The sequence below is a fragment of the Gopherus evgoodei genome, chromosome 8 (genome assembly GCF_007399415.2).
Source record: "Gopherus evgoodei ecotype Sinaloan lineage chromosome 8, rGopEvg1_v1.p, whole genome shotgun sequence".
Classification (NCBI taxonomy): Eukaryota; Metazoa; Chordata; order Testudines; family Testudinidae; genus Gopherus; species Gopherus evgoodei.
In genome coordinates, this window is record NC_044329.1 from 6,332,478 (window position 1) to 6,455,818 (window position 123,341).

At 51.5% G+C, this 123,341-nt stretch overlaps 4 protein-coding genes across 13 annotated transcripts; 1 reads left to right on the forward strand and 3 right to left on the reverse strand.

The window, feature by feature from the left end:
• Positions 1-256: 256 nt before the first annotated feature.
• LOC115655776 (proton-coupled amino acid transporter 1-like) lies at positions 257-46,943 on the reverse strand. Of its 10 annotated transcripts, XM_030571592.1 has the most exons (13): positions 46,861-46,903; positions 42,155-42,252; positions 39,203-39,350; positions 38,134-38,224; positions 36,624-36,712; positions 34,941-35,036; positions 33,077-33,161; positions 30,095-30,313; positions 29,309-29,407; positions 25,751-25,917; positions 16,895-17,064; positions 5,580-5,767; positions 257-5,337 (listed from the first exon to the last, which is right to left on the reverse strand). In XM_030571592.1, exons 3-13 carry the CDS (start codon positions 39,343-39,345, stop codon positions 5,176-5,178), a joined length of 1,509 nt encoding a protein of 502 aa, XP_030427452.1. In that variant the 5' UTR covers positions 39,346-39,350; positions 42,155-42,252; positions 46,861-46,903; the 3' UTR covers positions 257-5,175. The 10 variants fall into 10 exon arrangements, with proteins under 10 accessions (XP_030427452.1, XP_030427455.1, XP_030427451.1 ...); XM_030571595.1 differs by lacking the exon at positions 42,155-42,252 and having other exon boundaries at positions 5,721-5,767; positions 46,861-46,943; XM_030571591.1 differs by lacking the exon at positions 42,155-42,252 and having other exon boundaries at positions 46,861-46,943.
• A 1,715-nt stretch (positions 46,944-48,658) lies between these two features.
• GM2A (GM2 ganglioside activator) lies at positions 48,659-60,817 on the reverse strand. Its single transcript, XM_030573353.1, has 4 exons — positions 60,449-60,817; positions 56,398-56,550; positions 53,403-53,585; positions 48,659-52,291 (listed from the first exon to the last, which is right to left on the reverse strand). The coding sequence occupies exons 1-4, from the start codon at positions 60,560-60,562 to the stop codon at positions 52,136-52,138; spliced, it is 606 nt and encodes a 201-aa protein (XP_030429213.1). The 5' UTR covers positions 60,563-60,817; the 3' UTR covers positions 48,659-52,135.
• Positions 60,818-73,172: 12,355 nt separating this feature from the next.
• Positions 73,173-96,818, forward strand: CCDC69 (coiled-coil domain containing 69). Its single transcript, XM_030572437.1, has 9 exons — positions 73,173-73,248; positions 85,818-85,890; positions 88,802-88,971; positions 90,020-90,107; positions 91,409-91,482; positions 92,679-92,780; positions 93,375-93,494; positions 93,983-94,080; positions 94,712-96,818. Exons 1-9 carry the CDS (start codon positions 73,201-73,203, stop codon positions 94,878-94,880), a joined length of 942 nt encoding a protein of 313 aa, XP_030428297.1. The 5' UTR covers positions 73,173-73,200; the 3' UTR covers positions 94,881-96,818.
• Positions 96,819-106,073: 9,255 nt separating this feature from the next.
• Positions 106,074-111,445, reverse strand: LOC115656854 (platelet-derived growth factor receptor-like protein). Its single transcript, XM_030574047.1, has 6 exons — positions 111,367-111,445; positions 109,829-110,174; positions 108,537-108,688; positions 108,030-108,323; positions 107,122-107,261; positions 106,074-106,211 (listed from the first exon to the last, which is right to left on the reverse strand). Exons 1-6 carry the CDS (start codon positions 111,419-111,421, stop codon positions 106,074-106,076), a joined length of 1,125 nt encoding a protein of 374 aa, XP_030429907.1. The 5' UTR covers positions 111,422-111,445.
• Between the last annotated feature and the right edge of the window lie 11,896 nt (positions 111,446-123,341).

Here is a 123,341-nt window from a genome sequence, read left to right on the forward strand (position 1 = left end):
AAACTAACCCCCAAGCCCAGCCACCTATGCCTTGGATCTGACAGGAGTTTCATCATTTACATGCCAAGCCCTTTGGGGGCTGGGACCCATGGCTTAAGGTCATTGATGAAAGGGCCTTGCATATTTTGGGTGCCAAACAATATTTAACAGTGTTAAATAATTAAGAACAGCCTATTTGTTACCCAAAAGGGTAAAATTTATCCAACATCTAAAAAAATTAAGTTTAATATAAAAATTGCATCATGGAAGCCTTTAATAAAATAAAAATAGACCTTATTTATTGAATAAAATAACAGAATACATGATCCAGGTACAGCACCAAATACAAAAGTTCTTTCACGGGGCAGATATACATACTGTGTGCTGGCAATATACATACATGCAGGCACAAAAAACACACATCAACAGATTAGATATATTTACACACACACACACTTTTCCTGGTCACTGACCTGCTGACAATGTAGAAGTCAAATGGTAGGTCTCACTGATCATCCAGTCCAATGTTGGCTGTGACTACCTTATGTCAAAATACACTTCATTCCGCAATTATTCAGTTATTCCATGGATAAGTGTAACCCCAGGTAAATGCATCCTGCTCCCTACCCCTTCATTTTCATTTAAATATAGTGGAAAGGCCCAACATTTAAGCTAATCAAAAAAAAATTGAACAACATTGTCCTGATCATAAGAATCTACAATGCGAGGACTTCAGCACTGATTAGTCTAAATTCACAGCTATTTGAACTGCCAGGTCAACCATTCATTCGGAACACCAGGGACCAAATGCTGTTCTCATCAGGGGTAAAGCCAGCGCAACTCCATTCATAGTCAATGGAGTTACTTCGGGGGTAGATCTAAAGTGGAATTTTGTCCCGGGTTTCTTGACCATTGCAGATGGGCATGTCATGCACTCCTTCCCTCTGCTCTGCCACAAAATGCCCTTTTAATTCCCTTGATTGAAGATGTGGCACCACACCAGAACTAGACTCCCACTGGGAGTGAAGAGGGACAGCATGATATGCATGTCAAATGCGATCAGGGGCTCCAAACGTAGATATGGCCACTTTTGCAATAGCCCTCTAAACATGATTATATGGCCAAGGCAGTTACTACAAACAAAACTGTTTTCCCCCTCTTCTGAACCAGCAGCAAGCTGCTAATATTCAGAGAGCACATAATCCCATGTTATCCAAGTGCTATGCAACGTTATATTTAATCTATATTGTGTTCTGTGCAAGAGTGCCCACTGAACCAACCCCCCCAAGCTGTACAGTGTTGCATCAGCTCAGGGCTGACAACAGAAAAAGCTTTTAAATGGAGGTGGGAAGAGGACACAGATGACATGTTATCGCCCCCAACAGTACATGTCCCATTAGCAATCATTCTGACATTAGTATTTTACATGACGTGAGGGAGGGCAGGTTGATGCAGTGCTAGGCTTAATTTGAACTGCCACTTCTACCTGGGGAAATGGAGAAGAGACACCCCTCAGTGGTCAATCAGGACTGCCTAGTGGCCAAGAGCAGCATGTGTGGATGGGTGGGAGTGGCCGGGGGAGCAACACACATTAGTGTTCCATTAGATGTAACAATCCTTACGCTGGCTGGCTGGCAGGCAGGCGAGGAGAGCCCTGCTGATAACAGGAGGTAGTGGCTATCCATTGGTGGAACGTTGCAGCAAACAGAAGACAAAGCCATGAGACTGTTCCCCAAGCCTCCAGCATGCAATGATGCTGGGTAGAAAAGGTGAGGTCCAATGATTTTGCATGTCAGTAATGAAATCAGACACCAGAGTAAGTTCTATACACACACACACTGATTTTTTACATTGCACTCTTGCCATATGAAGTGTGCACGTCAGGCTCCATTCCCCAATGCAGTTCCATGGAACAGGAGCCTGCTGATCCTGATCTCGCTCACACTGATTTCAGGGCCGGTTCTTGAACTTTACACCAAAGCAAGCGACATCAGGGTCAGGTCCTTGGTCTTAAAGGGACACTCCAGCTAGACATCAACTGGCAACTCAAGAGCGTCCCCTAAGTAAACAGTAATAAGCCCTCACTAGCTGCTGGGCTTGCTATGACCTTCAGCAGGAAGGCTGCAGATGCACTCCAATGATGTGAGTGGCAGTAAAAATGTAAAGGGTGGGGACCTGCAGCTAAAAAAAAAAAAGCTACCCCACCACACGACTGGCTTGACAGTCTTGCAGAAAGACACCAGGCCTGGGCACACTGGTGTAGAGGTCTCGACAGCGTATGCACCCTGTGCTGAACTGAATGCAATTTCTATGCTGCAACTGCACTGCGGGGAAAGAGGCTGCATAAGTAGCCTCTGCACAACAGCAGGGACCCAGGGGCAGTTTATGTATTGGAGCTCATCTCCAGATGGCTTCTCATCCTGGCATTTTGTCTTCTCTCCAAAGAGGTCTAAAGAACCAGAGAACTGTAAGCCCCGCTGTTCTCCAGTGTCAGAAACAAGAAGCGAGCATGCCAGATTTGCCTATATTTCCTCAAGTTCAGTTCAAACCAATCACAGTGTTCCTTGCTGAAACCAGGCCCGGCTCTCGGACCAGCTGGGATCTGTTCCTAGAATCTGTTGGCTGCACTGAGGCTGCAGAGAGAGCAGGGTATCTGTGGGGTGGGAGAGTGGATCTCTAAAGGAAAGGTGTGCCTCTGGGGAGGACACACTTTGAGGCTTTGAAGGAGAGGTGATAGAGAGTGGAAAAGAAGCTTGGCCCACATCAGGGGTTTGAGAGGTGCCAATATGCGTTGTTTTGGTCAGGCTGTTTTCAGGGAGATATGAACAATGCTCTGTGAAGAGTTGTTTGCTTCAGGAAACAACCTGAGAAACAGGAGCTGAAGAAGGAAGAGAAGAGAACTCTCCATTTAATGAAAACATCTGTGTTAGGAATGTACACGGAGAGAGCAGCACAGAAAATGTAGGTCCACAATTGCTTCCTAAACATCTCCCTAAGGGCTCCTGGAGACAGAAGCAGCTTTGGGGGAGTGCAAAAGCACAACAGCCCCATTTACCAGTGTACCGTCTAAAACCAACCCTTGGTACTGCCACAGCATAAATCGACATCTTCCAGTAAAGCCCTCGGGGTCAGGTACTCACAACCCAACCTCTTGGGTACAGCAGGACCTGCCAGCCGTGTTTTGGAATTGCCATTAAAAAAAGAAAATGCGCACAGACTTCATTTCCAGGCCTGTGTTAGGGCTGCAGAGGTTAGCAGCTAGGCCCTGCTAGTTACCTACGACAGCCACTTTGCAGCCAAGGGGAAAATCAAACCCTGCTCCCGTTCTAATTAAATGAAATGCTCCAGCCATTGTATAGACTGAGCTTTCCATTGCTACACTAGTCCAAGAGCTCAGCGGCTTTGGATGGTTTAGAGACAGCATCAACCTTCCCTTCTGACCATTCATATTACAGCACAGGGCTTTGGGAACAAACCTCTGTTGATCACCTGCTGCAAGTCTGGCTTCCAAGCTTCTATTTCAAGATGAATACACATTGGCCCTGTCGTGCAAAAAAACCACCCTAGCAAATAAATAAGTTCAGTCCAATGCACATTCAAACTGTGCTTTCTTTTAGACACGAGATTAACTAACCATCCTGCTGAGGCATCAGCGGCACCTTTAAACATCAATGTAAAGCTAAAAAATAAATCACTAGAAAGTCATCCTGGATGGGTCTGTGTGCTGAAGCGCATACTGGGATGCTATTTGATTTCCAGCCATCACTCTACGAACACTCCATTCATTAGCACTTTCATTCAGAGGTGAGTGATGCCTTCCTCTTACGCTAACCGGAAGGAAGAGATTTTTAAGTCAAACCCTCCACGCTGGTCCAAGATCGCTTACTCTAGTCCTTTGGTCACTGACAAACTGTTACAAGCCGCATGTATGAGCTATGGCGTCCTGACCAGCCTCGCTTTACCAAAGCATGACAATGACAAAAGCTTTAAACAGCTTATAGCTGTCTAGAGATCTAGCGTGAAGTTAAGGGAAATGAATGAAAGAGGAACACAAAACAGACAGTTCCCTTCCCTCACTAATCAAACCAAGTGGGTAAAACAGATAATGCTTCTTCCTACTTAGCAAGTGGTGGGACCCCAACTTAACTAGCCGGAGAACAAAAGATAAACCCAGCAAGGGAAGAGAAGAGGAATGCAGGCTCATTATAACAATGTGCCTTCAGTTCTCCTTGTCATGATTCAGCATTTGTGCTATCAGTGATTTATAACAAACAGTGAGGGTGCACCGCCCAGCAGGGGCGTAGCTACGGTGGGTGTAAACAGAAGACATCCCTTGTAGGCAGGGTGCGTTCCAGGGGGAAGGGAGTGAGCTTAAAGTACTGGCAAGGGGACATCCCTGTCCCATGCCCTGTTTTTGAAGAAAAGGTGCAAAGGAAAGTGGGGTCCTAGTTCAAGAATAAAATAACTGCCTAAGCAGTTAAGTACTTTGGAGCCCCCAGCCTGCTCCGTGCGTACCTTGTTTCTAGTGCTTTCGATAAAGCCCATATCCCTTATACAGAGTCCACAAGCGGGGCGTGGGGGGGGAAATCACAACTAAACTTAAGTCAGAGATTTAGCACAACCCCCCATTCCTCTCTGAAACCCAGACACACACACTTGCCTCATCCCACACTACCTAGAATGGACGGAGCCGGAGACAGGGTGTGGCAGGGGGATCTGGGCCCAGACGGGGTTTGTAACATGGCTTCCAATCAATGTTGCCATCTAATGCTCATGTGTTTGGCCCCTGAAGCCAGAGAGCGCTCTGCCCACTGAGGCCTGGCTTACACACAGCGAGTGTCAGACAGGGCTGTGACATCAGCCTGCCAGGGCAGCGCACACAAGAGATTCCCTCTCCTTGTGCAGTTTCCTGCTCCCTTTTCCCCTTGTTGTCACTGTAACTTTCCAGGTTGTACAGCTCTTAGGGATGAGGGCTCTAATGTGTCACTCAGTGGCTGGAGCTGCTCTGTTGCCATGAATTAAAGTGCTCAAAAAGAGCTGGCACCAGAAAATACTCTGAGATTCTCTTTTTCTGGGCAGAGAGGAGTTTGGAAGGGTAGAGGTACCCTTGGTTGTGAAGCAGTCATCTAGATCCCTGAAACAGCCCAAAGGTTTCTTCCCTCCCCTTGGTACTCTAAGTTTAGAAGCATGTCCACTTCAAAACTGCAGTACCTTAGCACCTGTAGGTATGTCATCTGAATCTGCCAGAAGGATCCCAGTGGAGCAAAGGAAGGTTCTCCATCCCAACCAGGGGCTGCAAGTCATCTCTGCAGGCCTCCCAGACCCAAGCAATGAGACCCCCAAAGTGGGAACTGCACGCTAAGAGGAGAAGGAAAGAAAATCAGGATCCTGTCTTTTCTGGTTGTGCACTCACTCATTTCTCCCGGACAAATGCCTTTAAAGAGAAAGAAGGGAGATTCGCTGCCATGACTGATGAAAACCCAGTGAGCGGCGTTGCTGGGGTGGAGCAGGAGAAGGAAAAGGGGTCACTGCACCAAGGCACTGGTGGTGTTGGAAATAGGGGGGGTGGCCAGTGCCCAAAGGGACTCGTAAGTGCCCACCACAAACCCCGCAAAGCCCAGGACGCTGATCAGGATGTCTTTGGCGATGGTGACGGGGTGGAGACCGTCTGAGTAATAGGTGGTGATCTCCAGCAGGGGAGGGATGATGAGGGCGAGAGCACTGCTGCTCACGGAGCCCACCAGAGAGATGACGATGTCCAGGCGGGGAATCAGGATTGCCAGCAGGCCTGGGAGAGAGAGAGAGAGAGAAACACAGGGCTGTTAGTACTGGCACCTGGAGAGAGACTGCTCTCCTCTGAGCAGGTGGGGACAGACAGGCCACCACAGCATAAGGTGAATGAGGCATCAGGTGTCTGTGTTTGGCCCCCTGGATTATCTCTCTGCCTCTGCCCACAAATCAAAGCAAACTCTGCTGGAAGGCAGCAGCTTGTGTGTCTCTTCCCGTCTCCCAAGACTGTTAAAGTGACAACACACGTCTAGGGTACAGAACGACCCAATCCAGGCACAACCTCCCCCGAGGTCTGTTAGATAGGGCACTCCAGAGCCCTGGGCTTTACTCCTGGCTCTGCCTATTGAGTGGCTGTAAGCTGGGCACGTGAGAGTCTCTCTGGGGATAGCACTTGCCCACCCATCTAAAGCTACAGATGACAGGCGCTGGGGTCATTAGCCAAAGCAAGCAGTAGCTTTTCAGAGGTTGGTCTTCCTGAATGGCCCCTTGGTGCTCAGTATTTAGAGGCCATTAGCTCTACCTTGCCCCAGTGTGCACACAAGCTACGAGGAGACTTTGGCAAACCAGTAAAGTGCCTAAAACCACTATGGCTTATTGTTAAAAAGCAACCTAGTCAGCAAGCTGTAAAGTGGCCATTCAGCTTGACCAAGGCGGGAGGGGGGGTTTTGGGTGCCTCAGAAAGGGCAGCTTGACCCTGCGTCCTTCCTGATAAGAATTGTGTTGAAGTTGCTGATGCATGCTTTTTAAAAAAGCAGGATGTACCCTCAGGAATGTCTACTGGGGTCTCTAGGCTGCAGACTCTGGAAAAACCCACACCTGGTTAATCAACAATCAGAAGGAACCTCTTGCTTGACCATTGAAACTGCTCACTTACCAAGGTTTAAGGGACATGTCATTCTATCACTAATATATAAATAAAAGCCTGAGATAGTTGGACTCGTTTGGGGACTCTTTTTGGACTCTCTCTCTGGATTCATCTCACGGTCCCCACCAGCAGACGGAAGATTTGGCCACCGGAAGCCTGCCGCAGTGTCACCTAAGAGCCACACTCAGCTCTGGTAATTATCAAGGGTTGGGGTGTTTTACTTATCTGTTGCGGACGTGTGTAAGTGCTTGAGACTAAGTAAAGTTTAGCTTTAAACAAAAGCACTCATGTGTTGCCCTGTTTGTGCCAGCCATCGATTGGTCAGACGGCCATGCCTCCCCTGATTTATTTCCTGACACAGAGTAAAAATTACCAAGAGCTTTGGGTTGAAAGAAGCCTGCATAACAAGAAGAGTGGCTAGAGAGACTGTGACCAGATTTGGGAGGGGGACGGGACGACTCTTCCTCCAAGAGTGCACTACGACGCCACGGAGAGCCATTGTGCAAAGGGATTCGGCATCATTATTCCTGGACTCACATATCATTAAAATGATGAAACACACTGGACAGCACCCAGAAATCCCCATGGTGGCAGCTTCATGCCAGGAATTGATCAGCTTCACGGTCCCAATAACCGTGGCCACTATCTTTTCCCAGAAGAACAATGACACACGGCCAAGCCCTCTCCCCTTCAGTCTGGGGAGCACGGGGTCCCCTCAGTGGCCACCAGACCAAGGTGTCTTGTTTGAGCGAGAGTCAGGCGGGAGTCAGAAGGGTGACGTGCTCCCAGCTGGCCAGACCACAGAAAGGCTGGCAGCCTGAAGGGTGAGTGCCTCCTTGCAATGGGGAATGCTGCTCTTCAGCAGAGCGTAGGTTCCTTCAGAGCAACAGGTCATGTCAGACAACAGCCCTGTACAAAGAAATAAGCCTCAGATTCCCAAGCATGTGCTGTCAAGACTCCCTGGGCATACGGGGCAAGTTATTTTAGAGTTTAAGCTTAAGCCCCATCTACTGCCAATGTAACCCTCCCCACCCCTCCATGAGTTCTGCTGCCTCTGCAAGAAGGTGGAGGGAAGATGGGGCTGGATCATTAGTGCACAGGGCAGCTTGCAATGGAGGTGGGGAGGGGTGAGGCAGTGCTTTCACCAGTCAAATATTTACACATGCAAGGGCCCCCTGTGGAACAGAGGCCCGCTGGCTAGGGTGAAGCAAGGCACCAATGTGGAAAGCAGAAGGCGCTGCCCACTGGACAGGAGGAGTTCAGACCGCTGTTCGGAAACGGCATTTTGAAGTGAGAGCCATTAATGGCACCATGGCAATAGGACTGGGCTACTCGCAGAGCCTCAAGTTAAATGAGCCGCCTCATAAAACTATTTCTATAGGGCCTATGGTTGTGGCAGTGAGACACCCATTTATGGACCGGAGGCGCATCCCCTGAGAACAAGAGCTAAAACATAGCTTGTTGCTAAAGACCCAGGCCTTTGGCATCGTGCCCTGTAGGTCTGCTGGACTCTGGCTCCAACAGGCTACAGAGGTGAGCGAGCCTATAGCTGAGAAAGCCGGGCACACGCCGGGCCAGACAGCCAGAGTCCCCCAGGCAATCTTCACAGCAGTGGCAGAAAGCCGAGCTAGGCACTAACAGAGAAACAAGCCTTGGGACAACCTGGGCCTTTACAAGCCTGCCAAGGCCTTAAACTGCATCTGGCAGAACCAGCACAGAGACCGGGTGGTATGTGCTTACAGCAGGTGAGCAGCTGTGTGCTGCACTCTCTGCACAAGGACACCAAGGCCTTTGTCGTTCTGTGCACAAACAGAGCTTTCCAGCTAGTCCAGAGTCACATGTCCCACCCACCGAGTAAGGATCCAATTTTCAAAATCAGGGGGTTAAACTCAGATCTACGTGCCCAGCATCAGGAACCCACGCTTCACATTAGGGCCGACACAAAAAGGGTTGGCTGAGTATCAGGTGCTCAGATCGATGGTTGTGAGGACCATAAGAGCAATAAAGAGGATTTTCGAGGGACACTGATCTCTTAGGGCAGAGGAAGGGTTAAACAGCCATGACCTGCTGCGTGTAAGGAACACCACGAGATCCACTGCCTTCGTAGCATTCCAACTGCCAACAAGCACCGTGGTCATTAGCAACGATCAAGGCAATATGCATCAAGAACATGATGCTTTAAAAAGGGAGCCTGGCTTGTTAGAGGGGGAATTTTTACACTAGAACTGGAAAGAAAAAACAAACAATCATGTTCCTTGGCCAGGCATTTTCTCTATTCGCCAACATGCATGTATCCGATATTGTGTTGAAACAGCAGCTCTCTCCTTAATCCCCCAGCCAAGTCAGAGTCCTGAATTAGTGGAACCATTCTCTTGCTATGGAAGGTAATCGTGGTGTCACACATGGCATGACAACTTCAACCCTTCCCCCCTCAGGGCTTGGATGGTAGTTAGAAACATGCAGACGTTCGCCACACGTGTCCCATTTTCACGAGGAACCTCCTGACTTGAGTAGCTAGCAGTGAAGGGAATTTACTGCAGTTCTGCCTTCATTACTAGAGGATGCCTCTCCTGGCCATCTTCGGACAGCCATGAATGAGGGTCACAGTTCTGGCTCAGCCCTCACTGAGAAGATAGGAAACGTGTTCAAAAAAAGAGGGAGAAGTGGAGGGTGACACCACAGAGGCCGAGGCAGAGGTGGGGGGTGGGAACACCACAGAGCAGGAAAACACGTCGAAGGCAGCAGAGGAAGCAAGACAGCGCCGTCTCTGACTTTACCACTTGACACGCTGAGTTGGTTAAACAATGACCTCCATGATAAAGACCCAAAACAAGGATCCTGCTGCCGGGCCAGTGCCTTTTGTTTTTTTGTTAATAGAATCTGTAAAGTATTACAGGCCTCACTGAACTCTATCTGCAGTCCCAGCATTCCTGCACAATTCATATTCTTCACCCAGACAGTAACTGCCCAAAGGAAAAAGAAAATAAGAAAAAACTTAGCACCCTACTCAACCCCAAAAGGTGTGAATTAAAACAGAGGTCAGTGCCCATCTTCCGGCACCAGTGCTGAAGGGCCATCATTGCAGTGAAGAAAGGAGCCAAGTCAGTGAGAGTGACAGCCAACAGACTCCACTTCCAGAAACGTGAACAACTGACACTTGGGTCCAACGAAAGGCCCTACACCAGCCACATGCTGTCATGAGACTCCTCACATCCATCTTCGCCTCTCCCCACTTTCCCAGCGTCTCAGGCCACTCCAGTGCTCCACCATAGCCACCAGAACACCTCTGGGTTTCATACCACAGTTTAAACCATTGACTCCGTGAGCTCTGAGCCCATAAATCCAAGAACTCTCAAACCACAAAGAAGAGGAAGGGGAAAAGTTGTATCCTGCTGCCACAGAATAGAGCAGAGAGGTTTTTTTTTTTTATTACATTCAGAAATGACACCAGCACAGATGAGCCTGTCAATAAATCGAGAGGTTTTTAGTTAAGGAATTCCTTAAAAAAACAACAACAACAGGTGGCCTAGTTTTTTGTTTGACATTACAAGTGCCCCCAAAACAGTGCAAGCTTCATTATTTTGAATTTATTCAGTTGTCGGGGAGAAGTGTTCCCAAGATGGCACACACCTCCAGCCCCAGGCCATTGATTTGGTGGGTGCAGCTCTTGATATGATTTGTAGAACCGGTTGAAAGTTTTTTGTTGAAGCTGTACCCAGCAAAACGTGGCTTTTTGATAAGGACAAAAATTGTGGAAAATTTGTTTTGGTCAAAATTTTAAAGACTGAAAACACTAGACTGACAACTGAAAAATGTGGAGAATCTGGGATTCTCTTCCCCCAAGCCCGCCCAGTTCCCCCTACTCTTCCAGTTGGGATGAGAAGAGAAAAAGACAAAACCCTCAAATTTTGTTTCAAGCCAGTTTTATTTAGTGAAAACCCACAAGATTCCATGGATAGTTTCAACCCCCACCCCCACCCCTGGCTTCAACACTTACAGAAAACACTTACCCTGGTTTAACTGCCCTAATGATTTCCATTACTGAAGTTGCATATTGGGCCCTGGGTGTGACATGCTCTGCTACACAGAAGTGAAGAGAGAAACTCCAAGCTAGTTGGGAGATAGTCTCTCACCTGCCAGCCACATTAGCCTGGGTGTATGCAGCTTCCTTTTTTGTAATCCTAAGCAGAATGATGAACCTACAACACCGAAGAGAGACGGCCCAGTGGTTAGGGCCCTAGCCTGGGATACTAGAGAGCGGAGTACAATCCTCTGCTCTGCCACAGATGTCCTGTGTGACCTTGGGCAAGTCACTTAGCTTTATACTGCCTCCGCTTCCCATCTGTAAAATGGCAAAACCACTACTTCCCTACCTCACAGGACTGTTGTGAAGATTAGTGCCTTGAAGACTGAAGCACTCCAACACTACAGTAGTGGGGCCAGATAAGTACCACAGACAGTGGTTCAGTAAAATAAATCAATTAAAAAAATTGCTGTAAGGGCCAAAGCCTCAGACAGCCAACTTATTAGGAAAGGAAAAAAAGAAGGTGGGTAGCTCTCCAGCCCGCTTCATCTCTGGTGTTCAATGGCACTGTTACGATGTTGTGTAACTGAAAAGCCCTAAGGAAGGCAGGCAACTGGATGCTGCACAACAAACAAAGATTCTCGGCAATGAAAGTAGGGCACTTCAAAGCATAATCACCACAGAGAAAAGAAAAATCGGTTGACTGCTTTGAAAACACGGCCTGTCAAAAAATACTGTCTGCTACACACTCAGGGGAGGTGGGGAGATCTAACTCCTCGAGCCCAGGATATAGAAAAAACAAAACATTGCATTTCTGCACCCAGAGCTTATTTATTTCAATATGGGTCACCAGAAAATGGATCTCTTGTGCAACAGAACAAGAAACGTGCTTGGAAAGAATCGTGGCTCTGTTACGCTTGCATCACAGCGCCCCCAACACCAGGGGTCATTCTGCCAATACAGCTGCAGCGTGAGGTCTGGGGGCAGCAGGGTAAGATGGCAGCTCTAGTACAGCCACGGGAACCAAAGGCTCTGACAGCATGGGAGTCTGCATCTAGTTCAGTTGCTACGCTGCCCCATGACACTCAAAGTTAAGTACAGAGCCGCCACTGAAGGCGGCTTGCTCAGGTTAGCGCCTCTGACAGAGCTTTCTAGTCATGTCACAAGATCAGGGCCTTAAAAAGTAACAGCCATCTAATTCCACAGCATGGGCAAGCCTGGCTGGTTAGCTAAGGACTGGCCATGGAGAAAGTGCAGGCAGGCAGATGGGCTGCAACAGAAATCTGTTCTAACGAGTTTTGCTGGAATTAAATACAATGTGTCAACACAGGCAGCAACTCCTGAGTTAAGGCCAACTTGTCCTTCCGTGGCCCCACTGTGCTTAGACAGCGCAGGACGTTCTTTAGCATGTGCTGCAGTCAGACTCCGAGTAAGGTTACAGCAGCAAGAGACCAACTGGATGCAGCGCTCTTCCTACCCCTTTCCACTGTAAAGGTGACCTGAGGAGAAAACAAATCCGGTGTGTGCTCTTGCCTGTCTTTGGAGCACAAGAAAAAGGGGCGGGCAAGTAGTCTTAGGGTTTGTCTATCCCTTACAGCACCGAGCTGCGGAAGCACTTAGTAAAGGGGCTCTCTTTGCGGACAGGAGAGCTTCTCCCATTGGCGTAGGTACTCCACCTCCCCAAGAGGGGGTAGCCAGGGTGAAAGGAGAAGCCCTCCCGTCGACATCGCACGGTCTACACCAGGAGTTCGGTCGGTATAAATGCATCACTCCGGGGTGTGGATTTTCCACACTCATGAGCAATACACTTATACCAACATACGTCTGTAGTGTAGCCCAGGGCTCGGTGTCAAGTCCTGTCTTCCCTGGTCTACTGCAAGTCTCCCTGGAAAGACCAGGAGCACTGGACTTCAAGTTGTCTCATCACACTGATCTGAGGCACAGAGGAATATGGCTATTACGGTTGGGAGGTTTGGAGCAAGTAGCTACAACTCTCTCCACCTGCTGGAAGAAGTAGAGTAGGCACCAGGGTTCTGGCACATTACGGTGCTTTCCTCAATGAGGCGACATCTTTCTGCATGGTCGGTAGCAGGAGCCAGCCCACTAGAAGGCATGCCGTACCTAGCAAAGGAGATGACACGTTCACTGATTAAGCAGCAATGAGGCTAGAAGAGATGATCACAATCAAGCCGGCAAGCAGCTCACCGTATGAGTGCTGGAGTGACAGTCCTGCTACAACTGGGGTCTCAAACTGGGGTCAGGACTATTGTGCGCGTGCGTGGGGGCGGTCACGAGCTGTCAGCATCCACCCCAAACCCCGCTTTGCCTCCAGCATTTATAATGGTGTTATAAATATATAAAACAAGTGTTTTTAATTTAAGTGGGGCCGTCACACTCAGAGGCTTGTTGTGTGAAAGGGGACACCAGTGGTTTTTAAACTTTTGTACTGTGCTACAACCTGTTCATAATGCAGCATCCCCTAATGCCAGTAGGGGGCACCTTTGAGCAATGTGTGAACTTGTAGCTTTCCTGTAACTTTTCCTATATTACCACCACAGCTCTGTCTGCCTGGAGTCCTGTGGTTTGCTCTAGAGAAACATCAGTGCATTGAACTTTAGTGTCACCAGCTCATCTAAAGCTAGTAAATGAGCCTCTGTAAGCAGGCTGTTGCTTGCATAAGATATCCACAGATGATTGCACGTGATCCCCCGAACCACAACATCAGAATGCTCATTTGAGTAACACAGGGGCAACCTGCAGACATGGAATGGCATTTCAGCTGGAAAGGACCCAGTGCGATAACTCTGCCAGGATCACAACGTCCCCCCTCCCATTCTTCTCTTCAGTAGCAACAATAGCTGAGAGAGGGGGCTGCAGTGCAAGAAAAGCTTGTTGGGAAGCGTTCTCAGGCGTTGAATATCAGAGAGGTAGCCGTGTTAGTCTGCATTCACAAAAACGAGGGGTCCAGCGGCACCCTGAAGACTAACAGCTTTATTTGGGCATAAGCTTTCATGGGTAAAAAACCCACTTCTTCAGATGCACAGAGTGAAAGTTACAGATGCAGGCATAAATATACTGATACATGGAGAGAAGGGATTTACCTTATAGGCATTGAAAAATCCCACCAGCTAGTCTGAGGGCACTTTTGGAACTGTTTCTTCTATCACCTCCAGATCTTCCTTTACAAGAGTGACTCACCGTCCATGAGGATCATGTTAGAACTGGCCTCAATCTAAGGAAGTGTGTGCATGGACAATGAGTTCCCATGTCACCTGTGAGAACTAGATTAAAAATCCTGACTTGGATAAGTAATGCAATGGGGTCTGATTGTCTCACTGCAGTCTTCCAGGGGGGTTTTCGTCCCTATCCCAACACAGTGGTGTGCCAGAGTTCAGCTGGACTGGGAGCTGCGGGGTTAAAGGAGAACAGACCCACACAGTCTTGTTGCTGCCATCATCAGTTTCTCACTTATGTGCACTAAAGCCACAAACCAAGGGAAGCCTACAATTGTGCCAATGAGAAAGGGAGCAATCTTGTTTTCCCACTTTTGATGGTTTTGCACCCAAATATTATTGGTTCTCTGTATAACCCCTACGAGTCTGGACATTTTACATTGGGTGGTGGGGACGAGGACCAGATGGTTGTAGATCTTAAAAACTGAAGTGTTCTGACAATACTGGGGGCCCAACTCTGTCCTCAGTTATGGGGTGTAGTTCCCACTGAAGTCAATAGGAATTGTAGCCACATAACTGATGGCAGATGCAGCCTCTCAGAATTTACACAGTCCTTTTCACCTCAAGCCGAACCACCTTGTCAGGAAGGCTGGTCAGTGTCAAAGGCAACATTAGAACTCAGGTCTTTGGCTCCCAGGCCTCAGACGCAGGCTCAACAAGTGGCCCAAACACGACACCGGACAGAGTGGTTGTATTGAGATATTGCCGGCTATATAGAAGCAGATATTTCACTGGCACAAGCCACTTCCAGGAACAGGCGGCCATCGGGCCACGGCACCAGAGCGAAGGAAGCCAGGATCACTTACAATGCTCCAGAAGGAAAAAGAGGCTTCACCTCTTGACAAAAGCTCCCAACGCCAATGCTGCAGCTTGAGGAGGGGGTTGCCCTATTCCACTGCATAACTCAAGTACGGTGCTTGCTCAAGTTAAGGGAGGGCGGATGCTGAGGGATAACAGGAGCCAGACATTTTACACCTCATTTTCCGCTCTCTCCTCTCCCTCCCCTTTCCCCAATCAAAATAATTTCCCCCTCTCCAGTCTCCAAAGGGCACAACCCTGCAGAGAAAACTCACAGGACAAGCAGAGTAACAGGCTGCGAAATGTGCCATCGTGAGCCCCCTACGACTCCTTGGATTGTGATGGCTCAAAGTAAACAAGCTTAAAACCCCACTAAAAACAAGCAGCAAAAGTAAAGCACCAGCGGCAGTTCCGCAGCCTCAGGGGACAACCATTGTGCTTTGCACAGATACTAACTCAAAGGGCTTTTAACGGTGTAGGTTCTGAAGTGCTAAACTAGAAGAAATCCAAACTGCACCCTCTCTCAAGCCACTGAAGCTGTGACGCAGGCTTGGTCCAAGGCCATGAGATCATTCCAATACATACTCATGCAAACCACTTTATGGCTTTTATTCTCTGAGAACCTGGCGCAATCTCACACTCATTCCGCTCCAGGGGTACAAACCCAGCAGGGATATGCACGACAAGGGAATCCAGGCCAGTCCCCTTAGCACCTCTGGGATGATGGTTAATCCACCATCCACTTGCTGACGGCCACCCAAACCCATCTCCTTTAATCCTTTGTTCTTTCCCAGCCTCTTAACGTATCCGCTCGGTCCCAGCCCTGGATTCACTCCAGTCTATTCCACTTAGCTGCTTGAAACCGTCAACTCCGGGTGTGTCTCGGACCTGGAGAGTCTGCACTGTGCTGCACTACCAGGGCAGTAATGGGGGGAAGTGTTCCCAGCAAAGCACTCCCCCAATGCCAGGGGATCTCTGCTCCTGTAGTAAAGAGCCCCGCAGCAGAGGAAGGCCGAAGGGTCTGTTTTCTGTGCACACCCCCACCTTATTTCATCTATTCTGTCCCACTCTAGCACTCCAGATGCTGGCAAATTCCTGTCCTCCTATCCTTCTGAATGACAGTTCTAATCTTTCCAGTATTATCCTTAGTTCAAAGCAGAGCGGAGAACACCACAACTGCCTTGCTCTCTTTTTAATTCCATTTTCTGCTAGCTATCTCTCTTTTCAAACTCAGGGAGGAAGGAATAAGTCACTAGAGAATAAAAAAGCCCTCACACTTATTAGCCGGGTGGACAATAGGTCTAAGGCAAGGAAGGATTCTCAAACTGGGGGTCAGGACCCCTCAGAGGGTTGCAAGGTTATTATGTGGGGGGTCATGAGCTGTCAGCCTCCACCCCAAACCCCACTTCACCTCCAGCATTTATAGTAGAATTACAAATTAAAAACATTTTAAAAATATTTAAGGGGGGGGGGTGGAGATGCAGAATTTTGCTTTCAAAACAGAGTCCACAGAATGCAAAAGAAAGAGGCCTGGTGAAGTAGGTCAGTTATATATGAAAGTGTGATTGGCTGATATAAAATGCTCTCCCTGCCTATCTTGCCCCCTCCCATCCAACTACTGCATTAGCCAGCCACTTCTGAGTCACTGGAGAAAGTTGCCTTTTCGTGATCTGCTCACAAGCCTTAAAGCAGGGAAGAGCAGCTAGAAACCGTCTGCAGGGCATGTAACGACCGCACATGAGCCCCACACAAGCAGCCAGGGAAGGCACTGCACGGTGTACTCCGTGCGCCAGGAGGTTTTCCCCCCGCTCTGCGTTCAGAAAGGGATTTCATCGCCCAACAACCTAACACAGGCAAGCATTGTGCAAGTTTCCTACGTAATGCTCCAACATACAGACCACCTGCAGCTCCTACTCTGGGTGCATGCAGAGCCAAGCATGACAGCCCCTGACTAAAGCCAGGAAAGGGACAGATGCTGGGCAAGTCCTAACCAGCAATCTCTGATCCTACTCCACAGGCTCTCCTGGGCAAAGTCTAACAATTGTGCCAAGGGGCGTCCGACTGTGTGGAGCAGGCGAGCATCCAGTAAGCAATGGGGAGATTCAAGGATACGCTGCCAATACTTTCCCAAAGGGTGCCACAGTGCTGGCACCCCATCCCCTCCCTAGAAGGTGAGCAAACCCAATGGGTTTGGCTCCTACTCACATGTCACGCAGACGAGGCATGTCCTGAGGAGCAGGTTGACCCACAGCGCCCAGCGCTCCGGCACCTGGGAAACAGCCCCGGGCACAATGATTTCAGCAGGGACGTAGAACTGCAGCGCGTAGGTGAAGAAGATCCCAATGGAGTACAGCAGCTTGACAGATTGGTACAGCCTGCAAAGGTAACAAGGAGAAATCCAGTCACCTCCATTCACACCCCAGCTCCCTCAGGGGTAGATTTAAGACAAAGCAACATAAAAATAACTCTGCAACAAGAGTGAATTTAGATGGGAAAGAGAGCTGGGCTTAATCCCCATGGCTGTGAAGCCTGTCCTGCGATCCCTGGTTAAGGGGGAAGCAAGCAGCTCATTCCTAAGACAGGGCAGCACCAGCCCACAGCTGAAAGGCACTTGCTCTGGTTAGATGGCTCTGTATCCTTGAGGAGAGAGACCTCAGTATGGGCTGGTGCCCTAGGAGTCGACAGGACCGGAGTTAGAGGATGAGCATTTCAAGCGCTCTGACCCCGCTCCACCCATCGCGAAGATACCAAGGGTCAGACTGACAGGTATTTAAGTGCTTAAAGGTGCAGCTGGGTGCTTGGGGGAATTTACAAAACTGCCTAAGGGATGTGCCTGCCACTGAAAACAATGGGAGTTAGGTGCCTAACCTACTTTGAATGTTTGGAAAATCCCACTAGATGCCTTGCTGCATCTCTGGGCACCTAAATACCTTTGGCTTCTGTGGAAACTCCTCAGACCACATGTTCAGTCCCTGGCTTAAAGCAGGCTGCTGCTAGTCAGTTCCGGGGCTCTGCTGTTTGCATACGAGTCTTCTCCCACTGCTCAGAAAGGGGAGACATTTCATACCCTAGTCAGGGTGTGTCGCAGGGGCCAGGGATTTGAACTTGGGAGCACATGCACACACAGCATGACGCTGTCCACCAAACTCCTGCCAACTGGAGTCCGAAGGCCTTCACTCAGCTACAGAACAGGCACTGTCCCGGCAGCACAAGCTCCCCGACTTGCAGGGGCCACCTTTTAAGGAATGCAGGGAGGTTAATCCCCACAAGGGCACTAATCACTGGGGGACCTGGCCACCCATCCACCAGAGACCACAGGTCACCTCACAGAGGAGCCAGCTGATCAGACTTCAGTTTTCACCAGCAACCTACGCTGGCTGTGAGCCAGAATTACAGAAGTTGTCTCTTATTACCTGTTCCCTGGGCGCTCTCTCATACCTACCTTTGCTAGCAAAATTTGGGTTCTTTGCAGGAGGAAGAAAAAGCTATTTTTCGCCTTGCTCTGAGGCAAGCCCGATTTTACTCTGTGCCTTAAAATAAAAAGATCGAGGCTACCTTCAAAGTGGTTTATCAGCTTTTGACATGAATATTTCACAGTTTTTGATTACTGTCTTTCCCCACGGCTAGGGGGAAGGATCGCACTGCCAGGATTAGCATGGGTTTAGGAAGTTAAATGCAACACGGACGTGACCACTGCCTGCACTTTAACCCGCTTGATTTAAAATAAGATAAAAAGGACTTTTTGGAGCTCGGCGCAGAGAGTTTGGGGGACAGGACTGTTAAAATAGCAGTGCTGGGCAGGTTGTGTGTCCTGGTAGAGACCCTAGCTAAGTCCCCAAGTCAGCAGTGGTCTCGCTAAGTACTCATTCTACAGTGACAGGCACCAGCGATACAAAGGGAAGGAGTTTGTCTTCTCTGTGCGAGAATGACCCCGATCTCGGACCAAGGATGACTAGGGGATACCAATCATTTTGCAATGTCAAGGGATCCATAGGCAAGAGAACCGGCCTTTTATAAAAGAATGTTGTATTACCTGGGCCACCCAGCTGACTAGATCTAAGCATTGCATGTGGCAATCTAGATCAGGCTTCCAGTTGGTGTGCGTCCGGAGAAATAAGAATGTGCAAGGGGGAGCAGAGCTAGACAGCACTTGTGCTGCACGGGGGAAGATAAAGGGAAACTGGAGACTCAAAAACTCCAGCTAAGGCAGGAGGGGCTAGCCACCTTTTTACAATCCTTTGGCTTCTACAGGCTGGAGGTGCTACCCCTTAGTAATCATACAAGGGACCAAAGCAAAGTATGCTGAGAAACTGCAACTCTATGAAGTCAGGGTTGGTACCCAGGGGGGTTGGGGGGGGGAGGAAGAGGAGGAGGAGGAAGAGGAGGAGAGGCCTGAACACATTCTTATGGGCAAGAGGCTCTTGAGCATTGCAACCCACCAGTGAGGGATTCAAAGGTAGGAGTCAGGCAGCTGCGATGAGGAGAGAACCACCTGATCAATGGGGCATCGTCAGTGTGAGGATGAAGCACTTTGCAGTTCTAATCTAGAGACAATTAAAAAAAAAAAATCACTCTTCCCCTTGGGACTCAGTTTCAAGCAGTGCTGCTTCTCTGCTCCACACACAACCTGATGGGGGTTGTGGTGAAATGACATTCCTGCTTTGGCTTGGGAAGATCAACTCAATGGTGGCAATTCTGGGAGAAAAACCTACACCCTGGCTGAAGTAGTGATGGAGAAAGGTGAGGTACAAAGCGCCAGCTAGACACAGGAGCTATTTGCTGCACATATTGGAATAGACCTCCCTCAGGTTATTCCTATGGCAATAGGACTGGAATATCTTTTATAAATTCTCTGTCACTTGATGCAGTCTTCTTCAGATAGCGAGTAACTCAGGAATTCGGACTACACAGCCCACAGAACATCCTAGCTACTGAAAATGCCCCCACTTATCAAGGCAGCCTAATGTACAAAAAGCTACAGGCAAAGTTTTCACATTGGCAAGAGTCCAATTTAAGGGTGTAAATACGCTGATGCCTGCGCAAGGTGGGGCTTGGGGCACAAGCCACATCCAGGTATGGGGGTGAGGTTCTGAACATCTGACCATAAGTCACTTGTCCCTGTGTTTGGTTATATTCCTACTGTGTCACACTAAGTGACCACCAAAGATGGGAAAAGGCTACAGAGAACTAGCTCCTAAAGCAAGACGTTTGTATCAATGCAATGCAGATCTTCAAAGGTCCAGGGCAGGGCTGGCCCAGGAGTCTGTGCAGGTCACAAGGAGTCAACAACTTCGCCCCTGCTCCCCTAGGTAGGGGCAAAGCACAACAGAAGCCTGAGTGCAGGAAGAGGGCCAGGAGGGGCTAGCGACTGCTCAGCCCTTAACCCCCGGCAAAGATGGTCCCAGTCAGGGATGATAAAGAAGAGGGAGTCCTGTAGACGAGCGGTGCAGTCACTGCACTCTGAGGGGCAGACATGTCCACCTTCGAGGCCATGCTCCAAGAGCTCCCACTGAGGCTGTCGTCCACACCAGCCCCCACCCAGGGTGCCATCAGTGTCACAACCGCTCAGCTTTCATTCTGCACAGTTTGACAGCCACAGCCATAAACCCCTGGAAATGAAGGAGCAGTGCAAAGCCTTCAACTGCCACAAACCTGGCATTGCTGCTCAGCATCCCACTAATGTTGTGGTTACACAGACTTGCATTCCTCCATTGATGTAGCCCATCAGCTCATGGGGAATAAACCACTCTGCAGGCTGGGACACATGCTCCATGGACAGACATTTATCAGCCACCTTAACTCAGCATTTCCACACTTAACAGAAGAAGTTTTTACCCTAATTTAGGATCCCAAGTTTGTTTTTTGTAATACTTCCAAGTTACCGATACTTATTTACAGCTTGATCCAAGTGTTCTGTCTGGAAATTTAATCAATGGCTGCACAGTGCTATGAAAATATTAAGTGCTCTGCTTGCAAAGTGTAGAGGATTCCATTTCCCCAGAGACTGTACTGTCCATCTCTTCACCTCCACAAAAACCCACCAGTCGGCGATCCCCTGAGGTCAAGGATGATCTCTTTCACAGGTTTTATTTTTCATGGGATGGGGCAGTTGCCCTTTAATGGGAAAAGAAAGCAATGTTGCTTTAAAGATGAGGCATGCTGGGAGTTTTCTGCAAAGTATAAGGCCCAATCTCTGAGAGGACTCAATCTGATGCAGACTCCAAAGACCCACAGGGGACTGGGACATAGTTCAGAATCTGGATTTTCTGCCCAACGTTTTGGTCATTTTGGTCTATAATAAAACCAAAGTTTATTAGAAGCTGCAAACAGCCTGAAGTGTGTCCAGAAGACCGTGCACCACTCTTCCTCTGCCAGCCAGTAGAACAGGAAGCAAGAGCCACATGCTTTTTCACCTCCTCAAACCCACCACCCCAGAGTTTGGAAAAAGCTATTGATGTTTGCAGCATCATCCAACTTTCTAAGAGAGGAAGGATGGTCTTGTGGTTAAGGCACTATGGAGAGTTGGGTTAAATTCTTAGCTCTTGTCAGATTCCTTGTGTGACGCTGGGCAAGCTACTTTGTTTCTCTGCCCTGCAGTTCACCATCTGTAAAAATGGGCATAATATTTCCTCTCTCCTACCCTTTGTCTTGCCTGTTTAGACTGTAAACTCCCTGGTGTGAAGACCATCTTACTAGGTGTTTCTACTGCACCTAGCAGAATGGGGTTCTGATCTCAGCTGGAACCCCGAGGCACTACCATAATACAGAAGCATTTTTATAAGTCTCTCCTGAACCTCTCTGAGTGGCAATGTCTAAATAAGCACCACACGTGCACACGTTCTGGTAACAAGGCCAGCATTGCAGCAGGACCTGCCTTGCGCTGCATTTCTCTTTGCCACGCATCAGAAAGGTAGCACTGTTATTTAAAAATAAAAACAAAGCAATAAAAGCAGCCCTTTGGTGATGTCAAGATCTTGAAAGCAAAAGCAGGTTCTGCAGACAGAGAGCCCTGGCTGTGTTCTCTATCTATACGGCCATTCATATTAAAAGTAAATATCAGAGAAGATGTAAAACGTACAAGTTTCACTGTAATCGTTTTCACTCATGGGTAGGGAATGGCAAGTCGGGTCACATGACAAGTCAAGACACTTTCCACTATAGAAAAGGGTAGGGCTAGGAGGGACAAGCCAAGGTTAAGCATTGCTGTCTGCTTCATAAGCCACCTTGGGACACGCAGGGTTCCAGGCCAACGAAGGCAAAGAAATGGCACATTTTTAAACTTTGAATTGTTTCCCAGACCTCTCTTACCAATAGCACCCTGGCTCATCCCCTTGGGCAAACATTCTCTCTCCATCGGCCACAACACATCCTGGAGACCTCAGCCTCGAGAGACAGCTTCTCGGTGTAGCCATTCCACTACAGATCAGTGCACAAGGGCAGTGTCACAGTTTCTGTACGAGACGCACCCATTCTCGCGCACGGCCAGCGAGTGGAAAGATGGCAAAGAGGTAGTCAGAGAGCCACACAGAGGGCTTTTCTCATGCGCTGGCGTTCACATGGTTCCCTCTTTCACCAGGGAAGGAGAAGAGACCAAGCTTCAATTCCCTGCTCTGCCAGACTCCCTGGGTGACACTAGGCAAGCCTGTGTCTGTTTCCCCTCTGTGCAATGTGGGTAACAGCCCAGCCCCACATCCCAGGGGAGTTTTTCGGCGCTCAGATGTCATGGTAATGGGGGACACAGAAGTACTAAGACAGGAGAAATGCCATCCATTGTTCTCCAGAGCTGCACTGTATTTCACAGAACCACTGCTTCCTATAGACAGGCTAGTCTGTGAGCTACGCTGAGTCTGATTTCTAAAGCATTCCTCCATCGGAGGGACTTGGCAGCACTTGAGACTCAATGTGTCTCTTATGTAGAGAAACACAGCAAGCCCTGGGAGTAGGACATGTAGCCAATCTGTCCCCCCAGTGCAACAGGCTTTAAGACAAAGGGCAGTGAACAGCTTGTCCAGTTGGAGTTACCAAAGAGGACATGAGCAAGTGAAATGTAACACGTTGGACCATGATCAGGGCACCCAGAATAAGAGGCAAGACAGATCCCATGGACACTTCAAGCTCCTGGACACCCAGTGGCTTGATTGTGTCTCCCCGTATGGGGGGGGAGGGAGGAGATGTGCCATCTTTCCAAGCTATCCTAGGGTACTGGTTCACCATCAGCTTGGTCAAGGGCTAGTGAGTGACCCAAAATCCCTTCCAAGATGACCCACGTCTGAAACTTACTCAAAGTGTTTGAGGAGAGAGAGGAGGCAAATCAGATTCTTGTCTGTTACTTCTGCCCACTGCTCAAAGTACTGTACGTGAGCAGAGCGCACCTCTTTCAATCAGAGGCCTTCCGGTGAGCTGTTACAAAGCACAGCAGCCCGCCAGGGAGGAAGGGACTCATAATTTGTCCTATTTTGAGAAACTCATGGCTTTTCCAACACCTAAACCAGGGCAGGCTGGAGAAACAGAGCACACTGGGCAAGTCCTCACATCAAAGTATCTTACTGTATCAACAGCACGCCACCACCCATCAAAGCATACGGTTTTCCACCGTTTCTTGTTGTGATGCCAGGGGAGTCGGGGAAGGAGGAACAGAGCTGAGCTGACGAGGAGAGGAGAGATGTTTCACTTTTAGAGACCAGAAGCTGGAGTCACTCTGCATCCTAGTAAAAGGCTGTCCTCCCAGTAAGGGGGGGGTCCACCTAAATCTCCCCCTACAACCACCTTCCTGAGTGGCGGAGATGGACATTAACGTCAGGAAGTCGAGACAAAAAGGAAGTTACACAACATGCCTTCTCCTGGACTTAGGCTGGCAAATGTTAAACCTCAAACAAACAGTTTCAAAAGCCTCACATCTGTGTGCCTCATTGAATCAATCATCACAGCCTCCACATTCCAAACAAGCTGCAAAACAGCCCCTACCTGCTAGGAGACAGCACTGGGCTTTCAATTAGTTCCTGCTCTCCTGCCTCCCTGCTACCGTAGTTCCTCCGAGTCCTTTGAAACCCGCCTCTTACAAAAAAAGAGATGACAACTCCGTAGTTGGAGGGTTTCGACTGGAGCAGCTGCTAGCACCTTTGTCTGGGCCCCTGGGGGCCAAGCAATTCTGTTTTTAATCTCATTCTCTATGACAAGACAAGGGTGTGAAAAACTGGGGGTGTAACAGGTGCCTATATAAGACAAAGCCCCTAATATCTGGACATCTGGTCCCCGTAAAGATGACACTCTCCAACGTCAGCCTATTAGCCAGTTTTTATTTAGATTAAATTCCTATTTGGTAAAGCGTGAAGCAGCACAGGCTGCCCATTGACACCCGTCAGTTAGAATGCCACACACAAGCCGTTCCTGCAAGCCCCCTGCTTGAATTGTAGCTATGTGTTGCCTTGGATTAATAAATGAAGTGTGTGTTGGACTGAAACGCACAACACAAGCCCAGTAAACACACCTGGCACTTCTCATCCTCGGAGTGCTTTAAACCCCCTTACTTCTCATGGCCATATCACCCCAACTTCAAAAATAGGGAAACTAAGGCAGCAAAATTAAATGTTTTACCCAAGGCCAAAAGAGAGCCCTGTTTACAACCTGCCTCCCACTCACGCCTTTCCCGGTGACCTACAGGCCAGTCTCCCTGCAGACACTGAATACCTCTCATTGGCCACCAACCACCAGCTCCCGAATGAAGGCGTTTTTAAGAGTTTTATATATATAAAAATAAATCTCTGGGGCAATCTGGTCCAAATGGGTGGAGATAGATGTATATCTTTGCAGCAGGATTGGAGCCTGATAGACACCCACTTCTGCATTGCGCGTGATGGATCAGAAACCCCAGCAAAGCTTCCACTTACAAAGGAAGATTCACCGCAGCATCCCAAGGAAAGGGGCAGAAGTGGCATTTAACCAGTACCAGATGTGAGCCCAGAGGGAAAAGCTCTGCAATCTAAGCAGCTGCTCTGGAGCTATGAGTTCAAGGCCCACCAGAACCAAGCTTAGTCCTTATACAGCTGCAATTTAGTCCCTGTCTTTTGGAGACCACCTTCACATTAAAGCTCCGATGGCACTTTTCATAATGGAAGGGGTCTCCCCTGGTGACTTTGGCCAAAACCTCCCTTCCTGATACGCTACACTCCACACCTGACACTGGCTGCGTGTCACTAAGGCATTTCACAGCTTATGGCTCCTCTGAGATAGAAAGTGCCGTGTTCATATTAACCCTGCCTCCCCTGCACCCACATATGATGGAAACAAGTAGCGGGCTCCATGATGGTAGAATATCTGGGCTACTCTTACAAGTATGCTGAAGAGACCAGGACAGCCAGAGCCAAATCTCTCCAGAAATGGCAGAGACATTCACTTTCGCTCTCCTGCCACAGAGGAAGTGACAGCAGACGTGGGACAGGGCAAAGGCTGCAGGGCCATACACAAGTGTCAGTCAGACCACAGGTCAAGTGGTATCCTGACATGCTCCTCTGAACAGCAGGCAAGTGTAGTCAAGCTACACTCCTCCCCTCAGCGGCCCTGCACTGAGACCAATTACATCCACCAACTCCCTTTCGGCATCACGTGAAATGCAACCTCCACACAGAGAGAATGCAAGAACGGCCACACCGGGTCAGACCACTGGTCCATCTAGCCCAGGATCCTGCATTCCAAGTAACTGGTGCTACAGAGGCAACGGACAGAAAAGGGCAATTTATCAAGTGATCCAGCCTGTTGTACAGTGCCAGCTCCTGGCAGTTAGAAGTTTAGGGACACCCAGAACATGGGGTTGCATCCCTGGCCTTCTTGGCTAATAGCCACTAACAGACCTATCCTCCATGAACTCATCTCATTCTATTTTTTTCTTAAGCTGTATTTTGGCCATCACAACATCCTCTGGCAAGGAGTTCCACAGGCTCTCTCTGCACTGGGTGAAGAAGTACCTCCTTATGTTAGTTTTAAACTGCTGCCTATTCATGTCACCTGGTGACCCCTAGTTCTTGTGTTACGGGAAGTGGTAAACAGCATTGACTGGAGACTCACCAGCAGTCAGGCAGGTTGAGAGTAATGCTGGCCTGGATGCTGGCTCCAAATCGCAGGTAACCCATGGTCCCCAGGCTGATGTACAAGATGGTGACTATGGCCATTCCCACGTACAGGACCACTGGGAAGTGTCGAGGATTCTTCATTTTGTTTTCCAGGGGGAGCACCTGGGAGGAGGAGAAGGAAAACAAATTGAATTCATTTCCCTACCCTTCACCTCTGTGGGTTTGGAGTCTAGCACACCACCTCTGAGCCAGCATCTTCCTGGACGGCGCTGGCTCGGCAAGACTCTTTGGGTCTGTGCCTCATAGTCAGAGGAGACCCTCAGCAGCAGTGAGAAGCAGCCATGGCACACAGTCAACTGCTGCAGTTTAGCCATTTGCTAACAGTGCAGCAGCCACACAGGACGAGATGCTCCCTGGATCACAGGGACCTCCCCCACCTATGCCATGTTGCAACAAGACCCAAGGAAAAGGAGCAGGGAATCATGTGACTGCAGAGACTAACCAAGTCACTACGCTGCAGAGGAGTTAAGGAATTGGGAAGGTAACAGTAGGGTGAATGCAGGCCCGGGGTGGATTACGTGGTTTAAGACTCTGGCATGAGGTATCCAGACTCCTAGGAATCATATGGTCAAATTCTAATGGGGTGAGTTCATTCCTTCAACTTTTCCAAAGAAGAGGAGAGTACCGCACAATGTACCGTAGCACCAAAAGCCCTGCGGTTAGACACCCAAGCCATAATCCGCCCCCCTTAAATCCTGCTCTTGGGCAAGATTTCCTCTGTTGCATCAGTTGGTCACCACACTCCACTCCAGAGGCAGGCATCACCATCCCCCTGTCCAACCCAGTCTCCCTGCACTGCTGGCTCTCAGAGAGCTACTGGCTGGGATTGCTGGGGGTGGGGAAGAATTCTATGGCATAGGTGGGACTAGTTTATACTGGGATGATAAAGTTATATTTTAGTTTGTCCTATATCTAGAACTGTTAACTGGCTTAACTACCTTTGTGAATCCTGTAGGTTTCCATTCCCCTCCTTCACAATAAATGGTTTCAAGAGACCCCTCCTTCTTCCCTTAATAGATAAAAGGAACCCCCCCTCTTGCGTTCTTCCTCATTCCTTAAGACTAACTGGCTTTACCATGTCATCTCCTGGTGAAAGTACCAGTACTGCACCCCTGTAAGTTATACATGAACTTCACTCAGGATCTACCAGAATGCCATTAAACTCATGTACTTTCCCTGTACAGCCTCGTCTGCTATTCTCATGCTTGGGCCACAGGTAATGTAGCTGCTAAAGGAGTTAGCAGGCATCAGGTTTTATTTACGGGAAGCTACTATGCCTTCCCTACTTTGTAAACACAGTGCTATCTTGAGTAATTTTCTATCATCTGCAAATTTTGCCACCCCACTGTTCACCCCTTTTCCAGATCATTTATGAATATATGTTGAACAGCACTGGACCCCATACAGATCCCTGGTGGGGGGGGGCCTCAGCTATCTACCTCTTCACTGTGAAAACTGGCCATTTATTCCCACCCCTAGTTTATCATCTTTTAACCAGATCCTGATCCATGAGAGGACCTTCCCTCTTATCCCATAACTGCTTACTTTGCTTAAGAGCCTCTGGTAAGGGACTGTGTCAAAGGCTTTCTTGAAGTCCAATTTCCTTTTCCCACTGGATCACCCTTGTTACAAGCTTGTCAATACCCTCAAAGAATTGTAGATTTGTAAAGTGAAATCTTGCCGTGAGGCCTGTTCCCCAACAAATCATGTTCATATGCAGGTCTAATAATTCTGTTCTTTACTATAGTATCAAACAATTTGCCAGAATTAGTTTTTCCAGTCTCTAACTGCCAGCACTGCTTCTGCAGTGCAGCCTTTTTCAAAAAAGTTAGCTATCATCCGGGCATCTAGTACAGAGGCTGATTGAAGCAATAGGCTACATAGCACCACTAGTAGTTTTGCAATTTCATATTGGAGCTCCTTCAGAACTCTTGGGTGAATACCCTCTGGTCCTGGGGACTTGCCACTGTTTAACTGATCAGTTTGTTCCCAAACCTCCTCTACTGACCCCTCAGTCTGGGAGACTTCCTCAGGTTTGTCACCTAAAATGAACGGCTCAGGTGTGGGGTTCTCCCCCACATCCTCTGCCGCGAACACGGACACAAAGAATTCATTTAGCTTCTCTACAATAGCCTGGTCTTCCTTGAGGGCTCCTTTAGCACCTCAATCACCCATTGGCCCCAGAGACTATTTGGCAGGCTTCCTGCTTCTGATGGACTTAAATTTTTTCTATTTAGTATTTGTGTCCTGAGTTAGTTGTCCTTCAAATTCTTTCTTCGCCAGTCTTATTCTTTTACAGTTGATTTGTCAGTGGTGCTTTTGGGTTTTCAAATATAGACTTCTGCGAGCTCCTTTGATAGTGGCTATATGTCTTAGACTCCAGTGGTTTGTAAAGAGGGTGCACCAACAGGGCACAGAAGCACAGCTGTTGGAGCAGCAAACCAAGCCAAAAAAAAGCTTTTGTTCCCACCGGCCCATGCTTGCTTTACAGTTCTGTGCAGTGCATTTTGTCAATACTCTGGTGTTTTAGATAAGAACTAGACAAGTTCCTGGAGGGTAGGTCCATCAATGGCTATTAGCCAGGATGGTCAGGGATGCAACCCTATGCTCTGGGTGTCCTGAGCCTCTGATTGCCAGAAGCCGAAGTGGACAACAGGGGATGAACACCACAATGATTGCCTGTTCTGTTCACTCCCTCTGAAGATCAGCGCTTTGGCCACTGTCAGAAGACAGGATACTGGGCTAGATGAACCACTGGTCTGACCCAGTATGGCCGTTCTTATGTTCTTAATGGGCTTGGTGCTTCCAGCTCATGTGTTTATGCAGCCAGGTAACACAAAACTGAAGCCAGCTGTCCTCTTAGAAAGGGAGCTCTGGGAAATAGCCTATGATATTTAACCAAGATAATAAAAGTGCTCCACCCACCCACCTCCTCCTCCTCTTCCATATCAGCATGCTGCTCTATTTACAGCACCTACTAGGAAGTAGACAAACATAACTGGCAGCACAGGAAATTCAAGCGAAACCACTGCAAGATAGCAGGCTAATCAAGTGGAGGAAATAGACCAAGCAGTCCAATCTTCATGTCACTTTGTCTTTTCTGTCTCCAGCAAGGCAGCTTTAAAACCTAAGCCGGCAGAGATATTCAGGGAAGCTCACTCCTATAGGCCACACAGGTAGACCCAAGCTCTTTAAGTCAGAACACCAGTTTGAAAGTATTAGATCTGAAGAGGAAATAATTGAACAATTGCTGCTTTAGTATAAAGGTCTTTTAAGATTTCTTTAAAGGGCTCGATACCCCTGCATTCCCCCAGTAGCAAAGAGGTTAGACGGAGGGAAGCTGCGTCTGTGCAGTGACTACACAATGAATACCAGTCACCCAGGTCAAACATTTGGCTTACAGTCACAGAGATATCTCAGCACATACAGAACAGACACTGCAGAGAGCACACAGAGCAGCTGGTTCTTGGACTGCCTACAAGCCAACACTTACCACGCCGATACCTTCAAAAGCAAAGATAGCCGTGCCAAAAAACAGAGGGTAGGTCTTCCAGCCTGCTACGAGAGGCAGGTTGCTGGGATCCGGAATGCCCTAGAAAAGAACAGCTTGGATTTAAATGCAAGGGAGAAACCAAGGCCTACTCCAAAGGTTTCTTTTCTGTGGCACTTGCTCAAAGTTTCAGCTCACAAGCACTCAGTGAAAACATGGACTAGAAAGCTCCTGAAAGCAGGTGTACACCCGGCACTGCAAGAGTGGAGTAAGTTTCCCCCTGTCCAGTGCACCTAATGCTTTACCTACAGTACTGCAACTACTCCAGTGTACACCCCAGCTCCTCGACCTGCAGCAGCCCCGTAAGAGTAGTTCATATAATGCAGGGGTGGCCAAACTGGGGCTCTTTTACAGTTAGTTAAAGTGCAGCTCACAGAGCCCTCCATGCCCCCCCTCCCCCCGATTCTCCACCTACCAGACTTGGGGCAGGGTGGGAGCTCTGGGCTTCTGCCCTGCAGCAGGGTGGTGGGTCTCTCAGCTTCTGGCCAGTGGGAGGGGGGCTCTTGGGGCTTCAGCCCTGCTCCTGATCCCCAAGACACACATCCCTTCCCTATGAGCCAGGCAGAATCCCCCAGACCCCTTCCTACCCCGCTGGGCTGAAGCCCCGAGCAGCACGCCCGGCTCTCAAGCATCTGAAGATCATCATATGCAGCCCCTGTAGTGAGGTCTGGAAGGTGTCAGGAAGGTCTCTAGACTAGAGAGGCGTTCGGGTTTGGTCTTCACACGTACCGTGATGATATACCAATTTATCATGAGGAGACTGCACAGCATGGCGAGGTTGGCCAGCATGGAGAAGATGGACAGGAACTTGAGATTCTGTATGTACACGAGCAGCACCAGGAACGGCAGCAAGGAGAGGATGAACAACCGGGAGTCCATGGTGGGAGTCAGCGCCGTGGTTTTGTTGGAATGGCAGTCATTGGTGGTGCCATTTGCTGCAGAGATCACCTGGAGGGAGGAGCCAAAAAAACAAAACAAAACAAAAAACCCTGGATCCTGAACTATTCCCTGTCATAACTTGAACTTGGCAACCGAGCTGCGTGGCTGATGGCGAGTCCTAGCCACACGTTATGGTCTCACAACTTAAGAGCTACACAGCCTTTATCTTTCAGAGAGGCTGCATTTGCAAAACTTGAGTACTGCAAGTTCTTTTAATAGCCCAGGGAGGGAAGGGACATTTAACAGTGTTTTCATAGGAAAAGCCATGAACTTCTATAGCAGCTTCCATATGAATTTTACAGAGCTTTGTAAACACCAAAACGAAACTCAGACTCCCAAGCAAGACGCGTTATGGTCCCTGGATGGGGAAAGCGAGGCATAGCGACTCAGACTTGCATCGAGGTCATACAGCACACACGATGAAAAGCTGGGAACAGAGCCCAGTCCTGTGCTTTAGACACAAGTGCATCCACCCTCTGCCATGGTCACAGATCCCAGATCCTCAAAGACACTTGAAACAAACACCTTGCCTATCACGTCAAGTGTAAATCTGTCAGATTGCTGGACAGCTGAGCTAGGATTTCCAAACAAGTCGCAAATAACTCTTTTTAGCCAACCCACGACTAGTCTATTAAAAAGATCGCAAAGTATATTTTTGTAAAGAACTCAACACGCGCACACACGCTGCATAAAGCAGAAACAGCCTGTTCCTTTTTATGCCACATCATGATTGGATTAAAAACACTTCGGTGTTAGCATACAATGCATTACCCAAGCCATAACCACTCCTGGGGTGGCGAAGCACAGCACAAAATATAAAACACATATTGTGCAAAGACTTAATGCTCAAGATCTCATAGGAGGATTACCTTTACCATCACGTAAAAGAATGCCCCCAAAATATGGGCTTCTGAAACCAGCAAAGGGCTTTTCCCCACTCTCAGCCAGTAAATAAGCAAACATCTAAACTCCATTTCTAATGGTCTGCTCCTTTGTAGCTCAGCCAGCATTGGAGCTCCGAGATCGGTCCATTATTAAAGCAACATGAAGGGTTCCCAGGGAAGGAAGCCTGCCTCGAAATAGCAGTGTCAGCCGGTCAGTGAACTAACAGCTGGCTGCATTTGTCCACCTGCCTTCTATTCACCACTGAGTATGACATGGTTTGTGAGGTGAAGTAAAAACAGCCCATCATACAGAGAGAGCAGTGATGCAGAGCAGCCACTTCACATACTAATTCACTGCCCTGTGGAAAGAGAGACAGGACATCTCCAAAAGACAGAAGGCAACGTAACGCTGGGAAGGATATGAAACCCCCAGCAATTCATTCAGGTCTATTCCCAAATGTGGTGACTGGGAGATCCCCTCCCTCCTCTCTCCACCTCCTGAGGCGACTGGTTATCTTGACATTACGGCCCAGTTCTTTGGAGCAACCTGAGGTTGTTCTCTCCTCTTCCCCTCGTCCCTCCCAACTCCACCCTTTCCCAGACGAGTAATACTTTACACCGATCTGCATAAAACCCAACTAAGCCTGTTTCCAGCATTCTCACACTCCCACCAGCATCCGACAGATCAAAACACTAGCTGAGCTGCTCTGCATCTGTGGATTTCTTGCAGGAACTCAGCTCCCCACAGAGTGTTTATTAAGTAGGCACGACTGCTGATGCAGTCTCCTTTCCAGCCACTTTATTAAAAAAAAAATAAAAAGATACATCATAGCATCAAGGGAGCTCCCCCAGAAAAGCTCCCCTCATGCTGGGGAAGCAGGTGGACAGGGTTTCCTCCGACACTTTGTGGACACTTCGCAGCACTCCCCCAGTACACTGCCTGGCTCAGAGAGTGGGGCACAGTCAGATCTTCAATGCTTTCTTTTTATGCCCTGCCTGCTGGATTCTGGTCATTTAAAAAGAAAGGGGTGACTGGCACGGGGAGGCATGCAGGGGACTCCCAGCTTGCTTTGAAGTTTTGCAAACACCTGTTTCTAGGCTATAATATTTTGGTCTAATTTCAGTTGCTGGGCTTAGGGTGTAGGTGCCAGGTGGTGCTGGTAATGTGTGACATACAGGAGGTCAGCCTATATGACCTGATGGTCCCTTCTGGCCTTAAACACTATGGTCCCTGCCCTGTGAAGTTTGCCGTCTGGAGAGGAGAGACCTTATTAATTTGTTCCTGTTTAAAAGGGCTCTCGTCAGCATCATTCCACAATAGGAACCTCCCCCTGAAATTGAGATTGTCTCAACAGGAACTTCTAGGGGCTACCATTCTGTCTAGTCCAATATCCCATCAGATTGTGGTCAGTACCAACAGCTTTACAGGAAGGTGCAAGATTCCTGCAATAGGCCATGTGGGATAATCCCCTTCCGCTCTTAACCTCTGAGGTTTGGAAGCATCCAAAGCCAAGGCATATGGCAGGCAAGTTTTATCTAGTGCAGATTTTTTCCCCGGGTCGTGACTTTAGTTCGCTCAGTGAGTGTAGAAGACAAGAGGTCTAGCAGCCATTTATCACCTGTGACAAATACATGGTAGGGGGAGGTTGTATCTGTCACTTTCCCACTTTGCACAAACGCGGCCGGGATATTGATCTTTGCCTTTGGGCTGAAGGGTTTCATTTTCCTGTACTGCTCTAGTTATGGAAATAAGACTCTTCTCCCTGGGCTTGGGTTTTAGTTTGCAGGAGAAGGAACAACCTGAGCTCCTCCCTCATCCCAAATCTGGAAGAGAATTTTTAAACAAGAACTCTCCACCCCCTTATCACCAAAAAAGTCAAAGTCTTACCTGTTTCAGATTGTCAGCCAGAAATACGAAATACACACAGCAGAACCCCAGCTGGGTGAGAATCAAGAAAAATCCCACTATGTATCTGTGGGGGGGTGGAGGGAGAAGAGAGAAAGTATTTAAAAAAGAATCATTAATGCTAAAACCATGCAGCCTGCAAGACACGGACTCATGCCAGAGGTGCATCTTTTGTTCCTACTGCTACATCAACAATGTGAGCAATTCCTCGGTTAGGAGGCTGCAACACAGAGCTAGAGATCAAAGGGTGACCCGGATGGCTTGCTTTTGATGATGATAGGAGGGAGCATTGCCAGAGGTAGAAGCTTCCCCCCCTCCCTCCGTTTCACCAGGAAGCTTGCCCAGCAGAAGGTCCTTTGTGTCTTCTCAGACCTTTTTAAGGCTGCTCCAGCAACTGTCAAACTAAAATGTTCCGGGAAGGTACCAGGTGGAAGCTCTCAACACGGAGACAAGCCAGTACCTGGAACAGGCCCATCAGAAGAGCTGCATGCAGAGAAAGGTGCGTGAACAGATCTCAGCTATGCAAGAGTGGTTTCCAACCACTGTCTCCACAAAGGGATAAGATGGGATCCTGCATCTTATGCTTAAAAATGCCTCTCTCTCCGTTCACCTTCTCCACACCATCTCCCATTTTAGAGGGGGCTTAGTTTCCTGTGCTAGACATGGGTATCTGACAGCACAGCCTCTAGAGATTTAGCCCAAGAGACCCGTAAAGGCATCTCAAAGACTGTGGCCAAGGAGGGGACATTATCTTGCAGCTTGGAGAGGCGCAGAAGCACAGAGTTTACACTGGGTGGCAATGAAGATCTGGACCCCCAAAATTCAAAGATTCCAAGGCCACACAGGACCATTGTGCTCCTCTAGCGTGATCCTCCTGTATAGCACAAACCACAGAACTGCCCCAAAGTAATTCCACGAGCAGATCTGCTAGGAAAACGTCCAGTCTTGATGTTAAAGTTGCCAGTGATGAAGAATTCACCCCAGCCTCGGCAAGAGGTTTCAATGGTTAATTGAAGAGTGTCCCTCCCCACCCTCATGAGTTTGGATTGCCCGTTCCATGGAAGAGACCAGCACCACCCCCTGTAAGTACAGCCTTGCCGTCTGGGAGACTCAGCCATTTCTCCTCCCTGCATTCAAAGAGATCTGTTCCAGCAAGAGGTGTTACAGGCTCTTGTTGCCCCACAGAAGCACTGCCTCACATACGGATTGTCGGTGTGTGTAATAGGCACACTGCTAACGCACAGAATTTGGCAACACCTGCAAGGCGGTGGAGTTACTGAGATGGATGGGAAGCCTTTGAACTGGCGGTTAAGCTTTCTCAGTGTCCAGCAGCTGACAGAAAGATGTGCCAACATGCACCGAGGTAATTAGCGTTATCTGTCCCTTCCTTGCTAGGCTGTGGAGCGAATGAGTTTCCTTTTCCCACCTAGATCTGTACACTAAAGTACCACACTGCCCCTACAGCACCACAACTGAGCACATGAGGAAGGATGACCGCTCGCATTTCAAGGCAATAAACACAATCCTTTCAGCAAGACAGACTCCAGCATCCTTCCAAGGGTGTCTACAAGCAACTGCAGAGTGCACAACAATGGTGTTTTGCTAGAGCCTGGTCAGACCCTAGCGCTTTGCTTTGTGCAGCCTCTCCCAGGGTAAGAAAGGTGCCATGCACAAAGCCAGGCTCCCATCAGAGTGGGACAAAGCCTAGAACGCGGATGTTGCGTCCCCTGAACTGGAAGAACCGGTTAAGTCTCTTACTTTACTCACTATTTGATTAGCATGTTTTAGAGCCCAGCCAGTTCTTCCTCTCCCAGTCCAAAGCCAAAGCAAGAAGAGAGCACAGTACCTTCCCCAGATGGCGTGGGTCCGAAGCCAGGCGCTAGGGCTGGCTTCCAGCCCATACATCACAGCATCTCCATAGTCCACAAAAGGCCTTTGATATCTGAAGGGGGAGGAAGGCAACATTGGTGGCCCAGTCTACTTTCAGAGGCACACATCGGGGGAATAACACAAGATTGCTGCTACTGGATGCAAGTCTGAAGATATTTCTGATTGGTAACCATTAGGACAAGGTCCCCAGACTTTTTCCATCCTTCCCCCCTGCGCCACGCAGGCCACAGTCAGGACCGGAGCCATGGCTAGGGCCAGAGGCTGCGGCCGGGGGCAGGGCTGGAGGCAGAATGGAGCCACGGCTGGGGATAGGCTAAAAGCAGAGGCGCGGTCGGGTTCGGCAGCAGGGGTGGAGACCAGGGCCGCAAGTGACACTGTGGCTGGGTGTCAGGGCCACAGCTGCGGGCAGAGCAGGGCCAGGTGGTTCTCCCGTGGAGGTTGGCCCAGGCCCTGCTGCACCTCCCCAAACAATCGTCCGCATCCCCTAAGCAGGCATACCCCATAGTTTGGGGACCACTATGCTAGGCCATTGTAAATAACTCTCATGCTTCTCTGTTGAACCCAGATACCATATAATGGAGATGGGAGCTTCAGAAGCCTGTGTAACCACAAGCAATAACCCACCCCGCAGTATCTGCTCAGAGGAAGATGGGAATCCACCCAAAGCAGTTTGAGCCGGGGACTCGAACCAACAGATAAGGAGTGCTCCTGGCTACACTGGTGCAAGCAGAGAGATAATCCCCAAATCAACCAGGCCATGGGAAATGAAAGTGACCTTCTCCATTTTCTATTTCATTCTTTAATACTTTCCCCCTCTGCGGCTCTTCCCAATCAGTGATCTCACGGCACATCCCAAGTGTCAGTGACGTGCACCTCCCAAGGCCCCTGGGAGGTAGGGAGATGTCGTCACCCCCCTTTTACAGGTGGGGAAGCAAAGGTGGAGAGCGATGAAGTGATTCACAAAGGAGTCGGCAGAACCAGGAGAGCTTCGATTCACTGCCTGGTGGCGACAGTCTGAGAGATCGAGGACTGGGACAACACACACAGTGCTGTCAGGTGCACTGCCAGCCTCAGCACTGGGATAAGGGGGTGTACTATGACATCGGGACCGAGGAGCACACCCATAGCACACTGCGTGAGTGACTCTGAGGGCCAGGAACGACACAATCACATGCTGTACACACTCGCCTTTATAATAGCCTCTCTCCTTAACCCCGGTGTAAATGTCACTCCCCATCAGCTCTCTCTCTCAAACAGAAACTGACCAAGCCCTCAGAAAGTCTGTGTAACTTACCTAACCTGGTAGCTTGCAAAAAGCCTCTTCCCAATATGAAGAACTTGGTGCAAAGCTCTGCGAATCTGGTTACAAGATTACAAAGGCAACATCCTCTCCAACCCTCTACGCCCACCATGCGCCCCCCCCAGGGATTCAGGAAGGAGAGCTTTCTGTCCACAGGTTGCACAAGGGCTTTCAGCACTTAGGCACACTTCAATGGACAGAACACTGCCTGAGGGCTTGAAAGGACGTGTCACCAAAGAGCCCCATTTCTAATGGGCTCCATAAAACTAAGACAAGGGGGTGCTGGGGAGGGGATAGGAGGCCAACACCTCAGGCCCGACAGCAGCGAGGGTTTCTTACTTGTTGCAGAAGCGGTGAGCGCATTTAACCAGGATGCCCATACAGTGCACTGCGGCAATTCCCATCACCAGCAAACTGAGCGGGCCCAGCTAGACAGCAGTAGGCGGGAGGGGGGGGGGAGAGAGAAGAGCACACTTTGATGGTTAAAACGAGAACTGCAAGGCTGGGTTCACATTAGAGAGCAATGTAAAGACAGCCGAGATCACAAGCGTGGTCCTGCCTGCATTAGACGAGCGTTCCAAGGAACCCATGCAAAATTACTAACACAGCGGGACACCCCTCTGATCCTGGAATCAGAACTGCAAGGGGGAAAAGCTCTGTAGGATCCAGGCTCTGCTTTTAATGCTGGATTGTTCCCTGCAGTACAGCACAGTCCCAGATTTGGGGCAACCTCGTGCCTGCGGACTGGTGGCAAGCAGTGGAAGCCTCAAGCAAGGTATGTTGGCTTTGTCTGATGGCAAAGCCCCTCAAGGAGCTTTACAGAAGATGGATGATATTTAAACCTCGCATGGAACCAGACTAGTAGCAAAATCAAGGGGGAAATGGAACCGCTGAGGTTTGACTCAGTGTCAGGATCCCCAGCATCCCTGGAGCTCCAGAGGGAATGGGCAGAAGGGTGGCCTGCTCCCTCCACAGGTGCTGAAGCTATGCGCTCTATGGCCTGTTCTAGATACTGGCAAGATGAATATGCTGTATTTGTGCCTGAGGGTTGTAGGAGCAGCTAGATTCACAAGAATGTTAATAAGCAAGCAGGCTCAGCAGCACCTGACTGCTTAGGAATGCAGTTCAGAGCGAGGTGCTTCTGGGACAGCATTAACACCCAAGTCCTCCCACCTGGGCTAGGCGGACGTGTTGTCACACAGCAAGGCTTTGTTTTAAGTACAAGTGTAAGTCATGACCTAATTACTAGGAGCCGAGAAGAGCTCGTCTGACATTACACAACATGTTTTCTCAGTCTAGATAAGGGGGTGAGAGGACACCTAGCAGCCAGCGGCTTTACAATCACTGGTCTAACTGCAGCATTGCAATGAGACCTGCTAAGGGTTGCTGTACAATTGGCAAAAAGCGCCAGGCCCACAGCTCTGGAGCGTGCAGCCCTCTGCTTGTCTACAGGATACAGCATGGTGACCAACGCATGGGCAAACCTTCCCCAACACCTGTTTCAAGCCCAGGCAGAGGAAATGGCACCAAGAGGAACACAGCAGCGAAGCCCTGCTGATGCCTTCCCCCAAGGAACCAGCCCGACACTGCAACTCTTCACTCGGGCTTCTGAGCAGCCAGCCACTAGCCATGCAGTGACTACTGACCTAGCAGGGAGTGGAACCAGTGACACAGGGCTGGACGCCTTCTAGTCTATGACCAACCCCAGCAGCCATCTAAGCAGGAGGTGCTAGACACCCAGAAGGCCTGAGTTCAAGTCAGCAACATGCCTCCGTCTAGAAACCAAGCAGGAGCCCCGCCCACAATCGGAGTGGACGCCTCCATGCTATTAAGGAAGACGCCGTCTTACCACGATGCCAGCGTTTTTTACAGCCAGGGGCAGTCCCAGCAGGCCAGTACCAATATTCCCTTTCACCAGGTGGATCAAGGTTTGAAACCATCTGCAGAGGAGAAGATACAGAGATGGTCATAAGTGCCACAGAATATTCTAGCCCCAGTGCAAGCCTGCCAGTGTACTTCAGCCCTAGCCTCCCCACCACACGGTCACTCTAGTCCTAGGCCGCTCTTGAACAGAGATTGCCAGTGGTTGAGAACAGAAAATCCCCTGCAAGATCTCTGAGCAGCAGATATGTTTGCCAGAGCAGCAAGAAGAGCTCAGCACCTGCAGGTCTTTGTAAGCCCAGCTGCACCAGCAGGTGACAACGCAGCAACTGATACCGAATGGATCCGTGAACTCAAGCGTTCTGCACTGCGTTCGGGGAGATGCTGTGTAGCCCCAAGCAAACTCTGCAGCTCAGGAGCTTCCCCATTCGGCAGTCTGGGCGCCCAGGCTATTAAATCATTTTTGATTACAGCTGCTTCAATGCTAGCTGCCCCAGTGGGTGCCTTTTGCTTGAACTGGGAGCACGGAAGATGTGGAGACATTACTGCAAGCATGCCACTGATTTGCTGTGAATTCAGGCAAGTCATTTGCCTTCCACATTCCCAAGTCAGAGCTGGCTGGAAAAAAGAGGAGAGGGAACTCCAAAGCTGCTTTTAAAAAAAATAAGATGCTGCCTCTGAGTCAGGCTTCACAGGGGAAATCAACTGCCCCCCCACCCCCAAAAAAATCTGCTGAGACACAGCATCTGTGGAAAGTACCCAAACTATCCACACCTGGACTGAATTTACAGCAATCCTGGCGGGTGGAGCACTTGCTCCCAGAGACCTGTACAGACAGGCACAAGAGAGTCTGCAAGGCAAGCCATAGCTCTTTACCAATTACACAGCACATTTCATGCCCAAAGGATCCCAGAGCATCCTCTGATGAGTACAGGGGTGCCGTGGTGGCCAGCAGCTGAATGCAGTGCCCGCTCTCAATAACGCACGGGCCATCTGCACCAACAGAGAGAAGAGGTGGTTCTGAACCAGTCACTTACGTTGTCCCATTGGTCTCCCCGAACCGCTGGTAGGCTGAAGGAGCGGCAAAGCTGTTTATGCCTTCGGGGGGGCTCCCGTCAGGCGTAGCCTCTGTGGAGCTGTAGTCGTTGTAGTCCTCGCTGCGCAGCCTCCTGGTGGACATAGTGGCTGTGGAAACAGTCGTATCAGGAACTGCTGCTAACTCTATGCTCCCTGCCGGAGTCATTTCTGTGCTCCCTCCCTGGAGCTTCTTTGGCCACAGGACCAGCTCCCTGTGCTATTGCCAGGGCAGGCTCGCCCTGGCAGGCTATTATAGGGCACTACCTCACCAGCGTGCCCAGGCAGTCACAATGTCGGCATGCCTGAATGGAGCCTCCAGACCAGCCAGAGAGCTTAGGCCTGTGGAGGGGTCAATACAAGTCCCACACTCCTCCTTGAAGCTAGACACACCCACCTGGGATGCACCCAGCAATTCCTGCAGGGACAGATCACTCGGAGGTGACCTGCCCGGAGACTGAACACCAGATGACACTGACGTCTGTATTGCTTCTCCCAAACAGGCTGGGTACGCAGAGCATCATGCAAGCTGGCAGCACACAGCCCCCGAGATCTCCATCTCCTTGCAGGTCACCTTTACAGAAGGCTGTTGACAGGTGCTCAGAATGGAGGGTCCTGTACAGGCTAGATGGTGGCTGTAATACAGGCCAACCAGGGAGTGGATACACTCAGGACTCACAGGCACCCAAAGGACTCCCAGTGAAGAGAGACTGATTGGATGCAGGTGGACAACTGACCCCTCCACACATCCAGCAAATTTCCCAACTGTCTTCCATCTATTTCATCTTGGTATTTTGAGATCCGTGTTGACAACAAGCAGGTCCCAACCCCCATTGCCAGGGCCAGCTCCAGGAATCTTTACCCATGGTTCAGGACTTCCCCTCCCCCTGCCCCATGAAATCAGGCAGATCAAGTTGGACTAGGGGTTTAAACTGCTTCCTGGATAAGATCTAGGCTGACCAGACAGCAAATGTGAAAATCGGAACAGGAGGAGGGAGGTAATAGGAGCCTATACAAGAAAAAGACCCCAAAATTGGGACTGTCCATATAAAACCAGGGTATCTGGTCACCCTAATAAGATCTGATAAGAGAAAACAATGGCGAGGCTTTCAGGAGCCTTTCTACTCTGCCAGTGCTCTAGCAACTGGGTGCCCTACAGAACCGACAGGTTATCACTGCAAAGGAAGGCCTTTCTCCTGGGGGCGAGCCAAGAAGCAATCAGATGCTAAATTCCAAGATTAAGCCTGGAGAGTCTCCAGATGCCTTTGCGCCCTGCATGCTGACTGCAGGCCCAGGCACTATTCCTCCCAAGTATGATGTTTGCTGTGTCTTAAGATGGCAAACGTTCAAAGCCTGTAAATGGAACGAAGAAGCTTTGGAGGTTTGCAGGAGGATTGGGAGGGAAGACATGGAAATCTACCCAGCACCTAGTTTCACTGCTGCTGGCCCAGCCCTCAGAGCAGCAGTTCCACCTGGGCTGCTAACATCAGGCAAACCAAGAGACAAGTCAGCTGCTGGGGTGACCAATGGTGGCAGCCCCACAGGCAGTATTAGCAACTGGCTGGAAACCTGTCGTTAATTTGCAGAGACGCGAAGAGAGAAATAGGTTTTAATTACTGCTGGGCTGATCCAGGCTCGGTTTCCATTCCTACCACAGGAGCGTCTCAATTCGCCTTTAAGTAACAAACCACAAGCAGAACCAGCAAGCACCACAGCCTTGGAGATATGCAGTATACATGCATGGAAGTGTGTGGCACCATATGGCTCTAAGAGACTCCCTTGGGCACAAGGGGCCTGTCTCTGCTCCAACTGAAGCAATTGCGAGACTGCAGTGAAAGTAGGTTTGGGCCCAGAGCAAACAGCCATTCTCCCTGGCCAACAGGCACTCAAGTATTTGCTACAGCTTCTGGGTTGGCCAGGAAGATGCTACAGAGAGGGAGAGAACAGAATGGGGAAAGAGAGGTATGGGGCGGAGGGAATTGCTAGAGAGAAGCAACAAGGAGTGAAAACAGAAAGCAAGGCCCAGAGAGAGATAGGACACAAAACAAAGGATGGAAAGATGGATGGATGCCTGGCCTTGGGGTTACTCAGGAGTCCTGGGTTCATGTTTCTGGCTCTGCAACACAGTCATGTGACTTGCCCAAAATCCGAGCCTTGGATCCCTGTTTGGCAAGCAGGGATCATACCCGCCTCTGACTTGTCTGTTTAGACTGGAAGCTCTTCGGGGCAGGGACAGCACCTGACTTGACTAGGGATCTCTGATGCAAATAATAAAAGGACAGAGGGAGAACAGAAAAGCCAGCAAACAGAAGGCAACAGAGTCAGATACAACACATGGGGGCACAGCAGGCCAGACAGGAGGACAGTTTGCTTCCCCAGTGCCAGGAAGATGAGATGAGGGTGGAAGGTATCCTGAAGAACGCTAGGAATTTCTAAGAAGCGTAACCCCCTGGGCTTTCAGGGCACCAAGCTCTTCCAGCTCCCCTCCCACCTATCCAGCCACTTCCCAGCATTCCCTTCAGGACACCCACCAGCTCCTGGCCCCTCCTCTTCTTCCATGCTCTCCCCCACAGTAACCTCCTGGCTCCAACTCTGCCTCCTCTCCCCGGCCTGGGGTCTGTCTTTCCAACACTGGTCAGCTGGCACTAAATGATGAGCAGTTGAGCTCCCAATAGTCACCCTGCCCCAAAACATTTCTTTGCCACTATGACTAGTCCACTGTCCTCCTCGCTCAGATCAGACGCTCCATCATCTTCAACTCTTCATTTCCCTTCTGAACAGCCCAGCTGCTCTCAACAGCAGCACAGCAACTAAGGGTTCTCTGGAAACATGCCACATTTGCTGTTTCAGGCTGGGGGCTATGATGGGAGGAAGAGGAAAGACAGGAGAAGAGAGAGGCATAGAAACAATCTTACCTAGCAAGCCTCATGCAATACGTCTGAGAAGAGCTTGCATGTCAAGACCACCACGAAACAGGGACAGCAAACCATGGCATCTTCCACCCGGCAATTATCTAAAGAGATCTTTGATGTCAAGCTTTAAGACTCCATAGTGTAAGCAATCCAGCAAGCAGCAACTTTAGCTTAGTAACTACCCCAGTGCTTCTAAAATCTAGTCTCTGAAGTTTGGCAACTTAGTAGACTGAGGAACAGAGGGAGTCATTGCTCCAGCTGGAGCCAAACGTAGCACGGACAGATGTCCCACAAGCTTCCTCCTACATAGCCCTGCACAACACTATTAAATCCTGACCTTAAAAGTATAATCCCTGCTGTTCCCCTCCTGGCTCCTCACACTGCTGGGAGTGCACCCCACTCCCAGATTATTGCTAGCCCACTATATGTTGGACCATAAACATTCTCTCTCCAAATGCTCTCAGCAAGCGATCGGCAGATCTCGGTTAGAACTGTAGCTGGAGGAAAGCAAGACTCTGCATATAGACTATTTGGATAAAGCACATGTATTAACCTCCTCCTCCACTACCTGAGACAGTGGTCACTCTTAAGAGGTTCGTTTCAACCCAGAACCCTTTGCTCCAAGGTAGTCAATCATCTTATCTTGTTGCAGTCTCCCTGCGGCTAGAGTCAAGTCCACACTCCGCCTGCTGTTAGAAGTTTTACAGCCATGGAAAGTATATACTAGAATGATGAGGCAGCTGGGAAGCTCAGGTTCCAACTGTCCTTCAAGCTACTTTTCTCCTTTCTTAATCAGCATGGCACCTATTTCTGTATCACCTGCACTTAATTTACATCAGCCCCTCCTGTCCTGGAGACCCAAGTGGTTTCCTTCTCATTCAGAAAAGGCCCCGTCAGATAAGGAGTGTTCCGGGAAGGAAGGGAAAAGAAAAGAAAAAAGTCTCTCATCACACTGTGTCCTCTCCCAGTACTGCTCTTATTTCTGAGCAAGCTTTAACCCTAAATCAGCTGACACAGAACATGCCTTATGGGTCACCACAGTGGCCTACAGGAAGTTCATTGCACCAAGCTGCAAGGAAGGCAGGTTTGACCTGAGGCAAGGCAGTCACCTAAAGCTAGCACACTGCTGCAGAAGTGCTGCTTCTAGTTTCCATGGTAAAGGCAAGATCTACTGCTCCACAGTAGCATCTAACAAAACTGCATGATCCCCCTTCTCAATGGGGAGGGCAGTTTTGCTGAAAAGATGTGTGAGCCAGGTTATCAGGATGGGGGCAGGAGGACTCCTCCTAGAGCAGAGGTTCTCAAACTGGGGGTCAGGACCACACAGGGGAGTCACAAGGTTAATACCGGGGGGAGGGGTCACAAGCTATCAGCCTCCACCCCAAACCCCGCTTTGCCCTCAGCATTTATAATAGTGTTAAATATATAAAAAAGTGTTTTTAATTTATAAGGGGTGGGGTCACACTCAGAGGCTTGCTGTGTGAAAGGGGTCACCAGTACAAAAGTTTGAGAACCACTGTGCTAGAGGTTAGAGAGAGGTGTAAGCATTCATGTGAAACTAACATCATAGTTCAAAGGGCCAAAATCCACTGAAGGCTGGGATAAATTTATCCTCCAAAGCATTCATTTAAGCTTCTGGCATTAGGTGAATGAAGGAGAGAGGCTCACACAGAAAAGGAAGTGGAATGATATTCTGCAAGGCTTCGAGAAGGGACAGCACAGGGAAGATAACTGCAGAGAGAAAGCAAAGCCTTTGGGAAGGTGCAGGCTTGTGCCAGACCCCACCATCCCTAACCCAAATAATTACCTCCCCTGCATAGAAAGAATGAAGTGAGCAAAAAAACATAGGTGCCCAATAGAAGAGCAAGAAGAGCAAGGAGCAATCTCCTTCAGGCTTAGCTCAGCTTCAGCCAAGTCATTAAAATGGGGTCCTGCCCAAAAGGCAATTAGCATAATTTCAAATCCAGTCAGTAATGCAGCTTGATCCCCCCCCTGCCCCCCCAGCTCTTGGGCAGATTCATTTCCAAAGTCTACCCATGCCCACCAAAACAATTGGTGATATTTTTACCAGCAGCATCCTATCCACTCTCAGAACAGGCAGATGTAAATGGCAGTGGCGAGGGAATTGTTGGTGTATGTACTGTGAACAGTAAAGACAATTGTCAGCCTGGGGATCAAAGAGAAACTCTTCCAACAAAGCAATCTGACTGTAATTACACAGCAACCAGCTGCACCACCTACTCTGCATGGCGCATCTAGAAACAAACCATTAGTGGAGCAGGAGCCTGACATGCTATTTGAGGCTCACATCAGGGATGTTCTCTATACAAGAAACATAGTTACATTATCCTGCTCTCCAGTCAGCGCTCAATTCCTCCCTTGAATTTTCCCAGAGCATACCTCGCTGCTCTTCTCTTTTGAAGCCCAGGCAGATCTGCCCATCGTGACTTGACATCTACATTTCTGGATTAAAGATTGCACAGTAGCAGGAAGCACAAGTGGTCAATTTCCATGCAATCAGCAAGAATGAGAACCACTAAGACGGTTTGGAAAAGCACTGACAGGAGAAAGAGGGTTTCCCTCTCATCCACACTGAGAATGTTCTCAGCTAAAAGCAAAAGCCACCAAGTTATTTCCTCACCACTTACAGAGAGTGGTGACAAGAACATTCAGTCCCTCCTCTGACCATACAGGCAAGTTTACCCAAGAACTGTCCCCCTGAAGTCACTGGGGCTACCAAGTGCATAAAGATAAGCATGTGTGTAAGCATCAGCAGAGTCTAGCCCTTTGAGGTGAGGATTCTACCTCCAGAATTGAAGTGGAGGAGCCATTTCCACCATTATTATGGGTTTTCTCCTTATCTGGTTTGGACACGGAAGGTTGAGGGGCTGATATTCCTTCCAAAATTAAGGTGCTGTTCAGGTCTCCAGAAAGACCTTCATAATTTGAATTCTGTGTCAGATGCCAGAGCTCTTTTCTGTCAGTATTCTCCAATGCCTGTGAGATGACATGCAGCACCAGTGCTCTGAACACCCCTCCAAATTAGTCACCCTCCACAGGCAATTTGTACTTAGTAAACTGCCCTCATGACGCCCGCTTGCCCATGTGTGGGCGGCTCTGAGCCACTGACAAGCATTTCCCTGTAGCTGCTCTGACTTTTCCACCTGACCAGGGACTCGAACCCTGGACCCTCAGATTAAAAGTCTGATGCTCTACCGACTGTTAGGTAGTTTGCTTTGCGGTGGCCTGACACACACGACCCCACCTCTCACTGCTTCACAGCATCTCTAGAGGATACTTAGTATCTCCAGTACAGATGATACTTAGTACAACTTCGACTAACAGACATTGCCCACTACTTACTCTCTCCCTCCCACCCCACAACCCCATGCACCATATACATGGGTCATCTAGGTGTATGGTCAGCTTTAACTGGCGCTACCGAGCACAGCCTCTATGCGGGGTTCATACTTTCCCCAACATAACCCTCCCCTTGCACAGTACAACACTCAGGCTGTCTCACTGCACCCCTGTTCTGCTGCATGCACCTGCAGCCCCAGATTCATCCCCACCCTGGAGGTGGCTACCCCTGGGCTTTAACCCCCCAGTGCAGCCTCTGCCTCCACCCCGGTGCCCGCAGACACCTGTTACCCCCTCCATGCAATTGACACTGCAGAAGGCTCCCAAGGGTGCACTGTACCTTGCAGCCTCAAGCAGACACTCACACCCATTCCCCCAGGGCAATGCCCCCCATGCATGTGCCCCCAATCCCCAGGCAATGCCCCCCATTCACACAAACCCCCAGGCAATGCCCCCACACCCATGCCCCCAATCCCCAGGCAGTGCCCCCCATTCACACACACCCCGGCCAGTGCCCCCCACATGCACCCCCTGTGCACATGCCCTCAATCCCCAGGCAGCGCCCCCCGTTCTCACACACCCCGGCCAGTGCCCCCCCCACACGCGCCCCCAATCCCCAGGCACCGCCCCCCGTGCACATGCCCCCAATCCCCGGGCAGTGCCCCCCATTCTCACACACCCCAGGCAGCACCCCCCGTGCACATGCCCCCAATCCCCAGGCAGCGCCCCCCATTCACACACACCCCAGCCAGTGCCCCCCACGCATGCGCCCCCAATCCGCGGACAGCGCCCCCCATTCACGCACACCCCGAGCAGTGCCCCCCATGCACATGCCCCCAATCCCCAGGCAGCGCCCCCCATTCACATACACCCCAGACAGCACCCCCAATCCCCACACACCCCGGCCAGTGCCCCCCACGCACGCACCCCCAATCCCCAGGCAGTGCCCCCCATTCACACACACCCCGGCCAGTGCCCCCCCCACACGCGCCCCCAATCCGCGGACAGCGCCTCCCATTCACGCACACCCCGAGCAGTGCCCCCTGTGCACGCGCCCCCAATCCCCGGGCAGCGCCCCCCGTGCACATGCCCCCAATCCCCAGGCAGCGCCCCCCGTTCTCACACACCCCGGCCAGTGCCCCCCCACGCGCGCCCCCCGTGCACATGCCCCCAATCCCCAGGCAGTGCCCCCCATTCTCACACACCCCAGACAGCACCCCCAGTCCCCACACACCCCGGCCAGTGCCCCCCACGCACGCGCCCCCAATCCCCGGGCACCGCCCCCCGTGCACGCGCCCCCAATCCCCAGGTAGCGCCCCCCGTGCACGCGCCCCCAGCTGAGCGCTCACCGGCAGCCGCCCGGCGCTCACCAGCCCCGCCCCTCCATCTTGCTTTTCCGGGTGCCGGTCACGCGACGCCCAGTCACGTGACGCCCGGCTCAGCTGACTCCCTCTCCCGCGGCTCTCTCACTTCCCCGCCCGGCGCCTCCAGCCTGCGCGTGCGCAGTAGGAGGTTGCTGTGCCCCCTGGTGGCTGGAGCTGGCACTGCGCAGGACGAGCGAGCAGGGCCAGCCGCAACCCCAGCCCCGGGAGGGATCCGGGAGCAGAGCCCAGGCCAGGCTGCTGCGGGGCGCTGGGCCAGCTCAGGGCTCCCTCTGCTGGTTCCCCTGCCTGGTGCTTGCTTACTGAGGCCATGTCTACATCTACAATTTTGCAGCGCTGGTTGTTACAGCTGTATTAGTACAGCCGTATAGGGCCAGCGCTGCAGAGTGGCCACACTTACAGCAACCAGCGCTGCAAGTGCTGTTAGATGTGGCCACACTGCAGCGCTGTTGGGCGGCTTCAAGGGGGGTTCGGGGAACACGAGAGCAAACCGGGGAAGGAGACCTGCTTCGCCGCGGTTTGCTCTCGCGTTCCCCGAACCCCCCTGCAAACCGCAGGGAAGGAGACCTGCTTGTTCGGGGAACGCGAGAGCAAACCAGGGAAGGAGACCAGCTTTGCCGCGGTTTGCTCTCGCGTTCCCCGAACCACCCTGCAAACCGCAGGGAAGGAGACCTGCTTGCACGGAGGTTCGGGGAACGCGAGAGCAAACCGGGGAAGGAGACCAGCTTGATTACCAGAGGCTTCCTCAGGTATGCTGGGATACCTGCTTATTCCACGGAGGTCAAGAAAAGCGCTGGTAAGTGTCTACACTTGATTACCAGCGCTGGATCACCAGCACTGGATCCTCTACACCCGAGACAAAACGGGAGTACGGCCAGCACTGCAAACAGGGAGTTGCAGCGCTGGTGATGCCCTGCAGATGTGTACACCTCCTAAGTTGCAGCGCTGTAACCCCCTCACCAGCGCTGCAACTTTGTGATGTAGACAAGCCCTGAGATCCTTTGATACAGCTGTGTGGGTGCCCAGGACAAAGGAACATTGCAGGTGCAGCGTGAGATGCACTGACAGCAGCATGGGATAGGAGGGGTGGGCAAACTTTTGGCCTGAGGGCCACATCTGGTTATGGAAATTGTATGGCGTGCCATGAATGCCCACAAAATTGGGGGTTAGGGTGTGGGGGGGCGGGACGAGGGCTCCAGCTGGGGGTACAGGTTCTAGGGTGGGGCTGGGGATGAGTGGTTGGGGGTACAGGAGGGTGCTCCAGGCTGGGACCTAGGGGTTCAGAGGGTGGGAGCGGAATCAGGGATGGGACAGGAGGTTGGGGCACAGAATGGGGGTCAGGGCTGCATGTTCCAGGCAGCGCTTATTTCAAGCAGCTCCCAGAAGCAGCAACATGTCTCCTCTCCAGCTCCTATGTGGAGGCGCTGCTTCCAGGAGCCATGCAGAGTGAGGCAAGGCCCAGACCTCGCTGCCTGACGAGCACTGGAGTGGAGCAAGCCCCGGATCCTGCTCCCCGGTGGGAGCTCGTGGGCTGGATTAAAACATCTGGGGGGCCAGATGCAGCCCCCCTGGGCCGTAGTTTGCCCACCCCAGGACAGGAGCTTAGACCAGCCAGGGAATCCACTATCACTAGCTCCAGCCAGTGCTGTCAGACCATCATGGTCATCAAACCAACTCACCAGATTTTCATTTACATTTAAAATAAATAAAATCACCAGTTCTAATTTTACCGAAGGCCCAAGAATCACTGCCAAGGACTCAGCCCTCTAGTTAAAAAGATTTATTAAGCACTCATTGTGGCACCAGCACTAATAGCCGCTGCCTCCCAAAAAACCAGCAGGCTTCAGCTAAGCAGTAAGGATGCAGGAGTCGGCAAGACGGTTAGTGCTTCTCCGCACAGAACAAACCAGAGCAAAACCCACTGGCTGTTAGGACGTCGTATAGCGTAGCAAGCTTAGGAAGCAGAAAGGTGACCAAAGGTCTTTGTCTCTTAAACCTGTCATGAGCACACAGACTGTGCAAAACATAGTGATTAGCATTGGGTTAAAGCACAATCACACCAGCCCATGGACTGCAGGCATTCAGTAGTTAAGGCTTATAAAGTGCTTTGCAGATCAGCCCTACACAGCTGCTAAGTAGTAGTATTAGAGTGTCATACTCAGGTATCACAGATGTAATACGGAGCAGGGTGAGCAGTGGCTGTCACGTGCATGCTCAGAGGGTAGTAATAGAATACATGGTGATGTACCACAACAGCACAGGTGTGCACTGCTGATGTCATCCACACCTGCCTTGCATGAAATAATACAGGAGAGGGTGTGCGGTGACGGTCTTATCCACACAAATCGACTTTAACAATACAGGGTACAAGGCGGGGATGGCATGGCACACACATGCACCTCAGCTGCAATAGCACGTGTGCAGTGATGGTGTAAATTGACTCACCCCTCAGGTGCGCTAACACAGCAACGGTTGTATACATAAAAACGAGGAGTACAGTGGCACTTTAAAGACTAACAGATTTATTTGGGCACAAGGTTTCGTGGTTTAAAAGAAAACACACACTTCAGATACATGGAAGAAGTTCTCCATGCATCTGAAGTGAGGTTTTTTACCCAAATAAATCCGTTAGTCTTTAAGGTGCGAATGGACTCCTTGTTGTTTTTGTGGATGCAAACTAACAGGCTACCCCTCCGATGGTTGTATGCATACAGCTCCAGTGCAATAATATGGGACGGGGTGTTCAGTGATTGGGTTATGTATTCTACACACATCCTAGGTTCAGCTGCACTGAACTGGATCTGCAGGTGCAATGTCAGCCCTGCATGTGAATTGGGAGGCAGGGACTTAACAGTGCTGAAAAAACACCACCCAAGCAATTTGATCCCATACCCACTGAAATCAACGGCAAAGCTCCCATTGACTTAATGGTGCAGAACCGCACCCAAAGTGAACAAATCAACAGCCCATAGTACACCGGATTAGGGTCCTGACTCCCTATTTCCAGGGGCACATCCTGAGCTATAACAATTTACACCAAACAGAGACTCTCCTCCCTAAAGCCTGTCAAGACCGATGAACCACATCCTGTAGAAAGAGTCTGATCAGCACATTTTCGGGTGCACCAGTCCTTTGCTGTAACTGCTAAATATGCCGGCTGCAAACCTAAGAAGTTCTAAACTCATTTGTTCCTCTGCCCAGGACATGGCAGCGTGACCGCCTGCCTCACCATGGGTTAGCACCTTTAAGAAATGGTCACTCTAACATTGTGTTCGAGAAGTTCAGAGTCGGGCGATTTTCAGTTTCATAATTACACTGCTTGGAATCCTCATCAGTCAATCAAATTGTTCCTTTGGTTCAAGCCATTCCAACCACATTGTTTTTAGAGTAAGAGAAGCCCAGAGCAGAATGAGTCATTTGGTCCCCTGGGAGTGAGAATATTAGTACATCGCTTTCTTGGTTTGTTCCTCTTTTCTTTTTTCAATGCAGACATGGGAGAGAGATCACGTCCATGCCGTTGAAGATCTGTCTCTTTGACTGTCGATGCCCACCCTCCCGGCTCGCCTTATATTACCATAAGCAATGATTTCTTCGGAATGGACCTGGTCCAGCGTGGTCTTGTTTATGAAGGTTATTTGTTGTCAGAGAATTGAGTGCTAGCTATTCAGCTCTTCGTGTTGACAGGTTTCCTGCTGCTGCTGCCCAGGTTGATTCAGAAACATAAGAAGTGCCACCCCAAGATAGACCGATGGTCCATCTAGCCCAGTATCCCGTCTCCAGCAATGGCCAGTAAGAGTGAACATGTCATCTCTCCAGTCAAGTCTCAGGGCACACAGGCCTGGAGGGGGCTTAGATGTGCCTCTCTCCAGTCCAGTGTTGGGGCACACATGCCTGGAGGGGGCTTGCACATGCCTCTCTCCAGTCCAGTGTTGGGGCACACATGCCTGGAGGGGGCTTGCACCCTCAAAGTATACAAGATGGCACTCCTGACTGACAATCGACCCCCACATTGCAGAGAGGGGCAGCCAGCTCTAAGCCTCTTTTCCTTTTTCCAACTGACTGTTTACAAGAATTATTTCTTTCTGTTTTCTTCCTTCAGTTTTGTTTTCTAAAATTCCCTGTGTGATATTTAAAAAAAACCCAGACAAACAAAAACAGCCCCACACCCCAGCCAACAGATGGCAAAACCCCCTGGGACGGTAGAGGTTAACTAGGCCACTCAATGGGTGGAATATTATGATACCTCATTTTGTTTACACCAGTCAGCTGGAGGGCTACTGGGCCCTCCCATTGTTACTGACTGGAGGGGGGGGAGAAGGAGGCATTAAGCAACATGAAAAATGCAATTTCATTACATATGTGGGGAAATAATCAAACTAGACCCCCCGCCCCAAGCTGGTTTGTAGCACAGTGATACAACTCTCTCAAGGCAAGAGTGCGCACAGGGGACATTCTGGCCTGGAACGCAGCTCCGGAAAGCTGGAGCCACCACTACGATATGACAGAAAGACTCAGCGTTGGACCCGAGCCAGCAGTTTAACCTGATATTTCCTAGGATCAGAGAAGTCTGGGGCAGAAGAGACCCATACGGCCATCCAGCACACAGCGCTGCAGTGCGGGGCGTTCCCCAGCAAAGCGCAGCTGGGAATCAAACAGCAATTGTGATGGACAGTTCTGTTTAGTGCTGAGTGCCTCCCTATGGGCCTGAAATCAATGGGGGGGTCTATTGACTTCAGGGAATTAGCCCAAAGCTGGCATGGTGAATAGTGCGCAGCTGACCAGGACCAGGAGAGGGGTGGAGGGAAGGGATCTAAACCCCGCTGGGAAACGCAACAAGTGGGGCTGCAATTGTAGGGACTGCAACAAAGACTCAAGTCTCCTTGCTAGGAGCCGGACCCTTGGAAAGGCTCCTGTTGACTTCAACAGGCTTTGAATCAGGATCAGGAGGGACCCAAACCACTGGCCAACCTTGCCCACCTCTAAGTCCACCCTGCACAGAAGACAAAGGCCTCCCCGCACCATCCCCCCTCTCATTGGCCCTTTTTCTGAGCGGGAGAAGGGCGAATAGAGGTGGGAAAGGGCAAGCAGCAGCTGTGTGAGGGCAGGCAGCAGCAAGAGGCAGTGGAAGGAGGAAGAGAGCTGCCAACCGGCTCCGGTGTGTGTCTCTGCCAGAGAGAAGAGAAAGGAAATGCGGAAGTCTGCAGCGGGGGGTGGGCTCGTGGTCAGGCAGGGCTGGCCAGTCTCACTCAGAGTGGAGGGACAAGGCCACCTGGACACAGGCGAGCTGCTTGGCACCGCTGCTCAGGACAACCTGGACGCGGTAGTCACCATTAGTCAGCCAGGAGGGCAACTGTGTGGTGGGCAAGTAGAACTCACTGGATGGCAGGGAGTAGGAGCCCTATGGAGGGAAACAGATGCCAAGACGTTAGCACACAGCAGCTCCCACCTCACCCCCCCATCAGCCTCTCCTGCCCTAAGGTACAAGCCCACTGAGGGGTGACCCCCACCAAGCTTTAGGCTTCTACCCCCATCTGCTCCCTGCCCTGCACCTCTTGTGGAATCTCAGTCATTCTCAAGATGAACAAGTCAAGCATGTTCGAATATCCAGAACTACTGATCACTAATTACTTCCCCACTGGTGCTCTTTGCTGCCCACCCATCCCTGGGAGCACCCTGTAGCCCACTGCCCTGTGATTTCCAGATCAGCCTTTCTGCTTGGTTCAGAGACCTCAGCACCTCTGGGTTTCTGAGACTTCCCCAGGCCAGAGCGAGTCCAGGGGCCTTTGGGACAGTGTTTCCCAGCAAGGTTACAAACAACCCCCAGTTGGCAGCAGCGATCAAAGTGAGCTGACACCGGATCAAATCCGTCTAGAACCATCCTTCTTAGGCCAGTCAAAGCGCAAGAAGATCCAGTGATCACACAGTGACTGAGCCCCCGCCCAGGGACTCCCTCACTCCCAGCCTAGCCCACAACTCCGGGGGCCTTCCTGCACTGCTGACCCACAACGGCTGCAGAATGCCCCCAGGGATGGGGAGGCAAAGCCCAGATTCCCCTGGCACAGGCCTGCTGGACCCAGACTCTGCCTAATTTCCCACTGCCTTGCACCGGGTGTGCAAAGTGGGTGCTTCGGATTGGGTCAGAACAGGTCCATCTAGTTCAGGGCCCTGTCTCCACTAACGGCCAGTTCCTCTGATCTGACCCACAGGCTGCAAGGCAATGGAGAATCCAGCCAGCTGACACACTGCCCTCTAACTCCCCCTTCTCTCAGCTGCAGGTTCTATTCCCTCTCCTCCAAGTGCTCACAAAGCCCCTTCCCCAGCACCCAGACAGCTGACTGAGAAGGCAAGGGGAGAGGAGGGCTGTTGTGCTGAGCAGGGGTCCTGGACTTAGGGGTTTTGACCACCCTGCCCTTTCCATGTGACCGGAGGCTCCCTACTGGCTCGTGGCTAGACGGGAAGCAGAGGGTCCTGACAAGGAACACGGGGAGAGCGGCTGGCTTAGCGCTTACCTTTTGGAAGGGGCAGTGGCAGGGAATGCCGTAGCTGAGCAGAGGCTCGGGACATGGTGATCCGGGGGGGATGACGTTGTCCAGGATTCCACAAAGGCCATCATATGTGCAGCTCCCAATCTGGTCCACGCAGGGGATCTTCAGCCACATGTCAACTATCTTCTTTTCTACGGTAAACACTGCCTGGGACAAAGGGTTGCACACATCACATACCAGCTAATCTCAGCTGGTTCGGTCTCCCCTCCACCCTTCTTCTGCTCCAGGAAGCCTTCCTCTGCAAGCTTGGCATACACCAGCTTTTCTGACCAATCGGTCCATGCCCCATCTTGGTCTCTCTTGGTGGTTTTCGATTGTAAGCTCCTCCAGGCTGGAAAAGCACATCCCTAAACTGAAAGCACTGGTACTGCTCCAGACTGACAGATCAGCAACCAGCCCTATGTCTGCAAAGTGCTGAGTTCTTAGGGCACAATGCAAGAGATTTTTAGGAACAATAACACCTGGGGAAACCTTTCCCGGACTGCAGATTTCCTATTCAGAACAGCCCAATGGAGACTCATTCTCTTTAATTCTGTTCCCGAAAAAACACATGACTCTACCCAGATTCTAAACCATCACTATCTCTCTGTGGCACCCCTAACACAGTGGGACCTCGATCTAGGCAACTTCCAAGCATTACTACAACACAAACATGAAATAAGAGCGATGGGAACAGCAGTAAAGGCTGCAAAGTCTTGCCCTTGGAGGTGCCAGCACACAGCTCCCGCCGAACTCCAGGGCAGAATTTGACCCACTCTGATTCTTTGGCATGAGCAGCAGCGTGATAAAACCACCACAAGGACCAGCAGAAAGTTGATCCAGAGCCACATTCCACTAAACAGAAGCAGGACAGAAATGTACTGTCCTGGGCAGCAATTCCCATTTTGCCTTGCCAGGTGTTTAGCACTGCTGCAGCTGCCCGGCTGAGGGACAGGAGGCACTTGGGAGACCGAGGTGAAAGGAGGGCTGGTTCTTCTGTAACTTCTGCAATCGCAGCTGTGTCCTTGAGTCAGCCCTGGTTTCTTCCTGCCCCAGCATCCCCAGTGAATCCAGCAGCCATCCCTCTGCCTGCTGCAGCCAGGACAGGTCACGCCTTGCATCCTCGTTTAGGCCAGAGGTAGCTGGCGTGCCAGGCTAGCAAAGAGGAATTCCCACTGGCTCAGCCCAGCGCTGGCAGTGACCTGCCCAGATGGAAAGGGCAGGGGAGAATCAGGCCTGCTATCACTCACTACGCACACTCTTGGGAAAGAACACTGGTTCCGCAGGTGGGGCGGCCTGCTGGTTAACACCCTGCATCAGAGACCGGATGGGAGAGTCCTGCCCTTGCAGGGCAGGGCCCAGGGCAGAGCAGGTGTAACTGCCCCCATCTGGCCAAGCCCTCGCCCGCCACGCTGACACAAAGAAGGGCGGGCCGGGACTCGCAGTATCACTGATGGGAAGGGAGCCCTGCAGCGAGGCCTGCCTCCCACACCATGATCCAGCTCACACGGCAGGGGAACTTGGTGAATTAGAGCCACCAGCAACCCTTCCGCTTTCAGCAAGGCTGAGGAACAGCTGAGCCAGCCACTGCAGCCTTCGCCATAGCCCTCAGGCCCCCTCCAAGGGGCGCACGCCTGCAACGGCCACCCCTCAGCCATGTTTGCAGCCTGGGCGGTGCGTGTCACTAATCGCTAAAGGCCAGACCCTCTGCCGGGGGTCCCAGGAAGGCGTGTGGGCTCAGGAGGGCCCCAGCCCCCCAGCTGCAGCGGGTGCTGTGCACATGCAGAGGAGCTTTAAGGAAGGATTTTGTTAGTTATCAGCGTCTCCACAATCAGAAGCCTAGTCTGGCATTTGGGGGTGGGTAATGGGTCTGCTCCCCCTGGCCAGTATTCTGGGGATGGGGGTCACCTGATAGAGAGGCATCTCCCACCTGCCCCTCTGCATCTCCTAGTGTCCTATCCCTCCCCCTCTTCCTCTTCTCTCTTTTCAATTTTCAGTGAAGGTTTCCCCTTGTCTCTTCCCCTCCTCCTGACCGTAATCTGACTCCCCCACTCAGGGTCTCTGATTTCTCTGCTCACCAGCATCCCCCTTCTCATTGCTTCTGTGTTCCCTCCTTCCTCTCGCTCTCTCCTCCTGTGTTTCCTCATTCTCAGAACACCCCGTTGTGGCCTTTAGCTGGGTGAAATCATTCCCCACCCGGGCGAAGAAAGATCAGGGAAATGGCCCCCGTAGGAGCTCACCGCATCTTAAACCCTCAGCCTTATTCTCAAAGGTGCTGAGCGCTCAGCAGCTCCCACTGGCTTCGCTGGGATCTGCAGGTGCCCAGGACTTGCCAATCAGGCCATGGCAGTTTCGGTGCCCGCCTTCCTCAGATTTGGCTGCGTTCCCTCAGAGGTGAGTCCGAGACTCATTCATCACCCCAGCCTAACACAGACGCCGCCAGGTTGCTCCAGGGAGCAGGAGGTGGGAGCAGCTTGGATCTTACCCAGTTCCACTTCGCAGTCCGGGCCCGTGGGGCGCGGAGAGGGGTGGGAAGTCACAAGGGAGTGACTACACACAAATAAATGGGCTGCTTTAACTTTCCTGAAGGAAAGGGAATAGCTATTGTGGTACGAGCACCTTTCTGTCCATATAACTGCATCCGTCCTAGGGGTTGCACTGACCCATTTTAGTGAAAAGTTGCTGCCCAACAGACCAAGCCAGCCTTCAGTCTCCCAGCAGCAAATATTGCTATGAATAAGAAACTCTGGGCCCTGGAAACTGACTGCAGCAGTGGAAAGTCTGGGGCCGGAAACACACCCCAGGTCTAGCAATCCTCGTTTATTCACACCTGTTGGGCATTTCAGAGAATTGAAAGGCCGCCAGGGCCAGGTGTTGTGGTGGCTTTGGGCACGTTCTTTGCTAAGCACTCCACAGCATGTTAATAGGCAGATCCTGTGTCTGAAGAGACCTCTTTGGCGGGTTTGCCTTTTTCACATACCTTCAGAGGTGAGCCGATGTCAGCTTTACTGGAAACCGCCGCGCTGACTTTCAGGTCCCCGGGGATGTGGATCGGGTCCGGAGCTATGGACAGACTCTCAATCACAAAGGGATCGGTTCCATTGCCACAGTTCTTCCATGAGAAGCCACCAAGCTACAGGATTGAGCGAAGGAAACGATTAAACCTTCTCTGCACTCTGCTGGGCTGGCAGCAGCTTCAGAGTGACAGCACCTCAGAATTCTATTGTGGAGGCAGAGAACCCCATCCATTTCTCTGTCTCTCTCTCTCTCTCTCTCTCTCTCTCTCTCACTCACACACACACACACACACACACACGGAAATGAGCTTTTCAGACATGCAGTCAAATGCTGAAGAAATAGTAACACTGTACTAACATCTCAGGAGGAGATTTTCAAAAGCTCCCAAGGGATTTAGGAGCACAAATGCCATTGCCTCTGGGATCCTAAATCCATCGGGCATTTTAGAAACTCTCCTCGGGCAATAATTATAAAGCCTTTTAACACATTTGAGCCCAACGCATGATCCTCTACTGGCATTTCCAAGCTTCCTATTCAACATGCATCTCCCAGATTTAACGTGCGCCTAGAAATAGCACATTCGCCGCTGACGTCACCAACAAACACCAGACTCTGAAACTCAGAGGGCTTGTTTTATTAAGAGGTTCTGAACTGAGTATATATGGCCTAGTCTACATACACAGTAGCACCAGTGTAATTGAAGGTATGGTTTTATACTGATTTAGTTAAACCAGTGCAGCTTTGTGTGTGGACAGTCTTAAACTGATTTAAATCTGGTTTAATACCAGGTTAGCTGGTGTGGGTAAATTAACAGGAGCAAGCTAAACCACCAGAAGAGTATCTACAGTGGTTTGCCATATGGACTTATCTACACACAGAAGTTGTCCCAGTTTCACTTAAATCGGTTTTGTTACACCAATGCACCAACTTTTGTGCACAGACTCTTATATTAGTTTAAAACTGGTTCAATCAGTTCAGCTTGTACCAGTAAATTTAATACAAATTACACCAATATAAACCAGATTTAAACTGGTATAACAGCATCCATGCACAAAGCTGCACTGGTTTAACTGAACTGGTATAAAGTCACACCTCCAATTCAAACCAACACAACTTGGTGTGCATGACTGGGGCTAAATCAAATTAAAACCAATTTCATTCAAACAAGTGAAACTTCTGTGTGTAGACAAACCATTCAAAACCAAAGTCTATTTATCCACAGGACAGGTACAGCAGAAGCAACAACAGTTTAATTGGGCATCCCCTCACATAGACTCATCAGCATACCTTGCTCCCGTATTGGGACAGACTGGTTCTGATTTACAGTCGGTTCCATCTCACTCATGTCAGTGGGATTGCCAACATGTCACCAAGAGGAGAACTTGTCCCAGTAGCCCACCTCTGTCTAGTCCTAGTAAATTCCAGCATGTAGCATTCTGCTGGAGTGGGTATATATCTATAGACTCACACCTCCAATATCAGAACATAAGAATGGCCACAGTGGGTCAAACCAATCGTCCATCTAGGCCAGTATCCTGTCTTCCGACTGTGGCTAGTGCCAGATGCATCAGAGGGAATGAACAGAATGGGGCAATTACTAAGTGGTCCATCTCCTGTCATCCAGGCCCAGTTTCTGGAAGTCAGAGGTTTCAGGCCACCCAGATCATAGGCTGCTTAGGATTTCCATGGAACATCGTGTGCTACTTACTCAGAGTGCTTAAGTCTGAGTCATGGATAACTCTGCTCCTTCAAAATAACATTTCTCCAGCCACATCAAAGGCACATGTCCCCAGGAAGGGACAAAAGTGCAGTCATGTTTGAAGCTTTATCACTAAAGCTATTTACTTAGCTTGAGTGCAAACATGTGTCTGAGCAAGCAAGAGACAAGGTTTCGTCCTCTTGGATAACTAAAGCAAGCCCAGCTCCCTGACAGGGGACACTGCTGAACTGTCCAATGTGAGCCCAGAAGGAGCATGAAGTAATTGCTCTGACAGATGGGGGCTATATGGGAAAGTAGGGAAATGCTGCTTCCACTGGAGTTATAGCCCAGGTAATGGGTAACTGGATGACCCTTTTCACTGTCACAGGGGTATAAAGTGGCCTCAGTATAAATGCAAATCGGGCCCTCGGTATCAACTCAATGTTTGCTTTTGACTAGATGCTCTTGTATAATGGTCGGGCATACACTAAAACCCTGTCCTGGCAGCACGGAGCGGCTCTAGCCCTGGCATGGCCAGCCTGGGGGGCTGGGTTAACATCAATGAGGTGTAATGCCAGCGTAGCAGCTCTTCCACACTATGGCTCCACCCTGCAAGCCAGCCCCAGACACCCCTGCTCCTTTCTGGGCTCCTTGGGGGTCACACTGGCAACCGGCGTCATTTAGAACAGGCCTAAAGCTGCCAAATTTCAGGCTGAGACAAATCCAGAGCAGGGCCCCATATAAGGAGAGCATAAAGGGTGGTAACAGACATCTCTGCACCTCCCTTCCCAAGCTGCACCCCTCAGCTGCATGTGAGGTTCTGGGCCATGCATCTATGTCCGTCCTGGATCCTCTGTACATGCTTATCTGCCTAACCTCAAGTTTTTGGACAGAGCCTCTGGCTCTGGGACAATCTCTCACATGCACAGAACTCTCTCCAGCCTCTCACGACTTTGGCTGGTGAGCTGGTTGCTGCAAAAGCAGAACTGAGATTTAAAAGAACAAAACGAGAACTGAAAGTTGGGCAGGCCCCTGGTAAGGCAGGGCCTGTGCCCGGCCTCTGTGCTGGCTCTCCTGAGGTCACGGGCTGTTACTGCACAGATTCAATAACAATGCAGTCTATTGCATGTCTGACTTACGGTCCACATGGCAAGGACTCCAGGAGGCGGGTAAGGAATGGGGCAGCCATTAGGAACAGCTCAGGCCGCAGTTATCCATAGTATGCGGGTACGGCTGAGGGACCTTGGTGGACAAGCATCCGTGTCACCAAACCACCATTACTGAGACCCTCCCTGGCCATGGACACAGGCAGTGCCGGCTGACAGAAGGGCAAAGCCTGGTGGGTCTGATTCTCCACGTGGTGCCATCATTTGCACCCATGCAACTGGAGCTCAGCGCACTGCCCCATCAGGACAGCAGCAATTCACATCTGCTTGGCACAGGTGTAAACAACTCCACAAGGTGCAGGGATTCAAGCTCATTGTTAGAAGCACAGGGTTACAGGCTGGCAAGCAGCCCTGCTCTGACACATGGGCGGGCAAGCAAGCAGGGTGCTACGCTTATAGGAATCCAGGCCAGTGCTCACCACTGCTCTCCTGGGGACAGAAGTGGGTGTATAGCCCCATGCTGCCAAAGGCGACAGGTTAGTAAGCAGTGCCAGCCCTCATGCTAAAAGTCCCTGCTCCCCTTCAGCCTTCAGAAATAATAACGATGCAGAGCCGGCTCTTAGAAAGGGCTTTTTGTTAAAGCCACACTTGACTTTTCCTTCCAAATGGTTTGTTAATTTATAGCCCCAAAAAGGTTAAAAAAAAAAGTCAAAATCGAAACGCGTTGAAACGATCGAAACACGACGTCTCCACCGACCCGACAGAAATTCTATTCCTACTTTCAGTTTGCTAAACCATTGGAGTTTTTGGCTCCTGGTCCTGATGCAGGAAGGGACCATTTTGGGAGACCTGGAAAATTCTGGCCAGGCAGGAAAACCATTTCCCACCCAGCTCTCCCACTCTGGCTGCTGCCAGGGGCTGGGACCTCGCTCCACGCTCTCCGTCCACACAGGCCAGCCGACCCCAGGCAGCCAGGGCACTAGCAGGCTCTGACACTTGGTTCGTGTGGGCTAGTGCACATGATAAGGTGACCAGACAGCAAGTGTGTAAAATCGGGATGGGGGTGGGGGTAACAGGAGCCAATATAAGAAAAAGACCCCAAAATCGGGACTGTCCCTATAAAATCGGGACACCTGGTCACCCTAGGTGAGAACCTACCCCACTGCACAGCCCCTGACCCGTCCCCGGGTGGGGTGAAGACCCCTTACCTTGCTCAGCCGCCTGGACTGAGGCCTCTCCACCAGGAAGGGCTGCCCCCACCGGCCGCCCAGCACAGCTGGGCACAGCTGCAGGGCACAGAGCGCCAGGGCCAGCGCCTGCATCGCTGCTCTGCTGCGGGGCTGGAGCCGGAGCGCGATCCGGGAGGCTCCGCTCGGGACGCCGGGGCAGCCGGGCTGATGCCGGGTCTCTGTGCCGGAGCCAGGCGGGCAGCGTAAGGCGGCGGCGGCGGCTGGCTCGGCAGTTCAGCCTCTGGGCTCGCTCGCCCCCGCTCCGCAGCTGCTGCCCGGCCTCCGCTCCCGCCTCCTTGCTGCTCGGTCGCTTCTCTCTTCCCCTTTCGCGTGGGTCTGGTTAACCCCCAGGCTGGAGGCGCAGGGAGCCGGGCCAGCGATGCAGGGAAAGGGGCCCTGCCCTCTACCGGCAAGGACGGGCTGAGCTGGAGCAGCTCCCTTTATCTGCCCTGCCTCTCTCACCAGCAGTGGGGCTCCCTAGCAGCCCCACTGCTGCTTTCCAGCAGCCCCGCCATGGCCAGGCGGACACAGGACAAGCCGGGTCCTGCCCCAAAGAGTTTGCAATCTAAGTAGAAGATGAGCCCACAGATGGGTACCGACAGACACACCAGGGTAGCACAGGGAAATAGTGCCCCAACGCTGGCAGTGATCTCAGCACACTGATTCCCCAAGGGCCCCTGCCAATGGCACTGCTGACAATCAGCCACCCAACCGTACAGGACTATCCGAATAGTCCTCCTGAGTGATGCCAATGGCCCGCCTAACCCAGTATCCTGTGTCTAACAGGGACCAGTACTAGATGCTCCAGAGGAACATGAATCATGGACACTTAAGGAGCCTGCCCATACGATGTTTTTTTCCTAGCCCCAGTCAATTAATGGTTGCTTTATCCTATATAACGTTACTATGGATGTTAGTCATATAAATGTCTTGTCCAGTTTTAAATCATGCTAAACGCTTGGTGTCAATGATATAGAGTGGCAGTGAGTTCCACAGGTTAAGTGCATGGTGTATAAAAAAGAATCAGTTTCTCTACCTGGGGAGTGTTGGTATCTCCAAACCGGAGGCTTAGAACCCTTAGCTAGCACCTCCAGATCAGTCCAAAAGTGCCACAGAACTTTTCCCAGTGTGTGGGTCTGTTCCAGGCAAACAGAGGCAACGTGTCTGGGCAGCAATATACCAGTTAGGGAAGATGCGGAGGAGAGGGAAGGGCAGGTAGTGAGGATCCAAGTTTCCTAGAATCTGAGTGAACCAGGAGAGGATTTGAATAGGAAGGGGACAGTCCAGTTCTGTGCTCTGGGCTGAAGAGTTTGGAGCTTTTATTTTTTTTAACTTCTCAGTGCTTGAGGTACATACAGCAAAATGCATGTCCAGAATTCCAGCAGGCCCATCACCACTGTGGTGTCAGGTGGGCACTCCAAGGCTATCTCATTCTGAGTGGGGGTCCAGCAGTGCCCAGCAGCGAGGGGGAGAAAATTGGCAGCGTAAGGCACTTGCTGAACATCAGGCAATCAGCACAGGCTCCGACTAGCTGCACCTCCATGACCTAATGTAAGAGAGGTGGGCCGGAATCTGAACACCCACAAAGTTATTTAACCCAAACACTGTTGCCTTTGTCTTTATATCGGGCCAAACCACAACCCTGGGATCCAAATACCCCCAACTTTGGGGGGGTTCACGATCCAGACCCACGTTTTGTGGCTCAGGCCCTTCTTACCATAAAAGCGAGAAGAAAGTGCTCTGTGGGACGGAACATCTTTCCTCACAACCAACCAGCGGGGTAGTTGCAATGCAACTGCCCAGGGGATGGGTGGAAGGGATGAGAGAGTCTGACTGACCATAGATTGTAACACACACAGGGCACCTATTAAAGGCTTAGTCACGTCTGGGAAGTGGTTGTGATATCTTCCCTGAGGGTGTGTTTAGCTGATGCATTTGATGCAGTGCTGATAACGTAACACCCTTACTGACATTGGGATGGGTGGGTGGAGGGCTCTGCAGAACCAGCGGAGCTGCGTCTCTCTCCAATGTGAGGAACACCCTCATTCTGGTGCCTGCTCACGCAGTCGAATCAATCTCTCCGTGCTGAGGCGGTTGTTATCCTCTCTCCATGGCCTCTGCCTGGTTCCTCTGGAGACAACGCACCGACTCTGTCACCCTGCAGTGTGGACGAAATGTATAGAGACAGCGCTGAAGCCTGGGCGTTCCATGCGGTGTGTATGATTGGCACTATGGCTACAGCAGCACCATGTCTCCAGCCACAGCACCAGGTTTGGCAAATGGAATGGAATGGGTCATTGGTAGTGGGCTGGAGAGTGAGCCCACCCCGCACTCACCCAGCAGCAATGTCTGCCGTCCTGTCTTGCGGGGCTTGGCCCAGCTTCCCTCTCTGGGCTTTGCGACCCAGCTCCAGGGGTCACAGCGCCATTCAGGTTTGGCTCGGCCACCCCCGTCATAACAGAGAGGGAGCCAGGCCGAATAGTGGTGCTGCGACACAGCACACGGGGAGGCAGTGCCACGCGGCCCTAGGCACCATGTCACAATGCCTGGAGCTGGGCCCAGCCCCATGGGACCTGAGCCACTGCTGATGGGTGCGTGCAGGGTGGGCTGACATCTTCTTTCTCAATTGCATAATGTGCTTGGAAAGATACCACACGTACACCTAAAGGTTACCCCCATTAGCTCCACCACTGCATGTCACAGCCAACACAGCGAGCCCAGCGTGGCCTGTACAGAATGAGGCCTAGCAGCACAGCTGTGTTGGCTCACCTTATGTAATGCCACCGGTGGATGCAACTACAGCCCATGTCTCTGTGCAGCACAAGTCATACTTGGCAGTGACCAGTCACTGGCACCCTGCTGCATACGACTCCGTGCTTTACCGTCACCAGCCCGTCACAGTCCTGCACCCAGGGGATGCTTTTCCCTGCAGCCTGATGAGTACAGGAAGGTCCCTGACAGGCGCAGTTCCCCAGCTGACATCGTGCAACTGAAATGCAAGATTGCTGAAGATGTTTTAAGGTTTTGGGTTAGCGTGTGTGTGTGTATCCAGTGGTTCAGTATCTGCAGTCTAAATAAAGTTCTAAAGAAAGTGACTCTTTCTGCCATTCTTTACCCTTTAAATGGCTCCAGCCACCACATATGGAGGCAGATCTCGAACATCCCTGAATTTCAGGGTGGTTTGGTCTGGTGTTGGGAATTGGGTCTATCTCTATCAGCGCAGCTTTTCATAGGACAAATTACAAAGTCACACACAAAAAGAAAAGAAAAATTAAAAAGCCCCAGCGGCCTCCTGAAGAGCAAAATTTTATCTGGGGAAAACACCGAACTGTGCAAATAACAGTAAACCTAGAATGTGACTTTGAGCCAATGACGCCAAGTTTAGTTCACATATCTATCACAAATATGACAAAGACTTTCAGAGAGAGAGAGAGACCCAGGGGAAGGAGTAGAAAGTTTACAGGAAGAAAAGAGAAAATTAAGCAATGAAAACAACGTAATCCACATTTGTTCATTCGCATTATAAGTTCTTTGGGGCAGGGACCCCATTTTCCTACATTTCGATGAAGCGCCATACAAAGCACAAGCCTGGTATAAATCCAATACTTTAGATAGTGTGACGAATTGGGAAAGTTCTTAATGTTTTCTCTGAGTACTGTGTTGGTGCCTCAGTGTCCCCATGGCAGTTCTTAAGTATCTGGCAGAGCAAAGGGCCAGTGCACCTGGGTGCCTGACACTCTGTCTCCTGGCAACTGATGGCCTGGGCCCCTCCCCTGCAAAGGTGCCAGCTGAAGGTGTTGGAGACAAAGGGATCAGGTGACCTCCTGGCCCGGGAAAGGAGCTGAGGAGAGAGGAGGGGCTGGGAGGGGTTGTTGGTCTGGAGCTGGCTGGGGGTCAAGGGTGGAGGGCAGACCTGGGGGTCTGGCTCACTGCCCCCCAGAATGGACCCAGCCGAGGGGTCCGGTTCGCTGTATCTACAAGCTCTGTTTTAGACCCTGTTCCTGTCATCGAATAAACCTCTATGTTACTGGCTGGCTGAGAGTCACGTCTGACTGCAAAGTGGGGGTGCAGAACCCGGTGGCTTCCCCAGGACCACGTTGGGGTGGACTCGCTGCGGGAAGCGCACTGAGGGGCAGAGGATGCTGAATGCTCCAAGGAGAGACCCAGGAGGTGAAGCTGTGTGAGCTTCTTGCCCTGAACAAGTCTGCTCCAAGGGAGAGGAGGCTCCCCAAAGTCCTGCCTGGCTTGGTGGGGAGCAGTTCCAGAGCATCGCCCGGTGACTCCGTGACAGATGGGTACTTCACCCAAGCATCAGGGGGCTGCTTGTACACCTGATCCTGCAAAAGCTTCCCCAAATAGTCCTTCCTCTCTGGAATGGCCACGCAGACATCTGAGCTGAAATCAAGTCCAGTTCTTACACATTCGGAGACTGTGAACATTAGAAGAGCACATGGAGATGCTCACAGCAGATGCCAAGGGCTCTCTCAGGACCACACAGTCTGCAGCATTGTAAATGGATAATAGGAGGGAGGACTAGCAGGGGAACTGGCTGGTTGCCAGACCAGGCTACGTCCCTCGCTCCTTGCAGCTGCTCACATGTGTTCCTGCTGGAGAAAAGGCCATTCCCTGAAGGATCATCTCTGCCTCCTTCTCACCTTCTGCTCTGTTTGTGGCACCTACCCCATCTGGGATCCGCTGTGCGTGTCTAGGCTTCAGATAATCTGCCTGTGCTGGAGAGTGGGAGGTTCAGCAGTGAGAGGTCTGGAATGATGAACCTCACAAGAATGGGATGTGCACGCACCTGTGCAGAGGCTCTTTTTCCCAGGTGTCTCTGATGCAAGTCCATTGTGCTCCAGCCCGACTAATGGAGGAGTTTATTTCTCACACTTAGGGGAACTCTTTGGACCTCCTGCTCCCAGCACCCACACACCCATCCTCTCCTTTAACTGTCCTAACAGTTTCCCACCAGGGAATGGAGCATCATCGGGGTGGGCAGCTCAGGATAGGGGTAGGAAACGGCACTTCGGGACTTTACATTTATTTGCTCAATAGATGCCCTGCCCACAACATGCAGAATCCTGCAGCAAAGAAAGAAATCAATATAAGTGACATTCAGACGACAGTGATTGGGGACAAATGTGCTTCTGTGGGGGTCGGCAGATCTGCAAGCGCTTTGAACATTAGAATTAATCCCCACGCAGCAGAGAAACGCCCCCGGGAGCTGTTGGAGATGCAGGTGCTGCCAGTGCTGCCCCCTCCACTCTCTGAAGAGGGAAGGTGGGCCTGGAGACTGGACGGGAGGTGCAGTTTTCCCTCCTTCCCTGGCAGATCAGACCGTGACCAGCTGCCCTGCTCTGGCGGCGAAAATGTATGTGGAGCCGTGGGAAGGGGAGAAATGTTCCGATGGGCCCCAACTTACACGCCCAGTCACTGACTCTGGTAGGGGAAGGGTCCCGAAGGTCAGCAGAGCTCTTGGCGCAGCTCTATTTTTAGCAGCCCGGTGTTTGCAGCTCGTCCTTATTTAGTCATCAGCCAAGCAAGCGTGTGCGTGCGGGGGGGGGGCGTGGAGGGGGGTGACCGGGGAGGGGTGCCTGGAACGTATTACCTCGCCTCACACCAGCCAGGCAGCGACAACTGCTTCACTTATCATCCTACAGTGGCTTAGGGCTGAGGAATAAATAGCAGCAGGCCCATGGACCTCTTCCTCCCACCCACCCCTTGAGGCAGCCGTGATCTTCCCATGCCCTTGGCAGGAGGGGCGAGAAAGTCTAAGTTACGCAGCATGGATCGGTTTTCACACTCAGGGCCAGAGAGCTACCAGGGAAACCACTTAGCGTGCAGAGAACTCACCTGGGAAGTGACCCTGTGCATGGGACAGTAACACCCAGCAACCAAACTGTCATTAGACTGAGACAGAAGCCAACATGGTACTGGTTAGTCTGTCACTTCAGTGTCGCAGCAGCATGACCACACAACTCTGCCAGCGCACCTCACACCTGGCCTGCCATACCTGTCCGATTACAGTCCTGAGCCTCCACACAGCTCTGCCAGGGCACCTCACACCTGGCCTGCCATACCTGTCCGATTACAGTCCTGAGCCTCCACACAGCTCTGCCAGGGCATCTCACACCTGGCCTGCCATACCTGTCCGATTACAGTCCTGAGCCGCCACACGGCTCTGCCAGGGCATCTCACACCTGGCCTGCCATACCTGTCCGATTGCAGTCCTGAGCCTCCACATGGCTCTGCCAGTGCATCTCACATCTGGCCTGCTATACCTGTCCGATTGCAGTCCTGAGCCTCCACACAGCTCTGCCAGGGCATCTCACACCTGGCCTGCTATACCTGTCCGATTACAGTCCTGAGCCTCCACACAGCTCTGCCAGGGCACCTCACACCTGGCCTGCTATACCTGTCCGATTACAGTCCTGAGCCTCCACACAGCTCTGCCAGGGCATCTCACACCTGGCCTGCCATACCTGTCCGATTACAGTCCTGAGCCTCCACACAGCTCTGCCAGGGCACCTCACACCTGGCCTGCCATACCTGTCCGATTACAGTCCTGAGCCTCCACATGGCTCTGTCAGTGCCCTCAATCCTGATGCACAGCGTCCGCGTTCCTCACATTCTAGGTCCCTCTTGAGCGGAGATGGAGAGTGCCCAGTTCTGTACTGGTGACTAGGCTGAGAACACCACACTCATTACACTCGTGACCAAGGCCAACATTTGAAACTAGATCCCTGTCCCCAGGTTCAGGGGGGGTGGGGCGGATTTTGCCCTAAGCCTTGTGTATTTCACCTGTCTATAAGCCTCGTTTGTTGCTCTTTGTAGGCAAAGTGAATTTCATCCTCTCTTTCTTCTTGTTTTTTTACTTAATGATTTTTTTCCGTTAAAAAGAGAGACCAGAGAACCACAGTTGACTGGCTTTGGCTTTCTCCTCTCCCCACTTTTTGCAAAAACACAGGTTATTCCCCCAGAATGACAGGAATGCTTTGAAATCACCGCTCCAGCCCAAAACCAGAGCCACACTTGCCATGAGGCCTTAGAAGACTCCCCATTTCCATCTGAAGGAATCTGTGTGGCCATTTCCTGTAGGTCCAGTGGGCCTGAGCTCTTCCTCGAGTCAACTGACCTTCTGAAATCTGACAGCCATGCTCAGCCAAAGTTGCAGCATCTCAGCTGGTTGGACAAAACCCATAAACATACGAGGCTAGGTGAGTAGCCAGCAGAGATCAATGACAGCATTAATATCTCGTTTGTTTATAGCCTATCTGAAAAAAGGCCTCACCCTGGCAAACTGTGCATTTAGCCAGTCCGCATGCACATGGACCCCTGCTGTGGTCCCCTCACCCTCCCTCCCATGATCTTCCAATTCAGGGCCCAGCATAGTAAAGCCGTAGCCGTGCGAGTAACTACGCAGGGTTCCAGGCATCTTTGCACAGCCCACGCTGAAAGGACCTGAACTAGCTCTTCGGGTATGTCAGCTCCAGTGGCAATCACACCCTGTGACTGCTGTATACCCATGTTCATAGTGCCATGCATGATGCCATGCCCCCAGTGCTGGGAGCTGAGAGGAGGGCTGGTACAGAACTCCTGTGCCCACTCTGGAAAGCCGTTTGTGCAGGGGGCGGTGTGTCCTCCAGAGGCCATTTCCAGCCACTTTTAAGTCCCTTTGCTCTGTGCAAATCTCTCCAGCCCATTTTGAATGACAGAAACATGGAAAAAACAAACCAATCTCCCCACATTCCTATCAGGAGTGAATCTGATGAGTGGTAGCCATGTTAGTCTGTATCAGCAAAAACAACAAGGAGTTCTTGTGGCACCTTAGAGACTAACAAATGTATCTGGGCATAAGCTTTCGTGGGTTAGAACCCACTTCATCAGATGCACGGAGTGGAAAATACAGGAGCAGGTATAAATACATGAAAAGATGTGAGTTGTCTTACCAAGTGTGAGGTCAGTCTAACGAGACAATTCAATTGACAGCAGGATCCCAAGGGAGGAAAAATAACTTCCAAAGTGGTAATGAGAGTGGCCCATTTCTGACTGTTGACAAGAAGGTGGGGATCTGAATGGGGAGAGAACCCTGTGCTCACAGATCTCCCACCTCCCAGAAAGGTGTGTGTTCCGTCTCCAAGAACCAGTCCCATGGGCCCATGGTGGGGGGTGCTCTCTGTAGCTCTATCCCGGGGTGAGCCAGGATAGGATAATGTTAGAAGGTGCTTTGCGCTTCAGGGCTTCTGTTCATCTCCAACTATTAGAGACTAGGATGAGGCCTAATGTGGGGGGTGGGGAGATTATCCCACATCTGCTACTGTAGGGTTCTTACGCCTTCCCCTGCAGCATCTGGTCTTGGCCAGTGTCAGAGACAGGATATGGGACGGGACTGATCTTGGATCTGACCCATCTGGCAATTCCTGTGTTCCTAAAGTGACTGTTTCCCTGCACCGAAATGCATGCATAGAAAGACACCGAATCCTCTTTCAATGGCTATCTGAGGAAGGAGTAAACTCCCAGTGCATTGGGGCAGGGGAAGCAACTTCAGAAACAGCAAAATCTTGCCCAGGAGGGCACATCCTCTGTAGCCTGCACAGGAGAAGTTTCATAATGATTTACCACCAGTGAAATGCAGAGATCTTTGGTGCAGCAAAGTTACATAGTGAACCAGATCTCCAGCAGGCACCAGTGCAGAGCCACCCGCCTTGCTGAGGGGAGGGCCTTCAGGGATGTAACCACCTAATCTGGCCCAAAGCCCCTGATTTAAATGGCAGTATTTTAAAAACAAACATGTGTTGTAACTGCACTCAGTAACCATAACACTCCCTGCCATGCGGCTGCCCAGCACAGGAAGCCTGGGCCTATCAGCACATCCGACATAGTTATCGTATTACAACTAGTAGCAGAGAACAGAGAACGAGAGCCAAACATGGATCCAAGCCCGCATTCACCGCAAAACCATCGCCGGGTTGCCATTAATTCTGATGGACTGGGTGAGACCAGCCCTCCAGCTCCACAAGCCAAGAGGTGGGAGCGGGAGTGCTGGGAGGATGGGAACTGACCCAGGATTGGTGCTAAGCAGCAGATGGCATCTGCGCACAGCACCCAACTATTCTGCGGGCAAGGAGGGTGGAGCCTTAATTGAGTCAGAGTTGTTAGAGCTGGTCATTTAGTGCACTCCCCTGCCAAGGTAAAAGTGTTCCCGACAGTACAGATCAATGCCCAGATATTGACCTTGCATGAGACAGTCAGTTCCAAAGACCACTTTTGTACAGCTGAGTTCATGAGAGCAACAGGGCCTCCTTCTCCTCCTGTGACCAACCACCCTGCCCGATCTCCACTCTGTCCTCTAATGCCCTACTGCACCCCCTCCCATCCCCCCAACAGTTCCTGCAACACATCATCCCTCCTCTTCCCATAATCCAAACAGCCAACACCTGGACTTCCATTTTGCAGCTAGGTACTTGAATCCAGACATGCCAGAATTTGGGGGAAGTTTTATCTGGATCTGAACTGTGTGATTTAGACTTATGTCTAGGACAGACTCCCACCCCCTGCCCCACTCTGCTAAAATCAGAGGCATTTACGGAATGAAACCCCAGGAGGGGGATGGTGTCTCAAATACCCGTCACCCTGCACAGCCATTGACATCACACGGCACATGATCACTCATTTAAAAGGTGACTGGCAAAGCCCTGTAGAATTTAATAAGGTTCTAGAGAAATCACTCTAAAAAGCTACCGAAGCTATGGAATTTTTAAAAATGTCTTACAGAATGATCTAGCAGCTGGAAATAATTTTCTATTTCAGTCCAGAGAAAAAACAATAGAAGAGTTCTCATTTCCTAATAATTAAGTTCTGTAGGATTTTCCATGAGCGAAGGAGCGTGGGATTGTGGCTGTGCCTTTTTATGATGTCTAAAGAAATATTGCACCAGATTTCCAAAAGAACTCAGGTTGCATTTAGGAACATTGGACAGATCTTCAGCAGCTCCCATGAAGAATGATGGGAGTTGTTGGGCGCGGAGCACTTTTGAAAATCTGGCCCATCAGATCTGGTCCTTCCGGGGGCCTGCTTGCATGTAATCTCCACTCTGCTATCCCTTTTCATGTTATATTTAAAAAGCAGTAAGACAAAAACAGTGCCTGGGATTTCTTCTTCTTTTTGTAATATATAAATTAAAGATGCCTTTGCATATCCTGGCCAACTAGTGACTGTCTGTCTGAGAATCGGCCTCTCAAAAAATGTACATGCACAAAATTGTGTGCAGATTTGGGCACTCCGTTTGCACACACAAGTACCAATAATGCACTTGCAATTGACATAATTTCAAGTGCAAGGGACCAATTAGACACATAACTGCTCAGTTGCACATGCAATTAATTCCCATGCTTCTGTGCACAATCACAGCACAATCACAGCAACCTTGCATGCAAATTAGACACTGAGATGTGCATGTATTTTTGCATTTCTGTTTTGCATGCCTTAAATTTTGAAAACCTGGGCCAGTATTTTTTATTAATTCTTAGTCATCATTGAGTCCAGTTCCTTGTGCTGATTGACACTTTGCCCACCAAATGGTATATTAGGCACATCCAGCAAATATCCTCAGCTGATGACCCAGGCTTGCCAGTTATACTTAACGTTCCCAAGGAAAGCGCTGCCAGGACATGCTTCCCTTATGGCAGCCATGGAAGAGTTAAGAACACTGGCCTCTTATCTGTGGCTCCCACATCACCTTTGCAAGGAAGCTGGTAAGGACTGAATGCTGGGAGGCAAAAGTGACTCACAAAGATGAGCTCAGAGCTAATTTGCATCAGAAGATTAAGATTATGCAGCATCTGACCCAAAAGAGAATAGGCAAAGCTGGCTCTACCAGTCCCCAGAAGACTTCTCTGATGTACAGAGCTGCAGACTGACCTGCTTGCTGCAACGTGTCCACTGCACCCTGTTATCAAACCAACGTTTCCCAATTCTCTGGGCTTTTTCCTCCTGTGGTTGTGACAAAGCAAACTCTGGCATGCGTCAGCCAGGAAAACCACCCACAAGCCATTCTCTCCATTCACACCAGGACCAGGAAAAAATGAGCCTGGTGCCTTCCCAAAGGCCTTGTCTACACTAGAAAAGGTTTGCCAATTGAGCTATCCATACCAGCAAACCCTCGTAGTATTATGGAGCTAATGCTGGTTGAAAATATTCCTATGGAATGTTTTTCCATTAGAAAATGCGGTTTCATTTATATCGGGGCGGCCTGCAAGCCACACGCGGCTCTTAAAGTATGGCTCACAGAGCCCCCCACAGCACCCACCATTCTCCACCTAACAGACTGGGGCGGAGGTTGGGGCTCCTGCCCCGCGGCAGTGGTGAGGCAAGAGGTTCTGCCCCATGGGGAGGGGAGACAGTGGTCGGGGCCTCAGCCCCACTGGGCACGCCTGCTGGGGCTCGGGGCTTTAGCACGGCGCACTCCGTCTCTCAAACTTCGGAATATTGTCGTATGCGGCTCGGAGGGTCAGAAAGGTTGGCCACCCCGGATTTATATGGAAACATGGTTATTTTGATGAAGTTTTGTGGCAGGGGGGAATAAAGCATTTCAGTAAGGTTGAAACCTTCTGTTTTGACATTGTCAGAGTGGAACATTTTGATTTTTCTGATCACAACACGTTTTTGTTTAAACATTTCTTTTATTTTGTATTGAAAACATTTAAAATGTTGAAATCAAAACAAAATGTTTCCGTTGACACAAAATTATTTTTTTTTCCTGAAAACTTTCATGTTGTGGGAAATTTTTTCTTTCCAGTCCCATTTGGAACAAAACACATTGAAAAAAAAATGGAATTTCCTACAAAAGAGAAATTCCAGTCCTGCACAGCCCAAGACACAGCTTATACCGGCAAAAGTGTTTGCCCGTGTAGCTTATACGGGTTCCCTGCGAGAAATAAAGGATACCCAGCTGCATTTACACTAAGACTTTTGCTGGTATAAAAATGTTGTAAAAACATCATTGGCCACAACAAAGATTGGCAAAGTTTCTGGCCTAGACCTGACCTAAGATAACAGCTGGGGCTGCCTTCTTTCCCCATCTGTTCCTAACACATAAAGCTAGCAGCTCCTGGCGGAACATTTGCAGGGCAACAGGCAGGTATTTTATTTGGAGACTCCCATTGGCCTCTTCCGAAAAGCTCCCGGAGCAGTTATGGGCTTGATGCTGGGATCACTGGCTGGGACGGTGTCCTCTGGCCTGGGGAAGGACAGACTGGATGGCCATAATGGTCCCCTATGGCCTTAAAACCTAGTAACCGCTTCCTCCCTCCCCCAGCGTAGGGCCAGAGGGCAGGTGGCCCCGCGTTTGATCAGGAAAAGCGGGGGAGCACGTGGTGCCCCAAGAGAGAGGAATTGAGACCCCGGAGCTGCCCAGCCCGGCAGCAGTTTGGGGCTCAGACGGGTGGCTGCCCCCCCGGTTTGGACGTGCAGGTTCCCTGCGGCGCTGGGCTCCGGAGCGGGCTCCAGCCTCCCCCGGCCAGGCCAACACGTGTTATCAAACAGGCGCCTGGTATGCCGCTCGCCTCAGCCCTGCCAGCTGGGGATGTGGGTTTTTTGCAAGGGGGCTTCTGCTCGGGTATTTACGGCGCGCGGCGGTCCCAGCAGAAGTTCAAGCAGATCACTCGCGGTTCGCTACCGGGCACGCAGCTGCAGCGCCGGGCACGGGGCGCGGAGCGAGTCCCGCTCGCCCGGCCATGGGCTGCACATGCAGCACGACCGGCCGCTGCCAAGCCAGGAGCAAGGTAACGGCGAGCGACCCCCTCCCCCAGCTGGGATTGGGAGGGGTTCCGCTTTGACAGCGATTCCAGCGCCGGGGAAGGGTGGCAGCCCCCAGAGCCTGCCCTGCTGGACCCCCCCCCCGCCAGCGCCCCGCTGCTCCAGCCCAGCACAGAGCTTACCGGGGTGGGGGGCTGGGCGTCTGTCCCCACCCCCTTTAAGCAAAGCCCCTTCCCCCAAACCATGAGCAGGCGAAGAGGGGCTGGCTGAAGGCCAGGAAACTAACAGCTGGAAAGGGGTGACACGTTGTTCCTGAAAACTGCAGCGTATGTGTTGATTGTAGAGTTGTGTGCCTGGTGAAGAGGGTGTAGGAGTTCCTTCCCCAGTAATGTGGGGGGGGGGGGGTCTTGAAAGGGGCTAGGGGTCCCTTCCCTAGTAATGGGGGAGTGAGGGGGGGTGATGGAGAGGGTGTAGGAGTTCCTTCCCCAGTAATGTGGGGGGGGTCTTAAGAGGGGCTAGGGGTCCCTTCCCTAGTAATGGGGGAGTGAGGGGGGTGATGGAGAGGGTGTAGGAGTTCCTTCCCCAGTAATGTGTGTGGGGGGGGGGTCTTGAGAGGGTCTAGGGGTTTCTTCCACTGTACTGGGTATATATATTTATTCACAATGTGGGAAGACTGGTGAATCCCAAAGGCACATCAAAAAAGGGCCCGTCAGAAGTGTCTCCCTGAGCCTCAGACAGCAAAACCTCTCTCTGCCCGGAAAGGGTTAGCAGCAGTACCTAGAGAAGGGGTGAATTCCACCAGAGGCCTCAAAATTGGGCCAATTCTCCTCTCCGTTCCCTGACCCTCCTTCCACCTCCAGCCCATCACTGGTTCCAGGGATGTGGGGGGAAAGGGAGAGGAAGATGCTTTTAAGATTGAAGGAAACTAACTGTTCACCAGCGCTGGATCCTCTACACCCGAGACAAAACGGGAGTACGGCCAGCGCTGCAAACAGGGAGTTGCAGCGCTGGTGGTGCCCTGCAGATGTGTACACCTCCTAAGTTGCAGCGCTGTAACTCCCTCACCAGCGCTGCAACTTTCTGATGTAGACAAGCCCTTAGTGAACTATTTATTCTGTGGATTTAGCCTATCTCCAGTTCTGGAATTATCCTCCAACAGTCTGATCTTAACAAGTGTATTCATTATTTGATTGAACTTCATGTGTCCATTCTCAGTTTCTGGGTTGTTTGTGAACTATTGGTTTCCCTTGTGCTTACAGTTATTTGCTATTTCTTATTCGGGGCCTGTGATTGGTCACCTTAGCCAGGCATGCACACTGCAGGGATGATTTTAAAAGGAGGAGGGAAATCACAGAGTTTGCAAGATGGCTGCACAGAGCTTTGCACAAATTAATATTTGCACGAGGGAGTAGCTCTGAGACTTCCAGGAACACTGAGCTGGAAAACAACCACTTGTACAGATACTCGGGGAAAACGGAAACAAAGGGACACAACCTGACCAAGAGAACACACAGGGGAGTTGCAGACAGAGGTCTGACTGTTGTTGTTTTTCTTTTTTCAGCCCAATGCACATGAATAGCTGTATATTAAAGAAACGTACTAATCTTCTATGCACAAGGTCAAACACTTCTAGGCCAGTCCATGCCTCTGAGGGCTCCCTGTACGAAAGAGATACTGGGTGAGAAATGCTGCATACGAAAGGCCCCAGGAATTGAGACTGGGGCATTTCATTGATGTGAGATGGAGTCATTTGGAGACACTTCCCTTGATTCTGATATGTCCAGTTAATACCATAAACTTAGCTGGGGCAAGGAAGGGGTTACAGACCTTGCTGGTCACATCTTTAAATCAAGACTGGATTCCTTTCTAAAGGGTATGTCCTAGCGCAGCCAGAATTTATGGGCTTGATGCAGAAAGCACAGGGTGAAATGCTACGGCTTGTGTGAAGCAGTAGGTGAGGCTAAATGCTCACAGTGGTCCCTTCTGGTTTAAAACCTCTGGCACAAGGATAGATCAGAAAGCCTGAAAGGGGGAGTGTAAAAGGGACTGAAGGTGGGGGAAAGTCAGAGAGTCACAAGGAAGTAGAAGATGAATCCTCAATGCTAGGATTTGAGAAAAATAAACTGTCAGACGCTACAGTCCTGGTTCCATTCACATTTACTGACTTCTCAGGCTGGGAGAAGGTCCTTGGATCCCAGTGGTTCTTATGTTTTAAATGGGAGTGGATGTTTTAATTGCTGTGATTCTTTCACCATTGCATGGGGTTAAACCTGATTGCCAGAACTGGGGATGGGAAGGAATTTTTTCCCCAGGACTCATGTTGTAAATGACCTTGGAGAGTCGTCACCTTTCTCGGGGGTACGAACCAGGGATCATCTGTTCAGATCAAGTGGGCGTATCACAGCTTCTGAGTGCAGGGGGGAGGGCATTGGCAGGCCTCAGTCCTTCGTGTCATCTATTTCTGGCTCTTAGAAGAGCATAAAGATAAGAAAGTGATTGTGCAGGTGCCGAGTGCAAGAACCCAGCTGGGATCTTGTAGCTATACGACCACTGGAATGTGATCAGCTCTGTAATTCAGCTGCTTGAAGTAGCAGGACACAACCTGCATTTCGTCTGACATCCAACCATGAGAGGTGCTGAGAGGTCTTCTTAAAAGATCAGGGCTCAGGCCTATCATCATTCCAGCAGTGGGTTATATACATTATAATTAATGCTGCACACACACACAGTTACAAACTGACTGGTCAATCACACACCTTATTTGGAACCAGAAATACACAATCAGGCAGCAGCAGAGAAAAAAAAGCAAATACAGTACAGTATTGTGTTCAATGTAAACTACTAAAAAAAAATGAAAATAAGATTTGACAAGGTAAGGAAACTGTTTCTGTGCTTGTTTCATTTAAATTAAGACGGTTAAAAGCAGCATTTTTCCTCTACATAGTACAGTTTCAAAGCTGGATTAAGTCAATGTTCAGTTGCAAATTTGAAAGAACAGCTACAACGTTTTGTTCAGTTAGGAACCACCTCCATTCCCAACGTGTTTGTGAGTCTGAGGTTCTATTTTGTTTACTTGAAATCAGAAAAGGGTCAGAAATTAAGATGCTAACGAGATGGTTAACTGAGCCACAAAGCTCAGTCTCTATATTTATGTTGCAGATGTAATTGCACGAATGGTAGTATGTTAAAAGCCGTGAATAGACAATGGGATATAAGTGGACCGTGCCTCTGCAAGCCCTGTTCTAGAAGCACTGAGCACCTGCTTCCATCGAAGTTATTGGCCTAACCTTCCTCCCGTTGATGTCCATAGCAGTCACAGAGCAAAGCTCCTAGTGACTTTAGGGGGAGCAGCATCAGGATTTAAACACACATCCCTTGTTTTTTGGTGATTTCATTCTGCAACATGAATGTTGCATTATGCATTAAAAATGCAATTTTAGAAAAAAATCTTGCTTGAAAATCTAAGGCACAGATCCTGCACCATTGACTGCTCCTGGGTGCATCTCTCTACACACGCCCAGACTCATGGACTCCACTGGGCAGCACACACATGTAGTCAATTGCAGGACTGCAGGAATCATTCAGCCAAAGGCGGACTGGTGCCTCCTCAGTTCCTGAAGAGTAGAGTAGAGTAACAAAGGGACACAGCAAATACACACTGAACAGTGCATGTGCTCCAAGTACTTCTGCAAACGTGCCAGTACTCCATTGGCACATCGAAAACTTTCTTAATTTTCAGCCAGGTTTTGATGCTTGGTTATGAGCCTTCTCCCCAGTTAGGCTGAACGGACACCTAAGAATCAAGTTTCCAAGCTTCAGACAGTTTGGAGTTACCTCTAGGAGGGGGGGACCATGACCGTACTTTTTGATGGGAAAAGTAGTTTGATTTTCTTCTGCCCACACTCATCATTCAAAAATAGTGAAAGGGATTTGGACCAAGCTGCAAAATAATTCACCTCCGGACAGACACCTACTTTAAGGCCCCTGTACGCTGCCAGAGCAGTGGGCTGGTGAAACACAGCTTTCCTGCACTGCTGGACGTCCTGCTGTGCTATTTATTTGGACGGTCTTTCCAGCAGAAAGTGCAGCCAGGGACATGTGCTCATTCTGGCACCTGTGAACCGGTTAATGGTCTCTGTGGGATACTCCTAGAGAGACTATCACAGAAATGGAGAGAGATCATTAGCACATGCGGAATATTCATACTTTTCTTCCCTTTGTAAGCCTTAGGCCCTATTCTCCCCTTGCAGGAGGTGAGTTGTGTAAAGTCCCTGGGTTGGTATTGGACACAGGGACAGAGGCACAATCCAGGAGCTTCCAACAGACAGCCCTTTACTGCAGCTTGCTCAGTGATTGCCCTGCACAGATTCAGCCACTTGCACCTCCTGGGGGGTGCCATGACTGGGACAGTCAAAGGCGCAGTCCACTCCAAACAACATCCCTTGCATTCCATGGGAGTTACTCCTCTGCTGTGCAGAGTGGGGAGAGCAGACCCCATCACTCATATACAGTGTCATGGAGGAGAGAGGGATCAGATCTAGACGTGATGGACACAAATGCAGCAGGCCAGAAAGAGCTGAAAAGAAAGAAATCAAACCAGCATTTCTTGCATTGCCCATGTTCCCATTTCCTTTTGCTGAGGGCGGATACCAGTGGCAATAGGGCATCAGTCTCGGCAATAGGGCATCAGTCTCTGCATTAGGTTTGCCCCAGGGGAAAGGCCTTTGGGGCCTGCCTATCATTGCCCAGCTCTAGCTGACCATCCGCTCTGGACTGTCACAGTGCACCGGGATAAGAGAGACTCTGGCCGGGAATCCCAGACTGGAACAGCCCATTATGCTACCAGGGTCGGGAGCAGCAGCTGGCAGGCGTGGTACCAGGGAGAGCGGCTGTTCTGTGTGAGGAGGAGGCCCTGTTTACCCACATGCTCTGCAGCCTGCGCAGGACCTGTCCTGCTTCTAGGCGGGGGATGACGATCCATGTTGGCCTGACCAGTGCTGAGGAGGGGAGGTAGCTGCTCTGTGGTCAGGACCCTTGCACGCCCAAAAGGGCACCAGGATCTCATGCAAATGCTCCCTCCACCAGGCTTCTGCAGTGCCTGGCCACTCGGTCTCCTTTAGGCATGAGCCCTGGAAGCTGCTGCTCCCTGAGGGCAGACGTGGGCCCCTGGGAGCCATCTCTATGAGAATGGGAAGAGGGCACCGGGGACTGAGAGGAGACTAGTGCAAACTAGCAGGGTGGTCACCCACTCCTGTCTTAAAAGGCTTAAACCAGCCTGGGGAGAGGGCTGTGGCAGGGAAAGCAGCTACTGGGCTGATTAGGGAAGCAGCCGCAGCTGGGCCACGCCCCAGTCAGGCCCCAGCTGGCCCTATATAAGAGACTGGGAGGGAGGCATTAAGTCTCTCTCTGCTTTTACAGAGAGAGAGGGGCCTGGCTGCTGGGAAGCTCAGGGTGCTTAGAGTGAGGCAAGGCTGGGGAGCCCCAGGCTGGCAACTCTCCAGGCTGTAGGGCCTTCTCCAAGGCCCCATAGAGGTATTGGGTTCAGGGGTGAAAGTAACTTGCAGGTACTGCTGGAGTCCTGAGGGGTGTGGCCTCTCAAGATTTAAAGGCCCTGGGGCATGGGCTATGGCTGGGAGCCCCAGGGCCTTTAAATCAACCGGGGGCTCCCAGCTGCAGAGGTGGCTGGGAGCCCCAGGGGCAAATTAAAGGGTCCAGGGCTCTGGCCGCCATGGAGCTCTGGGCCCTTTAAATCCCCACTGCAGCTCCGGTGGCTGGAGCTGCGGGCGGGATTTAAAAGGCTCTGGGCTGTCCACACCTGCGGGAGCTCTGAGCCCTTTAAATCCAGTCCCAGCTCAGCTGCCGGAGCCGTGGGCGGGATTCAAACGGTTCTGGGCTGCCTGCTATGGTGGGAAGCCCAGAGCCCTTTAAATCCCCACTGCGGAAGCCGGTGCAGTCTGGCACGGCGTACTGGCTCTTGCTGGTACGCTGTACCGGACCGTACCAGCTTACTTTCACCTCTGACTGGGTTGCAGAGAAAGGCAGTGGGTCCAAAACCCTCTTTCCTATGATGAGTGGCTTATACTGCAGTCTGGCCCAGGGAATGGGGCTAGATGGTGACTGGCAGTAGCCTGTGACTGAGGTGGGGATAGGTGGTGGGGATTCCCTGGGAAGGGGAGACCCTGAGACTGAGGGGTTACTGCCAGGAGGCAGCATCCCAGATAATGGGTTACTGGAGTCCTGGGAGGGAAACGGGCCAGGTGGCAGTAGGACACCAGCCTGCAGAGGGTGCTCCAAGGCTGGAAAATAAGCTAATTCCCAAGACACCAGCAGGAGGTGCTGAAGGGGTGAGCCCACACTGTTACAAGACCCACCAAGAGCAGGTGCTTTTACGGGGAGTGGGATAGTCCTGGGAGCTGAGCTGCTGCCTCTTTTCCCCTGTGGGCTGATATGGCCTGATGGGCTCCCATTCTTACAGGATGTCAGCTGGTTCCAGGGCTAGGCAGGGACTGAGGGACTTGGTCATATCCCTCCCTGTCTGTGCCACACACATACACCCCACCTACCCGCTCCCCAAGGGGATGCACTGTTTCCCCATGGTTTAAGGTGAGGGGTATTCCTGGGAAGATGCAGGCTGCCGCCAGCCCTGCAGAAAGCAGGCAGCTAGACAGAGAAGGGTCCATCCCTGAGGTTTCCACAGGTGCCACTTTCTGATTGGAACCTGCCACCCAGCTGCCCCAGGATGAAGCTGGGAGAGGATCATTCCCCTGACTGCACCTTTGGGGTGTGGGCTGGGAATGGCTTGTGGCACTTCTGGCTCCCAGCTGTGATCAGGGAAGTTTGCCTGGAGTCAGGGGCCCGATTTAAGGTTTGCCCATGATTTGTTACAGCCCGAGTCCTCTCTTTGCAGCTCCAGGGCCAGCCATAAGGGGACACTGTGGTGGCAAAAGGCAGCCAGCCTGGCCAGAGATGCCATGGGGAACCTTGAGGTGCTCTGCCGCGGGTTCAGGTTTTCCACGTGTTGGCCTCTGTGTGCTTTCAAGTCTGTAATTAATTCAGCAAAACTTCCACGCAGCTGCAGAACACGCTTGGGAACACCCTGGCTTTTACAGCATGCAGCTGATACCAATCAACAAGTGGGATGACTTGCCTCCCAGACATATGTGGGGCCCAGGCAGCAATTACATGCCCCTCCCCTTGATCTGACGTTGTAATGCCTCTCACAGAGCTGGCAGTACCACTCCTTCCCGCCAGCCCCTGTGGAGCACAGACACAGGAGCACCCCGGTTTGCCTCTGAAAGAATTCTGTACAGGTTCGTGTGCCCCCTCCCCCACATCACCATAGTGTCTGAGCAGCGTCCAATAGTGCACTAAGTGATGAGGCTAACATCTGCCACATGTGGGCCGTTCTCTGTGAGGTGCTCCGTGTGGGAAGAGACGCATGTGCAGGGGAGGATTTTGTCGGGTTTTTTTTTAAGTGTACGTGCAGCTTTGTGTTTGTTCTAGAGGAGTCCAACTGACAAAATGTGCTTTGGTGCTTGGGTCAGAAGGTGGGAAGATTTGTGATGGGCCTTTGTTCCTGGGTCAGCTTGTTCCAAGCATCCCCTAAAACATCTCTGCCTCCTGCATGGACAAACTTTACTCTGATGGTTGAGGTTCCATTGTCTTTGAGGAGCAGAGCTGTCCATGGTGGTCCTCAGGCCAGAGCTTCCATTGTGGTCCTCAGGCCAGAGCTTCAGGTGATATTTTATTGTTCCAGGCATGGTAGGAGCATATGATGCTGCTGTAAAAAGCAGTCCCTGTGGCTGAGAGTCACTCCTTTTGGGGTAATTTACTGCTCGGAGAAGAGGTGGACTCCTCAGTTTATTTCAGAGTTTCCAGGCTCCTGGCCGTCTCCTTGTCTGTCACTCCTTCCCCATCCCCAGGGACTCTATGATGCAATGACAGCAACCTCTTTGATCTTTCCCTGTCCTGGGGAATCATGCACAAAAGCCCACTGTCCATTTACCTCTCTCTAAATGTATCTGTCACACTTCACAGGCTGTAAAGTAGCAGCCCCTGCAGTTGTTTGATATTTCTGTACCCCTCTCAATCTCTGTTGCACATGCTGTGGCTTGGAGGTCCGGACAGCATTCCAGCCCAGTGTTCAGAATTCAGGGAAGGTCTGCAGTTTTTAGGAAAGGCAGCACTGGCCTAATCAGTTTTGCAGCACTGGGCATTCCCCTTCTTCCCCCCCCCCCCAATTTAGTTTTCAGTCTCTTTTCCAGCCTGCATCCTCTCTAATCCATCCCCTACAAGCACCTCCAGGAGACCCATGGCAGTGGGCAGCAAGGGACTCTCCTTGTCTCCTCTCTTTCCGTGGTTGTTGCTGTGAGATAAGAGTGCTTGCTGCAAAGTCCTTCTAGGGGAGGATGCAGGCACCAGCTTGGGCTTTGGACAGGCTTTTTTAATTTTGTGCTGCTGCTTCAGAGGAAACTTGGCTCCTTCTCGCATTCTGTATGTTTTGGTGGCACGGAGCCTGCTGGCCCAAGTGAACGAGCCATGTGCTTCCAGCCCTTAAACACTGAGCCTGGGGCCAAAATCTTCCTAGCAAGGGTAGCTAGAGCAGGAAGGATCTTGTGAAAAATAGGGGACTGTGACTACTCTTGACCCGTTTCCAGGTCTTCTACTCTTCAACCCATCTCTTCTCCCTCCCATTCTGGCATGGAGTCACTGTCCGTACAATTCAAATAATTTTCAGGGCTTTGTTTTCTTGGCTCTTGGGTTCCTAGTGCAAATGGGGGTTCTGCCAATTAAAGGCCCCTGTCTTGCCCAGGGCTGGGTCCTGAGTAGCTATCCATTTCCATTCAGTAAGTGGTGTCTGCATGCCTCTATCTGCATCAGAGAAGCTAGGCACAGTTCACCCCTGAGGTGTCTTTACCTATATGACTATTATGCCTTTGTTTTCTGCGTACTGCACCTCTCAGTCTGTAGGGACCCTCCTGTCTGCAGGGAAAGGCAGGCAAGCAGTTTGTGTTCAGTTCACCGCAGCCTATTTGATTTCCAGGGCAGAGCCCACTAGGGCAACGACAGGTCCTCTTGGGTGATGGGAGGGGGCCACAAATCCCAGATAATCAACTAAATACCTGGAACCAAGAATGAAAAAACGGACAGGTGCAGGGCACAAGGTCAAAACAAGGGATGCAGAGAGGGACCCGCAGCAGAGAACCCTATGCGCCACCCACTAATCCGAGTAGGAGTCTGTGAATGCCACCTTTATGATGGAAGGCAGCTTACAATGCAGGGATCACTGGGTGGAATTCTCTGGCCTGTGTTATGAAGTCAGACTAGATGATCACCATGGTCCTTTCTGGCCTTGAAATCTATGGTATAAGCCCTCTTCAGACTTCCATGAACTGAATGTTCTGTTGTGGTGAGAGGCGATCTGCATCTGCATGCATTACACATGTCTACACCTGCCCTGTTCTGGGAACTGTTTCCTGCCCATAGCAGCAGGTGTGCCAGGTTGGGAATATGTCATTCCTGATTTTGCACATGCTACTTCCCTGGGAATCTTTCATTTCCAGATGTGCATCTCCACCATGCAAGAGGTGTAGCTAATGCCACTGCTGCCCATAGGATGATCTGCTCTCATTTTAAGTAAGACGGTGGGCAGGCGGTTGTTGTTGGTTGCTTTGTTATACACAAAGTTCAAATAACTGAAGCTTTACTGCATTCACAGCTTTTAAAACAATTATAGGTGAATTACACACTGTTGCAACAGATTACTTCTTTATAGCTTTTCTGATTGAAATTGTTATTGCTCTTGCTATAAAATGGAGTCAGTCTGAAGCTACTGGGACATAAAATAATAAAAATGCTAGGCATGTATCTATCGCCTTTCAGCTGGGGCAAAGACTATGTTTCTGTTCTACGGATATACAGCTCCTAGCACAGCAGAGTGCTGATCTACAAGTGACACCCCGGACACAGCCTCACTGCAAGCAATAGTAGGACTCCCAAAGCACTTTAGGAACCAGGGGTGGTTTTGTATCTCCACTTTTCAGAGAGGGATGCTAAGGCAGAGACATTGACCCAGGGCTTTGCTTAACTCACACAGCAAATTGGTGTCAGTCAGGAACAGAACCCAAATGGCTGGACTCACATTCCTCTGCGCTGTTAGAGACTGGGACAAGAGAGCAGATCAAGCCAGTCTAAGGTGCTGTCTATAATAAGGCAGTGCACACTTGCATAACTTCATCAGTATGGTTACACTGGGACAAATGTCCTGAATGTGGACGGGGCCTGCCCGGGTGTGACTTGTGCCTTTTTTTATCCCCTTTGGCATGTACACTAAGTTACACACCCTGTGTGCTGCCCTCCATTCAGCCAGGGTCCATGGGCCTAGTTTGGAGGTGGTTGGTGAAGGGTATGAGATACACGTTGGGCAGTGGGTGTGAATTTTCAGGAGGCTGATTGAGGTGGAAGAAAGTGTAAGTGATGCCAGTTGGATTCCTCTACGTTCCTTGACTCATAGACTCTAGGACTGGAAGGGACCTCGAGAGGTCATTGAGTCCAGTCCCCTGGTCTGTGCTACAGAGTTAGGCTGGTCTTGCTTCATCGTGGCAGGATGTGACCTTGAAGGGTTATTGAGTCCAGCCCCCTGCCTTCATTAGCAGGACCAAGTACTGATTTTTGCCCCAGATCCCTAAGTGGCCCCCTCAAGGATTGAACTCACAACCCTGGGTTTAGCAGGCCAATGTTCAGACCACCAAGCTGTCCCTGCACCACAGCTGTGTTGCTGCAGCATTTCTAGAGAAGACAGCCCCAGAGCACGGGAGTCAGTTCTCTTCATTCCATTCCACAACGGTGTAACGGGTCTGGTGTCAGTGGAGCCGTTCCTGATTTACACCAATCTTTGTCAGTTGAACAATAACTAAAACTAATGGTTTTTCCTCCAGTGTTACTAATGCAACTAAACTAAACTGCTCCGGGGCTGGAACGTGGCCTGCTGCAACTATCCCGCCTAAGCAACCTCCTAAATCTGAGTTCTATAAACCCTGCTAGGATGGAAACTGTGACAGGATCTCCAGGGGGGCTGGTAGCAGGAGCTGATGCTCTAACAAAGCATTCCTCTGATGATGATGTCATTGTTTGAACTGGAGAGAAAGCGAGAGCTTTGCTGGTGCCAGATATTCTGAGGTGTTGCTAGAACTGGGCTTTATCCCTGTAATTGCCTTTGATTTAGTGTTGTTTTTCATCTTTCATTCCTGCACAGCCTCTGTGCTCTAGCCCAAGCTATTTCTAGGCTCTGAGCTGGGCTATAAAAAGCATCAGCTGAGCTACAAGTTTGTGGGCGTTGCTCACAGATCTGCACCCACTATCTGATCCTGGGCTCTGACTGGCTAGTGAGCAGTCCAGGGTCCCGGGCATGCAGAGGTGGCGTGAAGAGGGAGTTAAGGGAGGGGAACAGCAAAAGCACTGGGAAATGTTTCCAGCCCTCTAGCTCCAAGAGTTTTGGAGCTAACCGCATCTCACTCTGACTGGTTGCTGGACAGAGTTGTACATGTCCATCACATTGTCCAGTGCCCCCATCCCAGAAGGCCTTTGTGGGAGTGTAGGGCTAATAACGATACTAAGGCAAAGTGGAGATTTGTACCTTGAGCCAGGAGGGTCCTAGTAAGCAGACCAGCCTGCTGGTGAGACTGACAGCCCCCTCTCCCCCAACGGTGGAATGACAATAAATCTTCTAGCCTGTCCGTGTGGCTGGGCGGCTGCATAGGATTAGCGTGTGTGTGTGGGGAGAGGGGGGGTGCATTTGTGTGTGGTAGGGAGTGTGAGGGGAGGGGTGTGGGTGTCTCCTCCCTTCGCTGGTACGTGGCTTCTCTACAGAGCACTTCTGCAAACAGAAATCCAGGGCCAAGTGGGAACGTGAGTAACCAGGAGTGAGGATGGAGAGAAAACGAGTGTGATATCCACTCTCGCGTCCCTCTGCTGGGATTTCTCACTGGAACAGCCTTTACATGCCACAGAATATCTCCCCTATAATGGGGGCAGGGCCCCTCTGCCTGGGCACTCCCAGGTTACACGTTCCCCCTCGTGCTGTACGATGTTAGCAATAAGGCCACCCAACATGTCACTTTCCATCCTACCCGAAGGAGAGAGGGCTGGCAGAAGGGCGGAGTGGGCTAAATGGAGATGAAGCAGCCTAAAACTGGAGGCCAAAGGTGGAAATAGCAGAGATACCAAGCTCCCTAGGAGGAGAACTGGCACAGTTTCAGAGCTGGCTAAACAGGATGGAGTGTGACAGAGGCTTGGGGTCGCTGGCTGGAGCTGCAGGTTGAACTTCCCGTGGATAAATACAAGGTGCTGGGTACATTTCAGCAGCACTCTGGCTCTTGAGAGCAGCACTCTGAGTTGGACGGGACCTAGCTGAGCTACTGGGATCTTAATGTTGCTGCAGCTCTTTCATTTAGAGGGACTGCTAAATAACATTTAAGGGTGTTTCATCCATGACACAATTCCCTTCAGATCTCAGCTCTGCCACAAACCAGCCTGGGTTTTCTCTACATTTTCCTCCCTGCATTTCATAATTCCAGTCTTCTGATTTTCCCCACAGAAACGACTAAGAGCTCAGCAGCCAAAGGGGCAGGTTTCCCAGGAGCTGACAGCCTTGAAGACAGAGAATCATGGTGAGGTGTACATCTTCTTCCTCACAGGGCTTTTCAATGCACCGATCCCTTTAAAAGAATTAAGCTAAGACAGGGTCCAAACAGATGGGTCAATGTATTCCATGCACAGATGCACCTATACCTGCTAAGACAGGCAGCACTGTGAGTGAGCTCTGATGCAGCCAAAGTGGCACTGTGACTTGTAAGTCTTCTGTTCTGGTCCATACCAAGGCCATCTCATCTGTGTTTGCTCAGAGCTCCTCCGGACAGGGAGGCAATGCATCTGAGGATCACTGGGGTAAAAGGGCTTTACTGACTTGAGTTAAAGCAGAGTGGATTCTCTCACTCCAGTGTCCCTGGGGGTCTTGGCATTAGTCCCACCTGAGATGGTGTCACAGAGCCACAGGATTGGTGCTACACGCCAGCTTTTAAACAGCTGTTTGGAGGATCCCCTTTTGTGTGGCAGACCCCAAGGGGTCCCACTCTTCCTTAAGGCAGGTCACGCAGCCTCAGTGCCTCCAAAACTGAGCCTCTGGGCTTCAGCGCTCCTGAGACACACGTCTCATTGAGAGAAACCGCTGGTCAGATTTTGGACACACTTCAGGGATCAGTGCACCTCAGCAAGTGTTGGCATAGACATCAGGCAGCCTCTTCAGAACAGAGGCAGATGGAACCCAGCACTGGGAAGGCCTGAGATTAGCATAGAGGAATAAAGGTTAAAACACCATCTCAACAGGCCACACCAGCCTTCCATCTAGTGTCCTTTTCTGGCTTTGGCTCTCTATGTCCCTGTGTCACTCCCAGATGAGAGCTGCTGAGACCCTCCAAAAGCCAGCTCTTATCCCAGCCACCTGAAACCTTTTGGTCCATTGTCTACCTCCTGCAGACCCATGCTGAGTTCACACGCTCCGCCTGCAGGAGATTCCCAAAGATAAATGTCAGTTGCTCAGTCTTTGGGACATCTGTTGTCTTTGTGGACCCTCCATTGATATGGGTCAGTTTCAGCCAGTTACTTGACTGACCCATATCAATTATTTCACCCCAAAAAGATACGTGACACAACAGCTCGTATCTTTCTCTGCCTCATGAGTAGATTTAACCCTTTTGCACCCCCTGGGGAGCAGTGCAAACTGCAAAGAGAAACTGAGGCACTTGTGGGAATCATAAAATATTACAGGAGATTCCCACTTCATCACAGATGGTTCCTTAGAAATCAACAGAGTGTTTGGCATGCGTTCCTGGAAATGCATCCTTGTTCTAGTGGAAATATTGCAAACTTGTATGGGACAAACTGCACAGTGCAGAACCAGGCTAGAAATAAAGATCTGTATCCTCATCTGCATAAATTAGCCAATCTTCATTGACTCAATGGTGTGATGCTGATTTACACCAGCCAGGGATCTATGCTGAAACTCCATCCATGTCATGCTGCCACCACAGAAGCCCCTCTACCGATGGAGCAGGCTCGGTATTAGCAGGGCATCAGTGTAACTTTTCCCTGTGCTGCCCAGGAATGGGAATCAAAGAGATTCACAAACAGTTTCAAAGATGAACAGCAAATTCCACATGCTGCTGTTCATGGACTGCCCCTATTAGCCACTCTTGAATGCCTGTATGACAACGCTGCTCGTGAAAATCTGAGCAAGTTCTGAAAAATGTCACACGTTCATAAGGAAGAAGTAAGTTAAAAAACCAAGCTGCTTGGCCAAGGGAAGTGAGTAGGTAGAACTCTGGGAAGCTGCCTTCGTGTTTGTTCGTGGACTGAGAAATCAATGACTGAAGTCTAGTAATATGTATGACCAGGCAACCACAAATGGCCAGCTCAAAAACTGCACTTGTTGGCCAAAGCGTCCCACCAAACGAACAATCCCACCCCTAAGGAAGCACTCAGTGCGGTAGTGAGGAGGATATTGCATGGAGCTGTAGAGGATGGTGTCTGTATGCTAGTGGGACGAATTACCTTATGTGTATGTGTATTCTTGCCCTGTTCGGAGGTGACACACTCTAGCCCAGGGGTTGGCAACCTTTCAGATGTGGTTTGCCGAGTCTTCATTTATTCCCTCTGATTTAAGGTTTTGCGTGCCAGTCATACATATTAACATTTTTAGAAAGTCTCTTTCTATAAGTCTATAATATATCGCTAAACTGTTGTTGTATGTAAAGTAAATAAGGTTTTTAAAAAGTTTAAGAAGCTTCATTTAAAATTAATTTAAAATGCAGAGCCCCCCGGGCCAGTGGCCAGGACCGGGCAGTGTGAGTGCCACTGAAAATCTTGCCTACCCCTGCTCTAGCCCTTATGTGAATGGCTGGCTGAGGCAGAGAACTACAGACAAGCTCAGAGATAAGTGCTGTTTACCAGCTGAGTTATTCAGCAGGCAGTGTCACTAAAGTCCCATTTAAATAGCTTCAGTCACCCAATCAGGAGGTGGACACTGTACCATGTGACCACTCCCACACAACAAACTGTGACTAGCAGTCAACTGTAGCCGACTGTTTGCAAGGCACTTGGTGGCTGGAAATGATTTGCTCCAACTAGTCGCTGAGCAATGAATGCACCCACAGAAACTGGGAACGATTGACAGGAAACAAAGACCTAAATGAGACATGTTTGTGGTGCAGGGAGAAATAGCCAGCCACACCCCTCAGCCCTGAGCTGGAAGGGTCATCCCCAAGAGTGGGGGGTCTCCTGTCTCTATTCGATATTTGTCCCCATTGCACAGACTGCCAACATGATGCCCATTGGTGCTAATTAGTGCCAGATGTAGTGTGGGTAATTGTCCAGTAGGAACTGGGCTGAGATCATATTTTATGCGGGCCACCAAACTGCCCCCAAGTGATAATGAGCTTGACCAGGTCTGAGCAGAGAACAGCCTTAGAATCCTGTCAGCAAAACCAGCCAGCCGCGGTCTAGCCATTTATGTTTAATTTGCAGTCATCGCAGCTCCCTTGCATGAGGATGTGGAGACGAAGAAGGCCCTGCTGCTGGAGGAGCAGAAGAGGGAGATTGCGAGGCTCCTACAAGGACATCAGGAGGAAACGGAGAGGCTGAAGGAAGCCCACCAGGCAGAGACCCAGAGACTGACCCAAGACATTAAAATCGAGGTTGGATCAAAGTGGCTTCCCCACCCCGAGAGTGTCTGTCTAGTGTCCCAGCACAGTCCTGGGCATTCATGCTTCTGCTTCCTGACCTTCACAGTGCACCACAACCACAGGTTCAGAGCTAGGGAGTAGTATATAGCAGGACCTTGATGACCTGATAGTCTCCAAAGACACCAGACAGCGTGAAATCCTTTGGTGGGGGGGTGTCAGCTAGCAGGCTTTGACGTTCCCCTTCCGACCTTGATCTCGTATTCAGAGCCAGCTGGTCTGCTCCCGAAGTTATAGACACCTGTCCTGTCTTCCCCAGGGTTAGTGGACTCAGTATGGTAGGTTAGTGTCCTGAGATTTCACCTCTAGACGCCTAAGGCCATGAGTGAGGCTACAATTTTGTCATGGAGGTCACGGAAACCATGAATTTGAATAAAGTCCGTGAAATCTCAGCAATGGCTGTGAAAACACACTTGACCTGGTGCACCGGGGTCGCAGCGCTGTTCAGGTTTGGCCCCTCCTGCTCCACCTACAGAGGAGTGGACAGACCCAAGCTTAGAGGTGCTGTGACCCGTTCCCCAGCTCGCAATGCCCAGAGCAGGAAGCTGTGCCTAGGCCCACAATACAAGAGCTGCTGCTGCAATGTGAACTCTCCCCCTCTCTGACTGTACTCTGTTGTGAAATTTACATGCCAAAATCACAGCCTTAGCCGTGAGTGAAACTGAGCTCAATGGTTCACTCTTCCTTGTCCCCCTTTTGCTGATATCACAGAGCTCTGCAAAAAGGGCAGTTGTCCAGAAAATCCTGGAAAAGTCCAGAGTGGTGCAGGTCAGCTGTCCTAGCAGAGCTGTGTGTGATCTCTTTCCCCCTCCCCCAGTATATATGGTTGCCAGTGATATTAACCCCTCACTGTCATAAGTGCCACAGTTAAATTCATTCATAAAAATAGGAACAGGAAACTGGAGCCGCTGCCCAGGAGATAAATAAGAGACTGCACAGGCAGGTACATTTATTTCTCTGAGATCCCCGGATGCTTAGGGCTTGTTGTTCACTTTGTTTCTAGGTGGAAAAGGAAAGAGATTTAGAGCTTAGCAAGCAGCTCTCAGAGCAGTTCGACACACTGAACAGAGAGCATGAAGAGAACCTCCGAGGTAAGGCCCGAGTCTCTCCTTTGCTGGGCGCTGGCTTCCCTCTATGCCCCCACTGCTATGGTTTAAACTTCTCACAGGGCTGATCTTGCATCTCTCCTCCTCTCCAATCTTCTTGGCTCTCTTGAGCGGAGGCCGATCGCTTCTGTAATGAATATTCAGCATTTTCATTTGATGTTGTGTCCAAGAGAAGGGGCCATCCTTACCCATGTGCAAAGTCCGCAGCTGCGTAGGGCACCAGGAAATTTGGGGCACCACATTTCCAGGTGCTCTGCACAGCTGGGTGCTGCTCCCACCCCTGCTCTGCCCCCCGCTCCTGTGAGGACTGCAGCAGGGCTGGGCCTGCACTCATTGGCGGCAGGAAGTGCAGCAACCCAGCCCCAGCCGCGCCACCGGTGAGTGCTGGGGGGTGGTTTCAGCAAGCCCCACTGCCCCCCCTCCAGAGGCCTGGGGCCAGCCTCCCCCCCCACCCCACAGAAATCTGGGGCCCAACCCACCCCCGCAGGTGGGCTGCATAGGGCCCCATAATAGCTAGGGACAGCCCTGCCAATAGATCTGCCTGCTCTTTGACTTGCCCCATTGGCAAGCACCTACCATGCCCTCTGGATTACCATACTGTCACCTGTCATGCTCTCAGGGCCGCCATGGTGCTCCCTTACTGTCATGTTGTCTGCACCTCTTCAAGCCATGAGGGAGGGTACCCTGGGAAGGGCATGGAGAAATGCTGGCAGGAGATATCTCTGTATTTCATTAACTAGCATGGAGCATTTGTAGAAACCCAACCCAACCCAACCCAATGTCTGGAAAATTGACCCCACTGGCGTATTACGCTTGCAGTGCCCAGTGCCTCTGAAATAAACCTAAAATTCTTCAAAAAGGAGACTCCTTCCATCAGAGCAGGATGCTTCCCAGGGAGCTGGTAGCGTTTACACTGTAGCCAACAGTGAGAGATCTGGTCACCCAGTCTCAGCAGTAAGGCTGTGAATGGTGATGGGATCATTCCCTCTTTCTCCTTTCGCTACGGGCGGCATATTGCCACTCTCCTTAGCGTAGCAATTGCTCCACTAGTAGCCCTGTGACTTTAGCTGAGCGAGTCCTCCGGGGAGCTCCCAGCTGCAAGGCTGCTCCCAGAAACAGCATTTCCTCTGCTTACGGTCCCAAGCCTGTGCTGACTCTCAGCCCAGAGTAACTCTGGTCTCCCTGTGGCAGTGCCATCTACTGCCATTCTGTGTGGGTAAGGGGCTTGGGCAGGGCTTGTTCTCCTGTCTCCTGATTCTGACATTGGTTTTATGTTTCCCCTGCAGAAGTCCAGAGGGCCCATGACCAGGAGATGGTGCTCTTAAGGGAATCCTACCAAAGGTCCCAGTCTTCCTTACAGGTGCTGCTCCCCTTGCTTTGGCTTGCTGTGAAATTCACTGTGGAGCAGAGCTCTCTAGATTCAGCGCACAGGTCTGAGGGTTCTGGGAAAAACATGCAAGGGACCTATCTGAACAATCCCTGGGGTAAAACAGCACCGTCTGCCCCTCACTTTCACGAGAGCCAAATTGAGAAAACAAAGATTATTTGAGCTGCCCGGAGTCCTCCACCCTTGGAGTAACCCAGGCTGGTTGTTTGTGGAAATGAGCCTAGAGGGGCCTCTCACAGTGATCTTGCCTTAATTTTGCAGCAGTCAAATAGATACTTAAATCAAAATGGCCATCTGGGCTTTAAATTCCCAAACATACAACAGTCCTTCACTGGCTCAATCAAAAAAGTGCAGAGTTCCCCACAGCCCCAGCACCTTCTTCACCCTCGCCACAGCATGCCAGTCCTAGCAGCCAGCCAGACCCTCCCTCTGGCTCCCCTGCTCCGTCCAAGGTGCTAGCTTCCCTCCACCTGCAAGGCACCCAGCCCTCCCTCCCTGAGTTCCAGGGTGTCACTGACCCTGCTCTAGCCTGGAGCCTGATAGTCTGCTTCTTACAGTCCCTCTCCTGTTGGCTGCTTCCTGCATAGCCTCTCGAGCTCTATTACCCACTTGCATGCTGGTATGGGGCAGACACCCCATCACACCACTACTGACATAGGGGACAGGTGGGTTGTGTTTGGAATGTCTCCATGTTGTTAATGGTGCTGAGAGCTTAGGTTTTGGTTGGGGCACATCTCTACTGGCAGGCAAGTCTGTAACCTGAACACCAGAAGTGAAACTGGTGCGAACAAGCTGCCTAACTGCCATACTGTGGCTCAGAGCAGAATTGGCAGAGTCAGGGAGTCTGTTCTTATGCAAGCAACCCAGGAAATGCTGATTATAAAGAGATCTCTCCCGTGGTTACCGACTGACCCATTGTAACCAAAGAAGCCAGATGGCAGAATGCATTACAGTGGGGATTGCTCCCTGCTGCCATTAAATACCGTATTAGGGAATTGCTGAATGGGGCTTCATTATTCATTGTGAAATGTCTTGCAGGTTGACTCCTGCCATCTCTGTACAACTCAATAGGTCCTTTTCTTCCCTTATATGAACAGTGCCCCTGCTGGAGGGGAGGTCATAAAACAGGACTCATAATCACATCCCTCTTCCTTTCTCTTCTGCCCTAGGAGACAATTGACAGGTTAAATTCCCAGCTGAAGTCCTTCCAGGAGAAAATGAAACAGGTGGAGGAATCGATCGTGAGCAGAGACTATAAGAAACTTATTCAGGTGCAGGAAAACAAACAAACTGTGGCCTCTTGGGAAGGTATTTCTTTAACCCGTCATTTGCCGGGGTCTCCGAGCAAGCCTGTTGGATTCGCAGTAGTGGCAATGGACAGCTCAAACTTAAGAGTCATAGAAGCATCTGTATGCTGTAAATGCTTTGTCACTAAAATGAAGGCTAAATAGAGGCCTCCTTGGAAGACTCCCTGTCACTGGCTCTGGAGAGGGCAGTGTTCGTAGTGCCTGGTAAACCTGTAGTATGGTTGAAGTAAGCAAAGAGATAGAAGTCGATCATGAGAAAATGAAGGGTACCTATTATGTGCATTATGCAGGTAGTTCAAACTCCTTGCATTCAGGTGGCTAACGCAAATGCCGTACAGACATGCATGTAGGGTATGGATGAACACTAGTAAGCAAATTTTATGGGGTAAGAATCCTATCAATCCAGGACTGAGAACACTGGACAGTTATGACTACTAATGGTCATCATCTTTGGCTCACCTCCGTTCAGGAATAAAGAACCAAACCGGAACCATGCATTAGCCCCTCCAACTTCTCCAGTCAGTGGAGGACTCATGCATTTTCTTTCTCCTCTTCTAGGATTATGGGAGCCCCAGCCAGTTCTGGGAGCAAGAACTGGAGAGTCTGCATTTTGTCATAGAGATGAAGAACGAACGCATCCATGACCTGGACAAGAAGCTGCTGAACTTGGAAACAGTGGTGGGTTTGATGTTGTTCTACCCAAAAGTGCATGGACTCCTTTCCAGTGGCAGCAATAGTGGAGGTGGAAGAGCACAGCTTGCAGGAGAGTGCTCCACCTACCTGAATGCAAACAGCGTTCTCCAGGTGCATTCCCCTCTGGCTCACCTGCTGCCTAGGGACAGCTTTATGTCCTGGCTGTCCTCTCAGCTGAGCTAACATGGGGCGCAGACACAGTGAGTGCAGCCAGCAGATGGAGGATTGCACTAATTGGACCAGGCTGCTGCAGTGCTGGGCGCTTGCTGGCATACACAGCAGGTTGCTGCTATGCATCATTAAACTCACATAGAGGTAACTTTTGTCAGTAACCATCAACATTTTGATGTTGGCGCTTAGGCAGGGCCTCATTAACCAGCGTAGGGGATCATCTGTTGCCAAATCCATGTCACTTCTGACCCTTGACCTCTCCTTTGAATCCTCCCTTCCCAAACCCTTCTGGGATGTCACAGATGGAGAGGAACCTGCTTTTGGAGGAGAAAGTGAAAACTCTTCAGCAGGAGAATGAGGATCTGCATGTTCAAACACAGAACCACTTGACAATGACAAGGTAACATCCGCAGCCTAGTGCAGAACCAGCTACCTGCTGCCATTGTCGGAGCTCACGGGCTGAGCTCTGGGCTGGGTATGAATTGCACTCAGGAGAGGCTGTTTTCTGAATTGTAGGCTGATAACTAGATGCTGGGACAGGACCCAAAAGGCAGGTATGATGGCATCAAAACTAGCACAGAAGCTGCAGGTCAGGGGGAGATAGTAGGAGTCCTGCATGCTAGGGCTGAGGTTCACTAGCCAGGCGCCCTGTGGGGGTGTGACTTTGTACGGCACTGGTCTGGTTCAGGTGAATATGGGGGTGTACATGTACATTGACAAACTTGGGCTTGCCTAGCACTCGTCTGGCTTTGGGATGTGTGTGAGAGAGAGAAAGCGAGACCATGACCTTGCACAGCACCAGTCTGGCTCTGGTGAGAGTGTGTGTATGTGTGAGGGAGACCGTGACCTGGCACAGTATCTAACTGGCTCTAGGAGTGCCTATAATGTGCCCTTTTCAAGACCATTCCAGGCCCCGACTGCCTTGGCCTCTTTGGCAGTGATCAGAACAGCTGGCAGGGCCCTGATCCCTGTCTCCATCTTGGTCTCTGGTTCTTAGGAGGTGACGAAGCTGAGCTGGTGTTTCTTTGCAGGCAACTGTCTGACAAGCTCCTGGTGGTTCGGGAGGCCCTGGACAAGGAGTCCCAGCTGCGGGAGCAGGTGCACCGGGAGAAGGAAGAGCTGCTGTACAGGGTCCTGAACGGTGACTCCTCCCCCACCTTCCCCATCCCCTCCAGCGAGGTGCCGCTCATCGCCACGTAGCACTCCGGGAAGCGGCAACGGAGGCTGCTGGGAGGAGGAAGCAAGCGAGGGGCACCAGAGACTCTTCCACTCCTCATTTTAGCCCTTCCTTTATTGCAGAGGTCCGGAGCGGCTGTCATGGGGACTCTGTCCGATACTAGGGGAGCTCCTCAGACCTCCAACCTTGGGACGGCGTCTCTCTAAGGGGACCGTGCAGTATTTCTTGGAACCTTTTCAGTGTGCTTGTACCCCTCCTGTGTGTCCCCCTGTCTGACTCTGAACATGGGGGAGCTTATGAAACACCCCAGAACCTAGACACATGCGGCATGAGGTGTCTTGGCTGCTCCTGGCTTCACCTCTCAGTCAGTAGCGCTGGTTACAAGGGGACCCAAGGGGAGCCAAAGGGCTCTCGGTGCATTTGGGGTGGGGAAGAAGAGGCCTGTTTCCCGCACTAGTTTGCCCAGGTGAATCTGAACCGGAGCCCTGCATCTGAACAGCCTCCGCTTTTGAGGAAGTTTGGATCAGGCTTCGGGGCTGAAGTTCGCCGCTGGGGTCCATCTCTAACCAGAACCAAAGAGAAGGATGCCCGTCTCAGATGGAGCTGTTTAAAACAGCACTTAGCTGAGTCTCAGCACCCGGCGGCTTTGTGGTGTACGCAGGCAGGCAGCGGGTCGGGCGACCCCTAGGCGTCTCTCTCTGGTATTCTTCAAGAACAACCCCGCGAGGAAAGTTTGGGAGTCTCTGAGCTGGAACTGTGTGACCCAGACTCAGGGCTGTCACTGGCAGAAGATGGTGCCCTCTTCTGGCCAAGAAGCAACACCGGCTTCGGAAGAAGCAGCAAGCCTGCTGTTCCCAGCTGGAGAAACTTCTGAGGGCCCGTAGCAAGCACCCGAAGTGGTGCCCAAGGTGGCAAACGGGGAATGTCGTCTGGGTCGTGTGAGGATGGGGAAAGATAACTCAGTGAGCGAGAGGTGGACAGAGCTTGTCTCTCTCTGGTGTGCTCACTGCCCAGGTTTTCTGGGAGCAGATGGTTCCAGCTCCATAGGGGCTGCCCCAGGTGCCTGTCGCCTTCTGCAGCTCCTCTTCGCAGTCCTCCAAGCTTCAGTCCAAATCCCCCTTAGACTTTGCTGTCACTGCCTCCTGCTTCCTCCTGGCTCAGCACAACAGTCCTATTGCCCCGGGCTTCCTCCTGTGCCAGCACTTTCTAGTTCTGCACCTCCTCTCTGCCCTTAGCCCAAGAGAGGACAGCCCTGGGTCTACCTCTCTCCTGGGTCTCCTCCTTGGCCTGCCTTTCTGCTCTGCTCCTTCCCTTGTAAAGGCCCAGATCCAGTTACATCTAACACCCCTCCAGCTGTCACCCCGTGGCCTAACAGGGGTCAGGCTGGGTTAAACAAGCTGGAGATTTATACCCCATCACAGGGCCAGATCTCCTCTTGCCCTAGGGCTCCTTTACACTACTCTGGCAGGGTAAAAGAAGGAAAGAAGGCATAAATGTAATTTATTCCCCCTTTTAAGACCCCTTTCCACTTGCCAGTGTGGTGTCAAGGAGCCTTTTTGTAAGTATGACTCTGGCCCCTTGATGTCATATCGGATTCGCTCTGTACAAAGAGACCCTGATGCCTCCTGGTCATTTGCAAAGCATTGTCCACTGCACTCTAGACTCGCTCTGTTGTCAGTAGCTACCGGTGTGGTGCTCTGCTCTTGTTCAATGATGATCAGTCAGCTGCGTGCGTGTTCCCTCTGTGTGCTGCCCCAGCTCTGTGCATATCACTGACACAGCGAACCACAAAGACCACAGACTCTAGTAAGGTGCGAAGGAACCCAGGCCTGGTTTATTGTCAAATGAAGCACAGTAATAGCTTCCTGTAGACTCTACAAGACATACTACGAATTTGTGCCCCCTGGCAATGGACTGGCTCAGTCAGTGGCGGGACTTTCCACTGCCCCTTAGGCTGGACAAAGATGCACACTCCGGGACCTACTTTTATACAGTTACAGGACAGATTACTCACCCCTACTGACGTATTGAGGTACAGCCCCTTGGCTCATTAGGGGCTGTCTCCTCCTTTGATCATGTTGTTTCAAAGAAATCTATCCATCATGTTGTCCTTTTGACCCTGTCTTTAAGATTCACCTGCCTGTTCCTTGTTTTGTCTGTGGAGTGTCCTTGTATCGAGATGTCCAGGTGCCATCTTGGCACAGGTTCCTCTTATTAGCACTTATATGTGAATGCACCCGCTTCTAACTACCCTCCTCTCACCAACTCTGTGAGCAGGGCCTGCCTCTGGCTCACAGCCCAGCTTTTGCTTAGCAATGCCTAGAAGTACTTTGGTCAGGCTTCAGGCCTCAGACTGGGCCTTTGACACAAGAATTTGTTTCAGGTCCTCATCTTACTACAACCCCCTCGCGCTCTCCTAGCTACAGGACACCTCCTGGAAAAGAATCTTTTTTCCTTGCGAGCTCACCTGTTCCTGCTGTTTACTCCTCCCCACCGTCACTGTGGAAAAGATTGTGATCCTGGAAGAACACACGATGGCTGTGAACAAGCAGCTGTGCACTCTGAAAACCCCATGCTCACTTCACACCGGAGTCACAGCCACCAGGCATCTTGTCCACTTGGGCCCATACACCACCAAACTGTGAACATTCTCAACCAGTGAGCCCCGATGCCTGCAGCTCCCATTGTCCTGTTTGTCAAGTGGGAAGAGTTTGTTCCCAGTTTGTTCTCACGCAACCTGACAGCTGGGCTGGGCAGACCCACCCCTGTCGGCCTGGCCGTGATTCACCTGGGAAATGGCTGTTCTTTGGTGAGAGTTTGGCCCAAGTGGAAATTTTGTCATCATTTCTGTGCTAGCAGGCAGGGCTCAGAGAGTCATGAGATTCCGTTCAGCCCTCTAAATAACTTGGGCAGATCAGGAATTTGCTTCAGGTGAAAATTGGCCATTTTCCCAAAGAAGGGTCACCATTTTCACAGTGAAATGAGGCTTTTCTGTGTCTGGGAGTTGCCTGTTTCCATGGGGGAGGATTCAAGATCTTCCCCCTCCTTCCCTGTCCCTTCTCTTCCTCCTCATCTTTCCATTTTCTTGTTCTCTTCTGTGCCTCTTTCCTTTATAAACCTCGGGCCCCAAGAGAGATTTTTAGACGTGCACAAAAGGTTCCAGATCACTGACACCGCAACTAACAAGTAGTTCTTCTCGACCATCTTTGAGAGCAAATGGGGTGTTGGGGGGGAGAAGCTATGTCTAGAATGTGAACTGCCACAGGGTCAGTCCTCGCGGAGAGCCGAGCGTCTGCACAGTGCCTGTGTTGGCACAACGGGGGCTGGGGGGAAACCAGTCTTCTGCTCTGCGTAGCTCAGTCTGTGAGCGGGATAGACAAGATCCCCTGAAGATGTCTCAGACCTTTGACAGTCTTTCTAGAAGCCTCGCAAGCCTGGGGGCCTGAGTGAAGGGAACTTAGTGGGGCTCTCGAGAACAATGGATAAGTCATTGCTCACTCAGTACTGGCTAATTACAGCGTCCCCATCTTGTACCGTTCCTCGCAGCCCCATTTCTTACAGAGCCCAGGGCACTCCAAGGGGGTTGGCATAGAGAGAGACACTGCATCGCAGCAGGCAGGGACAGCTCTGGTGGGCTCCATTCTCCTTTCACTTACACTGACGTGACAGGAGCAACCGCCTTAGCGTCACACCGGCCTAAGGGAGCGCTGATGCAGGCTCAAGAACTAGAGATGCGCCTGTCTAGGAGCTCAGACTAGGCTACCCCAGTGGTCCCTTCTGGCCTTAAAGTCTACCAATCTTGGCTCCGAGAAGCGCGACAGTGATAGGATGCGTCACGACAACGTGGCCTCCTGAATTGTGTGCTGTCACGTCCCTCGCCAAGGGCTCAGAGCCCTGAGACTCTCCCAGGGCCTGTCTTAGATGAGGAGCCAAAGCCTGCACTGGTGGCAGTGAGTTAATCCCCCCCTCAGCTGAATTAGAATTTGAACCATGGTTGGGTCCCACCTTACAACTTGCTCAGAATACAGTGGCTGGGCCGAGAATACCTGGGCCTGCACTCTGCTAGGGTTGGTGCTTTGCTCAGTCGTCACAGGGCTTGGCACCCATCTTAAGACTTGTCTGGTGTCCCTTTGCCACAGTGATACCAGCTCCTCCTGTGGAAGCTGAACAGAGGCTGCTGACTTTTGGGCATCTGTTACTCCTCCAGGGGCGGCTTCTTTCTAAGTCCCCATTGTGTTGTAGTGGTATGTTTAAAGCCAGTCCCCTCCCTGGCTGTCTTCTCTTTCCTTCCCCCCGCTCCACCATGCCCTAAAGTGCCCAGAGCACTGACAGTGCTCCACGCAGACAGGTAAATCAGGGCGAGAGGAGATGGCGGCTCCGAGCAGCATGGCTGGGAAGCTGACATGCTCTAATTGGATGCACACAAGCCCTTGCTACTGGGCATGCGAATGCTGTCAGGCCAAGTGAAGCGTTAGCTAGTGCCACAGACTGCCCCTAAGCTTTGCACCAGGAGTGTGGAGCAGTGTGCGTGTGTAACGCGTGTGTGCTAAAGGCTGGGACGGGAGGATACCCAAAGAATGAAATGTCAGTATTTTCCACATGGAGGTGTGAGCGTTTCTTTGGCTTGTGGCACGGATTGCGTCCGTGACTCTTATGGGGGGTTGCAATGGGACAGTGTCGAAGGTTGTGTCTGAGGTCTCCCCCTTGGGGTCAGGGCAGGCAGCTACTTGCCTCGTAGATCACTCCCTGGGCAGCGGCAGTCCGGGGCCTGCCCGGAGGTAGGATACAGCCATCTGGCTGCACCCCTTACAGTCTGCCCTTTTGCAGGGGTATGAAACAGTCCAGACAAAAAAGAGAAATTCCAGGGCCCAGAAGGGACCGGGCCCCTCTCGCACACAAAGGAGGGAAGCAGCCTCTCAGGCCTCCGCAGGAAACGCCGGCCCCCACCCTGTGTGTGGCCAAGGTTTTTCCAGAAAAGAAACAAACCAGCCTGTCTTCGCTCCTCAAGGTTGGCGGTGCTCCCAAGCTGCTCCTCAGCGTGTGAGCCAGAGCCCTGTTCTTTAGCCTTTCTTGCCTGGTGGGAGGGTGGTAACTATCCGGCCCCACCACGAATGGGCTGCAGAGAATCTGCCCTGTGTTTGGGAGGGAGGGTGTTAAACCCCGGTCCCAGAACAGAGGAGCAGCTGCAGAACCAGAATGGGACCCAGCTCGAATGGCGCTGCAGCTGGTACTGCACCCTCCCTGAAACTGGGAGAGAGTGGACGTGCGTTCCTAATGCACTTAGTGCTGTGAGATTCCCACCCTACAGCAGCATGCTGGGTGGGCTCGGAGGGCCCCGAGGGCCACCTCCCGGCAGAAGGAGCTGTTGAGACTCAGGTCTGTGGCTAGGGCATGGATCTCCATAGGAAGCACCTCCCATGATTTGCCTTCCTTGTCAGTGGTCTCGGCAGAGAAGCCAAGGACTGACTGAGCTACCGTGTTACCCATCTCTTGCCCCTCCTTGTCAGGACAGAGACACACAGGCACGAAGGGGGGGGGGAGTTTGCCACTAATTGTTTTCTAGCTACAGATCTGGCCTCCATCATTATAGTCTGTGAGCCCCTTGAGCACTAATGAAATTATCTGGGGCGGGGGGAGGGCGCTATGGTGTTTATAGACTCATAGACTCTAGGACTGGAAGGGACCTCGAGAGGTCATCGAGTCCAGTACCCTGCCCTCATGGCAGGACCAAATACTGTCTAGACCATCCCTAACAGACATTTATCTAACCTACTCTTAAATATCTCCAGAGATGGAGATTCCACAACTTCCCTAGGCAATCTATTCCAGTGTTTAACTACCCTGACAGTTAGGAACTTTTTCCTAATGTCCAACCTAAATCTCCCTTGCTGCAGTTTAAGCCCATTGCTTCTTGTTCTATCATTGGAGGCTAAGGTGAATAGGTTTTCTCCCTCCTCCTGATGACACCCTTTTAGATACCTGAAAACTGCTATCATGTCCCCTCTGTCTTCTCTTTCCAAACTAAACAAACCCAGTTCCTTCAGCTTCCTCATAGTCATGTTCTCAAGACCTTTAATCATTCTTGTTGCTCTTCTCTGGACCCTCTCCAATTTCTCCACATCTTTCTTGAAATGCGGTGCCCAGAACTGCACACAATACTCCAGTTGAGGCCTGACCAGCGCAGAGTAAAGCGGAAGAATGACTTCTCGTGTCTTGTTTACAACACACCTGTTAATGCATCCCAGAATCACATTTGCTTTTTTGCAACAGTATCACACTGTTGACTCATATTAAGCTGTGGTCCACTATGACCCCTAGATCTCTTTCTGCCATACTCCTTCCTAGACAGTCTCTTCCCATCTGTATGTGTGAAACTGATTGTTCCTTCCTAGGTTGGAGCACTTTGCATTTATCTTTATTGAACTTCATCCTGTTACCTCAGACCATTTCTCCAATTTATCCAGATCATTTTGAATTTTGACCCTGTCCTCCAAAGCAGTTGCAATCCCTCCCAGTTTGGTATCGTCCGCAAACTTAATAAGCGTACTTTCTATGCCAACATCTAAATCGTTGATGGAGATATTGACAGAACCGGTCCCAAAACAGACCCCTGCGGAACCCCACTTGTTATACCTTTCCAGCAGGATTGGGAGCCATTAACAACTACTTTCTGAGTACGGTTATACAGCCAGTTATGCACCCACCTTATAGTAGCCCCATCTAAATTGTACTTTCCTAGTTTATCTATAAGAATATCATGCGAGACCGTATCAAATGCCTTACTAAAGTCTAGGTAGATCACATCCACCACTTCTCCCTTATCCACAAGGCTCGTTATCCTATCAAAGAACGCTATCAGATTAGTTTGACACGATTTGTTTCTTTACAAATCCATGCTGGCTATTCCCTATCACCTTACCGCCTTCCAAGTGTTTGCAGATGATTCTTTGATTACCTGCTCCATTATCTTCCCTGGCACAGAAGTTAAACTAACTGGTCTGTAGTTTCCTGGGTTGTTTTTATTTCCCTTTTTATAGATGGGCACTATATTTGCCCCTTTCAAGTCTTCTGGAATCTCCCCCGTCTCCCATGATTTCCCAAAGATAATAGCTAGAGGCTCAGATACCTCCTCTATTAACTCCTGAGTATTCTAGGATGCATTTCATCAGGCCCTGGTGACTTGCAGGCATCTAACTTTTCTAAGTGATTTTTTACTTGCTCTTTTTTTATTTTCCTCTTCTAAACCTACCCTCTTCCCGTAAGCATTCACTATACTAGACATTCCTTCAGACTTCTCAGTGAAGACCGAAACAAAGAAGTCATTAAGCATCTCTGCCATTTCCAAGTCTCCGTTACTGTTTCCCCCTCCTCATTGAGCAGTGGGCCTACCCTGTCCTTAGTCTTCCTCTTGCTTCTAATGTATTGATAAAAAGTCTTCTTGTTTCCCTTTATTCCTATAGTTAGTTGAGTTCATTCTGTGCCTTTGCTTTCTAATCTTGCCTCTGCATTCCTGTGTTATTTGCCTATATTCATCCTTCGTGATCTGACCTAGTTTCCATTTTTTATATGACACCTTTTTATTTTGTAGGTCACGCAAGATCTCAAGGGTAAGCCAAGGTGGTCTTTTGCCACATTTTCTATCTTTCCTAACCATCGGAATAACTTGCTTTTGGGCCCTTAATAGTGTCCCTTTGAAAAACTGCCAACTTTCCTCAGTTGTTTTTCCCCTCAGTCTTAATTCCCATGGGACCTTGCCTATCAGCTCTCTGAGCTTACCAAAATCCGCCTTCCTGAAATCCATTGTCTCTATTCTGCTGTACTCCCTTCTACCCTTCCTTAGAATTTGCAATTCTAAGGTTTCATGATCACTTTCACCCAAGCTTCCTTCTACTTTCAAATTCTCAACAAGTTCCCTCCTATTTGTTAAAATCAAGTCTAGAGCAGCTTCCCCCCAGTAGCTTTTTCAACTTTCTGAAATAAAAAGTCTGCTATGCAGTCCAGGAACTTATTGGATAGCCTGTGCCCCGCGGTGTTATTTTCCCAACATATATCTGGATAGTTGAAGTCCCCCATCACCACCAAATCTTGTGCTGCAGTTCCCCCATTTTACAGCTGGGGAACTGCAGCACTGAGGCTAAGGAGGTACGAAATAACTCAGCAGGCTGGGAGTCCATTGATTGCTGAACTTTTGAAAACCTGGCCACCGGTGTTGCAATGGCAGTAACCTGCCTAAACGACACCTCTTATGCCCCAATCGAAACCTGAAACGAAGCAGCCAAATAAACCCCACTATAGAGAGAAATTAACCCTTGTTTTAAAAATCCCTCCTGTAAGCAGTTTTTCCCAAAAAAGGAGGAGTTGACAGAGACTCCAAGAGGCTCCCAGGAGCCTTTCTGTGCCACTGATTGTGCATGGAAGGAACTGAGCAGAATGGCAATGGCAATGGGCAGAAGGAAGCCCGAGATAGAATAGGGAGCTGAGCTCTTCGGAAAATCTGGCTCTCCATGATTTTGCCAAGGGCAGCCAGGGCATCAGTGGCAGAGTTAGGAACTGAATCCTGGTCTCCTGAGTCCTGTGCCATTGTGCTAAACACAAGACCTACCCCTGCTCTGTAGAGACTCTGAGAACGTGGCTCTCCAGAGCTGTCAATCAGGCAATTGTCACCTGCACTAATCTTATAAGAAAAGAGCTGCCACAGAGAGAAGTCTCAGCCCCTTATGGGCCAGGAGACAGGAAAGGATGGGCAGGGGCAGAAGGCAGCTTGAGTCCTGCTTTAGCAGCTGTCACAGCCATGGAGAGATGCTGCAAACCTTCACCAAGGCTGCCTCTGCTGGTCTCTGACCAAGAGGATCTCTGGAGTCTGGCCAGCCTTTCTGTCATGCCTCCAGCTCTCCCCAATGACTGGGACCAATTAGGCTGTGGGGAGCACTGCACAGCTCGCTCGCTCTCTCTCTCTCTCAAATTGGTCTTTTGCTAATATCTTTTCAGCCTGCTCGGTCAGGAAGGAGTCGGGGAGGTAGGGGAAGATGAGGCCTCCAGCCATCAGTCATTCTCAGTGATTGCAGATGACAGAACAAGGAGCAATGGTCTGAAGTTGCAGAGGGGGAGGTTTAGGTTGGATATTAGGAAACATTATTTCTCTAGGAGGATGGTGAGGCAGTGGAATAGGTTACCTGGGGGGGGGTGTGGAATCTCCATCCCTAAAGGTTTTTAAGGTCAGGCTTGACAAAGCCTTGGCTGGGATGATTTAGTTGGTGTTGGTCCTGCTTTGAGCAAGGGGTTGGACTAGATGACCTCCTGAGGTCTCTTCCAACCCTAATCTTCTAGGATTCTATGAAACATTTATCTGGCCTGGTATATTAGGGGGTATTTGTCACCTCCTGGAGGTGCAATCCTTAGCATAAGATTTGCAGGCAGGAACCCTTCTGAGTGAGCTGTCAACCCCATGTTATCACAAATGTAGGCAATAAGAGAGGGTGGTGACATTCCTGGCCACGTGTCGTTATATATCATGGCTGTCTCCCTTTGGGCTTTCCCCATGAAATGGTTCCGTGAAGGAGGGCAGCCTGACTGGTGGCATGTTGGAATTAAAGTTCATGACTGCTAAAAAGTACATACAATGGTCCCTGGTCAGGGCTGCCCATGGGAAGGTGTGCTCGTGTGGATGTGTGAGTACCCACGTGCACTGCACATATACATTCTTGTACAAGGGTGTTCATGTACACGCAGGTATATACCCATACAGATGTGTAGGCGTGCATACATAACTGTATGCACAAACACATGTACAGCTCCATAGGCTGACACATGCACACACACTGCATGCTCCCACGAGCATACACATAAGCACAGGGCCATCCCTAGCGGGCTGGGGGCCTGGGAGAAATCAGCCTGTATGGGCCCCCCCTTTCCATTTTTTATACAGGTGAAATCTGGTGTGAGGAGGGGACACTAGTGCTGGGGGGTGAGGGATGATGGAGAGGCACAGGGTGGCACCTGTGCTAGGGCCGAGGGGGCCCCTCTGTGCTGGGGGGTCCTGGAAAAGCGAGGGGTCCCGGTCAGGGACGGAAGGGCAATGGATGGGGTCAGCCAGGCACTGGCGTGTTCCGGAGGGGCTAGGACACTGGCAGACGGTGCCGTGGCGGGCGATGCTGGGAGCTGGCGGGGGGAGGCTGGGGTTGCTGTTGCTGGAGACTGAGCCCATGACCTGCAATGCCAAGGAAGAAAAAGAAATACGAGGCACCCCTAACCCCAGCCCACCCCCAGGCCGGCCTAGCGCCCCCCGCATGACAGACACACTGAAATGTGGGGCCCTGCAAAGCGCAGGGCCCGGAGCGGTTGCCCCATTTTGCCATACCCAAGGGACAGCTCTGCATATGCCCCTGCAGGCGCCCATATGCTGCACATCCATGCACATATGTGATCACACATGGTACACGGGTGACTAAAATGATATGATTAGCTGCTAGCCTGAACTAGAGCTGGGCCTGACCCCAAATCCTGGATCCAACCAGCCCTGAACTTTGGGGTAGATTGGGCCCACGGTTCTGAACATTGCTGTTGACCCCTCTATGTCCAATGAGCCCTGGGCAGAATCCCAGACCCGAGTGGGCCTAAACCTGGCAAAAGTTCTGACCTCGCTCTGGATTGGACCGTAACAGCTTAGACCTTCCATTTCTCTCTTCACTTGGGAGAGGTTGCCCAGATCTATTTTCTTTCCCAGTAGCTGTGACCCAGCTGACGTGGTTCTGCTACCCTGGGCCCGTGCCCCATGGTGGTGTGTTGAGAGCTCAAGAGCGCAGAAGCAGTGAGAAACCTGCCGTCCAGCAAGGTGCCTCTCCAGGGCTTTGGGGCACAGAGGGACTGGTTCCCATCTCGGATTCTAGTGAAATGCTCTGCTTGCTCAGCATTGACCCAGACTCACCTGGGCAGCCTCTCGTCTCCCCTCCGCACCTGTGGACAAAACAAAGTCTCTCTCTTTGAAGAAGCTGGTCAGTTTAATGAGTAAATAAATCACAGGAAGGGGAGAAGGGAGAATGGAAGCAAATTTGGTCCCTGTGTCACAGAGATCTCAGAACCTTTTATTACTTATATGCATTGCCATAACTGACCTCCCTGTCTGTAGCATGGCTGGCTATCCAGACCGTGCCCCCCTTGGGGCTAGGGTGGCTGGAAGTACCTGGACCCGAGGGAGACAGTGGTGGTGCCCTGTAGGTTCATGGCACTGCAGGTGTAAGCCCTTCGTCTATCGCACGTGCCTCATCTATGTAGAGGATACTCTCGGATTCCTGCTGCACCTGCCCACCTTGGCGTGCCAGGTCGGCACGTTCACGGATGTAGGGGGGTCTGCCAATCTGAAAAGCAAGTGAGGAATGGGGGTTGGAGAGCTCCTCTCCCTTCCTAGGCAGCCTGCAGCACCTGCAGAGCTAGGGGCTGGTAAGTGCAGGGCTGGAGGCAAAGGAAGGGCTCATCCAATGCTCAACAGCCCCTCATGCATAGCCCTGGTCACTGGCATCTGCTGTAGCAAGAGGGGCATATTAGCCAACCCCCCGGGACATCCCTTGTTCCATGCACGGAGCACCATGGGCTCTTTGTCTCTCCCCCCTGAAGTGTCACCAGAGATGGGCAGAAGGGACCTCAGCTTCACACCTGGTCTGCAGGGCGGCCCCGCCAACCACCCCCCTCCCACTCCATGAAAGGGCACACGTGCATTTCCGATAAAGCCCAATTCTCCCCCCACCCCATTTCCCCACCCCATCGCTGCCCACAGTCATTGGTTGCACTGGAACCATCCACCCTTCTGGAGGCCCCAGCCCATGTCCTGTTCAGTTCTGTTTTGTTGGCCCTGGTGCGCTGAGTGAACCGTGCTTCTGCAAAGGTCACATCAGCCCTTTGTGCTGTTTCCTGTGGGGAAATGCCTTGGTCAGAAGCCCCTGAAAGGAAAGTTGTGTGCAGCACAAGGCCCATTCTTCTCTCTGTGCCCTTTTAGCTGGGGAGGCGCCATGGTCTGGGAGTCAGGAGAACTCAGTTCTGTTCCTGACTCTGACCTGCTGTGTGACCTGGGGCAACTCATCCTCCCTCTCTGGCCTTTATTCCCCCAACACACACTTTCTCTGTCTAGACTGTAAGTCTTAAGGGGCGGAGACTGCCTCTTACACTTTGCAGGTACAATGCCTGGTGCAATGGGACCCTGATCTTGGTTGGAGCCATTCGGTATTATCAGGCTAACAACCCCCTTCCTGTCCAGCCACCTCACTTCCCTACCTGCTGCCCCGGATACTCCCAGGTGAAATCGATCGCAACTTCTGGTTCTCCAAACACTGTGCATGTCACGTTGAAGTTTTCTCCAGCCCGCACAGTGGTGGCTGAGGCACTGACTGTGGGTTTGGGAGCAGAGGAAGGGTCTGTGAGGGCAAGAATGAAGTGGTGAGAAGCAGGATTAGAAGGGCAGCAAAGTACCATGAGTTAGCTACTTCCCAGTCGTAGGAGACGGGCTAGTCAACCAATGGCAGTTAGGGAGCTGTAGCGCTGAGAGTCCATCAGCTCACACCTCCCTGCCAACCCATCTGGGCTTTAGGGCGGGGTTAAGGGGAGGGGACAGGCCTGCTACCAGGGTATCTCCAGCTAACGGGGTCACCGCTTCTGCTTAGAGACCTCTGTCTCATGTAGCAACCTACCATCTCCTTGTGCTGGATGGCATGTGTTCATCTGGCGGGCCTGATGAATGGTACATCAGCGTGTGTATGGTCTCCATAATTAAACTGGTGCAGGTGACCAGGGGTGCTCAGTTAACATGCCCAGATAGCTCAGCTGGCAGAGGGACTGCTCTGCATGAGGCGTCTGTATGAGCACAGCAGTGCCCAGAAAAAGCTAGTGACAGTGAGAAGGCAACAATACGCAGCCTCATGGGCTAATTCCTCCTGCTCTGTCTTAGGAAGAGAGGAGGAATTCTGTGTCCCCATTCCTGTCCCCACTGCTAGTGTGGTGGACCGTTTCTGGCTAGCTGGCATTGTTCCTGAGCTGACAGCGGTGAAGCTGGCTCGGCTAAAGGCAGCAGATGTCAGCAAGCAGGCAGGTGGAAGTCTCAAAACCAAAGGAACACATAGGTTAGGGGCTGCAGAACCAGCTCTGGCAGCTGGATCTCCCATCCCTGCCAGGCAGTAGTCACTCACAGTTGATGTAGATCAGCATGTACTTGGTGGATATTTGCCGCACGCCGGCCAGGCTGGCCATGCAGAAGAGCGACCCTGCATACGAGGGCCGTGGGCGGTGGATCACAAACCCCCTCTTCACATCGTACGAGATGTCGATCCCATCCACAGCCACCTCCTCCGGGGGGAATTCACGGTGCAGCGTCACCTTGGCCAGAGGGCTGGTCACCTGGCATGGTAGGAGTGTGGGATGGTTCGTGCGCAGCTGGACCACTTCGTAATAATCCTCCGTCGGCACAAACAGCTCCTGGGGATCTAGGGAGGGAGGAGGGCAGTAGGGTTACATAATGGAGGCAGGGAGACACTTCCCGGCTCTCCACCTGTGCCGGCCTCCTGTGTAACATGCCCTAGCCTGCAGCAGGCCTCACCCGGGGCTTCCCTGTCCACTGGATAACGAGAGCAGATGCTGATGCTCTCTGGCTCGAGTCCCCTGCCTGCCCCAAACCAATCTAAGCGCAGAAGCCTGACCTGTGAAGAAGATGAAAGCCTTGCCCGTCCTGTCCTCTCCGTCCTGGCACTCGCTGTCCCCGCACTGGAAGGACCAGCAGCTGTACTCGCCCGTGTCAGCAGCCCTGGAGTTCACCACCAGCAGCTGACTGTGCCTCTCAAAGTGCTTGATTCTGAAACAGAGGGGAGAGGCCCCCGTTCAGACTCCAAGAGAGTCACCCTGGGCATCTGCATCAAGCATCGAACATAATGTCCAGACTGGGTCAGATCAATGGTCCATCTCACCCAGTATCCTGTCTCTGATAATGGCCAAAGCCAGGTGCTTCAGAGGGAATGAACAGAACAAGGCAGTTATCAAGTGATCCAGCCCCGGCTGTCCACTCCTAGCTTCTGGCAATCAGAGACTGGAGCACCCAGAGCATGGAGTTGCATCCCTGGCCATCTTGGCTAATAGCCTTTGATGGACTTCTCCTCTATGAATGTATCTAATTCTGTTTTGAATCCTGTTATAGTTTGGCCTTCACAACATCCCCTGGCAATGAGTTCCACAGGTTGACTGTACTCTGTGTGAGGAAGGAAAACACCCACTTATCTCCATGCCCACAGTGACGGCCTGGGGCCAAGGAAGGGGCTTCCTGTGCCCCCGTTGCCTATGCCCAAGGACAGACAGTGCATGACAGGGTCACGGTAACAATTCCCAAAGGGCACCGAGTGTCACGCTCCCCTGCTCTGACCTACCTGCCCACCCAGACAGGTGAAGTCCAGAGGTGGTTAATAACCAGTGACGTGGCCAATGTGCTCCAAATGCTGAGAAATGGATAGTGCCTGGGACAGCCCCTCCCTTAACATGCTCCCACCTGCTGTGGTGCTCGCACTGTCCCCCAGCCCAGGACCACGGGGAGTGAAAGGGAGAACAGGCAATGGAAGCCGCAGCCAGGCTCAAGCTGAATGTGAGGCTGGGCTCCCTGAGCCTGGCTGAGCACCTGCCAGCTTTGCTCCCTGGCGGATCTCACCGAGCAAGCAGGGGGTGTCCGTGTGTTTGGGCCTGTTAAACGAGGTCCGATTGTCCACGCCAGGGTAACACGTCTGCTGCATGCCCTCCCCCGTGCTTGGCCTCCAGAACAAGGGTCTGCCCAGCATCCCCAAATCCAGGCCTCCTGCATGTAATTTACTGAAGCAATTTGATGCCTTTGGCATCTCGGGGGAATGGACCCCGCACAGGCCTTGCTCACCCCTCACCCATGACAGGCCCTTGACAATCACCCCGGGCCTGGATAGCCTCCCAGAGCCCGTCGCACACCCCGGACACGCACCTGAGCCGCCCCTCATCCTCATCCTTCAGGTATGCAGGGAACCTCCACCTGACGGACCGCCCTCTGCAGCGCAGCTCCAGGGTGTCGCCTGCCTTCAGAGTCAGGGAGTCAGGCACTTTCTGGAACTGCCCCCTGGTCACCACCCGAGTCAGGATGGATGCAGGCTGGTGCACCTGGTTGTGAGGGGCTGTGGGTTTCACTCGGGCTTTGCCCTTCGGGGGCTTGGTTACTGCCTGGTGGAGCTTTTCACCTGTTGTTTTGGGAGGTTTGAGCTTGTTTGGCTTGGGCTCTTTTGTCACCTTCTTCTCGGTGGCTTTGGGGGGCTTTTCCTTCTCTTGACATTCAGCTGCGGACAGAGAAGATGCGTTTGACAGCAGAGCAGCAGCAGGCGCAGGCCCACAGGGGCAGAGGGCTCAGTGTGGCTTTGCAGTTTCTTGGGCTGTTCAGCAACAGAGCTGGGTCAGGTCCCAGGCATTGCAGGGATGTTTATTCTCTCTCCTAACCCACAGCACAGGTTTCATGGACACACTAAGGGTCCGGTTATGAGATGCCTCATTCTGAGCCAACAAAATGAGGGGAAGCACCCGTTTACCACCACACATTGACTGGAATGTGGCCCAGCGCCTTAGCTGACGTTCATCAGTGTCGTTTCACCACCTGAGCATCTGGAAATCGAGTCCCAAATGTCATATCCCCTAAGGGGCAGAAATCTGCAATTCTTGCAGGGTAACCAAGGAAATTCTTACCTACTCACCGTGCAAAGGACATGACTGGCAGGATCCCTGTGCCATATAAGACAAGATTTTACCTAGTAGGGTTACTTCTCTTCCTACTCTAAGCTACTTCTGGGAATTGGCACAGGAGGATGCTGTGAGAGTATCGTAGCTGAGAAGACAAGAGGTCTTTCTGTTCACCCACTGATTTGCCTGCTCTCTGTTCATTGATTGTTGGGAGGCATTTGTGTAGCTCGTAGTGTTTGCCTCCTACCTGTGATTCCCCACATGCACCCAAGCACAGGACATCTGGGATGCACCTGGCAGAGAGCAAGAAATCAGGCATCCTAACTTAGATGTGGGTCTCCTAAATCTGTCAAGCCATCAGCCTGGCTCACAACCCTCCTATGTATCCTTCTTTTCTAGCCAGGGAAGAGATGGCTCCTGTACGTGATGCATGTCCAAAGGGAAGCTCATCCAGCTTCGTTTTATGTTGACCCACAAAGCCAGGAAAACCTCGGATCTTTCCCTTGATGTCACTCAAACCAAAATAAGTGAGGCTGCGGCCCATTGGCAAAGCTGTTCCAGTACCCCGGCCTGACCAAAGCTGCAGAAACAAGTCCCTATCCAGCAACAGTCCCTGAGTTCCTGCTGGTGTTGCAGGCAATAAGGGACTTTTCAGCTTGCTGCCCTGCCCTCCAACAAGGCATCCCTGTGTAGGCCACTGAGGAATGCAAAGAGCACCAAGCTAGGGATGGGGAGGGAAACATATGGGCTTGGGAAATGAGTAGGAGGAAGGGAAAGAGTCAGAAAAGCAAGACTTACCCAAGATGAGGAGGAGAAGGCTGCAGCCCAGGACAGCCAGGGCCTTGGAGTTCATACTGGGGCAAGCCAGGCACAAACCAGGGAGCTGCGCTGCTGAAGTGGGGCTGCAGCAGCTGGAACTGTTCACAGCTCTGCAGCAATTCCACACTCCTCGTTCCCTCTGAGAGGGAGGAGGGGCGCTGCGGGGATGGAGAGTCCAGGGGGCTCAGGAGATGAAGGGGAGAGATTTCAAAGCAAATCAAAGGCTTGACTCTTCGCCTCGTTAAACAAAATTCCTTTCACCCCTGCGTGCCATGAAGGCATTCAGGTTCCTTCAGAGGTGATGAATGGAGCTATTCAAAGCCTGGCTCCAGCAGTCACACTCCAGGCTTAAAAAGAAAACAGTGTCCACCTACTCCATTTCCAGGCGGTGCCCGGTCCAGTTATGCTCTGGAGAGCATGGGGCAGGTGGAGTGGTTAGATGCAAAACGCTTTGGGAAGGGGCCAGCTCTACCCCAGCGTTTGAACAAACTCCTAGCACAATGGGCTGCCAATCCCGAGGGAAGACACTAGGTACTAACTACCCCGACAGTGGTGATAACACAATGTGGGTGAAGGGGAGCTTCTTGTTTGACTCCTGTGGTTTGCTTCCCCTTCCAGCTATTACCTGTTGATACACAGTATTGAAGGGTAAATGTTGCAGCTCAAGAACATGTCACAGAGTGCAACACAGTGCAGGCCAGCAGCCTGGAATAATAGAATAAATAGCTCCTACACGGCACTGTTCATCCTCCGATCTCAGAGCACCATGCCTACTAGACAGCGGGAGAAGCCAAGGTACTAGGAGATGAATTGACTAGCCCAAGGAAACTCAGTGAGACAGTGGCAAGACCAGGCCTGTCAGTTCAGAGCCTCGGCACCTCTGGGCCGGGCAGTTCAGAGCCTCGGCACCTCTGGGCCTGGCAGATCAGAGCCCGGCACCTCTGGGCCTGGCAGTTCAGAGCCCCGACACCTCTGGGCCTGGCAGATCAGAGCCCCAGCACCTCTGGGCCTGGCAGATCAGAGCCCCAACACCTCTGGGCCTGGCAGTTCAGAGCCCGGCACCTCTAGGCCGGGCAGTTCAGAGCCCGGCACCTCTGGGCCTGGCAGATCAGAGCCCCGACACCTCTGGGCCTGGCTGTTCAGAGCCCGGCACCTCTAGGCCGGGCAGTTCAGAGCCCGGCACCTCTGGGCCTGGCAGATCAGAGCCCGGCACCTCTGGGCCTGGCAGATCAGAGCCCCGACACCTCTGGGCCTGGCAGTTCAGAGCCCGGCACCTCTAGGCCGGGCAGTTCAGAGCCCGGCACCTCTGGGCCTGGCAGATCAGAGCCCCGACACCTCTGGGCCTGGCAGTTCAGAGCCCGGCACCTCTAGGCCGGGCAGTTCAGAGCCCGGCACCTCTGGGCCTGGCAGATCAGAGCCCCGACATCTCTGGGCCTGGCAGTTCAGAGCCCGGCACCTCTAGGCCAGGCAGTTCAGAGCCCGGCACCTCTGGGCCTGGCAGATCAGAGCCTCAGCACCTCTGGGCCTGGCAGTTCAGAGCCCCGACACCTCTGGGCCTGGCAGATCAGAACCCCAGCACCTCTGGGCCTGGCAGTTCAGAGCCCCGACACCTCTGGGCCTGGCAGATCAGAGCCCCGACACCTCTGGGCCTGGCAGATCAGAGCCCCAACACCTCTGGGCCTGGCAGTTCAGAGCCCGGCACCTCTGGGCCTGGCAGATCAGAACCCCAGCACCTCTGGGCCTGGCAGTTCAGAGCCCCAGCACCTCTGGGCCTGGCAGATCAGAGCCCCCACACCTCTGGGCCTTGCAGATCAGAGCCCCGACACCTCTGGGCCTTGCAGATCAGAGCCCCGACACCTCTGGGCCTGGCAGTTCAGAGCCCCGGCACCTCTGGGCCTGGCAGATCAGAGCCACGACACCTCTGGGCCTGGCAGTTCAGAGCCCCAACACCTTTGGGCCTGGCAGTTCAGAGCCCCGACACCTCTGGGCCTGGCAGTTCAGAGCCCGGCACCTCTGGGCCTGGCAGTTCAGAGCCCCGGCACCTCTGGGCCTGGCAGATCAGAGCCCAGCACCTCTGGGCCTGGCAGATCAGAGCCCCAGCACCTCTGGGCCTGGCAGATCAGAGCCCCGACATCTCTGGCCTGGCAGTTCAGAGCCCGGCACCTCTAGGCCGGGCAGTTCAGAGCCCGGCACCTCTGGGCCTTGCAGATCAGAGCCCCGGCACCTCTGGGCCTGGCAGATCAGAGCCCCGACATCTCTGGGCCTGGCAGTTCAGAGCCCGGCACCTCTAGGCCGGGCAGTTCAGAGCCCGGTACCTCTGGGCCTGGCAGATCAGAGCCTCAGCACCTCTGGGCCTGGCAGTTCAGAGCCCCGACACCTCTGGGCCTGGCAGATCAGAACCCCAGCACCTCTGGGCCTGGCAGTTCAGAGCCCCGACACCTCTGGGCCTGGCAGATCAGAGCCCCGACACCTCTGGGCCTGGCAGATCAGAGCCCCAACACCTCTGGGCCTGGCAGTTCAGAGCCCGGCACCTCTGGGCCTGGCAGATCAGAACCCCAGCACCTCTGGGCCTGGCAGTTCAGAGCCCCAGCACCTCTGGGCCTGGCAGATCAGAGCCCCCCACACCTCTGGGCCTTGCAGATTCAGAGCCCCGACACCTCTGGGCCTGGCAGTTCAGAGCCCCAGCACCTCTGGGCCTTGCAGATCAGAGCCACGACACCTCTGGGCCTGGCAGTTCAGAGCCCCGGCACCTCTGGGCCTTGCAGATCAGAGCCCCGACACCTCTGGGCCTTGCAGATCAGAGCCCCAGCACCTCTGGGCCTGGCAGATCAGAGCTCCGACACCTCTGGGCCTTGCAAATCAGAGCCCTGACACCTCTGGGCCTGGCAGTTAGAGCCCCAGCACCTCTGGGCCTGGCAGTTTGAGCCCCGGCACCTCTAGGCCGGGCAGTTAGAGCCCCGGCACCTCTGGGCTTGCTGTATTCATTGTGAATGTAAAACAATTGCTTGAGCCTGGCCTCCCTTCCATTACAAATTAAGCCCTGATTCATGGGGTCTCTCCATGGTAGGACAGTTCTGCAGGATGCTGGGCAAACTTGTGGAATGAAGGCCATCCCCGCAACCTGGAAGATGGGTGCACATATTAACTAGACATGGGGGCTGCGGAGCCTTAAAGGTGGACAGGACGTGGTGTGGGGTGTTCCTGCATTTTGGGGGAGATTTAGGGTTAAGGCTAGAGCTGCTTGTGGGCAGAGGAAATATTCAGTGTTGACTTTTTACCTATATTTGCTGGAGAAGCCCCGTTTCTGAGCTTCCATGGAGAGCTGCAGGTTAATTCCCTGTGGGATGATGGCGGGACCTGCTTCTATGCTTTTGTTGGGTTCAACTGCATTGCTACCATGGGTAAGGGAGAAGGGGAAAAATAAGAAAAGTATTATTCCCATTGGACAAATAGGGAAACTGAGGCAGGGAGGGTCAGTGACTTTGCCCGAGGCCACAGAAGGAGTTGGTACAGATGCCAAGGTCAGAACTGAGGTGCTCCCAGCCCTGGGCTGAACCTGCCAGACACACCCCTCGCTCTAACTGCTCTAGTAGGGAAAGGACGACACAGAGGCCTTGGATGCATTCAGGAGGCTGGCCGGCAGGAGAGGAAGAGAAGTCTCCAGTCAGTTCCTTGTAGATGCCACAATATTGCAGCTGCCAGCAGGGGCCACAGGCCCAATAAACAACAAGGATTGCTGATGCCTGCACTGACCAGCCAAGCATGCCTTTCCCAGGGGAGGAAGTGAAGAACCCCCAGAAATCCATCCCAACAGGGATCGTCATCTCCCTCTTGGTCTGCTTCCTGGCATACTCTGGGGTTTCGGCTGCCCTGACTCTCATGGTGCCGTACCACCTCTTGGACCCCAGGAGCCCACTGCCAGTGGCGTTCAAATACGTTGGTTGGAGCGTGGCCAAGAACATTGTGGCTATGGGGTCGCTGTGCACCCTGACCACCAAGTGGGAAGCGGGTGAGAGGGAAAGCACATTGGGAAGAAGTTATTTTTGCTGAGTTTACCTCAGACTCGTTCATGTTCCATAGGCCCAAACAAAGTTTCCTGAGCATCGATAAAGCCTTGGGTGAGCTTTAGTCCTTGTGGAAGTCAGAGAAGGATAGAACCATGCCTGCTTCCCCTCCCAGCCCCAACCCAGCTCAGCCAATGCACCCCCAACATGACCAGCAGCACCCCTGCTTTACCAGTCCTGGGCCCCAGCAGAGCTCTGCCAACTCACCCCAGCTGTGACCTACTCCCTCCCTTCGTGAGCAAGGATCTGTAGTCAGGCCCATTCGTGTGCAGCCTTTATCATGTGAGCAAACATCTGCTGGCCTCTAAGGGAAGAGATCAGCACATCACTGGTGACCGCACCTGAACTCAGTTCTGGAGACAGGAAAGGATAAGATCACACAGTGCAGCCACCTACTCTATCCAGGATTCCTACCTTGCAGCCCAAGGCCGTTTTCTGCTCAGGCGTTCGGTGGTGCTCGGGCAGGGCAATGTTAGTGGTGTTTTGTGAAGGCCTGTCCCAGTTCACAGCACAGATCTGCCAAAGCTTGCTCCGTGTGTCCTAGAAAAGGAAAAAGAAGCAAGGAAGGTTGCTTGGGTCAGGCTACATCTATTTTTCCATCTGTCTCCTCCCTCCCCTGCAGCCTGCTTGGCTCCATGTTCCCAATGCCACAGATCCTACTTGCCATGACCAGAGATGGGCCCTTTTCAGGCCTCTGGCCACAGTCAGCAGCCACCAAAGCCCAGTGGTAGCAACCCTGGCATCTGACAGTGGCAGATTGGTGCCTTACAGTGAAGGTGCTGCCATGTGGTGCCAGCCTTTAGCTGTGTGGGGGGCAGGAGGAGGGTCTGTGGGGTCTGTAGAGGGCAAAACCTGCAGAGACAGAGAGGTGGGGTGTAATTTTCAATAAATGGTGGTTAGTGCTCTCACCTGCCAGGCTGGGGGTGCATCTCTAGGTTCAGTTCAGAGTCCGTGGTCTCTCTTACACCTGACTATTGCACAGACTGGGCTAGCTATGGCAGAAGCATGGTCAGCGTCTAGGCAAGGGAGATGGGCTATAACGCATGATCACAAGCATTTAGGTGACCTAGGCGGTCGCCTAGGGCGCTAGGATTTGGAGGGCAGCATTTTCTTCGGCAGCAACCACGGTTGCCGCCAGCATTTAGGCGGAGGGAGCTGGGGCAGGGAAGAGCAGGGAGGGAAGCCTGCAGCAAGTAAAGGGGGGGGCGGCAGTCAAGGGAACTCCCTGCCCCAGCTCACCCCTGCCCCGCCTCCTCCCCGAGCACGTCGTGGCTGCTTCACTTCTCCCACCTCCCAGGCTTGTGGTACCTAAGCTGATTGGCGCTGCAAGCCTGGGATGCAGGAGAAGTGAAGCAGCGATGGCATGCTCGGGGAGGAGATGGGGCAGGGGTGAGCTGGGGTGGGGGGGCACCTCAGGGCAGAGGGTGGGGGTGAGGAGCTGCCGCGGGGGGGGCGCCTCAGGGCAGAGGGGGGGGCAGCTGCTGGGGGGGCGCCTCAGGTCGGGGGCTCGGGTATGGGGGAGGCGTAGAGTGGAAGTTTCGCCTAGGGCGCGAAACATCCTTGCATCAGCCCTGATCACAGAACACTCATGTAGTCCTTCTGGGCTGGCCTCAGCATGTGAGGCACAAGCTCTGGGCAGAAGGCTGTGCACGAATTGACAGGAAAGAGCAGAAGGGTTTGGATGAGACATCAAACCTTGTTCTTCAGGGCTAAAGCCATGCGCTAACTGCTAGGGATTAGAAGGGTTCTTTTATCTTCCATTGACGCTGGATGCTGGCCTCTTTCAGGGACAGGATACTAGGCTAGATGGTCCTGGGTCTGATCCAGTCTGGTGATTCCAATGTGAGGATCTAAGTAGGGATGATCCAGGATTAAGTGTCATTGCACTAAGCAGGTGCTGTTACACACTGACTGTGTGATGGTGGTGGTGTGTGTGTGTACATGGGCTGAGTCCTTATCCTGCACTACCAAAGAACCCACAAACTTTGTGTTAGGGCTCGAACTCTCCCCTCCTTTTGGCATCTCACCTTTATTGGCTGTTGAAACACCAATCATACAGCATAAAGCTCAGCTTACACTATTGCCGCCAAGCTATGCTGTGACTAGGAACTGGTCTACACTGGGAACTCACACTGGCATAGCTATGTCTCTCAGGGTGTGAAAAATCCACAGAATTCTTCCATCAACCTGGATTAACTACAGCAGTGGGCAAACCCCTCCCATCCGCGTAGGGAGTGTCTACACTGAAGCACTACTGTGGCGTAGTTTCTAGTGTGGACAAGCCATCAGACCCTAGTTCCCTCTGCCCACAGAGCCATGCCCCGGACACTGATAATCAGGGTGGGGCCAACGATGAGCCAGACCTCCCACAGTGAGTCAGCGGGAATCAGCATCTCTTTGTAGGCTCCCAATGCCTGAGAGCGGGATGGGGCCACAGAAGTTCCAGTCACACTGTAGATTGGCTCCCCCCAATTGGCCATCTCATCACATAGGTTTGCCCTCAGCCTGTCTCCCTGCCTGGGGAGCACGGCTATCCGCAGCTTGTCCCAGAAGGCTGGTGCTGCACTTTGCTGCTTCTGGACCTGTGCTAGGACCTTCAGCAGATTACATGTAGGACTGCTCCCTGGAGTGCAGGGGGGCAAAAAACCCAAGGAAAAAATCTGTGGGGAAACTGCATTTCTGGGCAGTCATGGGCCCAGGCTCTGCAGCTGCTTCACACGCAGAGCTCCCATGGACATGAAGAGCAAGCTTCCGTGTGTGGGATGGCTACAGACCCTGGCCTGTCTGCCATTGTGCTAATAATGCAGTGACAAACCTTTGCCCTGGGGGGGCAATGCTAGGCAGGTTTACGATTCCAAGTGGGAGGAGACCTCTGGGTGCATACAGAGGTTTTGGCCCACCCATGCTCTCACCTGGCTTGGTGGGCAGCAGCCCTCAGCAGGTCATCCTCACTCATCCTCCAGTTCCACTTTGCTGACCCTGCTCACAGTGCTGAACATTAATGGCTGTGAGTAGTTTGTTGACTGTGGTGGACTTTTTCACCCCAAAGGAAAGAAGCCCCGGGGAATAAAAATGGAAGAGTAACAAGCCGAGCCGGTCAGTCACCTTGGGGGTCCACGGGGCATCAGGGCTAGGCGCCTCCATATGGAAAGGGATCCGAATATGAGACCTGGGTGTCTTTACCACAGGAACCATTGCAAGACCTCAAGAAGAGTATGAGGGAGCACATGAGCCTTTCCTCTCTGGGAGGCTGAGTTCAGATGCTCCTTCAGAGCCTGTTGAGTTAAGGAAAATGCTCCCATTGACTTCAGCAGGCTTTGGATGAGTCCCTAATGTGAAAATGAATGGGTGATCTCACCTCTCCTCTGCTGCGTGCATCAAAACACCATGGCAGTCTGTAGCACCGCCATAGCAGAGACACAGTTGGACAGGATTGTGGTACATGGGCTGGGGCTACAGAACCTGGACTGGAACGTGCCGGGAGCTGACATGCACTGGTGACGCTTTCGAATGGGTGTTGAGATGCCCACTTTGGGTGGCTGGTTTTCATCATACATGGCAAAGATCCACAGAACACATTACAGACCTCAGCTGCCTGCTTCGCCAAAGCAGCTTCACTGCCTGATTCACCCAAGAGGCGACAGTTATTGACGGTGTCAAATAAGCAGAAGTATTTGGCTGCAACAGACATGCCTGTTTTGCAAACCAGACACACAACCCCACCCCACCCCGCTCTTGGCAGCGGGCAGTGACCCCTGGGGGTCATTGTGAGAGTTTCACTGGAGGAAGAGCTGGCCCCCACTCTCTCAGCTGCCAGGAGAGCGACTGTGATGTGAGGAGAACAGGAGTCCTTGTGGCACCTTAGAGACTAACAAATGTATTTGAGCATCAGCTTTCGTGGGCCACAGCCCACTTCATCAGATGCAGAGAATGGAACATATAGTAAGAAGATATATACACATACAGAACATGAGAAGGTGGGAGTAGCCAGACCAACTCTAAGAGGCTAATTCATTAAGATGCGATACAGACTAACACGGCTGCTAATCTGAAACCTATGATGTGAGGGCTGGGCATGGAGGATGTCAGGGGCGGCTCTATGTATTTTGCCACCCCAAGCGCGGCAGTCAGGCGGCTTTTGGCGGTGTGCCTGAGGGAGGTCCGCTGGTAACGCGGATTCGGTGGTATGCCTGTGGGAGGTCCAGCGCCTTCGGCGTACCCACCACCAAATTTCCGTCAAAGCCGTGGGACCAGTGGACCTCCTGCATGCACGCTGCTGAAGGCTGCCTGACTGCTGCCCTCACGGCAACCATCAGGCTTGATGCGCTGGTCCCTGGAGCCACCCCTGGAGGATGTAAAGAAAGCAGGGCCTGTAAGGCTTTGACATGCTTGGGAAGCACCCCCTGGCCCAAGCACTTCAGTGCATTTGTCTCATTTCTAAGGCTGAAGGCAAAACCAGCTCATCCGAATGCCAAATGGAACCCAGGCCTCCCTGCCGTGGACTGGGTCTCTGCCAGGCTGCGCCGAGGAGTGAGTTCCAGAAAGGAGTGGTGGGTGAGGAAGGATGGTCCAGGGGGGCTAACCTAGCACCAAAGAGAGCTGGTTTCAATCCCCCAGGCTTCCCCTGTGCCCCGGGGAAGATTACTTATGGTTATGTGTCTGTGCTGGAGCTGTAATTTCCAGCCCAGGTAGACACCCCCCACCTAGTGTGCTAAAAACAGCAGTGGTTCTGCAGTGGTGCGAACAATGGGACAGGCTCATCGCTGGAGTATGCATGTAGAGTTTCAGACAGGGTGGTACTTAGGGTGGCTAGCCTGTCATGTTGTAGCGACTACATTGCTCTTGTTAGCATGCTAGCTGGAGTAGAGCTAACACAGGTATGTCTCCCAGAGCTGGAAATTACCCTCCAGCTCCAGCACAGCCATCCCCTTAGTCTCTCTGTGCCTCAGTTTCCCAGCTGTACAATGGAAGCACTTCCCTACCTCACAGGGGTGCAGGGAGTTGTGAAGTGGGAGCAGATAGATACTACCACCTACCCAGTTATTCCCCACGGCGTAGTTGTGCATTTGATTTTTCCTTTAAAAGTGATGTACTTTGCACTGTCTTGACTGAATTTCACCTTGTTGAATAGTTCATTGGTGCTGCTAGGCATCTCAGCTGTTCCTCACCTGGGCCTTGTGTGAACTAAGTGACTATTGAAATCCTCTCTGTCACTTCAGAGACAGCACCATCTTTCCTCCAAGTGCCAGTCCTGTCTCCCTTTCTCCCCAGGCTCCAGCTGGCCACACGAGGCAGACAACTTCCACCAGACCCAATGCCAAAGCTGCCCGGGGGCTGGGCTGGCAGAAGGTTCTCTGACAGACTCAGCTAGCATCTCCCTCCAGCATCCTCCATCCTACCATCTCCATAATGCCCATAATGCCCCTTCCCTCTTGGGGCAGGAAGGCAGAACGGCCGTGAGTAGCAACACCAAATGACCTGACCTCAGCCATTCAACCCTCCTGCACCAGTCCCCTCACTCCGGCCAGTGTCATGAACCCAGAGCACTGCTGATGTGATACCAAACCCAGGGACACCAGTGAGCGGCTTGTCAGAACACAGCGTCCCTAGCAACCTTCCCATTATGGCAGCATTGGAGTGGGGAAGGGGTGCATCGTTGCCTGACTCACTGATCACACTGCTCTAAGCCCCAAGACGGTTCAGAAGGAATTATTGGATCTACCTTTCTGCCCTCCTCCTCTGGACATTTCTTATGTGATAAAACGTGGCATGAATCCTAACATCGACTGAGCGCCACATTTATAGGTACATTTATCAGACCCTTTGCTCAGCATGTTCTCTGTCTCCCTTTCCCTCTCTCTTGGCCTGGTGGTCCTGTGGAAACGCTACCCTTACTGGCAAATGCTCCATCCCTGCCCTCTGCCCAGTACCTGGTGTAATTCCAGGATTGGTGACGCCCGTCCATCTTTTGCAAGGCACTCTCCAGCCACTTTGAATTGCAACTTCTGACCTGATTTTTCCCTCTATAAAATAAGCTACTTACTTCTCCACTCCGTTAGGAAACTTACCCCAGCTCCAACCTGAGCAAGGGATGGGGGAAGAGAGACACCCCACCCCATCAGGAATGTTTATTCTGTCCACATTTAAATCTATTTCATAAGTGCCGAAGCCTGCCCCTCTGCCCATTTGCCTGTTACCCCTGCCCTCTACTAGCCTCTATATTTGGCCACACAATGCCAAATCTGTGCAGAAATATTTTTCCTGCTACTGTTTCCAAATCATACACATGGCACACTATGCCAACAGGCTCAGGTGCATTATCAAGGCAATGTAATTACCATTTGAAAATTGCCTGCACTGGCAGAATAAGAGAATCTCTCTCTGATCTCTTTCCTCCCTTTTCCCCTTCTCTGCTTCTCTCACTTTCCCAGTCTCTCTATCTCTCCCTTACATGGGGAACGCTCTGGGGAGCAGGAGAATGGAAACGTGGGTCTGAAAGTATGATTAGGTGCCTAGGTCAGTGCAGGGACACTGTTACACGGTACTGGGGGAGATTTCAGTGAGCACATCCCTGGTGTAACTCGCCTTAGGTGAATAGAAAGGCTCAGAAGCTACAAACTGCCGTAAAATAGTCTCAAGAAAGCACATAGCAAGCAATGTCTCAGACAAAACACGTGACATGCATATAATGCTTTGCACTCCCATAGTGCCTGGCATCCACATATCTTAAAATACACTGCACGCTTTGGACAATGGAGCCTCACAACCCTTTGAGTGTGTGTGGGGGGGGCGGTGTTTATGTGGGAGAACTGAGGCATGTGGAGATGTAAGACTGAGGAGGAACCTGATAACAGTCCTTCAAATATGTTAAGGGCTCTTATAAAAAGGATGGTGCTCATTGTTTACCACGTCCACTGAGGGAAGGACAAGAAGTAATGGGCTTAATCTGCAGCAAGGGAACTTTTGGTTACATATGAGGAAAACTGTAATGACGATCAGGATAGTTAAGGACTAGACCAGGTTAGCAAGGGAGGTTGTGGAATCTTTCTCAGTGGAGGTTCCTGAGAACAGTTAAACACCTGGCAGGGATAGTCTAGGCTCACTTGGGCCTGCCTCATCAGGTGGGTGGGTGGGTGGATTAGATGATCTCTCAGGGCTCTTCTAGCCCAACTTTCTGTGATTTACCCAAGGTCACAGCAAGTCTGTGGTAGAGCAGGGAACAAAATCCAGTTCATCTGTCTCCCAGGTCTATGTTGTGCCAAGAAGACCATGTGTCCACCTCCAAGCTTTTGAACTGGAAGTCCTAGTTCTTTAACACATGCCCTCTGTAGCGGGGTGGTCACCCGCTCCTGCCCTAAAGGGTTAAAACCAGCCCTTGGAGAGGGCTGGGGCCGGGAGCCTTAGGCTGGGCTGATTGGGAGGCAGCCTCAGCTGTGGCCACGTCCCAGACAGACTCAGGTGGCCCTATAAAGGCAGGGAAGCCAGAGGCAGACATATACTCTTTCTCTGTGTTCAGAGGGAGAAGGGCCTGGCTGTAGGGAGCTTAACTAGGTACCTGGAGGGGAGCAGGGCTGGGGACAGGCCAAGGGAGCTGGGGAGGCTCTGGCCTAGGAAAGCCCCAGGCTGCAGGCCTGGTGAGGCCTATGAGGTACCGAAGTTGCAAAGGGGCAGCCCACAAGCAGGCAAAGGCAGCAGGTCCAACCCTCCTTGCCTATGATGAGTGGCTGATACACTGCATCTGCTCCAGTGAACGGGCGGGGCGCTCTGACTGGAGAGCTAATTCCCAACAGAGACCAGCAGGAGGCGCTGCAGGGGTGAGTCCCACACTGCTACACCCTCATAATAAACATTACGTTGCTTGCAGAAGTTACCATATCAATGAGGGCTTTA

What these genes read in the sequence shown, in the direction of transcription:
- LOC115655776 (XM_030571591.1), bottom strand. Translation starts at nt 39,345, where the DNA reads ATGTCCACCAGGAGGCTGCGCAGCGAGGACTACAACGACTACAGCTCC. An exon ending in GGGGAGACCAATGGGACAAC is followed by an intron (nt 38,225 to 39,202) that starts GTAAGTGACTGG and finishes TCTCCTCTGCAG; the next exon opens with ATGGTTTCAAACCTTGATCC. An exon ending in ACCCACGCCATCTGGGGAAG is followed by an intron (nt 33,162 to 34,940) that starts GTACTGTGCTCT and finishes ACCCCCCCACAG; the next exon opens with ATACATAGTGGGATTTTTCT.
- GM2A (XM_030573353.1), bottom strand. Translation starts at nt 60,562, where the DNA reads ATGCAGGCGCTGGCCCTGGCGCTCTGTGCCCTGCAGCTGTGCCCAGCT. An exon ending in ACATCGGCTCACCTCTGAAG is followed by an intron (nt 53,586 to 56,397) that starts GTATGTGAAAAA and finishes CCTTTGTCCCAG; the next exon opens with GCAGTGTTTACCGTAGAAAA. An exon ending in GCCACTGCCCCTTCCAAAAG is followed by an intron (nt 52,292 to 53,402) that starts GTAAGCGCTAAG and finishes TTCCCTCCATAG; the next exon opens with GGCTCCTACTCCCTGCCATC.
- CCDC69 (XM_030572437.1), top strand. Translation starts at nt 73,201, where the DNA reads ATGGGCTGCACATGCAGCACGACCGGCCGCTGCCAAGCCAGGAGCAAG. An exon ending in GCATGAAGAGAACCTCCGAG is followed by an intron (nt 90,108 to 91,408) that starts GTAAGGCCCGAG and finishes TTTCCCCTGCAG; the next exon opens with AAGTCCAGAGGGCCCATGAC. An exon ending in TGCTGAACTTGGAAACAGTG is followed by an intron (nt 93,495 to 93,982) that starts GTGGGTTTGATG and finishes GGGATGTCACAG; the next exon opens with ATGGAGAGGAACCTGCTTTT.
- LOC115656854 (XM_030574047.1), bottom strand. Translation starts at nt 111,421, where the DNA reads ATGAACTCCAAGGCCCTGGCTGTCCTGGGCTGCAGCCTTCTCCTCCTC. An exon ending in GGCTTTCATCTTCTTCACAG is followed by an intron (nt 108,324 to 108,536) that starts GTCAGGCTTCTG and finishes CTCCCTCCCTAG; the next exon opens with ATCCCCAGGAGCTGTTTGTG. An exon ending in GGGAGTATCCGGGGCAGCAG is followed by an intron (nt 106,212 to 107,121) that starts GTAGGGAAGTGA and finishes CTTGCTTTTCAG; the next exon opens with ATTGGCAGACCCCCCTACAT.